General features: G+C 36.9%; 1 protein-coding gene across 1 annotated transcript; it reads right to left on the reverse strand.

The window, feature by feature from the left end:
• Positions 1-19,203: 19,203 nt before the first annotated feature.
• Positions 19,204-110,638, reverse strand: LOC125228972 (proton-coupled amino acid transporter-like protein CG1139). Its single transcript, XM_048133718.1, has 9 exons — positions 110,522-110,638; positions 88,098-88,202; positions 79,792-79,942; positions 66,520-66,641; positions 63,368-63,452; positions 50,686-50,930; positions 41,672-41,884; positions 27,346-27,515; positions 19,204-19,525 (listed from the first exon to the last, which is right to left on the reverse strand). The coding sequence occupies exons 1-9, from the start codon at positions 110,539-110,541 to the stop codon at positions 19,284-19,286; spliced, it is 1,353 nt and encodes a 450-aa protein (XP_047989675.1). The 5' UTR covers positions 110,542-110,638; the 3' UTR covers positions 19,204-19,283.
• Between the last annotated feature and the right edge of the window lie 8,293 nt (positions 110,639-118,931).

Consider the following 118,931-nt stretch of genomic DNA (forward strand, 5'->3'; position numbering starts at 1 on the left):
TATTTCCGAAAATACTAATATTATCAAAAAACTATCCTCGTAAACCCTTATTCATTTTTAAATACCTATCCAACAATATATCACACGTTGGGGTTGGAATGAAAAAAAATATCAGCCCCCAGTTTACATGTAGGGGGGGTACCCTAATAAAACATTTTTTTCCATTTTTTATTTCTGCACTTTGTCGGCGTGATTGAAATACATATTGTTACCAAATTTCAGCTTTCTAGTGCTAACGGTTACTGAGATTATCCGCGGACGGACGGACGGACGGACGGACGGACAGACAGACATGGCGAAACTATAAGGGTTCCTAGTTGACTACGGAACCCTAAAAAAGAAAAAATGGAAATAAGCCCTTTTGAAAAGACACTCCAAATTGTTCTCCAAGCAGCCAGACGGGCTACTTTTCTTCTCCAGAGTCCTGAAATCTTTTTAAATCATCCTCAACCTGAACAAGTTGCTCCAGTTCAAACACTCACAGACCATCGGATGATGGCCTTGACTTATTATAAGCTAGCTGTGGAAGATGATGACAAAATGATTTCTCTATTCTTTAGGGGCCTAAATTGTCTCCAAGTAGTCCGATTTCCTTGCCTCTCTTCTCTAAACATTTGTAATATTTTATCCTTCTATCTTTTGATTGACATAATACGCCGTTGAATTTACAGCCTTAAAAACCTCTCAATTTCTCCAAGCAATCCAATTTACTGCTTTTAAAGTCAGGTTCTGTTCCAAAGTTTTGATCTCTATTAATAACAAAGCGGTCTTGTCACGCCCCATCATTTATTTTAAAGGAAATGAATATTTTGACAGCCACAAACGTCACAGTACCAAATACAGGTTAATTCCTGTCTACATTGTTTTTTGTTGTTGTTGTGTGTTTTCTTGTAGTACTGGCCAATTAGGTCTTTTGTTTCGTAGGTAATACCTAAATAATGCATTTATTTTACAAATGTAATTCCTTGAAACCAAAATTTGTATTATATTTTTGTTCAGCATTTCAATCCAGTGTCCTAGTCTTAGTACCTAATAAAATTAAGCATAGTTACAATACTATGTTGGTGGCCGATCGAATGATCCGGAAAATTGTAGAGTTCCTGTGCAGCGATTTGACGGTAGACTCATTAAACTAATACGTACGCATATACATTTGTTACGTTGCTTTAGTTCCCCGAAAGAATAACCGCCTGGATACAAGGCCCCGCACAGCGGGGCTTCGTGGTCAGGGACGAGAGAATAGTTTCACGTTCCATTATATGCCCAAGAATTTCACTATCTTCCGGATCTTACGATCGGACGCCGACAAATATATTACTCGGCATTTAATAACTATAATAAAAGATACATTTTTATATAACATACCTTTATAAGATAAGATAATAACAAAAATACGGCAGCTAATAACAATACTTAAATAAGTCTGATTGCTAGTTTTAATTTAATTTAATGCTTAGGAAAATGTTATGCTTGTGTGTTTTCGACTTTCTCTAGTCTTACGCTGCGTCCACACTTACATATAAAAAAAAAATATAGGACATTCTTACACAGATTGACTGAGGCCCACGGTAAGCTCAAGAAGGCTTGTGTTGTGGGTACTCACTGTACTCAGACAACGATATATATAATATATAAATACTTATAATATACATAGAAAACATCCATGACTCAGGAACAAATATCTGTGCTCATCACACAAATAAATGCCCTTACCGGGATTCGAACCCGGGACCGCGGCGCAGCAGGCAGGGTCACTACCGACTGCGATATAATGATGTATTCACATATAAGGTTTTGACCAACGTTCGTGACGGATACTCATTTCCCTATATTCATCACATCTCTATATCTATATGTGTGGACGCACCCTTAGCCAATGATATTATTATCAAACTTTGATGTAGTTTTTGTTGCATATTAAGGTAAACGTCCCAATGGATGACACTGACCCAATGTATGACTATTTCACAGTTTATTTAAAAAAATAAGAAATCGGTTAACGGTATAAACAAGATACAGGACTTAATCGATCGTCAGCGTTATCTAAAGACTGTATCGTTAAGTATGAGGACAACTTTGAGTAGCCGTATTTATTTGCTATTATATTTTTTTCTTAAAACAAGACATAGGCTTAATAAGGCACATAATAAGGTTCACATTTTGTCCTAGAAACTCGACGTAAAGCAAGTGGTTTAGACAGTATTGACTTAATCCTCCCGAGTAACAATTACGATTCCGGACAAATGCTACTAGAAAATTCACAAAGTGCGTAAAAAACGATACGATTGCGAAAAAAAATTGTACTGTGTGAACCTCAACGACATATGATCCACAAAGCAGAATATCTGGACATAGTCTAGCCATAGTTATTTTTAAGAAATAAAGTTCAGGATCTGTGTATGGCGGCCATTTAGAGAATGTGGCATGGTGCTTCCTCTAACTCCGACTTTGATGTCGAATTTAACTATCATACACTGTTTATATCGATTTGGTTTAGGCACTGTTCAAACACCGTGAATGTCAATTAGACTTTGGCCTATGGCTAATTTTTTTATCTGTTTCTCTCATCCTGCTTGCATCAAAAATTTACGACAATCCGGAACGTTGCTCAAAATAGCGTTTTTTTTAATTATATAAATTCACCGCATTTATTCTGCAAGTACCCAATTGAAAAACCATGAAGAGGACTCTTAAAGAATATATTTTGGCAGCATATTAACCTTTGTTTGTTGAAATCGTGCAAACAGTCATTGAAATATTCTCAAATTAAGCCAGATAGGGGTTGTCCGAAATTTATTTGCTAGACCTTAATGAAAGTACCATAAAGTCTCTAAAATAAAATAAAAATTAGACCTTCTTATATCAAATAGTGCTTAACAATACCTTCAGATCATACTCTCGGAACATAATAATATAAAATTATGCACATGTCAACATTTAGACGAGGTTTGTTTTGTCCTTATACTTATCGATACAGTCCTTATGAATTTTGTTTAGAATTTGTGAATGATAAGTTTAGTAATTTTTATTCTGTGGGGTAGTTTTTGCAAGGAGGTGCATCTAGCTGGTTGTGCGTCGTAATTTTTACTAAATCTGTTAAGAAACTGCCTTTGAAAAGTGGAAATAAAAACCAGGATTTTGAAGTTACTGGTAAAACATCATTATAAACTGTTAGATGATACATTAAACAATTGATTTAGTAAATTGAAAGTAGCTTATTTTCCTTACTTTCGTATTTTAAAGACATGTTATTCACTGGAACAAATTTTTAGATTTTACTAGTGTATGACACCCGCGTCATTCATTGGCACAAAATGTAATTTCACAAGTTTTTATTTTGACAATAAATTAAGGAAGTATAACATACGTATAATATACCCTGTAAAAATAAATGTTCTATCTATCACGTGAGTAGTGTCTGACATGGGTGTCATACACTGTTTTACTATGGATATAGAGTGAATGACAGGTACGTATTTACATGTCATTCATTAGGTCTAAAGTATAGTGTCATACACTGGTTACAGATATAGATAAATAAAAGTAAAAATGCCTCCAAACTCTAAAAATATAGTTTAGATGACGTATTAAAGGCATTAGACGAAGTATCGAGAGGGATAGCTGTTGCTACAGCAGCTAATAATTACGGAATTACCGTATCACACTGTCATACATTAGGACAGCCAATTTTTTTTTCCATAGTCATATATTGGGACATACGAGTTTTCGCGTGTTATCCATTGGTACAATTTCAGGTCTCAAGGGAAACTGAAATTATAAAGAAATGTTATTACTATTATACAATGTAATGTTTCACTGACATAAAGGAAGGATTGGTTCATAAATCTGCATACACCAGTAATCTGTATGGGTGATATAATAAGTAGTTTTCATAGAAAATGTCTCAAATCCCTCCTAATAGTGTCATTCATTGGGACGTTTACCTTATATAAATGTATATTTATCTGCTTACTATATTTAGTGCTATATTCGAAAAATATAGGTAAGCGATAAGTGGATATCATTTTCAAAATATCAAAATGTTAGCTATATTGTTGTTGAAAATATCAACCATTTCTAGTCAAAAGTTGAACTTTCATATTATATTAGTTTTAAGTGTGTATTAGGTCTTAAAATTGATATTGAATATATAATTTCCTTGGAGACATTTTGCTATGATATTGCTCTTTCAGGAAAAAGTATTCCAAAAAAAAGTACCCAGGTACAGTCTGACCAAAAAGAGTAGAAATTAAATAGTGGCAACATCGTCGTGCCGTCCCGTTTTCTCACACATATTGATTTGAAAGGGATGACATTACAATGTGGCCACTTTTTAATTTCTACTCTTTTTGGTCAGACTGTAGAATTGATATGAATCTAAATATCATTTGGCTATAAAATTAATCATAAAGTATTGAAGAACTATCGCGACACTGTCACATTGGATCAATATTAGCTTTTCTACACAAAAAATACTAAAAGATATAGCTAAACAATGATGAGACACACTGACATTTATCCCGCCAGGCGGCGCCTGTGCAAGTGTCTAGTCGTGACTCATATCACTGGCATTCATATGTGTGAGAGAGAAAACATATCTTCTTTTCGCTCTCACTTATGTAATTCTTTATCTGTGCAATGGACTAATAAGATGGCGCCATCTGTCATAATATTTGAGTGTGCCTCCTCATTGACAATTAAATTACAAATCAGAGTTACAACACTTACAATAAACGCTATGGTATAGATTAAAATAAAATTGTCAGAGTGTCAAACCAAGAAATAAAGTGAAAATCAAGTCATACAAAACATTGCCAAATAGTTGTAATACCTACATATTATCTCCCAAATACGTATTTTGGTACCTTCTTTTCGGAAATATAATACTTGACTACAAACGTACTGTATAATACATATAACATTTTCAATCTCACCACGTTTTTATCTGTAAAGGTGTCACTTCATCACAACATCACGCATAAAGAAACACAATATAAAATAATAGAGTCAATCCATAGAGGAATAAGTAACTCCATACATCAGTAAATGCGGGTTATTTGTATAGACATAGTTAAGTGACACCTAGCGACAATCACGCATCAACTAGCGTATCAGTACTGCTACTTGTCAATAGATGTCGCGACGAACTAAAAGTCTAATGCACACCAATTTTTAGCTAATATTACAATAGTATTAATCAGTATTCTGTTTTCAATTCCTTTTGCTTGTAATATAAGTTGTAAACTGTTCTAATATTACATTTTTGGCAGATGAGACACTGTGACACCTAGTATCGAGTAGTGGTACTGATAATTCACGCTATTTGACGCGTGATTGTCGCTAGATGTCACTTAACTATGCCTATACAAATAACCCGCAGTTTCTGATGTATGGAGTTAACTCTTCCCTTACTTATTCCTCTATGGTCAAACCGAGGTAAGTTGGCAACGATTTTGATAGCCCTGCCTTCGCAGCAAGTATACTTCGGGAGGGTTGTCAAAATTGCTGTCAATTTACAACTGGCGGCATATAACTTTAGCGCTGAGTGAAATGTAGAGGGGATAGCTGCGCATGGGGACGCATATCCTTCACCCCCCCCCCTCTAAATTCCCTGATAGACCTCATTTTGACTTCTGCGCAATAACTGTCAGCGCTAAAATTATGTGCCGCCACTTATAGCGTGGTATAACTCTGTACTCGTAGTTATTAAGGGACCATTGCCAAATAAAATAGTCAAGCTTGTCTAGTCAGTCTAAAATAGTAGTTTAAGGACACTTAAGCACGAAGTATTTCGTACAGCCGAAGTACCTATTTTTAAAGCTTCCGTTACAGAAGAGTTTTTTTAGCGCGGCGCGACGCGAGCGTGCCTCCAACGCACCGCGCGCGGTCCGCTTTGATTGTGTTCGTGCACTCACATACAACACAGCAATCTTATTGAGTTGACAGGCTAACGCGCGATTCCCGCCGGGCGTGTCGCGTGTCGCTCTTAAAAGGCTCATGTGTGACAGAGGCTTTAGTATTGTTTTGCAACAATTCTAATGCATTAATATTTTCGATATTCATAAATGTATATGATAACATTCCCCTTTTCTCATTAGGTATCATCCTGTGAAATTTCTGTAAGTAATAACTGAGTAGTCATAATTGTTGAAGTTGTATTTCAAATATAATTGATTTGTGATACAAAAATATTGTTTTATTTCTATCCTTCGTCTCTTTTAAATTATAGTGAAGGGTACTTATGCGTCACGTGAATCAATACACTTTATGATAGGTACCATAACATTAGGCGTTTCTTGTATAAACGCTTGCACATTTGCTAACAGAAAAATGCTAAAGCTCAATTTTTTTACATAATCATGCGAGATTTTGCTTGGGTGGTGAAATATGATGGACGAATTTTCGCTTAGCCTGCGTCCACAGACGGAATCGAGTCCTCATACATTTGAATGCGATACTCGTAAAATTTTATAGAGTAATGCCACAGTATAATAAAGAGTACTATCGTACAGTATGGCCACTCCCGCTCCCCGCTGAAAGTGCCGCCCACCCGCTCTCAATTACTTCACAGTTACCGCCTGTCATAAACGCGAACAGTCGACCTGTCATATTTCATTCTTACAAGCATGGTACGCGTTCACCTACACGAGCTTAGAATGTGTGTTAGGAACGCGCCTCTTCCATATGTTTGATCGCCAGTGTCCGAGGTGTGGTAGTGCCAAGGCCTCGCTGGTGCAAATGATATTTTATTAAAAGTCAAATGGAAAAATCCAGACAAGTTTTTATGGCATTTTAATCTTGTAATGAGATGAAGAATACGCTGTTAAAGTTATTCGGTTTTTTCATGTTACACTACGTGTATAATATTTTTGTGTGGGAGCACCAAAACTTTAACCCTTTGAACGCTATTGACCGGTATAGAAGACAACGATAAAACGATACGCTAGCATCGTCTTGTATTCAAGACAACGGTTTCGACCGCTCACTAAATGGTGAAATAATAGCAATTTTATTGGACACTGAAATTACATGACGTTTACTTACTTGCGCAAGTGGTTGCTAAACTGAGCTTGGCCTGACTCTATAAAGTAGCTACGTACGTAAAGAATTTAATGGACCCATTTTTGTTCGCGGCCTTACCTACTATAACAAAAGAACACCGGCCGTTCACTCGTTTTCGAATGGCTTTTCCATTTTCAGCAATTCAATTACCTATGTAAATAAGTTACAAAGTCCCCCAATTTGATTGTATTTAAATGTGCGTACTTACCGCAAACCAGCGCACTATGGTTGGCAATCCAACCTTAGTTACGACAGAACAGCACATGGGAATTCGAATTGTATTGGAATAATAAAATCCGGAAGACTAAGAACGGATTTTTATGTTTACTTCTCCGTATTGGCGTGAAAGAGCCTGTTATAAATTTGCTAGTTACAAAAATCCGTTCAAACAATTCATTCCACCTCCTCCTCCTTGCGTTATCCCGGCATCTGCCACGGCTCATTGGAGCCTGGGGTCCGCATTGACAACTAATCTCAAGAATTTTACGAAAACGACTGCCATCTGACCTTCCAACCCGGGTCACTAGGCCTTATTGGGATTAGTCCGGTTTCCTCACGATGTTTTCCTTCACCGAAAAGCGACTGGCAAATATCAAATGACAATTCGCACATAACTTCAGAAAAACTCATTGGTACGAGCCGGGTTCGAACCCACGACCTCCGGATCGAAAGTGCATGCTCTTACCGCTAGGCCACCAACGCAAACAATTCATTATGACTGAAAACCGGCTTGCCTAAAATGTAAGGTACCAATGTTAAGGTAGGTTTCTTTTTGCTCAGTGTTGCCTAGCAAACATTTTCACCAGCCGCCACTGCTGCCTATATAATCGTGTACCTAATATCAGTCAGAATAAATCGTATATTCCGAAGCTGTTGTTTCTTTAATACCATCCGTACATGGCGACCCTGCCTCTAAAGGCCGCTGCCTTCGAAGCGAATGTCTACGAAGCAACCCAAACACTACTAGCGATAACTACAACTTGCTACAACTAACTACTTACCTACAGGTAAGCTTCTCTTTATTCGTAGGTACTAATATTATAAATGGGAAAGTGTGTATGTCTGTTTGTTTGTCCGTCTTTCACGGCAAAACGGAGCGACGATTTGACGTGATTTTTTAAATGCAGATAGTTGAAGGGATGGAGAGTGACGTAGGCTACTTTTTGTCTATCTAACGCGAGCGAAGCCGCGGGCAAAGGCTAGTATGGCTATATTCCTAACTATCTCGCAAGTAGGTATTAGTTTTCTAGTCTAAAACTTGTACAAAGAAAATAAAGCTACCAGTATTAGAAATTTTTCAAGAGCGGTTCTCTGGAAACTTTTAAGTCAGAGGGGAATTTATAGCTGTTCGCATTAGTTAGGATATTCAAGTTTTCTTTACCAAAAGAACAGCTAGTAAATAAAATGCTAAATAATGTCCAGTAAGTTCTATAAAATGTGCAAACATAAGAATGCCAAAATGTCCATTTTAAGTCACATATATTATGAAAAATATAATATGTGTCAAGGTTTGCTAAAAAAAACATTATTTTAATTGCTCGGAACTAGTGGTGCACCCGTACATTTCATTAAAGTGTCAAAAGGTTCTTTACGTATTGGCATCGGCTCCGTGCACGCCTCCCAAAGGTCCATAATGCCGAATGGTTTCCGTCGTTTGAAAGTCATAGTTCATATAATATAAAGCTGTATGTGCACATCTGCCCATTTTCATACTATAGTGGTGAGTATCTGAGTATAATTACACTCTAATAAGTATTAATTATCGCTCAGCTCTTAGGCTCCTAATAGGCTTACGTAGGATTAAATGCATGATTATTAAAGCACAAATTGAAAACAAGCACAAATTGAAGCAGTGTTTAAAGAAAATCATCATCATATCAACAATTTATCGCCCTTTTGAGAATATGGGTACTGGGCTAGTCTCATCTAGAAGTAATGCCGAGATTTTCGTGGAAAATGGTCACGCGACGGCGATGAGACGTGACGAAATCAAACCTTCGGTGTCTATGGAAGTGTCTTAGGGACCGTCCACACTCAAGAGACGCATGTCCGCCGACGCGGAACGGACGTCAGCGCCACGCCGCCTGAATAGAGATGGGTAGGGGTGAGTAAATACTGAGTATTTACCCGTAATTTACTCAAAGCACCGAGTAAATACTCGTATTTACTCATTTGGGTGAGTAGAAACTGTTACCTAAAAATAATTAAAAAAATGAGATTTAAGTATTTAGTCGTGTTTATTTTAACTGTGTGGACATGTTTAAATGAGATTTATATTATTAGAAGCTTATGGGAGTCTTAGTTTGTCGAAAAAGAGGTAATCATTGTGAGAAAAAAATAGTGATAATGTTTAGTTAGCAGTTTTGTTTTAAAAAAGCAGGTATTTACAGTAAAAGTATGAGAATTAAATTAAATTGATGTTCTGGATAATGGCATGACGTTCGGAAGTGATTGTTAATGTGGCACTTACGACCTTTTATTAAGGGTTTTCTAAAGAAAACTCAAAAATGGCTCAGCTGATGACGTTTAAAGTACTAGTTTTGTGTTTTGTATTATATGGGCAATGATTTGACGGTTTCTGGATATTTTTACAACAACGAATTCGAAAGTTATAAAGGTATAAACATTATTTCGGCCTTAATTATCGTTTTATTCCAAAAGTGTTCATATTATTAAAAAACTTTTTTAGAAACATTCAATTAGTTTTTAAAGACCTATCAGATGATGTATAATACACTGGTAATTTCTGAATTTTATTTTTGTGAAAAATAGTTACATGTATGGAGAGCACGTCTTTAAAATAAAATTCATATAAATTTGATTGCTTAACTTAGTAGCCGATAACAAACTACACCAATATTTCTAATTTGTATTTCCATTTCAGCACGCTAAATAGTTTATACCCACCAATTTGAGTAAAAACGAGTAAATACGGGTATTTTGAGTAAATACTGAGTATTTACTCGATATTTACTCTTGAGTATTTACTCACTACCCATCTCTACGCCTGAATGTAATTTAAAAAACGTCTCAGTACATTTTGTATAGGAAGGACGCGCAAGGAACGTCGCTTGGCGCGCCCCAGGCGATGCGTCGCTTGGCGCGCGCCGTGCCGCCTGGGGGCGCGTTTTACGTTCAGAATTTTTGGGGTTCTGGTGAAAGCTATCTGCGAATGTTGGATTATGTAGAAATGTGTAGGTATTTTTTAAAACTGATTTTAATGCTTTAATTATTTGATGGCAACACAAATGAATATACGTATACCGTTAAGGTTTGAAGAGTTTCCTCAATTCCTCATGAATCCGATATAAGAAATCGAAGCTTGACAAAATTTGACTTGAAAACTCAATATTCTTAACATAACTAAATAAATGTCACTGTTCTGGACGTAAGTACATGCTGTTCTTATAAAAATACCAAAGTCACTATAAGTGTGCCGTTCAGATTTGAGGAGTTCAGTTCTGACCATCATCAGCCAGTTTCACTGCACCAAATGTTACTGTTCTGGACGTAAGTGCATGCTGTTCTTATAAAAATACCAAAGTCACTATAAGTGTGCCGGTCAGATTTGAGGAGTTCGATTCTGACCATCATCAGCCAGTTCCACTGCACCAAACGTCACTTTTCTGGACGTACCTAAGTGCATGCTGTTCTTATAAAAATACCAACGTCACTATAAGCGTGCCGTTCAGATTTGAGGAGTTCGGTTCTGACCATCATCAGCAGTTCCACTGCACCAAATGTCACTGTTCCGTGCGTTATGCTGTTCCTTAAAACAACACAAAAATCACCATATTTTTTATGTGCCTTTCAGATTTGAGGAGTTCCCTCGATTCCATCATCAGAATTAACTGGGTTCTGGACCTCCAGGATTCCATCATCAGAATTAACTGGGTTCTGAGAAAAATGGGACCAATCTGTATGCATATACATTCAATCAAAAAAAAAATTCAAAATCGGTCCAAAACAAAAAAAAACAGACGAATTGAGAACCACCTTCCTTGAGAGATTTGAGGCGGCGGTTAAAAATATACTGAGGAGACGTTTTTTAAATTACATTCAGGCGGCGTGGCGCTGACGTCCGTTCCACGTCGGTGGACAAGCGTCTCTTGAGTGTGGACGGTCCCTTAGGTGGGCGTCGTCGTGAATTATCGATGATATAGGATAGCCGATTCGATGGCGACGGTCGTTACCCACAGTCTTTTGAATGTCGTCTTTCCAACTACAATTTGGACAAATTACTATCGAAAAAGAGTCATTGTCTTTGGGTTCGATGCCGGAAAAGTTTGGATGCATTCTAATGTTGATTTGAAATGATCCGAGAAGTCTATCCTCGTCCTGCCCACCATATACAGCTTGAGAAATTGAAATTTAAACCAAATTGTTGAATAAATAGGGTAGAGTATTTGTACCCCGGTTTAGGTAAAACATGGCTTAATTCATAATTTCCAAAAAATGGAATATGTCCTTTATAAATCACATTGGGCAGGACGAGGTTATATTTTATGCTTCGCTTCTCATACGGTCTAAATTGCACGTTTTGTTTCACTGAAGCTGTAAATTATGACTATTTAACTAGGTTACTATATTTGGGGATTGAATTAAGGCTTTTTCAAATGTAATTCATGGCGGCAAGGTATTATTACAAATTTAAATATATGTCACCAGCAAAAAGGATGCAAAATTTATCTACTTTAGGCAGGTCATTTATATATAGATTAGGAATAGTAGGCAACCAAGAACGCTGCCCTGAGGTATTGATCGAGTAATATTACTTAGTGTTTTCTGATTCAATTTCGTGTATCAGGGACATATAAGACCTTAGCGTCATTTGTCAAAAATCTAGTTACACTTGATGCTGTATCCTGGGCATGAAGACTACTTTTTTGATTGGGTACTATTTACGGCACTTTCGATATTTAGTTTTCGTAGATACTCGTATCATTAACTTTAAGTTTCTTATTTTAATTAAGTCCTAGAATAAGTATTGTATACAATCAAAATACAATACAGTTATAAATGTTTTAATCCAGCTTTTCAATCTTGTACAGTGTTGTGTGAGATCCGAGTTACTGGCACACGAGTCCCAATATTGGACCAAGCTAGCTGACGTCCGACGCAGTTACGTAAATAGCGTAATTGAGAATGCTGGCGATAATATGTGTCGCAGCATATGGTGCATAATCTCGTCGGAAACATGTACCTAGTCAAAATAAAAACAAGACCGTGGCACTAGACGTACTTGTTAACAAGTCGGCCGGCGACTGTGGAGATGGTCGAGCCGCATCAGCCGCCGCTCTACTTAATCACTACTACATTGACACAAATTTACACAATAGAAAACCCAAGCGCGGATCGGTAAAGGCCCGGGGCCCAAGGGGGGGTCACGTGGTCTATTTGTATGTATGTATACACAGGATATAGTAGATTATACACCAAGGGAATAAAACACTGTTTTATGTCGCATTATGTATGACGCATTAGGAATAGTAGGCAACCAAGAACGCTGCCCTGAGGTATTGATCGAGTAATATTACTTAGTGTTTTCTGATTCAATTTCGTGTATCAGGGACATATAAGACCTTAGCGTCATTTGTCAAAAATCTAGTTACACTTGATGCTGTATCCTGGGCATGAAGACTACTTTTTTGATTGGGTACTATTTACGGCACTTTCGATATTTAGTTTTCGTAGATACTCGTATCATTAACTTTAAGTTTCTTATTTTAATTAAGTCCTAGAATAAGTATTGTATACAATCAAAATACAATACAGTTATAAATGTTTTAATCCAGCTTTTCAATCTTGTACAGTGTTGTGTGAGATCCGAGTTACTGGCACACGAGTCCCAATATTGGACCAAGCTAGCTGACGTCCGACGCAGTTACGTAAATAGCGTAATTGAGAATGCTGGCGATAATATGTGTCGCAGCATATGGTGCATAATCTCGTCGGAAACATGTACCTAGTCAAAATAAAAACAAGACCGTGGCACTAGACGTACTTGTTAACAAGTCGGCCGGCGACTGTGGAGATGGTCGAGCCGCATCAGCCGCCGCTCTACTTAATCACTACTACATTGACACAAATTTACACAATAGAAAACCCAAGCGCGGATCGGTAAAGGCCCGGGGCCCAAGGGGGGGTCACGTGGTCTATTTGTATGGCCAACTTGGGCTCCAGGGGGGGTCATGACCCCCATGACCCCCCCCCTGGATCCGCGCATGAGAAAACCTTGTAGTGACGTTGCTATACAATATTTGGTTGAATACTTACAGCAAATGCCTCCTAAATTCGAATTTACCCATTTTAACTTGCAAGAAATATTAAAAGCATTTAAAAATATAAAACGAAAGGACTCAAAAGATATAAACGACATGTCAACCCGCGTACTTGATTACCTTCCTCCAGTCGTAATATCTTTACTGTTAATGTTATTTAACCAATGTATTGAAATAGGTGTATATCCTGATATCCTGAAGCATGTAAAAATTCAACCAGTTTATAAACGCAAAACGGTGGTTTTTACAACACAATCTCTTCTTTCTTAAAGGACCGCAAACAAAGCACTAGCGTCAAAAATGTAAAATCCCTGTTAGAACCAGTAGGCGGCTGTGCGGTACCTCAAGGCTCGAGCATGGGAAACAATTTATTTCTAATGCTTATCAACGACATTACCTCAGCCTCGTCCGACTCAGAATTTGTCATTTATGCCGATGATACATGTATGATAGTGCACGCGGAAAACATTAGTGATCTGGAAGCAATGGTTCGCAATGCCATGATTGAGATAGACAGATGGTTTACTGCAAATGGAATGCTTCTCAACGTAGAGAAAACTAACATTATGCATTTTAGGCTAAGGCGTCCTGACATATCTCATCTGGACATTAAAATAAATGAAGTTGAAGTCCCACAAGTAAATCAAAGTAAATATCTTGGATACATAATGGACTCCGGACTTACATGGTCCCCCCACATCGATCAGTTGTGCAACTCGCTTTCCTCGACGTGTTTTGCCTTGTCCAGGGTTGCACCTACTCTATCGACGGATAACCTATGAAAAGCTTACTATGGATATTTCCACTCGATCTTAATCCGCGGTGTTGATCTTTGGGGCTTGGCTGCGAGTCGGGACAGGGTATTCAAAATACAAAAGCGGGCACTGCGAATATTATCTAGAAAAGCTCATGACCACCCTGATAAAGAGTTATTTATACACAACAAGGTGTTAACGCTACCCTCGGTATATAAAAGGCGTGCCAGTATGTCAGGTCAAACCTCGCTACGTACAAAACAAGTAGTAGTCGCGAAAATAGCCGCAGACAGCCAATGTTAGTCGCCCCCGTAAAGCGACTTGCTAAGCTTAGGAGCTCACTCGGTGTCATTGGGGCAAAAATCTATAACTCGGTTCCAACTGAGATAAAGTCAGTGGAAAGTGACAATGAGTTTACTAGGAAACTTAAGTCGTTCTTAATCGCAGATGAGTTTCTCCGCGGAGTCAATTAATTAAATTATTTTTCTCACCTCATGCTCGACAAAGTCGGATTATATGTCATTAGAACTTCACGGAAAGCATGACATTATATCCCTTGTCAACAACCGTGATATAATGTTGTATGAAAATTCATTATTACACACGGCGCAATAATGTAATTGCCAAATAATTGCACCTTATTGCTATGACGATAAAGTCTAATTTCGTTAAGCCATAATGCCCGCGGCGGGCATGGCCAACTCGATTTTCAAAAACCGAAGCCGCGACCGAGTCGATTTTCATTTGACGCACGATCTTCATTTGTTGAAATGCTGTCAGAAACGAGTTGTGACAAGTTTCCATAATTGGACTAATGTCCCAAATATAAACTTGTATTTTTAAATTATAATTATTTTCTTAAATATATAAATATAAACACTATTAATTTGCTGTTTTTTCTTGTCTCGCATAAGGTGAGAAAAGTAGAGTATATACCTCGGGAATAAAACTGTTTTTGTCTTGGGCGCTTGAATCCCTCACTGCAAATTTCGCGCCCGTGACATAAAACAGTGTTTTATTCCCTTGGTGTATAATCTACTATATCCTGTGTATCCTATCCTATGTGCTCTATTATGCTTAGTGTCTGAATTAAATTTAATTATGTTATGAATATAAAATTTTATTGTTAAAAAATGTATGTTTTATTATTGTAAATATTCTAGTATTTAATTTAATTGTGTAAGTAAATATCGTTTATAATATTGACTTGTAAAACGACGTTTTTATCAATAAATAAATAAATCAATCAATCAATCAAATGTACTTTGTTCACACAGTAAGCTTCGTGGCCTGATAAGCTCTCTATTATAACACGATTGTACAAAATACAATTTCATTTCTACCAAATTGGATAGGTACTAGAAAAGTTCTTTGGAACGAAATTGCTGTCGTTAAAAAAGTCATTATATATAGAGGGCCAGGAAGGCGCAACACCTGCGGCCGAATAAGCGCAGAGCCACTTTAGACTAAACAGAAGTTATCTGTTAAAATATTACAAAATTGAATTTTCTCAGCCAGAGCAAGCTCAGAGTAAGAAACTCGATTAGGTACAGTCAACCACTCTCACACACTCTACAACCATGTCAAAATGACAAGCTGTAAGGGATTTCTTACAATCTGATTTATAACGTCACTATGACATAGTTCTACAGTGGCCTAGGGTTCCAATTGGTTGACTGTACTTAATAAAAAGTTGCCCAATCGAAATGAATATCGCATCACGTCAAGTTAGTGTAGAACTCATTTTCAGACCGAGCGTTAAAACTAAATAGGTAATATTCTGATTTTAGGTATATACCTAATAATAGCGAATATTTGGCGCGAGATTATATTTATATGAGCCTAGAGTGTCCCACTGCTGGGCAAAGGCCCCCCCCCCTTTTCCCTTTCCACGTATCCCGGTCCTGACCCGTTTCCCACCAGTTCTCATCAAAAGCGTCAAGGTCATCTCGCCAATGCCGTCGAGGTTTGCCGCGACCCCGAGTTCGGTTTGGTAGGACCAGTAGGCCTAGCACATGATGGCCGCGGGAGTATGTCGCCGCGAGATAGATGACACGTCTTCTTCTAACTGTATTAATGACATAAGGACGGGTAGTCTATCTCGCGGCGACATACTCCCGCGGCCATCATGTGCTAGGCCTACTGGCATGTAATTTTTCTTCATTGTGGAGTGCTGAATTGTATGTACCCTCAACTGTCCGCAATGAAAGTAACTAGTAGAAATTAAAAAGTGGCAATATGGTAGTGCCGTCCCGTTTTATCACACATACCAATTGGTTTGAAAGGGATGAGACTACAATGTTGCCACTTTTTGATTTCCACTATTTTTGTTCAGACTGTATACTTGCTCGCGAATTTGCTCGCCGTGTAAATTATGTCAAGTTCTACGAAAATATAAGCTTAAGAGGGACGGACAACTTTGTGCAAAATCTCTCTTTACTTAATTGTGCCTTGTCAATTTATAGCGAGTGACTGAAAACTAATAAAAGTAATTAATCAATGTACCTATATGTGACTCTGACTAATGTCAATTAATCCCAATTGTACTTAAATTAAAGCTAAGAAAAGCGATTAATTTCAACTCATAGTTTCACCTATTTATTTGTCCCCAATAACCTTATGGATTGCTGAAACTACAATAGTAGAAAGTCAAGGGGGTCATTTCAATGTCACGTGACCCCGTCTGTGCATTATACATACTGCTGTATTGGCAGACCAAGCTAAGAGGAAAATATTAACTGTCATTAATCTAAAACAAATATTTCATAAGGTACAGCGGGGCAAATCTCGACTGGGGGGGAAAATGTAACTGGTCCATTTTTTCCATATTTTATAATGTTTGCACTATTAAAAAGTGTCCACCGGTTACACATGGTAGGCGTGTTCAGTGGACACATGTAGAACTCAACATCATAGTGTAATAATGGAAAAAATAGATTAGTTACATTTGTCCCCCAGTCGAGGCTTGCCCCGCTGTACCTTACATCATTTAACGTCAATTCTACCAGGCAGCGATAGCCTCAAGTTAAAATTTGTATGATATTACCCATCTTACAATTTCTTTGATGTTGCTAAAATTTTAGTGAAATTACGAATTTTATTAGACTAAAAAAGTATAAGGAAGAAAAGAAGATAAACTCGTATAAATGAAACAACTATGTAAATAGGTTTAACAGGAACAGTTGTTAAATTAATCAGTAATTAGATTAAAATAGTTTCTATATGTATGTAGGTATTTATAATATAGGAAGACATCGTCAGGAAACCGGACTAATTCCAATAAGGTCTAGTTTACCCTTCAGGTTGGAAAGCCAGATGGCAGTCGCTTTCGTAAAAACTAGTGCCTACGCCAAATCTTGGGATTAGTTGTCAAAGCGGACCCCAGGCTAATGAGCCGTGGCAAATGCCGGGATAACGCAAGGAGGATGATGATGATGCATGTATATATAATATAAGTAGGGATGACGACTACATTTAAAAAATGGCATTCTGTTTAGTCCGTCAGTTAGATCGTCCAAAAATACTGAACACATATTTTTCGCTTTTTATAATTAATGAAAAAATACAAAAATATAGAGCATCAAAGTTCCGGAGTGGGGGCTTGTGACGTCACTTCTAAGTAAAAATTGTACCTATGCATGACGTCACGCGAAACTTCAACGCACTGTACCGTCGTCATTTTTCGTTTACGAGAAAAAATAAAAAAATACGTGTCTAAAATTCGTTGATACTCTAACTAACGGACTAATTCGTTTTTTTTAGTCGTCTCGCCTATTATTATTATGAGCGACGCAAGAGATTAACTATTGTGCTCACTAGGGCATATTTGTATTAGGTTACCCTCATCTGGCAGAATAATTTTGTTCAGAAATACCTACGCTTCGCATAACTAACGTGCTTCCACAAACCACATAATATCCATAATCTCTGGTGCTTCGCAGAAACACTCGGTCGAATGGTAATGCTGCATAAGGATTAGTAGCCATTAGTACTACCAAAAATACGATAAGATTTTGCAGCATATTGATTCGCAGAACATTAATTTGGGCAACTTTAGTATAGCAACGTCTTATGTACCATATTAGTCGTGTAGCATACAGCATACTATTAAAAGAGCAGGATTATTTTCTCTTAGCGGAAAAGTGGGTTAAATGCTTAGGTAATAGGTATTGCGTTGTGCCCCCACAACCGACTCGATAGAAAAAAAAATACAGTCCCAGAGTCACCGTTAAGTTCGACGCCGAGCGAAGCGAGGAGAAGTGTTAGGAACCGTGCGTCCACAACACACCCGACTTGCTATGAAAACACAAAAGCCGATAACGTTATGCCGCTTAAGTATTATTAAAAAAAATCTATCTGTACTTTTCCTTTAGAAGATTATTATGAAAGACGTTTTTGCAAATTAGTGAACCATTCAGTATACTATACACTGTAGCCGGCCTAGCCAAAGTGATAATACTGACACATACTGATAATAAACGCAACACAAGCATTCAAACATTATGTTAATGAATTGTAAACGTCAGTATAGTATATATATTACATATACAAATATGAATTAATAATTAATATATGAAATATTAATAATTAATGATTAATATATGAAGCATTTTGTGCGTGACGTGGGCCGTCGACTTAGGTTAAAGGGAGAAGACCCGCGCTCCGAATCGTTTCTGGTGCAAAGGCTGGCCATAGCGATCCAACGGGGTAATGCCGCAAGCATTATGGGCACTTTTGCACCGGAGGCGGTGCGGAGCGGTATTGATTGACTAATTACTGTTTGTAATTATTTTTAGTTAAGGCTTTTTTTTTGACATGGTTATCTTATTTTCTATATCTTATAAATTAAATAAATAAATATATGACTGATAATTAATCAGCTCGAGATAAAATATAGTTGTGCAATGAAATATTCATAACTAATTAACTAATGACCTCATTATGCAACTACATCAAAAATTTAAATAAAAATGTGTACTGTAAAACGTCGTAAAATAGACGTTCGAAGAGGGAATTCCCTTTTCTCCGCACTTGTAGCTTAATGTACTTAGGGAGGCAATGAAGAATTATTTGATGTCTGGATGAAAAAAAAAAAATTGTGACCTTAATTATATACATTTAATTATTTTTCAATTGAAACCTCTTCTAACCATTGGGCTTTGTTTAAAATCACGTTACACGAATACTACGAAAATTTTGCAACCATTTCAGTAATAGACGCGTAGCACCCAGAAACTAGAACTAATAAGTAGAACAGCAACAGCAGAGTATTCTTCCACACAACAACTAAGTAAGGTCCCAAGTTTCTGTCCCAACAGTGGGCAGTTTGGACTACTACCGGGATGAGGAGACCCAGGGTTGAGAAGAAGATGGCTCCCACCAGGCCTATTAGTAGCTCCAAGTCGGGCACAGCGATGGCCAGAGTCACTGGAACAAGTAATTAAAATTCATTGTAAGTCCGTTTTCACATTATCCGATCCGATACCGGATGTCGGAAAGATTTCAATAGAAAAAATCCAAGATGGCGCCTGTAATGTATGGAATATCGGTCCGATATCGGACCGGATAATGTGAAAAGGCACTAAGCCTGAGCGCCCGCTCATATTGGGCGTTCGGTGGGACGTGGGCCGTGCATGTCAAACAATAGAAACACATACAAGTGTCAGAGTCGACGCTGCATGAGGTCAATGAGGTGTACGCCAAACATTCCGCTCCGAGCGTCCACTCAGTCATTACATTAAGAAAAGGGTTGAAAAGGGAATAAATAATAATAAATAATAAATATTATAGGACATTCTTACACAGATTGACTGAGGCCCACGGTAAGCTCAAGAAGGCTTGTGTTGTGGGTACTCAGTACTTCTACTTATATATGTCGCAGTAAGATAGATAAAGCCGTTATATAGTTATAACCCTAGGGATATAGTTATATGTCGTAACATAGTTAAACGAAAGCGATTAATTGCTATTTTACTAGGAATATAACTATAATACGTTACTAGTTTAGTGATATAATTATATGACTGGATTCAGTTTAGTGAAATGATTGTAGCCAGGGTTACGGCGGTGCGGCGGAGGTATTAACCCTAGGGATATAATTATATGCCGTAACATAGCTAAACGAAAGCGATTCCTTACCATCTTACTAGGGATAATATATTAGGAATAATATATTATAATTATAATACGTCTCTAGTTAAGTAATATAGTTACATTACTGGATTAAGTTCAGTAGTATAATTGTAGCAGTGTAGTGCGGGGATGCAGTGGAGACGGGGGCGGGAGCTTACCCGCTACCACAAGGCAGTCGTTCGGCATCAGTTGTCGTTCACGTCACGGTTGAGTTTTCGTGCATAATTATTTATTGAATTTTCGCCACTTTTTCTGTGATATCGTTATGTTACGGCATATAATTATATCACTAGGGTTATAACTATACCTCCGCCGCACGGCCGCACTCCTGCCTACAATCATTTCACTAAACTGAATCCAGTCATATAATTATATCACTAAACTAGTAACGTATTATAGTTATATTCCTAGTAAGATAGCAATTAATCGCTTTCGTTTAACTATGTCACGACATATAATTATATCCCTAGGGTTATAACTATATAACGGCTTTATCTATCTTACTGCGACATATACATAGAAAACAATATCCATGACTTAGGAACAAATATCTGTGCTCATCACTCAAATAAATGCCCTTACCGGGATTCGAACCCGGGACCGCAGCGCAGCAGCAGGCAGGGTCACTACCGACTACGCCAGATCGGTCGTCAATAACAATTTGTCTTGGGATCAAATGTTATTTTAAAATAGAAACTTGAAAGTTCATTAAAATACAGTTCTACGTGGAAACGTGATTGGAATTTTTATCTAGATTAAAGTCAGTTTTAAAGCGGATTCATTAAGCCAGTAGGTAACTTGAGACCTGATAGTTTAGTGAAATATAAATAACTTTCTTCGAATTTGAACGTCCAACTCTTAAAAGGGATATAAATTAATAGATTTTAAAGAGGATTACAGTTAGTAGGTAAAGGGAACGATTTGAGTATTTATTTTAATTCAGAGGACTACAAAATATTACAACGTACAAAATAGATTCAATGCTATTTAAATGCATATAGGCACTGGTCCCACCGTGAGCTAGTAAACTGTGAGCTATAAACACGAACAAAAGATAATCACTCCCGTGTAAATAAAAGAGACGCGGCGATGTGTATAGTTACTCGCCCAGGGGTGAGCTATAAAGTATGAATTTTCTGAGATGAACTTTTCAGTTTTGCCCTAATCTGTTAAACAAAGGCCTTTGTTTCTATTATTCGCCGCGGTTAGCTCCCGTTTCCACAGTAGTTGCGTCTGTAGGGTAAATTATACGGCTATTGCTGAACCAAAGATTTCCTTTGGTAGGATTGGTCCTTAGGGCCCAAGGATGGATTTTCGAAGTGGGATTTTCACCGTGATTTTTGATGTTAGTTTTTTGAGGTTTTGGTAGCTTCTGCTCTGGAGGAAAATAGGGTCTCAATCTATATAGAGGTATTCATTATGCTTTTATTCCAAGTTTGGTACCATATTTGTATGACTTAAGGATGTCAAATACATTATAGGACTCATATGTGCACGAGGAAGATGTTAAACTACGTAAAATAAAAAAAATAAGTAAAGATTACAGTACCTAAGACAAAAATAAAAAAATAAGTAAAGATTACAGTACCTCTTTATTAAAAAAAATCTAAGACAAAAAAATCCAAAAAATTGGCACGATGGTTCCTAGGATCCTAGCCCTGGTCTTCCAATACCTCTAAATCTTATTCTATATCATCTTTGATGAGTGCTTCGCGGTCCATTACACTGTAACAAAAAATAAAACAATGATTATCCAAAAAAGTTGAAACAAACCAGCAAGAAAACTAAAAGCGAGAGTCATTCAAACACTAATATACCTAGAATTATCGCAGTTGCCATTACAGGTCCTACATAGGAGTGTGCAAGGTACAGATGTCATATATACCATAGATCAAGCAAACGTATCTACTTAGCGTGTCAAATGAACTCAGTGAAATCCACTGAGTTGTCCGTCTTTACTCGCAGCTTACAGCTTTCGGGCGTCAATTTTTGTAAGTTGAAGTCAACCAAAACATAAAAAATGCCTCGTTACGTGATATTCAATTGCAACAACACAAAAATTATGAACAATCAAGAACCTGAGACATAAGGTAATGGCGCCTATTAACGTGGTACTTAAGCAGATTTCAAAAGATACCAAAAAATTAAGGGTATCAAAGCTCATTAACGACCACAAATATTTTTTTTATGGAAGAGTATTTATTGAACTATTAGTTTTGAAGAGTTTTAGGATCATTTTAGTTTATTATATGTCATAAAATGATTATTGAAGCCAACATACCTAAATTTTCTATTACCGTGGTAATGAACAGGTTGCAGTTCTATTAACGCGAATTGAGATTTCATTACCGAGGGTATGAATGACAGTGTTTTTCTGCCATCGGTAAATAGAAACCCATCTCAAAATTCGGAGCTTAATACCGACGGTTGAATATACAAATTATGACAAATACATATACCTATACTATCCTCCTTTATGAATACCCACAGAAGACTCAGTTTCACCTAAGAAATCTGTACTTACGGTACACTAAATGTCATATTTTGATACAAGACTAATATGTCGCTCGGTAATAGATACTTCTATAGGAACCCATTACCGACCCAAACAAATATTGCATGGATCGGTAATAGATTCTTATATATTCTATTACCGAGGGTTATCTGATCGTACCATCGGTAATAGGCATAAATTGGAGTATTATAAAATCTAATTCCGACCCATAAAAACAAAGTCATACAGATGTATTTTCATTACAAATCAAAATAAAATATTGCAACCTTATATTTAAACCAAGCTTACATAACTGGTAAGTAAGCATCAGACTTTATGTCAATGTTTAAAAAATTGACAAATTAACGGTTTTCATAGAAACTACGAAATCAGTCATGAAGTTTTTGCTAAAAATTAAGGTTTTGTTGAATAATTTTCATACCGCGTAAATAGTTCTTTGATAGCGTGAATAGATCAAGATTGAAACAACTGTAAGACATTATATAACTGATCACATATACTTAAAATAAAGCAAAAAGAACTAATATCACTACTTTAACTATTACCGTGGTATACCACAGTAATAGAATCTACTCACGAAATGGCGCCTTTCACCGCTGTCTTTTAATTTCCACTTTAAACACATTTCCAGGCTAAACAATACGTAAAAAGTACTCAGAAGTCATGTAGAAAACTATAAACAATAATTTGAAATGCATAACTTTCACCTGTTTGCCATAATTATTACGTAAACTACTAAATGAGATTGGAGTTCACTTAGGTTTAGCGTCACACGTCAGTATGACACAACCTCTTCTCGCGGCCCCGTGGCAAAAACTGTCAAATAGCGAGCGTCTTCTTTCATTCACACTCTCTATCGCCTATATGTGCGTTAGTCAACTAAACAGGCTTCCTTTGTGTGAGTAACTTTTTTTAAGAAATTGGTCGGTTTGCCTATAAAATGCGTATTTGCAAATGCGGCGGTAATGGACGTCGATTTCGATACCCGCGTTGATAGCCGCCGTTACCTTATTTAAAATTACAGGCAAGAATCAACTTCAGTACAAAATTTGACACGCTCGGCCCCTATACAAATAGATGAACTTGAATTAAGTTCTGTGGTGCAAGGCATTCTTTTTCGTCTACAAGAACAACGGCCTCTACATCTGTTCTTACATCCACATTTTACCAACTCTCGCGCCGCATCCCAGATAATGTGCTGGGTTGTCCATATGAGAGCTGGTAAAATGTGGATGTAAGAACAGCTGTAGAGGCTGTTGTTCTTGTAGACGAGAAGGAATGCCATGCACACTCCTATGCAAGACCAGTAATGGCAACTGTGATAATTCTAGGTATATTAGTGTTTGAATAACTGTCACTTTTAGTTTGCTTGCTGGTTTGTTTCAACTTTTTTGGATAATCATTGTTTTATTTTTTGTTACAGTGTAGTGGACCGCGAAGCATTCATCGAAGATGATATAGAATTGAATTTAGAGTTATTTGAAGACGAGGGCTAGGATCCTAGGAACCATCGTGCCAATTTTTCGGATTTTTTTGTGTTAGATTTTTTTAAATAAAGAGGTACTGTAATCTTTACTTATTTTTTTATTTTACGAAGTTTAACATCTTCCTCGTGCACATATGGGTCCTATAATGTATTTGACATCCTTAAGTCATACAAATATGGTACCAACTTGGAATAGTAGCATAATGAATACCACTATATAGATTGAGACCTTATTTTCCTCCAGAGCAGAAGCTACCAAAAACCTCAAAAAACTAACATCAAAAATCACGGTGGCCCCACTTCGAAAATCCATTCTTGGGCCCTAAGGACCAATCCTACCAAAGGAAATCTTTGGTTCAGCAAAAGCCGTATTCTTCGTTTTTTTACCTTGTACAACTGCAACTACAGCACGTGCTAAAGTCTCAGTGTAGTTAAAAAGCAACTATCATGACAGCAATAAGGTTCAAATTTATTAAACAGTTTGCAGTGTGCAGGTAACTTTTTTTGAAGATGACAAAACGTGTTATATCCGAAAGGGCTTTTTATGGATTTGAACCTTATTGCTATCATGATAGTTGCTTTTTAACTACACTGAGACTTTAGCACGTGCTGTGGAAACGGGAGCTAACCGCGGCGCATAATAGAAACAAAGGCCTTTGTTTAACAGATTAGGGCAAAACCGAAAAGTGCATCTCAGAAAGTTCATACTATATCAATATCGCCGTGTCTCTTACCAGTGCCTTATAAAAATCTTACACAAATTGATTAAGCCCCTCGGTAAGCTCAAGGAAGCTTGTATTGTGTATAACTTAGAATCCATCCATGACTCAAGCTTTTACCGGGATTCGCACTCATTTATGAAAAATCTACCCTAACAAACTGAAAATCAACCCTAACAAACGTCAGTCAAACTATGCTACTGTCAATGATAGGAAGATGAAAGATTTGGTTCCAAATTTATATAATTGTGATGTTTTTTGTACGAGCCGGGGTTCGAACCCGGGATCGAAAGTCGCACGCTCTTACCACTAGGCTATTAGGCGACAGGTCTACTAACTTCCGCGGTCCATGTTCGCGACAGTCACTACTCGAGCCCAGTATAATAAAGAGTACTATCGTACAATATGGCCACTCCCTGCTTCCCGCTGAAAGTGCCGCCCACCCGCTCTCGGTTATCTCACAGTTACCGCCTGTCATAAACGTGACCAGTCAAATTGTCTTATCTCACTCATACAAGCACGGTACGCGTTCACCTAACACGAGTTTAGAATGTGCGCTAGGAACGTGCTTCTTTCATATATTTGATCGCCAGTATCGGAGATGTGACTTAAGATTGTATACTCAATATAACTTGGACACTGACGTTTCTTTGTTTACGTTTCTGATCTCGCATTCGACAACAGCTAGTACCTTCACGATTTCCAAAGTGTTCCGTAATACTCTGGGGGCACGAGACCTTCATCATGTCGAGTAAAACACACAATAGACGCACAACCGTTACCTCATTTCTGGAAACCATTCACGCATCGATGCCTCACTGAAAGGTAAGGTAAGGTCACAATACGACTGCAAAACGTAATTCGGAGATAGAAATGCTTTTGGGGAAAATGCGGCTGGTTTTATACAAAATAATTAAAATGATTTTAGATATTTTATTTAAAATTACGAAACAAAAATAACGTACAGGGGCCCATTTCTCAAAACTAAAAGTTACAAGTTACAATCTCTCTTATCAACTTGTCATATTACACATTGGGCCCATTTCTCGAAGCTGCAAGTTAGAATTTACAAGTGGCAGTCAATGTCTAATAATATAAATGACAAATTGGAAGAGACTTCCGCTTGTAACTTGTAACTTTCAGTTTTGAGAACTGGGCCCCAGATGGCGTCTACCATCTCACCAAACAGAAACAAGCAAAAATATCGTAAACAACTTGAAAATTTACTATTTATTAGACATCTGGTTATTTCAGAACAATTTTCAAGCTCACCTGTTATTCTCACCACTCTATTTATCTGGTCAATTATTTTTATAAAACCTCATTTTATGTAAGGCTATAACTTAGAAATTTTAGGGCCGATTTAAGTATTTAGACCGGAGGCTATTTAGTTTCTAGACTAGGTACTCTAGGTAGCATCTTTTTTAGGGTTCCGTAGTCAACTAGGAACCCTTATAGTTTCGCCATGTCTGTCTGTCCGTCCGTCCGTCCGCGGATAATCTCAGTAACCGTTAGCACTAGAAACCTGAAATTTGGTATCAATCAGTATATCAATCACGCCAACAAAGAGCAAAAATAAAAAATGGAAAAAATGTTTTATTAGGGTACCCCCCTACATGTAAAGTGGGGGCTGATATTTTTTTTCATTCCCCCCCCTCTAACTTTTGAACCATAAGTTTAAAAAATATGAAAAAAATCACAAAAGTAGAACTTTATAAAGACTTTCTAGGAAAATTGTTTTGAACTTGATAGGTTCAGTAGTTTTTGAGAAAAATACGGAAAACTACGAGACCGTACACTGAGCGTGGCCCAACACGCTCTTGGCCGGTTTTTTATATACTACGTAGGTGGCAAATAAGCATAGGCCTGATGGAAAGCGGTCACCGTCACCTATGGACGCCTGCAACTCAAGGAGTGTCACGTGCGCGTTGCCAACCGATTAGAAACTTGTACAAGTTCCAAGGAGGTTTTGGGTTGCCGACAACTCAAAGGACAATAGACGGAAAAAATTTGTTCCATAGATCCTTCCGTCACTAGCACACCACACCCTCGTTGAGCTCTGGCAGGCTTACTCACCGGCAGGAACACAACTCCTTCTTTTATACAATTATAAAATTGTACGATCACTTTCTTCTTCCTTCCTTCACGATTGATTCAGATTGACATCCTTCTATTAATTAACTCAATATAGTTTTAAAACAATGCTGTAATTTGCTCTGATACTTACAATTAGATGATATTTATACGTTATAGATGATTTGAAAGTACTTATTGCAATCCTATTTGACTAAAGCATATGTTGCCTTTGAAAAATAGATATGTAGCTCTTCACTGAGGATTGACGCGTATAATTATGTATCTGCAGACATCATCTCTCTTATGATCAGATATTTACCTGTCAGAACGACACACAGCGTCCGCAGAATGATTTGCCCCAGATTCTGGTAGGTCCCCGATATGTAGCTATGTATTCGAATCCAGAGGATGTCCAGTGGAGCGTACATTTGCAGGCAATATGTGAAGAATACCGCGACTGCCACTAAAATTTTCGCGACCATCGCCGGGCTGTAGACAAAAAGTTATTTAATTAGATTACATATATATATTACGGGAGTCCTAATATTACAGCAGAATGTTAACGGAAAGGTGGCCGCTAACAAATGTAGAACTGCCTGGCATCTGTTGGCTCGTTGCGAAAAATTGCGAGTCACAACTGGATGAGACTAGCCCAGGACCGGGAGAAGTGACGTACTAGAAGAGAGGCCTATCTATGTTTAGCAGTGGGCGATAAAGGGCTGATATGATGATGATGAAGTAGCTACCGGCAGCGCATGAACCATGAAATCTGGAAATCCCATCGGCTGAGATGGGTGGTCACCTTGAAAGAATGCCAGATATGAGGGCTCATAAAATTATGACCAGGTGGACACGGTAACAAAAAAAAAAAACCGGCCAAGAGCGTGTCGGGCCACGCTCAGTGTAGGGTTCCGTAGTTTTCCGTATTTTTCTCAAAAACTACCGAACCTATCAAGTTCAAAATAATTTTCCTAGAAAGTCTTTATAAAGTTCTACTTTTGTGATTTTTTTCATATTTTTTAAACATATGGTTCAAAAGTTAGTGGGGGCGGGGGACGCACTTTTTTTCCTTTAGGAGCGATTATTTCCGAAAATATTAATATTATCAAAAAACAATCGTACTAAACCCTTATTCATTTTTGAATACCTATCCAACAATATATCACACGTTGTGGTTGAAATGAAAAAAAAATATCGGCCCCCACTTTACATGTAGGGGGGGTACCCTAATAAAACATTTTTTTCCATTTTTTATTTTTGCACTTTGTTAGCGTGATTGATATACATATTGGTACCAAATTTCAGCTTTCTAGTGCTTACGGTTACTAAGATTATCCGAGGACGGACGGACGGACAGACAGACAGACAGGCTAAACCTCGGAAAAGGTAGCTTGACTGTGTGGAAGAGGACCTTGGGAGAATGAGGAAATATACCAACTGCGATCGCGACAACTGGAGGAAAATAGTGGAAGAGGCCAAGACCCACAAAGGTTTGTAGCGCCTTCGGAAGTGAAGTAAGTATGTAGATTAAGTAGGCTAGGCGTAGCGATAGAAATATTTGTTTTACAAGTGGGCAAAGTGGTTGTTCAACAGCACGTGCCAATATTGATACCCGAGCAAACGAAAAACTCCAATATTTAATGACGTTGCGAGGGTCTGAAGGCGTAGATAAAACAAATTTTACCGTCGAATAAAACACGAAATTATTCACCTTACTCGTACCAACGGGGACAAGATATTTCTTAGAATTTTAAATTATCCTCATAGAAAATAATTTAATTTGCATTTTTTTAGTAGACACACTACTATTTTAACTATAAACTGAAATAAATGTCATATACAAAGAAAAAATGACCAAGGCCTCCAAGTGTCCAAAGCTGGATTCGAACCAGCGTCCTCCGTTATCGCGACGGATGCCTCAAACCACTCGGCCATTCGGTCACGGTGGCAAGGGTCGAAATTTTCAAGTATATGACACAATTACCGAAGGCTAAGGCGCCCCCGGCCATCTCTGAGATAGAACCGAAACTAGTTCGATCTCCTAACAGTCCTAACTGAATCAACTCATGTGATTACGAGTTAGCGAAGAGAGATGGCGCTGCCATGCTAATTCTTAGAACAAATTAAATTATCCTCATAGAAAATAATTTAAATTGCATTTTTTTAGTAGACACTACTATTTTAACTATAAACTGAAATAAAGGAAGGGGACAAGATACTAAATAAAAAACATCAAACTAAATCAAATCCATCAATTTAACAAACATTTATGATTCAAAATCACCACTTCAAAGACAATACATAAAATTTGAATGTAATTAGCACGGATTATTTATATAGGATTTACAGTCTCCATACTAAGAATCGTACCCCATTTTTTTAGCGCCACCTATTAAATACTATCATAACTACACTGATGATGCCTACAATTGTTTTCAAAATGTGTAGGTATTGACATGGGTTCCCCTTGTTTTGGCATAATTTTACAATCGAGAATTCTTTTTGGCATAATCTATATTGCCATAATTCACCTTTCGCTTAATCTGTTATGGCATAGTATAGTTACGCATAATTTGTCTAGGCATATTTTTGTTTGTCCGAATATATTTCATGCATAAAGGTTATTCGCCGAATGGTTTTTATGCATAAATTATTTCTGCATAACATGGTTTAGTGGAAATTTACTACGCAGAATTTTTATCATAGGTAATACTACTATGTTAATGTTGCAGTTCTAACCTAACCTAACCGAAATTATTGACAAAATGTTTTATTTGTTGAGGTCGCAGTTCTAACCTAACCAAACCGACTCTGTTAACAGCATTTAGTATGGGTGGATATTCTGATTTTAAGAAATATGCCAAATACAATTATGCGAATTAATTTTATTCATAAAAACAATCGGCGTAAACAGAATTATGCGAACTTATTTTCGGACAATGTGTTATTCGTATTATTTTCGATTATGACAAATAAGTTTTCTGCCAAATTAACATTCGGCGAAAATCGATTATGCGAAGTCTGTTATGCGAAAATCGTTTCGGACAATTAAAGTTATGCCAAATAGAGGGAACCCATTGACATGATATTAAAATAAAGAAGCGTTTGTTCATATAGCAAATAAAAACTCGCAAAAATATTTCGGGAAACTATGACTTTGGCCACTTCCAGGCTGCAACAGCGCCATCTAGTTATAGGCCCATTCATTTCATCGGTACGCTTTTTTTGTATGGGCTTTGTCTGTCCCGTATTAGGTGGTCCTTGGTAAGTAATTAGTTTGCACTCTTGTGGATAAAATTAACTTTGTAATTTTTTTTCTTTTTTACTTTGACGTCTCTGACAGTCGCCATTTGAAAATAATGAAATGAACGAATGATTTTGGGAAAGTAGTCGCCAAACGGTAACAATGTGTGCACGCGTAGTGCACACTTCTGTCACTTCTGTGACCATTTGTGCCTGTTACCAATCGTCCCCATTTGGGTCGCCTCGACTAAACGTCGACCGTACTGCGACTAAGCATTGAGACCCGAAGACCTGTGTGTACACAAAATAGGACGATTTGCGTAGGAACGGCGACCGATTATGGTTATATGGGTGGTGAGTTCATACTTACTAGCATTACCCACGCGATTCGTTACAAATCTGCATCGCATGCTTGGCTGTCATTCGTGCACAGCGGTGTTACTTATACCTTTTCGATGCCCGTGTGCCATGTCCTTACAAAGTAACATATGAGTCAATTTGGCCATAAACAACCATATTTCTATGTACCATATTTCTATATTCCATATTACTGCGTATATCAAAATATCTAGTATAAATTTTCACAGATTATAATCATTTAGAAATGTCTTTTTTCGCCTTCGGAAAAAATAATTTCGGTGTTGACTTCTTTGAAAAAGGTAATCACGGTCTATATCCCGGTCAATATAAGTCTAATGAAAATAACCGTGAATCATTCAAAATTCTTTGAATATTTCTATTAGGGCGAGGGTTTTTATTTTAAGATGGAATTTTAATTTTTTACTGCAACATAAATGTCAATAAAAATCACTACGACGAGGCTCTATTTTAGTGGAAATACCTACTTTAAGTACAATATTGAATTTCAATTATAAAATCCATACGGGCAAATATTTTAATAACGATTAGTATCGGACCTAAAGAGCCTACTTACATACCTAACTACATGATTTTTTTTAAAATAGATGAGATTTTTTTTTCATACATAATAATTCAGCACGCAATGTATTATGTCCACACCAATTAGCGTACCTACCTAAACGTCATTACGACATGACGTTTATGTCATGTCAAATTAAGTTGGACTACCTACATTGCTGTTTGGTCAGATTAACACTTTCGCTACCAAGAACCCGACTGTCGGGCACACCGCTCGTAGAAGCGTAGCCGATTACATGGGTTTCCCCGTATGTAGCGAAAATGTCGTAGCGCCGCGTAGAGCCCGGTTTCGAAAGTGTTAAAGAAATTAGATACTCTTAATTAATAACACTTTTTAACAAAATGATTATCCTATACGATTCGTATGATCAGATACTATAACTGGATACATTATTCGCCCGTATGGAATCCACACGCTGTATTATTTTCATTTTTAGATACTTTGCTACCGTGCATACAATAACATTCTTACGATTTTAGTACGTAAAAGAACTTCGATACGATACAATTTTGTATGGAAAGTTAAACGTTTTTTTAAAGATAATATAGTTGAGAAAAGTAACTGGCGAAATCTTAAACAGAAATAAATAAACTTTTAGAGATATTTGGAAAAATAATATCAACTACAGTAACTTTTGCGTGGTGATGCATCTAAAAGTAAGAAGTTAAAAAAAAAAACTATCTGGTTTTTAGTCAAGCTAAACTAATTGTAAATATTTATTTTATTTAAAATAATAAAGACGTACCTTATTCATGATTGAATGAAATCGGCTTGATATAAAGTAATTACAAAGCTTACCCTCGATGAAAATTAATTAATGGTGATTACCATTAAGTCGCAACAGGAGCCCGATCAGCAAAATGGAAAGGAGCCTCTCTTTCGATTTACTGTAAAATATCTGGGCAACCGAGCTTCGCTCGGTTCTGTTTCGTATCCTTGACATGTGTCGCCATCTAGTTCAAAAATGAATAGTACCTACATCGAGCGAAAGAATTCTCAGCCTTAACAACACAACTACTCCACACGAGATGGCGCGCATTTCGCCACAAAAACTCAAATAGTGTATTTTCTATTCGTTTTAGCCTTGACCTGTGTCGCCATCTAGTGTTTGCAATAAATAGTACTTACATCGACCGAAAGAATTCTTGCTTAACAGTACAACTACTGCACACGAGATGGCGCGCGAAGAAAAACGCATGAAAACTCGAAAATTCGCGTTTTCCGGGATCTAAGGATAAGTTAGACCGATTTTTCACCCCCAAAAACACCCACATAACAAATTTCTGCGAAATCGTTAGAGCGGTTTCCGAGATCGTCAGTGTAAATAAATATATATATAAATAAATAAATAAATAAATAAATATACAAGAATTGCTCGTTTAAAAGTATAAGATATCTGGGCTACCGAGCTTCGCTCGGTCCTATTTTAATATATCACGTCTTTAGATAAAAAAAAAACTCTTATAAATACAAAACAAAAAACAAAAACTTTATATCTGGCCGGGACTATATATATATACAAATAAATAAATAAATATACAAGAATTGCTCGTTTAAAAGTATAAGATATTTAAAAAAAAAACTTAAGGTAACGTACCCAATCATGGACAGTTTAAGATAAAATTCTGCCTATTTTTGATATTTAACTGATACATATATATTATATAAATTCTACCGCTAAGCGTGTTAAAACTTGAATGTCTTATCCTTCTTTTACATTTCAAGCATATTGCAGAATAGATACTCCTAATACTCCTACTGGTTTCTTCATAGTTAACAAATTAAAATAAGGTGTTTTTTCTCCAATCATGGACGGCAGTTCTCCAGTAATGGATCCCTCATTATGGACAGTGAAATAAGTTTAAAATTTTACTTTTAAAGCCAACTGATACTCAATGAGTCAATTTTATATAGGTACCCCAAATAAAATTAGTTTGCGTTATTTTAACATAGGATTTTTCTTGTAAATTTTGGTTTCGTAAATTGTTCCTTGTCCATCATAGGGGGTAGGCAGTTTTCCGGTTACAGTTATGGACACTCGCAAAATAACACTATTTCTTTATATCTTTGGAGTAAAAAACTAGTATGTTTTATACCTTATCTCATGGTTAATGCCGTAAGTAAAACTCATTCAAGTTTACACCGAGTTAATACTAAGAGAGTAATAATCCTCAACTCTCTTAGCAACATTACTAAGAATTCGCCGTGATATTTTTTTCAGCAAACTGATGACTTTTATCTTGCCGCCAAATCCTTCAGAAATAACCGAATTAAATGAAACTTCGTTTATGGTACAATGCCGTCAGTTTTAAGAAACTAATTTTAGATAGTTATTTTTAAGGATTTGTGTTTATTTTGTACATAATGGCATCACCGTCCATTATAGGGTATTTTACATTACAAGTTTATCGATTGACTAGATTAAAAGAAATACTAAAACGGTTTGCAAAAAATATCACATCAAAGTTTCTTAACCTTGTTAAAATATGGAAAACTAAATACTTAGTCGCATTACCAGAACAAAAATTATGCTATCTCATTTACTCAGATACAAAGATGAACAAAAATTATGCTATATCATTTACTCAGATACAAAGATGAACAAAAATTATGCTATATCATTTACTGCCTGCCTATTATTTTTTATTTTGTACCTGTGTAGTGACGGGTTAAGAATTTCACCACCCCTTTCTTCCCGTGGGTGTTGTAGAAGACGACCATGGGACATGGGTTAAATTGTGGCGTAGGCGAGAGGCTGGCAACCTGTCACTGCAATGTCACAGTTTCGTTTTCTTTCAACCCCTTATTTGCCAAGAGTGACACTGAAGCTTTAGTAGTTTCATGTGTTCTGCCTACCCCTTTATGGGATGCAGGCGTGATTGTATGTATGTATGTATGTATCATTTACTCAGATACAAAGACACAGTATGCAATTTAGGTCGGCTCTATTACTCATTTGTTCCTGTTTCATTAAAAAGGCTTTTTGTAATTTAATTTCAACACATATTTCGCCACATTTTGTTAATCTGACATGAAAAATTTCGTATGCAACTCCTAACCCGCAAGTGGCGGACATTTGAAACAGCCTTGTAAAATGTAACTGGCATTTAATAATATAAAATTATAAATTAAATAAAATTGCTTTTCTTAGCATATGTTTTCTAAAACATAATATACAAAATATTTTTTAAATTATTTTTCTGTGGTTCATATTACCCCTATGAACTCATTTATGTGCTTGAAACCAGAAAAAAATAGAATTTTTTTTTGAGCGTTAAAGGGTTAAATTCGCGAAAATTCCGGAATGCTCCATACAAACGTCCACCCCTCCATTTTAGGTAAGTGGGAGGTCAGAAAGAGACAAAAGTAGCCTATGTCACTCTCCATCCCTTCATCTATCTCCACTTAAAATATCAAATCAATCCGTCGCTTCGTTTTTCCGTGAAATACTGACAAACAAACAGACACACACACTTATAATATTATAATATTATTAAGTATGGATGTTCTTTCGTTTTACAATTTCGTGGTGTTAATTGCCGTGAAAAATATAATTATTTTCTTCGCAATCGAAGTGAAAAGCAGAGTGTACAACAAGGGCATAAATGTCCATTTGTACCCTCGTCTACTATTTTGGCTCTAAATTGCCTCGGGTAAGAATGGGTCACTTTATGCCCTTGTTGTACAATCTACTATTTTTTGGCCCGTTGTGTAACACCCCACTGCTTTCATTCCATAAAAATGCTTCCCACTCTTGATATATTAGTCCACTTTATGACAAATTAAATACAGAGAACAAAAAAAGCGCTCCGAACCTTGCCAGTCGCTTCTCGATGAAGGAATACATCGGGCTAATCCCAATAAGGCCTAGAAAGATTGCTGCTGAACAATTTAAAAAATAAATTATTGGCTGAAAATTAAGTGTAATTTAAAAACACTTCTTATATGTTAACTCTAATAAATTCTATGTTTTGTTCAATTTATCGTGTGTATAATACACTGTAAATTTTAGGCAAGGAACACCAACATTTCTCCGAAAACGTGACGTGGCGACTTCGAACAGCTTGCGAAGCTGAACGTTTTGAAAACACAAGTTATTTAATCAAAATTGTTCGAAAACGAAACGAAACGTTTTCGAATTAACAAACATGCCGCTGGTCTAGCCGAAATGTGAATCGTTGACGCTCGACGCCGATCAAAACGCAGCCTGGCTCTGTCGCGGAGGAGCGGTAGTAGACATAGCTACGATAACGATATTATCGTAAACGTTTGTGCATTTGGCTACGTACCCTGAAGTCAGGCTTCGTCAGCAAAGTTTCGAATGGGTGTTTAATTATACGTAATATGTTTGGGTCTGGACGTGAAAAGATGTAATTGTCAAATTCCAAATCCCTTTCAAGGTTTGTTGGTAATTTTAAACGACTTCTTTACCCAGGAGTAATCGAACCCATAACATACAATTTCCGGGAAGTGTTAACGTAATCTAAAAACATCAAAAACGTATGGCTCAGTGTACTTAATAAATAGATACAAATAACTACGGTCTTAAGGGAAATTAATTTCTACGAGGTAATCTGAAAACCAAAGGGCTGTTTGAAGTTATGGGGATTATAAACTTGAATTTACGATGGCGATTCTGACGTTGAGATTAGGGCTATCTTTAATTTAAAAAAACCGGCCAAGAGCGTGTCGGGCCACGCTCAGTGTAGGGTTCCGTAGTTTTTCGTATTTTTCTCAAAAACTACTGAACCTATCAAGTTCAAAACAATTTTCCTAGAAAGTCTTTATAAAGCTCTACTTTTGTGATTTTTTTTTAATTTTTTAAACATATGGTTCAAAAGTTAGAGGGGGGGGGGACGCACTTTTTTTCCTTTAGGAGCGATTATTTCCGAAAATATGAATATTATCAAAAAATTATTTTAGTAAACCCTTATTCATTTTTAAATACCTATCCAACAATATATCACACGTTAGGATTGCAATGAAAAAAAAAATCACTCCCCACTTTACGTGTAGGGGCGGTACCCTAATAAAACATTTTTTTCCACTTTTTATTTTTGCACTTTGTCGGCGTGATTGATATACATATTGGTACCAAATTTTAGCTTTCTAGTGCTAACGGTCACTGAGATTATCCGCGGACGGACGGACGGACGGACGGACGGACGGACGGACGGACGGACGGACGGACGGACGGACGGACGGACGGACGGACGGACAGACAGACATGGCGAAACTATAAGGGTTCCTAGTTGACTACGGAACCCTAATAAAATACATAAATAACGCTAGCAGCTTAACCACGATTTGACCTTGAAATATTGACTAGCTAGTAGCAAATACGTAAACTCCTCCCTCCTCCTTTGTACCCACAGTATAATAGTGCACATAGGCACCCAAATGTACACGACATTGCCAATGTCTTAGAGATGTGGAAACATTTTTGGTATGTTGGCTTTAGGGCTTCCAATACCGGGATCCCGGTATCTCGGGATCCCGCCCTTTTTTGGGCACATTTCAATACCGGTATTTAATTTAGTAATACCGGGATCCCGGTATCTTTAGTATTTAACAAATTATGCCAAATGAACGTGAATTACTCATCAAAAACGTTAAATTTCTACATCATAATGGTCGCTACACGCGTAAATCTTGCTTCTTGGTCTCGTTTTTCAATTAGACACATTCTCTGTTTGGTGTCTTTACAATATTTGTATGAAAAGCATTCATTGAGGAAGGCCTGCCGCGAACCTTTTTTGACACATTTGTCTCACTTGTGAATTCGCACGTAGGTGTGACAAGAAAGCAACACGTCAAACGTAGTTGCAATAGGCCACAGACCTGTAAACAAATCGCCTTGATGCATCTATATAATAACTTTCCAAAAGATTGGTTAATGCATACGAACTAACGTATAACGTAGCTACACTGGCTATTCTATGGTTTACTGTGCGTGTGCGTTGAACTCTAGCGCAAAACTTTGCAGTAATATTCCCTATATTAACATTAGTAACGAAATTGGGAAATCTGAAGTATCAAAATCAAGAAAATTACTTTTCTAATCCGTAAATTAAGTGTTCCTATTCCGCGAAGTAATCTTCTTGATTTTGATTATCATGGATTTCCGCAAAGTAATGTGTGATTCCATATCATATTTCTTAATGTGATTTATAATCAAATAATCTATGTCGGACAATTTAACTCCTTTGGCTAATTGTTCAATGATTTGGCGGATTTATTTTATTAGTGCTTTAGCGCCCCTAGCGCCACGAAAAGCAAAAATAACAACTAAATTGTACCACAGATATTGATTGAAAAAAAAAATCTAAATAGTTTATGATATGTTACAATATTACTTATAGTTAAACACTGCTAAATATTTAAAATATGGATGTTGCCTGTAACACCTGCACAAGACTATGCCTGAATCGATTGATGATCGACTTTACCTGGATTGCCAGTTAAAATGATTATAATGTGTTCCCAAGAAAAAAACATCTCATGTTCTAGTTTCAAAAGTCAACGATAAAACTGTAGAGTGTGTATAATCGAGAAATGCTCTTAATGCTTGTTATTTAATAAAGTGATATTATAGTTAAATCTACAGTACAATTACACCATTAACACTGACTATAAAATGTAAAAGATTACCTACTGAACTACAAGGTTCTATTCCGCACGAGCCTAAAGAGAACGATTTGGCAGAAAACATGGTTTGCTATGACCGCGTCTTCTTGCGAAATGTCCGATCTGGCGGCGATATCTAACTTACAGAAACAACTGAGTAGAGATCTGGCGCTCTTTCCCGTTTGCTTTTATACTGCATCCTCAGTCCCACTCATAACAAAAATAAAGAGCACGGGGCGTAGCCTTTTGAACTATGTATACTTGTAATCAACCTTACTCGTACAGCAGAATGGATTTAGGTACCCTGGTTTGAAGTTAAAAGACACACTTGAAAACAGTAGAAGTTGAACCGACTTGGCCACATAAGTTTGCGATCCGTTTTGGGTTGAAATCGAAACTTATGAAATTCGAAATGTATTCGATTTGACCCATCACTAAGTCGTATTGGCAAGATTTCGCTGTATTGTAGTGTAGTTTTGTGTGGTAACACGCATGAAAAATAACAAACGAGATTTTGAATTTTCAAAAATTTGTTATTTTAAGCAAATTACTAGGATTTTATAATTTCCCGATTTCAATACCGGGATCCCGGGATCCCGGTATTGAAACCGCCAATACCGGACTGAATACCGGTATTGGATAAGGTCCGGTATTTGGAAAGCCCTAGTTGGCTTATAACTTATTTGTGATCTCAAACATACTTATTGGCATTCGAATCAGTGTCAAACTCATGGTATGGACACAGATCGATTTTCGTTCTCTGACTTCGGTACTCATGCATAATTTAAAATAAGACTAACCGGTTGAGCTCAGAGACCATGCATCTAAAAGTATTCTCAGGCCAGTTTGTGCATATTGAAGAGCAATATCTATTTTAATATAAATAATAGATGGCGAAAATATCGTCAGTAACTGTGTCCCGCGTGATACTGATCATGAATAACGAAAATATCGTTCCCGTCCTGCGTGATACTTCGTATAGCGGTTAACGGCCATGGATAATGAACCTTCGTGAATGTTAGCTGCCGCCGCGTTGGTAGGTTGAAGGATGGCAGCTACCGAAACATCATTATAATTATTATTTTAGGATTCCAAAGTACTTAATAATGAGTATAAGTGTGTACATTAATACCCTTCATTACGTACTCTAAGTATTATTTTTATTGCCCCCGTTTCTACCAGAATGTCGTCTTAGGACTTACTTTTGCCTTGTATGGCAGCTATTTCTATCAAATCAGAGAAAATACTGTCAATTTGTTAACAAAGTCATGAAAGGTTGTCAGACACAACACAACTTCGCTTTCTTAGCGTCTTCAGAAGCATTAGAAGAATTGCATGTCGTTAACGACATTCTCGTGGAATGCCCCTGCACAGTGTAGGTACTATGTCTTTCCCATCACGGAATGGGTACACTGAGTGGATGTTGCCCTTGCCCGCATCATGGGACACACCCAGAGGCAGCACCCGCCAGGGTGTAAGGACTATTTGACAGTTAATGGAATCTAAAATGAACTGGGCTATTAGTATACCTACTGGGCTATGGGATAAAAAAGTAGGTACTATTATTATTCTCAGTATTTATTTTCTTTCTTAGGCTAGGTATTTTACAATATGTATATAAAAATAAAATATAAACACATATAAACATATTATAAAAAACCTAACCTAGGGTGCCGCCAGCAGCGGGGCAGGGCCCAAGCTGCCGGTGGTTAGGGCTGCAGAGAGAGGAACCGTCGAACTATCCGTGCTGTGTCCAAGATCACCGCCTTCTGCATCTGGTCCTTGATCCAGCCACCTAGCGAGAGTCTCTTAAGATGTTGGTCGAGACTCTTCGCTATGAGACCGTTCGCTGAGACGACTATCGGAACAATGATCGTTGATTCAACATCCCACATGGCGGTTATCTCGTGAGCCAAGTCTAGGTAGGTATTCTATTATCGATTGGACGTCAGTGCACGTTTGAATTGGCCATTCAGTGTATACAGTGTATAAAACTAAATGGAAAATAAAATTCAAGAAATTGTATCAACCTGCTCTAAATTAAAGTCGTTACATTGCTAACGACATCATAAAGTTTACCACGACTTTATTTTATAATCGCAATAACAGTATTCTCAAACTTACGAATGGCTAATAATTTTGCATAAATTGTAGTCGAACGAGAAAGCGAAGCGAAGTTTTTATTTTCTGTCGGCATGAATGGAATGAATAGGGTCGCCACTTTCCCGAATGAAGGTTGAGAGAGGCGATGGCTGAGATACGCGCCATACCTACTTGTGAACGTATGTATCGGGTGATGTTTGTGAAGACCGGTCTTTTGTATTTTTTCATCACGTTGTATTTTTTTCACCATGTTCAATTTTAAATTTAAAGTAGGTAGCTTTTTCATTTCGTTGAATTCATATTATTTATTGTAATGTAAAATTGTAATATGCACATGTAAAAGTGCCCCTGTGGCCTACTTACTGAATAAATGTTTTTGATTTGATTTTGATTTTTAGGAAAATTGAAAAACTTTTATAATAAGTCTATTTACTGCTAAGACTGTATCGTTAAGTATGAGGACAACTTTGAGTAGCCGTATTTATTTGCTATTATATTTTTTTTCTTAAAACAAGACATAGGCTTAATAAGGCACATAATAAGGTTCACATTTTGTCCTAGAAACTCGACGTAAAGCAAGTGGTTTAGACAGTATTGACTTAATCCTCCCGAGTAACAATTACGATTCCGGACAAATGCTACTAGAAAATTCACAAAGTGCGTAAAAAACGATACGATTGCGAAAAAAAATTGTACTGTGCGAACCTCAACGACATATGATCCACAAAGCAGAATATCTGGACATAGTCTAGCCATAGTTATTTTTAAGAAATAAAGTTCAGGATCTGTGTATGGCGGCCATTTAGAGAATGTGGCATGGTGCTTCCTCTAACTCCGACTTTGATGTCGAATTGAACTATCATACACTGTTTATATCGATTTGGTTTAGGCACTGTTCAAACACCATGAATGTCAATTAGACTTTGGCCTATGGCTAATTTTTTTATCTGTTTCTCTCATCCTGCTTGCATCAAAAATTTACGACAATCCGGAACGTTGCTCAAAATAGCGTTTTTTTTAATTATATAAATTCACCGCATTTATTCTGCAAGTACCCAATTGAAAAACAATGAAGAGGACTCTTAAAGAATATATTTTGGCAGCATATTAACCTTTGTTTGTTGAAATCGTGCAAACAGTCATTGAAATATTCTCAAATTAAGCCAGATAGGGGTTGTCCGAAATTTATTTGCTAGACCTTAATGAAAGTACCATAAAGTCTCTAAAATAAAATAAAAATTAGACCTTCTTATATCAAATAGTGCTTACCAATACCTTCAGATCATACTCTCGGAACATAATAATATAAAATTATGCACATGTCAACATTTAGACGAGGTTTGTTTTGTCCTTATACTTATCGATACAGTCTAGTCATATAAAACCGCGGCTTGTTTTCGGCGCGCAAAAGGAGGCGTATAATAGAAATATATTATCTAACACGTTTGTACGGGACAACGGTTACGGTAATTGTGAATGCAATGTAAAGCTGCCACGTAAAGTCACCTTTCGTCTTGCGTGTGTTAAGAAAACCCACATTTTCATCTTGCGGGATATTCAGGGTGACCCTACTCTGAGCCTCTAAGGCCAAACTTTGGGAAGCCAAAAAGAGCCACTAATCTGTAAAGAGTCACTATGAAGACCATGGTCACATTTAGTACTCCTAAGCATCGAACGGAGAAATATAAGAATCGGCCATGAGACTTCGTCTCAGCATGTTAAGAAAACTTACATTTCATCCTGCGGGAGATTCAGAGTGACGCTTCCCTGAGCTTCATCGCCATACTTCAGGAACCCAAACAGGCCAACAACCCCGTACAGGGTAGCCACAAAGACCATGGTCACATTCAGGACCCCAGGGCATCCGAGGAAACGCTTCGGGTTTGCCATCTCGTTCTCCACTGGCATCACTACGTTGATTCCCTCCATGGCGAAGATAGCTGTGCTGAAAGAATAGAGACATTGTTGAAAAACATATGGACATCTTACCAAGGCGCGTAGTTTACCATCAGTCAAAATTACAACCCCTAAGTTCCATCCAACCCTAAATTACAGTCCAACTAAAAGTTGGCAAACAATTTGCCACCGTCTCCGGTTAGTATGTTATTTCAAACTTTGATAAAAATATTTCATGACTTTATGACGCTGACAGGCGCTGCAGTTAAAAAAAACTTTAAAAATACTCGCATAATTTGTTTAAGTAGTTCCAAACTTTTTAGTAAGAAGACATTGATACCTAAAACTTGCTTAAAACAGATGATTAGTACAGTCAACAACACAACTGTGAATACAGACAAAGCGCCAATATATGTATACACACCTTAATGTACAGGCAATAAAGTTCTCTATACATATTTTTGGCACTTTGTCTGTATTCACAGCTGTGTTGTTGACTGTACTCACTTCCTAATTTAATTTTGATAGCATCTCAAGCAATTTGGTAAAAAATACACGTATTAAAATAAAATAATGAACTGTTTGAAATAATATTCATTTTCTTAATGGAGCAAAACTTGGAGGTAAGTAGGACCGTTTTACGGTTATCGAACATAAAACCACGGCTTTCAACTGATGACCACAAAATTAAAATTTTGAAAAAAAAACCCCTGACCGCGACATAGTGGACCGATTTTCATGAAACATGGCTAAGGACACTCCCGACTAACTTAGCTTTCAAACAAAAAACTAAATCTAAATCGGTTCATCCGTTCGGGAGCTACGATGCCACAGACATACACACACACAGACATACAGACAGACCGTCCTCGTCCTCGGGGGTTAAAAATGACACCTGACACCTGACACCAACACCTGACAACACCTGACAGCGACCTGCGGTGGCAATGCGGCTATTTTTAGTTGTAAAGTGTCAAGAGGGTTTCTACGTGCTAGTTCCGGTGACGTACACGATTCCCAAAGGTCCGGAACACAACTGTTCGACATGAAAATGTACAAATATATTTCTATAAGTATACCTCTATAACTTTACCTAAACAAATACTGTACCTATGACTGACGGGTCAGTTCTGATTTCGCTGATATCATTAGGACACCTGATTCAAAGGTCTATGAGAATATATATATATGTTATGGACCAAGTGATTAATAAGGGCATTATGTATAATGCCCGGACATTATGAATAATGCCTAGCTGTATTGGGCAAAGTGATTAATCATTGTCTAGACGCCATTTTTTATCACATTGCCCGGTCATTATGATAATGCTACGTGATCGTTGGGCAAATTGATAATAAGTTTAACAAGTTTGCATGAACGCCATTTTTTATCACATTGCCCGGTCATTATGATACTGCTACGTAATCGTTGGGCAATTTGATAATAAGTTTAACAGGTTTTTCTAAACGTTATTTTTTATCACATTGCCCGGGCATTATGATACTGCTACGTGATTGTTGGTCAATTTGATAATAAGTTTAACAAGTTTGCATGAACACCATTTTTATCACATTGCCCGGGCATTATGATACTGCTACGTGATTGTTGGGCAATTTGATAATAAGTTTAATAAGTATACAGGGTGTTTCCTAACAAATAATGAAATGTAAATTGCGCTTTCTTGAATAAGCATACTTTTTAACCGCCGCCCTTAAATCTCAAGGAAGGTGGTTCTCAATTCGTCTGTATTTTTTTAATGTTTGTACCACGTTATCTCCGCCGTTACTGGACCGATTTAGATTTTTTTTTTGATTGAATGTATATGCATACAGATTGGTCTCATTTTCATCAGAACCCAGTCAGGATCCTGGAGAAATCGAGGGAACTCCTCAAATCTGAAAGGCAAACATATAGTGATTTTATGTTTTTAAAGGAACAGCATCCATTTACGTACACATTCTGCAGAGCTAGTTCATCATCTAAGTTTATTAACAATTGCTTTTTAACACCTAAAGTGCTATTTTATCCCTCTCCTAGCGAGAAAGGGATACTTGGTCATACCTACTAAACAAACTAGGCATTTCACCATCTTTGCCATGCGTGAAAGTACACTTTTATGATAGCGCTTACCGGTAGCGCGGTAGCTCTGCCTTATGGCTCTCGCCCTCCCCCAACATCATCTATGTCTCACTAAGGCTCGAAGCGAGCTCTGATCTACGGCCTATGTCGGACTTGTCGTTTAACTCTAAATCATTTATTATAAGTCCTATCTTAGACATCCTTGACATCGAGAGGTCCTACGGCACTGCAGGCGGCTTGCGACGGTATCCTTTGTAGTTTGATATGAAACTGCATACAGTCTCTTGAACAGATCGGCACGAAAGTCTGCTGAAGCTGCGCCAATCCATCTATTGGCTTTGCTACATGTTTTATTATTACTCTGCCCAACAGAGGACGGTCATTATGTATAATTCCCGGGCGAAATTGAGCTATTCGGTATGTTATTATCACTTTGCCCAACAGAGGATCGGCATTATGTATAATGCCCGGGCAAAATTCAGCTATTTGGTGTGTCTTTTACATATCTCTGGATCGTGGACATGCGTGGACCTTTGGGATGCGTGGGGCCAAAGCCAACAGCACAGAGGCCTTTTATGACATTTTAATCTAAAGGCAAGGGATACACGTGGCGGATACCACCCCGAGCGCACAATATGATATGATACAACCGTAGATGGTCCCCGTCAGGTCCAAAGACTATTGCAGTGCAGCACTTTTGTGCTACGATGGGAGCTAAAGTCATGGGTTATTGTTTTATAAGTTAGATAGGGGGCTATGGGAGGAAACTATCGGGCACCTGACAATAAGTCTCACAATTGTAAAAGACAGGCGGTGACTTGTCAACTCGTTGAGTGGGCCCTGCAAAACGGCCGCACACACGGTGCGACAATAGAGCAACACTTAAAGAGTGCTGAAAGGTTGTCGAGAGGTGAGACTGCAGTAGCCAGATTCCGGCGTTCAGCAGGCCGCCAACGTTATGACGGCCTGCTGAACGCCGGAACACTTTCCCATTTATAATATTAGTATTGATTCTCATACTGTGTAATTTTCTTTGTGTAAATAAAATAAAAAATCTCTATTCTTGAGCAAAATTCAGTTTTTTGGTGTGTTATTATTGCTTTGCCCAACCGAGGATGGGCACTATGTATAATGCCCGAGCAAAATTCAGATATTCGGTATGTTATTATCACTTTGCCCAACAGAGGATGGGCATTATGTATAATGCCCGGGCAAAATTCAGCTATTCGATATGTTATTATAACTTTGCCCAACAGAGGATGGGCATTATGTATAATGCCCGGGCAAAATTCAGCTATTCGGTGTGCTATTATTACTTTGCCCAACAGAGGATGGGCATTATGTATAATGCCCGGGCAAAATTCAGCTATTCGATGTATTATTATTACTTTGCCCAACAGAGGATGGGCATTATGTATAATGCCCGGGCAATTTAATTATTTGAATAGTTATTATCAAACTGCCCACTCACAATGGGCATTATTCATAATGCCCGGGCATTACATATACATTGCAACCGATTTGGCATAGTAACGCCGCGTCTTGCGTGAGCGACGAACCCGCGACGGCGACGCGATGCGATGCGATGCGACGAAATCAAACCTTCTATCTCTATGGACTTGTCTTAGGTGGGCGACGGAACGCGACGGCGATGCGACGCGACGAACTAGCGATGAACATGCGAATGTTAAGCGACGCGATGCGACGCGATGCGATCAAACCGCTGTGTTCATATGGGAGTGTCTTGCGTAAGCGACGGCCCGCGACGGCGATGCGACGCGATGCGATGGCGATGGGCGCGCGATCAAGCTATTTGATTTTTAGAAGCAAATTCAATACGTAGAGAGGTCGGACTAGAGAAATAACGATTGATTACTAGTCTCACATTTCATTCTTTATATTTTCTTATAATAAAAATTCAAAATATTCAAATTAACATAAGTTGACCAAAGGAGTAATGTGCCTAAAAAGTAAGGAAATTACAACTTTTGTAACTTGTATTGACAGCCTTTGATTATGTGCACGGTGATACGAGATTGTCTGCGTAAAATATTAAAATTTAAGTGTGAACTAAAAATATGAAACACTAGTGCGATGACCTTACGATATATGTACTAGCACTTGACTTTGGTGAATAGGATCACAAAATTAACTAGTTATTACAACGGGCTCGTAGCCTAGCGGTTTCGACGTCTGGACGCCGCGCCAGCGGTGTGAGTTCGAACCTCGGCTGAGGCGTGCTTTTGCAGTTTTATTTTTGTTTCTTTTATTTTCTATTATTTGATTGTTTACTTTTTTCTTTCTGTAAGAATCTTCATTCTTATTTTTATTTTATTTTTAATAACTCCGGTTTTTATACTAACAAGGAAAGGTACCCATACAAAAAAAAATATAAGTAATTAGACTACTCTTTAAGGGGCGTTCATTGTAATTCCTGCGATTCCTGCATTTATTGTAACTCTTAAATAATAATATTATCCTAAACCAGAACTTCTTGTTGCCATATAAAAAAAAATACATATAAGACATACCTTTGTGTCGATAGATATTTTTCAGTACAGATGGTGTTTTTTTTACGCACTAGTGCGAGAAGTGGTTCATTATATGCCAGGTTGAAACTTCGGAGGCTCATCTGTACTGAAAAACGTCGTACGATACACGTGCGAAAAGGAAATTCGTAACTCGTGTCGATGTAATGTACTATTTTAAAGCACATAAAATTCGAATAAAATACACTGCTGACACGGGCCCGCTCACTGCTCAGTTCAGTCTGCGTCCAGCGCTCATAGACAGTGGACCTACGTTCGATAGTCCGGCGCACCGTGCTCTCGTAAGCGTAAGCACAGAATATATAATAGTACAAGTACAGAAGGCCCACTGCTTTGATGTTTACGAAATGCCGCCTTTTAAATACCTACAAAATTCTTACAAAGAAACGAGCCGCACGTGCGCGGCGTCCCGTGATAGGGTTACCAATGGATTCAAACGAATTAATACTCACATAAAATGTTATACTAATATATTCAAGTCTTGGGTACTTTCTAGGTATATATACTGTATATATATATATATTTTTGTTCAAGTTCTAACATCACAACACAAGCCTTATTGAACTTTTCCGTGGGACTTAATCAGTAGTAGATCTGTGTAAGAATGTCCTATGGTATTTGTTTTATTCAATAAGTATGTCTATTTAACTAAATATTATTAGCATTTCACACGCGGACATCGCTTGCAAAAACCTCGCGACGTAAATTAACAATAGAAAGTGCGAACGTGCATTCCGTGAGAACGCGCGCCACCCCTGAGTAGGCCGCGAACTCGCGGCCGCCAGGATGTACTTGTAGCGCGGCGATAGAATCGCGGAGTGAGCCGCCCCTGGCGTAAGCAGCTAGATAGTTCTGAGAAGTGCTGTATAGGTACTGCGACTAAACAAATCTTGATCCTGTTGGTGGCAAACAGGCATACGGTCCGCCTGATTTTTACACATGCAATTTTATCCAAGAAACTTTACTTGAAATCTGATGAGAGTTTGAATTATTATTATATTTCGGGACCAGGGGACCGATTTTTGAGTCTCACGCGTTCGAATTCAGAAAATTGTCACTGAAAATACTAAGAAATTCACTGTTTTCAACCGGTATTTTAGTGACAAATCCCATATGTGAGATTCAAAAACCGGCCCCCAGGATGAGGTTCTGGTTTTCATGGTGGAGTCAGGATATGGTCAACAAAACTGCTATTTTACTCATAATAACTCCACTATGTTTGGGCTTATTACATTTGGGCTGATGAGCAGCGTCGATCTCGATGATGTCCAAGGTCACATGATCGAGTCAGGAAATGAATAACAGAACTGCTATTCTACTTATCGTAACTCGACCATGTTTGATCTCATTAGCCGGGCCAATAACACATGTAATTTTTTGCACACAGCTCAGCTCTTTGAAACTGTTTATTTTAAGTTACTTACAATTAGTAGGTACCATATAATAATAATATATTCTTATCTCTTGTAAACTTTACAAAAAAGTTAACACATGAAAGCAAAAGAATTGTTACTAGCAATTAAATTCAAAACTATCAAGATCATTCTTGCCTGTGTGTTGCGTTACCGGTGGCTCGCGTACCGAGCGCCAATGCCATCTATCAATGGCTATTTCACGAAATTGATGAACGCTCTAAGGAATAAGGGCTCTTAGTGTAGTGGTTATGCCAGTCGACACTAGATGGCAGCATTAAAAACACTGGGTTACACTGTATGACATTTTTTCATTTCAACATTAAGTAAATAGCATTCGTTATAAGTAAATAGTATACGTTAATTCGTCGCTCAGTTTTGCCGTGAAGGACGGACAAATAAATAGACACACACACACTTTCCCGTTTATAATATTAGTATGGATTAAAATAAACATTAAGTTAATAAAAACAAAATGCAGTATTATTGTGTGCTACTTAAAACTTTCCTTGTTAGTATAAAACCCGGAGTTCTTAAAAAAAAAATAAGAAAGTAGAATCTTAGAGAAAGAAATAAGCAAGTAAACAAAATCAAATAATCCATACTGATTAAACTGGAAAGTGTGTGTGTGTCTGTTTGTTTGTTCGTCTTTCAAGAGAAGCCGCGGGCAAAAGCTAGTAGAACATAAAAGAAAAAAGTAAATAAAAATGCAAAAAGATTGCGTGAGCCGAGATTCGAACTCACGACACTCATGGCGCAAACGATTCCACCTAGAAGTCAAACCCGCTAGACCATTTGCACATTGTGAAAGACGGCGAATCTTGTGATTCTAATCACCAAAATGCTAGTGCCGAAGTTTTGCGCGATGGATACGCGATGACCTTGAGCCATCGCCGTCGCATCGCGTCGCATCGCGTCGCGTCGCGTCGCGTCGCCCGTCGCTCACGCAAGACGGAGCGTAAGTAGTGAATTATTGATCCTGTATATAAGTAGAATATTTATTTTCGTGATGATCACAGATATTTGTTGTTTTGACTAAGAAAGGCATGACGAATAGGTACTACTGTGTCGTGCCATTATAAAATATTTATATGCAAAACTAGCTACGATACGCTTACGAATGGTCGGCGATGGTGATGTGTCTATGTACTAAGTCCTATGATGTATCTATATATTTATTAATTTTTTTGACGACCGGTCTGGCGCAGTCGGTAGTCGCCCTGCCTGCTACGCCGCGGTCCCGGGTTCGAATCCCGGTAACATTATCCAATCCCGGGAGCACAGATATTTGTTCCTGAGTCAGGGATGTATTCTACGTATATAAGTATTTATATATTATATATATCGTTGTACCCACAACACAAGCCTTCTTGAGCTTACCGTGGGCCTCAGTCAATCTGTGTAAAAATGTCCTATAATATTTATTTATTTATTAATGAATTCTTTCATAATTTCTCCATGGACTTTTGTTGCTAATAGTACCTGGGCATGGCCGAATGTACAAACTCTCAACATAATACCTATCTCTTTCGTAACTATCGATCTCTATCGCTCTTGTTTGTCGGCGTCTGGCGTCGCAGAAATCATTTGGCAAAATTGTCTACATATGTAATGATGGTACGATTTTTGCCGTAGGTAGGATATCAACATGAGAATTTGACTAAGAAACTCAGTAACTGATCGAGTTAACGATGTTAAAAACAAGTTGTAACGAGATCGGCTCAAGTTAATGTTAATTAAACTAATTATTAATGTTACACGAGTTTATCTTGTTTGCTCGTTGAAATTATAAGTTAGGTACGTTTCTCAGCACTTTTACAAATTGCAATACCTACAACTAAATATAAATGTGCACGATCGGCAGGCAAGTATGGTCGCGCGATAAATGATAAATCATCTGGCCGTCCCTATCGCACTATGTAAATGGGGAAATTCATAAAGAGATAAACTGTGAGATAAGTGTTAACGGGGAATAAATTATTCTGTATCATATTCGCAATTCTCTACCCATTATTAACCGAGTTGAAGTTGGTTTACTGGTTTCGTGTGCCATGTGCGCCTGTGCGGTAAGGAATCAAAAATAAGTCCATAACATAGTTATGCGATTTGCCACTTTCATTTTTTTATGTCATTGATAGTTTCTACGTAGTTTTTACTAATCTTTCGGCCAGTCCGTTAGTGGTCGCATAGTTAAGCTTTGAAATACGCTTAACACTTGAAACTGCAACATTCTTCAAATTCATGATTAATAAAAACAGTGCTAGTTAGTAATTATCTGTGAACACTGTAATCAAATGAACAGGAAATCCATATGTTAATTATAATTCTTGAAATTTAACTATTTTTAAATTAGATCCAATAATCAGCTATTTGGAATAACTACCATCTATTATACAACTCAATATTATTTTCGCTCGCAAACAAATACCATCGAAATTCAATATAATTGGATTTCAAAACGTACGTTATAATAAAATTGGCTTTACAATTGAGAGGAAATTACCACTCTGGGATATATTGAAATAGAATGAAAATGAAATAAACTAAAATTAGGTTTAGTAAATGCTAAACTTTCTCAAAATTCTCACAATTCAGTCAGCTTCAATTGCATAATTACATTTTATTTATTTAGAACTATTTTGTCTAATCTCATTAAATGTATGAGATTAGACAAAATAGTTCTAAATAAATAAAATGTAATTATAAAAAATGAAAAATAAGTTTTATTTTTATCCGACCAAATTAAATATTATTAACGTGTTGCCATAGTCTTGCAATCAGATCTTACACTAAAAGTAACACAATCTCACCTTAAAAACAGCGGCCATTGAGTGATCCCAACTGCCAATTTTTCCGGCTCGACGCTCGGAATATCTTGAAACGTGTAGTAGCAAGTAATAAGGAAGGTTACAAGGAGACAGAGATTGGCCAGAAGGGAGAAAGGGACCAGGAATTTGAGATGTCTGATCTGGGAGGTAAGGATGAGAGGGATAAGGAGGAAACCGCAGTAGGTTTTGACTGAATACACGTGAGATGGGTAGAAGTGGTCGCATATCTGCAAGTAAGAAAGGAGTTGTTGGGTCATGTCAATCATTAAATCGGCATATGGTGGGATAAATGTAACCCACTTTTGAGTAACTTCGTAACGAAAATTAGATACTAATTTGATTTAATAATTATCACTAATTTGACTGATGTGTCTATAGGTACATAAAAGCGTACCCCTGAAATGTATGGGCTTTTTAGGCTCAAAACTATTTGGCGCTGTTTTGCAGCCTGGAAGTGGCCAAAATCATATTTTTCCCAAATATTTTTGCGTTATTTTTTATAAGAACAAATGAAATATTTCTTTATTCTAATATCATGATATTATGTCAATACACATAAAAAAAAATTGTAGGCATCATCAATGTACTTACGATAGTATTTTTAGGTGGCGCTAAAAAATCGAGGTACGATTCTTAGTATGGAGATTGTAAATCCTATATAAATAATCCTTGCTATTAGCAAGCTCGCCACAACGAAAGGGCGAACTTGCAAATTTTCAAAAATCGACTCTGTCAAAACTCGCCTCTGTCACAACTCACCTTGGTCTCCCACTTGGCTCTCAATTTCACATTATTGCTTTCATAGTATTAGAGTGCGTAGCCATCACTTTCAATTCCCTGGAGTGAAGTTTTAATCGTCTTAATCGCAGCAGTAAAATGTCACTCACTAAACCAATAAAATACCACTCGTAAGAGAGTTATGACTTAATGATTGTTATATCTTTGGCGGATATACTGGTGCAAATCAAATGCTTTTTACATTTAAAATTAATTTAATTAAAAAGATGTTGCTGTTACAAAGATCGGTATAGAAGTGAGCGATGACAATTAAAATTGTTCATTCACTGGTTTAGCGCCTGATGTTTGTCCACGAGCAATTCTTAACACTAACACAAAGCACTTCACTTTTACATAGGCATCAAGCCTGTACATACTCCCGGCCGTTGAAAACTTGCTTTTCAACCCTGAAGTTCTTCGGGAGTTGGAAGTTTACACAGACGCACGAGAGATCGACGCATGCAGCCTCTAGTTGTAGTAACGTCTGCCACTCTGGCAATCCCGTCTGATCCTGTGATGAGGCGAAGAACACGGCCGAGCCTCCATGCGAGTGGGGGAACGTTGTCTTCTGCCAGGAGCACCATATCACCGACGCTCAGTTTGGCAGCGTTGCTCTTCCACTTGGTCCTTTGCTGCATTTCTGATACGTAGTCGCGCTGCCATCGTTGCCAGAAATGCTGCTGAATTTTTTCCAGGCGTTCATAGCGTTGGAGGTAATTTTCTTTGCAGTCTCCCAGGCACTGCGCTGGCGGAGCAGTTAGCGGCCTTCCGATAAGAAAGTGTCCGGGGGATAGGGAAAAAAGGTCATTGGGACATGACGACAACGGGCATAATGGACGGCTATTCAAAATAGACTCCACTTGTGTAAATAAAGTAGGAATTTCCTCAAAAGTGAGGTGACTACTACCAATAACACGCTTTATAATATGATGTTTTGCCGATTGAACGCCGGCTTCTCAGTCCACCAAAATGAAGAGTGTGAGCCGGAAATAACCTAAACTTTATAAGGTTTTGACTTGCAAAATCAAAAAGAGGTTTTTGGTTATCTTTTATGAATGACCCTAATTCCCTTGCGGCAGCTATAAAATTAGTAGGTAATATATGTATTTACTACTACTAGTAACTATCGCAAAATCTCGGTTGTGAATGCATCCTTAGCTAAATTAATCACTAACGGCTTCTATATGGATGCATTTATATCGAATATAGACAAACACAAATATTATGTAGCATTTAAGTAAACGACTTCCACGTCCCTTGCTATATATTAACTGTATTAAAGGGACCAGCAAAGTCCAGCCCAACTTACAAGAAGGGATAGTCGATACTTAAAGTACGTTGGGGTGGTAAGTTACCCATTTTAGGTTGTAATATTTTAGCTCGTAGGCCTACACCTACTTAACAAAATTATTTACAACGCGCCATGCGAGGTGACACCCGCTCACTGCATGGCCATACAGTTTCCCTTACTGTTGAAAATAACAAGAGAGGATCAGCGTGCATATTGACAATGTGTTCCTTTTCAAAGTAAAGTTTAGTTAGCCTGTGAGATGCATGAAGTAAAATGGGGTGTTTTTTATCAAACGAGTAAAATTCTGTTGCATCTAGGCGTCCACATACACGCATTAATTTATTATCTAATAGAACAGATACAAACACAATATTTTGCTTTTATCACTTAAAAGGCTTATTATTTAAAAGTACGTAATTCATATTCATCTGTAAAATTTAGATTGAAAAATGTATTAAATCAGAATTTTCATAAATGGATTTCGCATATTCACCTTGAAGTGTAGGATTTTATTTTTAAAATGATTACCTAAATTAAGAAACCGTTTTTTGGCAATATTATAGCTATCTTCTAAACAATTTGTAGATTCTTTTAATGGTAAATTGACACAAAATTGACCTTCCTCATCCCTTATAGTATGAGTGAGGAAGTGTTTCTCATATTGACTTTCTTGTTTGCTTAAGTTTTCCTTCTTGGGAACTTCTTCCAAGACCTCTAATTTCGATACTAACTTTTCAATAATTTCATTTTGATTTGTGGAAACTACAGCATGATTGCAGAGTATCCTCTTGCCGGATATACGACCACATACTATCCAACCGAACTTCGAACTTCTTAACTGTGGGTTATTTGGTCCTAGGGAAATTGCTTCATGACCTAAAATATCCCAGAATAAATCAGCACCTATGACAACATCTATAGGGCCTGGCTGATGAAACATTGGATCAGCCAACTCAACATTTTTAGGCAAATTGAATGATGTAATATCGACGGCCGCCTTTGGTATGCGACCGGTAAGCTCGTCCATGACGTAACACGATAAAATAACACTAAATTTATTTTTTATTGAATTTAATTGAACATCACAAGTTCCTTTTATTAAATGTTTGGAGGGAGTGTCACCCATGCCTATGACATTCAAACTTTCAAGAGAGCGAGGCTTCAATGACAGCCTGGCCTTAAGAGACTCAGTAATAAACGATGACTCGCTTCCGTTATCTAAAAATGCACGAATTTTCAGCTTTTCATGAGTAAATGGATTTTCGACTTCAATAATTGCCGTGGATAATAGACCACGGTTGCTTTGAGTTGTATTTTGATACGCATAATTGACATGCACAGCGTCTTCTTCATCTACTTGAGCGAGATGGCTTGACGAGGAAGATGGCGGGCGGTGGAGAAGACTGTTGTGTTGCTCGGTGCAGCCGTGCTCGCGGCATGGACCCATGCGGCACTCACTCTCAATATGACCTTGCCTCAGACAGTTGACGCACAATTTAAACTTTGTGACATCCATCATTCGTTCGTCAACCCCTTTCGCCTTAAAAGTAGGACAATCATAAATCCTATGACGCTCATTACAAATAACACATGTAAATATATTTTGCCTTTTATTGTTATTATGATTAGTTGAACTTGCAAAAGATTTGACGTAATTATTTTCAACTGGTCTTTGACTGTAATTATTTTGAGTTGGTCTCTGACTGTAATTATTATTTGTCGTAGAACGAGAAGAGACGCTAGGTGTCTTTGATACACCAACAACATCTGATTTGTTGTTACGATTTAACGATTCGAGCACATCAGCACGATCTATCATAAATTTATAAAATTGTTCTAAAGTGGGTACATCACCGTCCAAATTATTACGGTATTCCTCCCATTTTAGCAAAGTGTTGCTATCTAACTTAGAAGATAACATGAATATAATCAACACGTCCCACTTGTCTGTGGGCTGCCCTAAGCTGGTTAAAGCGCGCAAGTTCTTGGTCACGTGATCAACCAAAAATCGCAATGATCGCTCTGACTCCCGTGGAAGCTGCTTAATATTGAACAATGAATTTAAATGATGATTAATTAAAACTCTTTTGTTATCATATCGATTGCAAATCATTTTCCATGCTTCACTATAATTATTTGTTGACACTTCTAAATTTGAAATGATTCTTGCCGCGTCACCCTGTAGGTATGACACGAGATAATGGAACTTATGTATATCTGAAATACGTTCATTTTTGTGAATTAAATTTTCAAAAGTATCGCGGAATTCTAACCAACGAAAATATGCGCCATCAAATTTGGCAATTTGTATTTGAGGTAATTTCAACCCTATTTCGTGAGGGTGAGTGCATTCATCTGCACAACATGACGTATTATGAGCGGAACTGCGCCTTTTTTCACATTCAAATTTTTTAGAAAATGTTTCGACCAAGTTTTTTGCCGTGGCAATATTAACAATTATTTCGTGCTCCATAAGGTCACGTTCTTCAATCTCAGCCGAAATATTTTCAAAATTCAAAACCTCTATTTCAGATTGCAATTCATCAACCTTGACGGATAAAGCCTCAAACTTTGCGAGTTTTAAATTTAACTCGGTTAACTGAACATTATCTAGTTCCGTCTTTGGTGCAATACTATCCAAATATTTTCCAAATTTTGTAATTTGTCCTTTGGCGGACGCCCTTTTTCTAGATAATTGAAGCAACATTAACTTTTCAGCCTTTTCAGTTTCGCTAGTCATTTTGTTAATTTATATTTGTATACTTAATTATTTATTTAGATAGTAATGACCAATGATATAAATAAAATGGAAATGGCTCACGTTCCTCGTTCTGGTGGTACTTGCCGATGGCAGGGAAACCGGCTGCGCACGCTCAGCAGACTCCTCCCGGCCGATGTCGAGCCGTGGACTTTATTTGCAGAAGATGCCAGCGGCGCACGACGATTTAAAATAATATTGCCCTGGAATAGTCGGCAAACAATGTTTAAATATCTTGTTATATAAAGATAAGGAAAACGGAACCTAAATATAATTGATTTTAAACTCAATAAGTAAACTGCACTTTTAACTTGGTTAAACAATATAAAACGTATTATCAACTTAGTAAAACACTTTGATATTTAATTTACGTAAGTAAGTAATTATAAAATGCAAAGTAACTTTGTTGTTTAAAATTGCAAAGTTCTTTGTTCTATAAAATTGCAAAGTAACGATCACTTTTTTATGTTTCGGGTAGATATGAAATCTGATGCAATGGAATTTTTGAACTAATTTAAGGATTTTAATATAATTATAGCTTTGAAAACACTTGATTTACACAAATGAAGATGTATTTTAAATAGTATTATTGCCTGTTGTTAGGATTATTGGAAATTGAATGAAGGATAGACACTTATCTTTGTGGCGGCGCACGAACGTAACTGCTCGATGTGAACTTTAGCTGTTTCACTGGTCGAACCCTGGCTTGGAGATCCTCGCTTCTTGAAGCCTGGTGACTTTAGACATCCCCTGGCAGCTCCAGAATACACAGCAATCCTCTATAGACTAGAATTGCGATGTTGAAGATCCGTTACTCGTCGCGTCGGCCGATGTCGTATTTAATTATTTTGCATTTTCTTGATTATTTCTTCGCGGATTCTTGTTTATTTCCCCTCATGTGGCACCATGTTATATCTTTGGCGGATATACTGGTGCAAATCAAATGCCTTATTACATTTAAAATTAATTTAATTAAAAAGATGTTGCTGTTACAAAGATCGGTATGGAAGTGAGCGATGACAATTAAAATTGTTCATTCACTGGTTTAGCGCCTGATGTTTGTCCACGAGCAATTCTTAACACTAACACAAAGCACTTCACTTTTACATAGGCATCAAGCCTGTACAATGATAATTATCAACAATCAGGCAGGCAAGCATGGTCGCGACGTCGCGAGAAAAACGATAAATCGTCAGGCCGTCCTCTTCGCACTATTTGTAAGTGCGATAGGGACGCACTGATGCGACAAAGTTTAAATAAAAAATAATAAATATTATAGGACATTCTTACACAGATTGACTGAGGCCCACGGTAAGCTCAAGAAGGCTTGTGTTGTCTCAGACAACGATATATATAATATGTAAATACTTATGTACATAGAAAACATCCATGACTCAGGAACAAATATCGGTGCTCATCACACAAATAAATGCCCTTACCGGGATTCGAACCCGGGACCGCGGCGTAGCAGGCAGGGTCACTACCGACCGCGCCAGACCGGTCGTCAAATAAAGATAAAGTATATCGAACTAGTGTGCTACACCCGCTGATGCATTCAATATATAATAAACCCCACGAAGTCGCCCGTCAATTCCAAGTATTCCAACATGTAGAAACTGGAGCATAGCTCATGTGGATTGGATTCGACGATGTACCTAATTTGAATAGGAATTAGGTGCATCATCATTGTTTCGATCTGCAATCAGACTTCGGAACGTAATGTGATACTTATTAGGGATGTACCGACTAGGCCGGCTACCGACTAGTCGGCGCTTCGATGGTCGATTAGTCGGCCGACTAGTCGGCTGGTCGGGCAAAACAGAATTTTCGACTAAATTCACATTTTGAATGCGATTTTTGGTCCATCGTTCGCATTTTTCATGATTTTTTAGAGGTTCAAAGGTCTATGAGAATATTTATATACATTTTCCATTTTTAACAACCGATTTGGCATAGTAGGTAGTGAATTATGGATCCTGCCTATGAAATTGATAGTCCTAAGTAGGACATTTATTTTCGCGATGGTCACAGATATTTGTTTTTTTGACTAAGAAAGGCATGACGAATAAGTACATCAGCTGTTAATTTTTTTTTCTATTTTCCTATCACTTATAAAGTGCCGACTAATCGGCCTTTATTGCCGACTAGTCGCCGACTAATCGCCGACTACAAAAGTGGCCGGATAGTCAGCTTTCCCGACTAGTCGGTACATCCCTAATACTTATACGAGTATGTCGAGTATGTCTAAATTATACGTCAATGAGAAGTTTGAAGCTCAATTGAATTGAATTGTTTGAAACTGTCTAAAACTTTAAACGGGCTCCTTTCTAGATATTCTTAGCTCAAGAACGACTAAGGTCATATATGTAGTTATTTCGGGGTTAGCAACTTTAGCAAGCCTTCGCACAAAGAAGGCTAAAATTTATCTAGAGGACCCGGGGCCTCGTGCATCTAATGTAGTGAAACAACTGGCTCATCGGTTTCTTTCTTATTTCTAAGAATATGGTACTCACATATAATTTGAGCCGTGACAAATGCCGGGATAACGCAAGGAGGATGATGATAATGGTAAATGGGTACAGTGGGCTGCAAAATTGCATGGAAAATTTATGAATGAACTCATTGATAAATTCTCCTTGCTCTTTTGCAACTCACTGTACAATTGAGTTGTTAACAAGTTGTATGCACAAAAACAAAAACCATTAAGTCCACTGGTAGCGAAGCCGGGAATCGAACCTGTGTCTTCAGCTTAAGGCTTACCTCGCACCGGTGTTTATTGCAGTTTATAACTTTTTTTTAAATAAAATATGTGAGTAAAACGTCCCACTTTGTCGGTTACCATTAAGGCGAGATTAACTTGTGTCTTTATATGAATAAACTGACAAAGCGGCTTTATAGCAATCTAATCGACAAAGTGGGACGGACCTATGTATTACATTTGGGCTTAGAAGCTTAAATTATATAAGGTACAGCGGGGCAATTTTGACTGGGGGACAATTTCAACTGATCCATTTTTTCCGTTTTACAATGTTCTCATTATTATTAAATAGTGTCCACCGGTTATACATGGCTCGCATGTTTAGTGGACACAATCATGTGGAACTCAATAGTGTAATAATGGAAAAAAATGGATCATTTACTTATATCAAAGAGGATCGAGTATTATAGAGAATTACTGTCAAAGTAAAATGTGTAATCACAGTCAGAATGCCATCTCTCAGGCATAAAACTTTTGAACCTCAGTTTTGACAATTTTGACCATATTCTTAGCTTGATACGTGTTAAAATGTCAAATATTAATATTAGCGCCATCTAGCCGAGCATTCCCCAAAGGTGTAACGCCATCTATGCCACCGTACCTTTTTCTCTAGGGCTTTGAGGTACGTTTTTTTCTTAGACTTTATCCGTCTATACGGAGTTACATAATTATGTCTTTGATATTTAGTAGAGCGGCCAGAGGGTCTCGGAAAAAGTTGATGAGACTGGAGAGTATATTGCTGACAAGTGGTATCGTTGTGATGGGTAGACTTTACTGAGTACGAAAAAATGACTTGTCGCATTCTCAGACTGTGGGCCGGGGGATTAACTATGACGTCACAAAGATCGCGGTCCCGGGTTTAAATTTGACTAAGAACCCCTTATCCGATTTTGTCAAATGAGGTGTCATTTGAAAGCTTATATAGTGCCCTTTAAGATTTGGTATCACGTTAAAAGTATAGTTTTGTAGTTATTTTTTTATTAATAATAATGCAAAAATATTTTTTTTTGACTGTGTGAAAAATATGTTATATAAATCATTTAGCCACATTATTAAGCTATCGTTTTGTCTGTTCTTAAATATACACTGATTTGACTAGTAGGAAAGTAGCAAATTTCGATTCAAGGTTTTTAATCTATTAATCATATTTACAGAACCTTTTTTACGTTTCCGGTTCAAATATTAAAACGTGCAAAGCTTTTTAAAAGGATTTAAATTAAAACGCTAATAAAATAGAATTCGTTTAATAATTTTTGGTAAGCGGTTTTGCGCTTTGCTTTATTTAGGTTCCGTATCCCACGTCCCGGAATTTAGAAAGAAAAGTAACTGTAATACGAATCTGTATTTTTTTCGGGTTCCGTATTTAATATATAGTTTTGATTTAATGTTCCATACAAAATTGTAGCATTTTAAGCTATGTTAGAGAATTTTGTGTGCAAATGCGAAAGTTACACATTGGCATCCTCCTTTATTTTCTACAATTTTGTGCCACAATGTAGCGAATGTAATATAAGATATACGCGAAGCGTATTATACGGTTTCCTTTGGATATTAAACGTTATTATTCTTCCTTGCGTTACCCCGGCATTTGCTACGGCTTAAATAGGAGAAACTAGGGTCTAGGGAATTTGTCGTAGACACTATTTTCTCCGAAAGCGACTTCTGGCCCCGTAGCCGAATGGCATTTCTCCGACGCCAAACGAAAGCGATACGCCGCTGGCTCTGTCGCGCCAATACGCAAGCGCGATAGAGATAGATATCTACTAGCGCTTCGTTTCGTGAGCGTTTCGTGAGCGATTGTGCCATTCGGCTAGCCACCCTGATCTTCTGATCTAGAGGCTAAACTAGGTCTTATTGGAATTAGTCAGGTTTCCTCACGATGGTGCCCTTCACTGAATACCGACAGCGCTGCAGCCCCCTTTCTGGAGCACAATGCTGAGCTTGAGCCTTTAAATACTGTTTCATGTATAATAAGTTTTCTTTAACCAGTATGTAAATAACAGGCCTTTGCATCTATAACAGATGATTCAAGCAGCATCTCTGCGACACTTACGTTCGTGGCTGTATAGCCCAATTCGAGAGAGGATCCCTCGTCCGCACACACGGCAGGTGTATGCTCCCCTAGATGGGCGGGGGTTAGAGGCCTGCTCGTGACGCCTCATGCGTTTATTATTCAAGGAGGAGAACCAGGCATTGTCGTGCTTGGATTGACCGTCATGGACAACAACACGGCGCCACCACGTGGGTCGGTCTTCGGCCAGTCGCTGCCACTGGTTGCATGGAATATCAATGCATTTGCATCTGCAACCTCTCCCAGCAGGATGTAAAAGCCATACGATAAATAAATAAATAAGTACAAAACGTGACGGCCTCTAGATTAACTTACATAAAAAAAATTTTCTTCTATACAGCAGGTCAAAAGTTACCAGTCGCTTTTCGGTGGGAGGTATCACGTAACTACATATAACTATGTGATGTCTTCCACCGAAAAAAACTGGTAACTTTTAACCTTTTGTGACTTTTCGTACACATAAGTTCCGACAAACTCATTAGTAGGTACAGTCTGACCAAAAAGAGTAGAAATTATAGAATGGCAACATTGTAGTGTCATCCCTTTCAAATCAATATGTGTGAGAAAACGGGACGACACGACGATGTTGCCACTTTTTAATTTCTACTCTTTTTGGTCAGACTATACAAGCCGGGACAGGGTTTGAACCCCTGACCTCGAGATTGAAAGTCTTACGCTATTATTTTTATTTTATCTAGATATTAACATAAATACATACATATAATCACGCCTGTAAAGTTTCAGTGCCACTCTTGGCAAAAAGGGTTTGACAGAAATCGAAATATGCCATTGCAGTGACAGGTTGCCAGCCTCTCTTGCTAGATATTAAATAAATAAAATAAAAATAAATAAATATTATAGGACATTATTGCACAGATTGACTGAGTCCCACGGTAAACCCAAGAAGGCTTGTGTTGTGGGTACTCAGACAACGATATACATAATATACAAATACTTATATAATATATATGTCGCAGTAAGATAGATAAAGCCGTTATATAGTTATAACCCTAGGAATATAATTATACGTCGTAACATAGTTAAACGAAAGCGATTAATTGCTATCTTACTAGGAATATAACTATAATACTAAACTAGTTTAGTCATATAGTTATATGACTGGATCCAGTTTAGTGAAATGATTGAAGGCAGGAGTGCGGCGGTGCGGCGGAGGTATAGTTATAACCCTAGGGATATAATTATATGCCGTAACATAGCTAAACGAAAGCGATTCCTTACCATCTTACTAGGAATATAATTATAATACGTTACTAGTTTAGTTATATAATTATATCACTGGATTAAACTTAGTCTAGGGATATAATTATAATACGTCTCTAGTTAAGTAATATAGTTATACACCGTGTTTCACTTAACACTAAAAACCTGAAATCTGTTCAGAATCGAGAGTAGAATCGATTGAGCTATATCTTGATGGGGGTAATATTTTTTGTTTAATTTGTATTATTAGTTATTTTTTACGTGCCCATTCTATTGTATTCGTAATGCGACATTGTGTATATCACATTGCTAGAGGTTGCTTACCTTTTTCAGTATTTAGGGGTATTAATACTGGCTGGTTACTTGGACGATACTTTTTCCGTTACGAGTTTGACGTTGTTTGTCAGTTTAATCTTAATGTTTATCATAAGTCATAACAAATTGAACTCGTACCTAATTACAACCTAGTCATTTTGAATGTTGGGTTTAAATTTGCTTACCGTGATTAAATTACCGGGATTTCCCGGGAAATCAAGAACCGGGAAATACCGGGAGCATGCCCTAACTGTTACGTTTTAACTAATATAGCTTGGATTCGTTTGTTTAGTAACCAAACCTTGTGTACTATGTTCGGATCGATACAAAATAAACTTTGTTCTAACGTCAGTGACGGTGTTGTTATTCCAAATCGTCTCGCTATACGTATTATAAAACACTGATTTAAACTTTCACGATTTTTACACATATTTAAAATTGCAAACGGGACTTAATACATAGTAATACGCGATTAAGTCCCGTTTGCAATTTTAAATACCGTATTATAATTATATTCCTAGTAAGATGGTTCTGAATCGCTCCCTTATATCCCTAGGGTTATAACTATACCTCCGCCGCACCGCTGCACTCCTGCCTACAATCATTTCACTAAACTGAATCCAGTCATATAACTATATGACTAAACTAGTTTAGTATTATAGTTATATTCCTAGTAAGATAGCAATTAATCGCTTTCGTTTAACTATGTTACGACGTATAATTATATTCCTAGGGTTATAACTATATAACGGCTTTATCTATCTTACTGCGACATATACATAGAAAACATCCATGACTCAGGAACAAATATCTGTGCTCATCACACAAATAAATGCCCTTACCGGGATTCGAACCCGGGACCGCGGCTTAGCAGGCAGGGTCACTACGCGCTAGGCCAGATCGGTCGTCAAAATTAACGATATTGAAAATACTTGGAAACATTTTTACACGGCTTTCAATTTAATCACAGGATCTTCTTATAACGTTTCATTATATGAGAAAATTATTTATTTACTTGAACATAATTATTTGCATAATCTAAGAAACAGTTAAGTATAAAATTAATTGCTAGCTTATGGATTTTTAGTGCTTTTAAAAGATATGAAAAAAAGTAATTATAAATAAAAATGGAGGATTGGTATCTCCTTATTTTTTAATAATATAACTGTCATAACCTAACCACAAAATTAAAATTTTGAAAAAACCCCCGACCGCGACATAGTGGACCGATTTTCATAAAACATGGCTAAGAACACTCCCGACTAACTCAGCTTCCAAACAAAAAAAACTAAATCGAAATCGGTTCATCCGTTCGGGAGGAACGATGCCACAGACAGACAGACACACACACAGACAGACAGACAGACAGACAGACATACAGACAGACAGACAGACAGACACACACACAAACAGACACGTCAAACTTATAACACCCCGTCGTTTTTGCGTCGGGTGTTAAAAAGGTATACTTACATCTTTGAGTGAAGACGCTATGAAAATTACGTAGACGCTTGTCCCTCCCAGACACACCCCGGCCATGGCGAAGTCAGCAAAATGCCTGTGAAAGCAAATGTCACGTACAGTCAACCAATTGGAACCATAGGCCACTTTACAACCATGTTTCTGTTTAATAACGTCACTATGACACAGTATAATAAAGAGTACTATCGTACAGTATGGCCACTCCCGCTCCCCGCTGAAAGTGCCGCCCACCCCCTCTCGGTTACTTCACAGTTACCGCCTGTCAAAAATACGAACAGTCGACCTGTCATATTTCACTCATACAAGCATAGTACGCGTTCACCTACACGAGCTAAGACTGTGTGCTAGGAATGCGCCTCTTTCAATATATTTGATCGCCAGTGTCCGAGGTGTGGTACAGTCAAACAATTGGAACCTTAGGCCATTTTATAACCATGTCTAAATGACAAGCGGTAAGAGATTTCTTACTATCTGATTAATAACTTCACTATGATATAGTTATAACAGTGGCCGCTCCGCTTCCGCTTTGTGTGGTAGGGCACAGCACAGCGGATATCATCTCGCTCGAGTCTAGAGTACAGCCCAACTGGGGAAGTAAGACCGCAGCCAAATAGCACTAGGCCCTACTCATAGTGTTGTGTTCCTACCGGTGAGTAAGGCTGCCAGAGCTCAACGAGGGTGCGGTGTGCGGGCTGCGGAAGGAACAACGGAACTAATTTGTTCCGTCTATTGTCCTTTGAGTCGTCGGCAACCCGTACCCTCCTTAGAACTCGTACACTCCTTTTTGCTGTGTACTTAACACAGCAAAGGGGAGTGTACAAGATTGACACCCCTTGAGTTGCAGGCGTCCATAGGCTACGGTGACCGCTTTCCACCAGGCGGGCCGTATGCTTGTTTGCCACCGACGTAGTATAAAAAAAGGCCTAGGGTTCCAATTGGTTGACTGTACAATTGTTTGTCGAATTCATTATCACTATTATCAGATCGGTCTGGTCTAGTGGATAATGCCTGCCTGCTATGTGGATGGTCCTGGGTTCGAATCCCGGTAAAGTGTGATGAGCACAGATTAAGTTCCTGAGTCATGGATGTGTTTTGTGTCGGTATTTAAGTATTTATGTATTATACAACGTGTTTCCGGTAACACTCAAAACCTCAGACACCCCAGCTGATTTTTATTTTTTTAAACTCATCTAGAGTATTCATCTTTTAATGTGATGGTTACTTTTTTTTTAATTTAATTTTTAATTTTCTGTACAGCTCTACTTGACTTTTAGCTCTACACTCAATAAAATAATTGCTAACTTCCACCATAAACCATAAAACTATTTATTTGTGTACGTTACTGCAACGACATAAGGTTTACCAATAGACAGCTAAGATGTCACTATAGAACACTTTAAAGCTTTGTCACAGTAAACTTCAAATTGGACAGGTAATCGCAGTAAACAAATTTAAACCCAATATTCAGAATGACAAGGTTGTAATTAGATACGAGTTCAATTTGTTATGACTTATGATAAACATTAAGATTAAACTGACAAACAACATCAAACTCGTAGCGGAAAAAATAATCCCCCAAGTAACCAGCCAGTATTAATACCCCTAAATACTGAAAAAGGTAAACAACCTCTAGCAATGCGATATACACAATGTTGTCTTACGAGTACAATAGAATAGGCACGTAAAAAATAACTAATAATACAAATTTAAACAAAAATATTACACCTATCAAGATATAGCTCAATCGATCCTACTCTCGATTCTGAACAAACTGTTTTCAGGTTTTTAGTGTTAAGTGAAACACGGTGTATAATACATATATCGTAGTGTGAATACTCACAATAGGGAACTTGACTGTACTTAAAATAAAATATTTTATACCATGCAAGAAATAAAGCATCAGATAAATATAAGAAAAACATGGATAGAAGTTATTTTAAAATCCAATTTCTATTTAATAAGTCAGATAGAAATATATAAAGTAACTGAGTTGACCGTGACGTCACTCAATTCGATTTCATATTGATTCCATATTAGCAAGACGTTCAAATTCGTTTTGACAGTTCTTAAAAAGAAGCTGATTTGACTAGGAGGCAAGTAGCCCATACCAGCCTTCTTGAGATTACCGTGGAATGAAACTTTGTCAATAATGACATAAGTTTGGAAGGCCAGGGGTCGAACTCTGATAAAATCATTTATTATTCATGTATGTTTGTGTTCTTTTCGCTGAGCGGAAGCGAGGGCTAGATGTGCGTGCTTGGGGCCGGAAATATCAAGTTTTTAATTTATTCTTGGTGTGTTTGAACCATAAAAATATACAATTATTAATTCCACCAACCATGATGAATATTTAGCAAGTTTCAGGGTGGCTAGCCGAATGGCACAATCGCTCACGAAACGCTCACGAAACGAAGCGCTAGTAGATATCTATCTCTATCGCGCTTGCGTATTGGCGCGACAGAGCCAGCGGCGTATCGCTTTCGTTTGGCGTCGGAGAAATGCCATTCGGCTACGGGGCCTGGATTCCTTTTAGACCTATTTTCGGCATTTTATAACGAACGAAATTCGAGAACTCAACTTTCGAATTTCTTACGTCCCTAGGGAAAGGTGTCAAGATCGTTAAGTATTTAAATGATTGTGATTAAGATACCGCTACGAGTTTTTAAAGGCAGGCAACGCACTTCCAAGGCTTCTGGGTTTTCGGGTGTTCATTGACAAGTATGTGTTTTTTAATAAAACCCACTAATTTGTGATAGTAATAATTAGGCATTTGATGTGATATAATATTCAATCAAAATCGTTTACAAGTAAGAGAAGATTTGTTACATTTTCATTACTAAAGTACAAGAATGGCGAAAAAGATAGCCACAGGCAAAAAGACAGTATTTTCTCAAACAGACAAAATAATAACCGATAATAACCGTAACTTGTAATTTGAGTTTCCTAATAATCGGTTATGAAAATTTCTCGATTAACCGGTCATAACCGGTTATAACCGGTTATAACCGGTTATTTCGGTTACGGTTATAACCGGTTTCCATTCCTTATACCTAGTCTGGTCCTTTGCCTCCTATCAAATAAAAACACAGCGTGCTCTGAAACCACTGCATTTGTGAGTTCTTAGTAGCAATTATGTTTCCCACCTTATATGTGTTGAAAATCTTTTAATCCTCTTAGGGCCATGTTTGAAAGCCTTTTCACACGTTTCTGCGTAGCTCAATGATGCTACTCTGCTTTCTTCACATAGTGCTCGTGACGTAGATACCTTTAACAAAAATGTTGGTATGAAATAAATATAGGTTAACATATGTACACTAGAGACCAAGATCTAAAATATTACTTCTATTGCTTCTGTGTACGTTAATCGCTTGATTTAATTTTATTACTTGCATATAAACCATAAGGTACAGCGGGGCAATTTCGACTGGGGGTCAAATGCAACTGTTTGTCAAATGTTTTACAATGTTTCATTATTAATTGAAAGATCCAAAATTTATAAAAAAAATCATACAACCCGATGTTTTTAAACTTAATTTCAGAAATCAAGGATCGGTAATTCTCACGGTATTTGAAGTTCATAAAATATAAATTTATTTATTTAATATATTGCACAAAAGAGTTGGATAAACCTTGTGATAAAACTCACAATAGGAGGAGTTAAGGGCGGAAGACATTTTCTACAACAATAATAATATCTATACTTTCGGCGTTTACTTGCGTCCCTAAAAGCTTATCCCAATTCTCGCGAGCAGTATATTTTCTTTGGCGCAAAATTATTTTATACATTATGCGGAAAAAAGGAGTAGATTATAATAATCTTTATAAATAATTAAACTTATTTGAGAAGATATTCTCTGTTATGAAAGTTGACCAAATATTTAACGGTAAATACGGAAATGAGAGAAATGCCGCGAATAACCAAAATATCTAGTTTACCAAACAATTGGGACCGTGCGCGACGACAACACCACGTGACAGGTGACCATTATGGACAATATTGTAACCGCTGTCAAGCGAGAAGTAAGTAAAAATTGTGAAAAAATGAATGAAATCTTGTGTTATTTTACTACATTAGACAATTTTGGACGATGGTGGTTACAACATTATCGCCAATAACATTAAAATTGTTGTTTTCAGTGAGAAATTAACAAACTGGTGACTAAAACGGGGTTTCGTGCCATCGCTCACGAAATCATTTTCCAACCTGAGACGATAAATAAAGGCAAGAAATTGGTGCTAGCTGGGCATTTTCTACAGATTGAAGACATTATTCCACCATTTGAACCTATGTGCAATAAAGTATAAATAAATCATTGGTTTTTGAAATTGTTGATCAGTTCACTGCTATGCTATGTCATTTTCATAGGCTAACTATAGGTAGGTATTATAAATATCATTTACAGGGTACAGGGTTTATTGTAAAATAAAAACAAACTATCCATAATAAGGGAACATACCCAAACTACGTGACCATATTTGTGCCGTTTTTTGACCCCCTCCCCCCTGCGTGACCAAGCGTAGTATATGCCGAGACCCCCCCCCTCCCCCTGTAGTTGTCACGTAATATTTATATCTGGGCGACCGAGCTTCGCTCGGTTCTATTTTAATATATCACGTCTTTAGATAAAAAAAAACTCTTATAAATACAAAAACAAAAAAAAAAGACAAAAAACAAAAACTTTATTTCTGGCCGGGATTCGAAACCCTGACACCTACGATCTATCTGCGTACATTAGACCGACCTCGTGCGACTGAGCTAAGCGGAATCGATGCGCGCGCGGCGAAATTAAGGACCATATTTTACGTTTACAAATGCGAAAGAAAAACTCATGAAAACTCGAAAATTCGCGTTTTCCGGGATCTAAGGCTACGCTAGATCGATTTTTCACCCCCGAAAACCCCCACAAAACAAATTTCAGCGAAATCGTTAGAGCGGTTTCCGAGATCGTCGGTATATATAAATAAATAAATAAATAAATAAATATACAAGAATTGCTCGTTTAATAGTATAAGATTTATAAATGAAGTTTTAAATACAGTTTTGCAGAAAGTTGTTAATAGATATTCGTGTGTCTATATCACAGGTCTATATCAAATTTAATACACTCAGCGTCAAAAAAACCGCACCTCTCAATCGGTTTCGTTCAAGCGATTATAGCCCTTATATTATACAAGGAAAAGTATGACTATGTGGCCTTATTTGAAAGGTAATCTAACGCTCTATTGGAAAATGCCATATAATTCATGACATTTTTCACAAAAAATTAAAATTTTCAGGAAAAAGGAGTCAACGTGCATTCAGGTTTAAAAATAAAAAAAAACCAAAGACAATAAAATTAACAAATATCGAAAAAAATTACTTAAAACTAAATTTAAAACCTAGTGTTTCCTCCCTCTGGCCCTTCGTGTAGCTTCCAGGCAATCAGTTATGGACCTTTAATCAGTGTTACGATCCGTTTTTGAGGAATGTTATCCCACTCCTCAATAACTGCGGCTTCCAGCTCGTCGAGGGTGGCTGGAGCACGATCCCACGACCAAACAAGCCGTTTTAACTCATCCCAGAGATGCTCGATGGGGTCCAGGTCGGGACTCGTTGCTGTTAAGGACCCCTCAAAACGACCACAGCCAGTGCGGGAAACGCAGACGAGATCCGTTTTGCCGTCGATGGAAGTGCCGCCCCAGAACATGCACGAGCCGCTCCCGTTTCTGACTGTTTCTTCGGTGCAGACTGGTGTAAACTGCTCTCCTTGACTCCTGTACACCCTCTTGCGTCCGTCGTTTGTGTAAATGAACCCCCTCGTCTCATCGGGGAACAAAACTTTCCTCCATTGCTGCAACGTCCAAACCTAGCGAAAATTCCTTCTGGCAATTCGATGGCTTAAATTGGGGGCCCCTGCCAGCTCTTCGGGGTAATATTTTCTTCTCCAGCAATCTTCTGATCGTGGAGACACTCACTGCAGTTCTTCGAGTTGTCCTAAGCAGTATCTGCAGCTCAGCAGCGGTCCGAAAGCGGTTCCGCAAAGAGGCCGATACAAATGTACCGGTCCTCTCTAGCGGTGGTGCAGCGTCTTCTCCCAGATTCAGGCTTCCTAATGTAGCCACAAATCTCCAGGAACAGCAGCAAGCCTCGTCGCACCCGGAAACGGCTTATGCTTAGGCGTTCAGCAACTTGCTACTGCCGTAGTCCGTTTAGGAGCAGTGCCACCACTTGAGCTGCTTTTTCTGGAGTTGTACGCGTATTCTGAAGGCTTTTTCATTCTGCAAGTGTTCAGTAGTGTCCTCGGTGACTTTTGGAGTGCAAATGATCTACATGACACCTTTACACTTCCTTTTAAATCCGTCTAGGGTAGCACACCTAGAGACCCATTAAAAAAGCATCGTTACCCTTTTTTTAGGGTTCCGTACCTCAAAGAGGAAAAACGGAACCCTTATAGGATCACTCGCGTGTCTGTCTGTCCCTCTGTCACAGCCGATTTCTCCGAAACTACTAGACCGATTTACTTGAAATTTGGCACACGTATGTAAACAAGTGGCCCAAAGACGGACATGTAATATAATTAAATGAAATTAAACGAAATTTAATCATAGGGGCCACTTTTGGGGGGTAAAATTGACAATTAAAAATCAAAGTTATTAGAACTATATTGTGTTACATATCAAATGAAAGAGCATTTTATAAGCATCTCAAATATATTTTTTTTATAGTTTTTATTTTGGTAATTTAGAAGTAATTTAAGAAAATAAGCAAAAAATTACCATTCCCCCCCCTTATCTCCGAAACTACTTAGCGGAAAATTTTCAAAAAAATACACGAGATAGCCCTCTACCTGTAGATTACAGGAAAACCTATTAGAAATCTACAGTCAAGCGTAAGTCAGACTTAAGAGAAAAAAACTCAAATTGAGATTTTTCACTCACTGCCGCTGCAAGTACTTACTAAATGTTTTGAAATTTTGTGAGCGCCATGGACAGGTAGAAAGAAATTCATTTCTGTTTAGAAATTGTTAAAAATTTTAAGCATTTGCCAAAATGACTTAAGTTCCTACTAAAAAAGAGGCGCTTACGACTGTTTAGAACTGCACTGACCATAATATTGCCCTAATAGGTCCAAAAAATGGTGTATATATACGAAAACAAAAAAATTGTGCCACCGACAACCAAAATCTGAAGTCTATTTGCTCTATCTCTTATAGTTTCCAAAATATACGCAAAATCTTTAAAGTACAAATCTAGTGTAGTCAGGCGCTCATGACCTTTTTGTATGGAAATGTCGAAATCCGACTCGCACTTTACCGATTTTCATAGAAAGTTGTGTTTTATTATAGTTTTGAAGGAGGTTTCTTGTTTTTAACCACCAACGCAAAAATATTATAATAATAATAGGTTTGACGCTTGACATGTCTGTCTGGCATCATAGCTCCCGAACGAATCAATCGATTTTGATTTAGTTTTTAATGTTTAAGGTGAATTCGTCGAGAGTTTTTTTTTGTACCACGTAGGTGGCAAACATGCATACGGTCCGCCTGATGGAAAGCGGTGACTGTTACATATGGACGCCTGCCACTCAAGGAGTGGCAACTCATTAGAAACTTGTACAAACCTGTACTTAGAAGGGGCCTGGGTGCCGACGACTGAAGGAAGGAGGGGGAAGGAAGGAAGGAGTACCGCACCCTCGTTGAGCTCTGGCTGCCTTACTCACCGGCAGGAATACAACAATGAGTAAAGTCTAGTGCTACTTGACTGCGGTCTTTTGTAAAGCGGAGGTATTAGACTCTGCTCTACCTTAGAGTATATTCAATTTAGTATTAGAGTTATCAGTCAAGAAATTTAAATGCAGCGCCATCTATTATTAGTTTCGACAACTTTTCATGTGACTTTCCATGCCTAAAGGTTCGCACAAGTCTCAAAATTACTTAGTAAATTTTGCCAAGAGACGGCGCTAAATACAATAATACTCATTAGAGTACCTATACTTCTAGTCAAAGACATATATAACTCCGTATAGACAGATAAAGTCTAAGAATAAAACGTACTTACCTCAGTACCACACAGAAGAAGGGCTCAGCTAGATGGCGCTAATATTAATATTAACACGCTTTTATTAGGTCGTCGTGTATGTAACTAACTATGTAATGGAATCTACGGAGGCTAATTTAACCATCTTCCAAGGATCGTAGCGTAATGATAATTGGCAGCTGTATGTAGTTCTGATGACAGTACAATAATATGGTACTGTTGAACTGATCTGATGATGGAGCCGGAAGATATGAACTGGAACTACATGATGGAACATCGTATCATAGCTGTTTTTGGGTTTCTTAGAAAAGTCTTGTAATGAACTTTGACTACGATTAGGTTTCAAGGTCTGATGATGGAGCCGGAAGATATGAACTGAAACTACATGATGAAACATCGTATCATAGCAGTTTTTGGGTTTCTTAGAAAAGTCTTGAAATGAACTTTGACTACGATAAGGTTTCAAGGTCTGATGATGAAGCCGGAAGATATGAACTGGAACTACATGATGTAACATCGTATCATAGCTGTTTTTGCGTTTCTTAGAAAAATCTTGTAATGAACTTTGACTACGATTAAGTTTCAAGGTCTGATGATGGCGCCGGAAGATATGAACTGGAACTACATGATAGAACATCGTATCATAGTAGTTTTTGGGTTTCTTAGAAAAGTCTTGTAATGAACTTTGACTACGATTAGGTTTCAAGGTCTGATGATGGAGCCGGAAGATATGAACTGGAACTACTAAAAAGATCAAAGTAGTATTTAAAATAAGTTGGGATAGGGTTTTCTTGAGACCCTTAAGTGCAAATAAAGGGGGGCTCAGGGGCGATCGAAGCCCCCCACAAAAAAGACAGATCAACGTAGTTTTTAAAATAAGTTGGGTTAAGGTTTTCTTGTGACCCTCCAGAGGAAATAAAGGGAGGGCTCGGGGGGCGAAGCCCCCCGCAAAAAAAAAGATCAACGTAGTATTTAAAATAAGTTGGGTTAGGGTTTTCTTGTGACCGTTTAGAGTAAATAAAGGGGGGGGGCTCGGGGGCGAAGCCCCCCGCATAAAAGAAAGATCAACGTAGTATTTAAAATAAGTTGGGATAGGGTTTTCTTGAGACCCTTAAGAGCATATAAAGGAGGGCTCGGGGGGCGAAGCCCCCGCATAAAAGAAAGATCAACATAGTACAGAATGCCTTAAAGCATAAGTCCGCCTTTTGTACTGCAAGATTTTCTTTTATCACTGCTTCCAGTAGTTCCACAGGTGGTAAATGATCTTTATTACTAGATTCACCTACTTTTATCAATTTTAAAGCACTAGTGGATAAAATGCGTTTTTACCCGCTGGTATTAAAGGACAAAACACGTGTTTCCGAGCTAGTGAGGGGAAAAATTCAATGTTGGCTGCTCGCGTGCGGTCCGTTTGTTAATGTAGGTAAGAATTTAGAATGGCGTCATTTTGTGAACATCAAAGGAGTGAGCCTTCTGTACTTGTACTATTATACATATATTCTGTGACAAAACTAACAACATGTGTTCCAAGTACAACATTCGAAATGCCGGAAAGTTAGTAGGTATCGACCGTAAATTGGCGAAATCCAATTTACGGTCAAATTAACACATGTGATGGACCCTGCCGTCTATAATAAATTGCCGCAATATGTGGTTGAAGCGCCTAAGTGTGTCGAACTTTAAGTACCTATCGCTTAAAAAATTGGCTGGTCGAGCACCCGTTCTACACTTATGACAATTTTTTTATTACCTAATTAGAAAAATATTTTTGTGCATTTTTTATGTGAATATTGCCTAACTTTTTGTAATTTCAATTTTCTGTCTATTTATTCTCTAAGTATTATTGTTGTATGAATATTATTTTTTTAAATCAAATCTTGACGTGTAAAATGGCGTTGAATGAATAAATGAATATGAGTATGAGTGTATGATTATTTTAACCATTGAAAGTTTGTACGGAACCCTCGGTGGGCGAGTCCGACTCGCACTTGGCCGGTTTTTTAAAACCATCGTAGATTCGCGATTATTGTTTTTAAGAAAGTTGTACACCTTTTTCTTAAAGGGCTTTCATTGTACTTTAAAATGATACCAATATTGATAGGTTACAGTCAATAAGATGAGAGAGCTGTATTTTCTTGAAACGAATTTTGGGCGAGGTGCGATTTTTTTGACGCTGAGTGTATTTGTTTAATGACGCGTGTTTATCATCTTTTTTTCCGACCTTTAAATAATGATTTTCATCTCATCACCTTCATCATCATCACCAGCCTATATAAACGTTCCTCTGCTGACCACGGCTGGGCCAATATTCCACAGGTTACGTGACAAGAAGTTAGACCCTCCCCCTCTGTGACCAAGCGTAGTATTTTGACGACCCCCTCCCCCCCCCCCCTAAACGTGTCACGTAGCTTGGTATTATACACATATGGGCACTTACCAGTTGATCTCTTAACGCTATCATGATTCAGTTTAGCTATGACCTAAAATAGGGGCCTGAACTGCGTCGGACCTATTTCCCTACCACGACGTTGTTATTGCGATCAAATTTCGACCGAGCGAGCGATAAGCGTCCCAGCCGTTTCATTCACTCATCTCAAGTGTATTTCGTACCATGACATGCCACTTGAGCCTAAACTGAATCGCAGGAATGTCAAATTTAGCGATTCATAAAAAGTTACTCACTTACCGCATTATTCTGAATCGCTTTGTTGTAACACTAGCGATACTAAATAGTTTTGTGTTTTTATAAGGAGTAGGAGATGGAAAATATAACTAAAGCTAGTTTCATCACCTGATTAATTTATTATTTTGGTTTTTCGATCCTTACCGATTCGATAATAAAATATAAAGTTTTATGATTTTGTTTAGTAATATTTACGGACCAACTATTCCAACTAACTACACGTTTTTACATTTTTAGAGTGCCCTATGATCTCGCAACTTTCGCAAAAACGCAAATCAAAAAGAGCGAGAAAAAGTCTGATCCTTTTTTAGTCGATATGCAAGGAGTCATGTTAACACTTGCGACAAACTATGCCTAGGATGGCTAAGGAATCAACTAGGTCTAGCATAACTTAGCGATATACATTAAATTTAGACACGAGTGAGCTACCTACAAATACTAATGACTTACGTATTTGTTAAAATATCATCCAAACACTGCGAGTTCTATAGCCGAGCACAGCACTTCAAATACATAAATAAAAACTTTATTATTAATTACCTACTAGTCAAGGGCGCGATGTTCTAAACATAAGCTTTAACGAACTGTCATTATATATATATTTATCATTTATTTATAGTTTTGTTCAAAAAGACACGATATTTTACACAAAATCATTGTAATTATTGTGAATTTTACATTTAAATATTTTAAATGTTTCTTTTTCCAGTTTTAAGAATAAAATAAAATTAAAAATTAGTAATCGTTCCTGGTTTTCGAACGATCAAACGTCACAAGGAGAATACGAGATAGATTTATACGATTCCTATAGCGTCATCCTTTTCTTGTCAAAACGATTCAGTTGCGGACCAGAGACAATATCGGTCTTTCATTCACTTGTACGCGGTTCAGTTTCGACTCTGAACATTGGAGGTCATGGTAGCAAATTGAGACGCTCAGTTTAGGCACCTAAACTGAACTGCTCTGCGTTTGAATCGTTTTTAAAAAGATCGTGGTAAGGCTTATTCTATATGACAGATAATAAATAAATATAAAATTGAAATCACAAAAATACTAAATTAAAATTTGAATTAACATTATCATTTTAAAATATAAATTTGTATTAATTAAAATCAATAGATATTATTTATGTCACTTATAATTTTGAAAATTTTTATTTAAAATTTTAATTTAAAATGTGATAAGCCTTCAGTGGATGGGCTGCTTCGGCTTCTATTGTTCTCGTTTTCCTTCGTCCCATTGAAACCTCGATATTTACGCATTTTCGTCAATCCGTTTCGATTTGTACACAGGAGCAGACATGAGTAAACAAATAAAATGATTTTGGGACATGACTGGGATTGGCTTCCACGTCGGCTTTTCTACCTCCAATTAAATTTGCACTATAAATTCACCGTAAATTGAATTCAATACGTGTATCAAATGATTACGCACTTTAAGTAAAACTTCAGAGATTGGACGACATTTTTCTTCTTACGGCAACTATTCACCCATACAACCATTTCGGTCGTAAAATCTTCAAATCAGTAACTAACTGTCAAATGTGACATAACGCGTGGTAATGTCGTGCAAACAATGCGACCGTATTGATACAGTAACAAAATGTAGTCGCCGTGTGCACTTGTTAAGGTAACAAAATGTGTACTAATCTGTGGCTGTCAATGTCACTGTCAGAACGATTTTTAACGACACTTTATTAGTCGACGTATGCACACATAACGGTAACAACATGTGGACGAATTTGTGGCTGTCATTGTCACTGTCAGAATGGTTTCTGACAGTGACATTGACAGAATTTGTACACACATATGTAGGTCTGATTACCGAACTGCTCCTAAACCACTGTATCCGCAAATGACAATCTGAAATACGAAGGTTTCTCAAACTGTCTTGTGAAGTTGTGGACTGGTTGCTTTGAATCATTTTTTTATAGTTTTTTTCAGTACTGGTGCTGCTTTTTTTTTAACGCAGTAGTGCGAGCAATGATTCATTTCTTGTCTGGTCGAAACTCTTAGCTTAGATTTAGGTATTAAAAATCGTCGTACGATACACGTGCGAAAAGGACATTCGCAACTCGTGTCGATTTAAAACACTCCCTTCGTTCGTGTATTAATTTATCGCTACACGTATCGATTTTCCTCTTTTCCGCACTTGTATCTACAAGTATTTTGTACGTTTTATTTATGTCTCTGTAACATTACAAATTTGTGGACACTTATCTCTACAAAAATCTTGACAAAAGAAGTTCAGATCGCTGAAATTAATGTTGATAGTAATATTAATGACGACTAGTTCAACAAGTGTCAATTGTGAAATGCCGCAAAATACTAGTTGCTCTATAGAAGACCATAATAATATGATCCCCGATCCTTTACAACCCAGCAGCTCGGTACGCACGTTACAATTTTTTTTAATCTTCTTCTGTGAGGACAACTGAGTACGACGGCATATTTAATTGTTTATAAAGTTTGAGGATACCTGGAAAAAATGAATACAAGAAGCCATTTTGTAAATCCAATAAATATTCACTGCTTTCGGTCACGCGTGTACGCTACGACCATTTTGCGACCGTTTGTTGACCGTTTGGTGACCGTTTGTCGACTGTTTTTTACATAGAATATTACCCAGTCTTAATCCATATTTTAACAACTTTATTGGTTTTCTGGGCATTATTTTTACACATTATATTACAAATGTAAACAATATTTATCTTTAACAAATTCTTACGCCATTACATTTTAATGTCAAATGATTTTATTTCTTTTTTACTTTGACGTCTCTGACAGTCGCCATTTGAAAAGAATGAAATGAACGAATGATTTTGGGAAAGTAGTCGCCAAACGGTAACAATGTGTGCACGCGTAATGCACACTTCTGTCACTTCTGTGACCATTTGTGCCTGTTACCAATCGTCCCCATTTAGGTCGCGACTAAACGTCGACCGTACTGCGACTAAGCATTGAGACCCGAAGACCTGTGTGTGTGTACACAAAATAGGACGATTTGCGTAGGAACGACGACCGATTATGGTTATATGGGCACTTAAACGGTGGTTTCGTTTCCACCACGGTCTTGGAAATAGCTAGAATTTAGTCGCTATTTTTCTTGCAGTTATTACAATTCGCCATAACAAATTTTACTAGGCCCATATTAAATTTATCTCAAAAACGATATGAAAATGTTTACTGCAATATGGATTTGATTTGACAGCGTAAGTCAGCGACTAAGATGTCAATTTTTGCCGCAGTGAGCGCTGTGATCGTTTTAGCTACCCCCTCCACCCGCTTTGCACCCTGCCAATACTTTGACAAGCTTTTGTAATGACAGAGATAAATCGAAATCCCTCTACCACAAAAATTCGTCGTCTTAAGAAAAGTAAAAATGTTGATGATATATATTACGGTCTCAAAAGAGATGTTGTGTTCTTTTGTTTGTTCTACCGATTTTTTACAAAGGTCTGAGCCAGAATCTTGAGTGGAGGAGGATTATTGATGGAAAGAAAACAGCTCAATATTATACTTTTTGTCTTATTTGGACAACAGGCATTGCCTGGCAGATAGTGGTTTGCGGGCGTAGCACACTTAACTACTAGTTCGATATATCGCATCAGTGCGTTCCTAGCGCACTTATTTAGTGTGAAAAGGACGGTCTGACGTTATATGTATCTTTTATCACGGCATGGAGGGGGTAAGCAAAGCGATCGCAGTGTTTGCGGTGGTCAAAATTGACACTGATTGTGGTTTGTCATCTATCAAAACTCATAAAATATAATATAATGTGTAATGTTTGATATGGGGCACCAATGTTGTTTCGTTGTTAATTGTAAAAATAATGGCATAAATAGTCGTCTTTACCTAATATTGTTCAATACGCTGTTAGTATTTTTCCTACCGTAAAAAATTATGCTTAAAGATTCAGGCTTAGCCTGGGAATAGGCCCGTGTCGGATATTTCTGCGGCCGCGGATGTGACTAGGTACTTACGTTTAGATTTGTTTTATATGGCATTAACGGGACGGAGGTTTAGCGAATACCATATCACTCGCTCGTAGAACTTCTACCATTACTCCTATGTTTAATTATTTTTAAAAACCGGGACTTAATCGCGTATAACTACATATTAAACTGACCTCCAACGTTTCAAGGACGGCGTTGTCCCCGTGGTCTCGGAGAAGACTGGCTTGAAAAGACATCAACACCTTCTGACAGCCGCGCGAGTTTTTCGAACTACCCGCACTTGGTTTTGATTATCAACTTGAACTGTTTGCGCACTAGGGATGTTACTCTGTCGACATACAACACTGACGATATTCGATTTAACGACTGTCGATATTATTTTCGGCTTACACTTATTAATGACAGGATTCCATGTGGATGAGGTCCTAAAACCTTCGTCCCGATTGAAATTGCGATGTTTTTTGATTTCAATGGCTTCACGCACTTTTATACTGTAGAAATGGCGTTCCGTGGAAAGGACTTTAGGGTCATGTAGTTCGATCCAGTGGTTTGGCCCTGACTCTAACAAATGTTCAGCCACGGCAGACTTGTTTACCTGACGATTTTTCACAGCCCCTAGTGCGCAAACAGTTCAAGTTGATAATCAAAACCAAGTGCGGGTAGTTCGAAAAACTCGCGCGGCTGTCAGAAGGTGTTGATGTCTTTTCAAGCCAGTCTTCTTCGAGACCACGGGGACAACGCCGTCCTTGAAACGTTGGAGGTCAGTTTAATATGTAGTTATACGCGATTAAGTCCCGGTTTTTAAAAATAATTATGTGTAATAATCGTGAAAGTTTAAATCAGTACTCCTATGTTCTTCAAGATTCCTTATATGCCCTGCCAGAACCAATTTATTGCCTCTTTCTGTGGTCTGGGGTTGGAAGTTTATAATACCTCTACCGTGAGTAATGCTTTGGAAACTAATTTTTATTATTATATCCATGTATTTATAATCTATCTACCTAAATTACACTTGAAATAGTATCTCTTGTTATTCGATTTATTTAAAATTAACGAAAAATCGTTAAAATGTATGTTTGTTTACATGTCATTTTTTGACATTTTCCACTTCAAGTTCACATGGTAGTGGGCGTAATTGTCATGCACGTAGCCAATAGTAACTGTTATTTTAAGACGCTACAGGAGCGAAAATGCTAAAATGGAAAGGAACTCCCTTTTCAATTTGGAAATTCTAGTTTAATATACTAGTGTTATGAACTAGATTTATCGAAAAAAATTGTCCATTAAGAACAACTCAGTTAAAAGATATTGCGAAAAAATCTTTAAAAATCGAGGTTCCGCTCTCGACTGTTTCCTCCTTCAAAACTTAATCAATCGTAACGAAATTTGAGAATCTGAATAACAATGTAATAATCTGTGTCGGACCGTTTAGTTTTTTTGGCTAATTGTCACCAATTTTGAATACCACACCTTTTTACGCCATAATCAATAACGCCGTTTTTGGAAATTTTTGATGGGCTCTAGCGTCTTAAAAATAAGAATATCAAAGAAATCAAAACGGTCCGACACAGATAATAATAATAATAATCTGTGTTTTAAAAATCATTGCTCTATCTTCAACAACCAGGGAGGAAATAGTCGAGAGAGTTTGTATGAAGAATTGACCCCTCCTGTATCATCTTAAGCTAATTTTAACCCCATTAAGGGCATTAAATTGTGTCAGGGACCAAAAATACCGTTTCATATAAAATATTTGCTTACTAATATGTGTACGCAGTGTGTAGCGATGAGCGCGACTAATGCCGTGCCGATAACGCCCGGAATGACCCCGATGTGTTTAAAGGCCGCCGGCATCGCAAGGAGCCCTGAGCCAAGCGACGACTTCAGGAGATGGAAGAAGGCGCCAACTGTTCTGTAAAATAATACATTACTTCAGAGGCCGGGAAGTAAGTGTACCTACGAAAAAAAAAAATTTGGGACACCTTACACAGATCAACTTAGCCCCAAACTAAGCAAAGCTTGTACTATGGGTGCTAAGCGACGATATATATACTTAAATAGATAAATATATACTTAATACATAGAAATATCCATGACTCAGGAACAAATATCAATGCTCATCACACAAATAAATGCCCTTACCGGGATTCGAACCCAAGACCGCGGCTTAGCAGGCAGGGTCACTACTGACTGAGCCAGACTGGTCGTCAAAACCTAATAAGAATGACTTTTAAGACCTATGTAGGGCATAGACTATTGATAAGTTACTAACATAACAGATTTTTGTCACTTGTCGGCAAAACGACACATAGGAACTTCACTTGTCCGCAAAACGACAAATAGATACCTTCGCTTTATTTAAGATTTATGGAAGATGATTTAATGGAATAATTGTTTATTGCGTGAACCGATTTTAACCATTTTGCCTCTATTTGAAAGCAGGTAATTTCATTGTTATTTTGTTAAAAAATACAGGTACAATAAACACCCGCAAGGGTGTTGAAATTGAAAATGTAAATCTGAAAGGTTTTTTATAAATAAAAAAAAAGTTTTCAAGATACGTGTACGATTTTATTTTTCCTGTAATATTCATTATAATAGCCATGTTTGGTGAAAATTTCATAAATTTATGTTGGTAAACTTCGGAGATAAGGGGGGGGGAACGGTATTTTTTTTTACATTTTCCTTCAAAAAACATTTTTTTTCCACAACCAAAAAATTATGAAAAATAGTTTTGATATGTACAATTTGAGCTCTTTCTAACGATACCCCACTTGACCTAGTTACTTGAAATTTTCAGTTTGACCCCCTTTCATTTTGGCCATTTTCTATCATTTATATTAATTAATTAAAAAAAAAATCTTTCAACTTGTAGAGGTTCACAATGTTTATAACTATTCCAAATTTCATATCGATAGCATAAGTAGTTCTCGAGATATTTAACAATGTGACAGACGGACAGACAGACGGACAGAGTCGCACCATAAGGGTTCCTGTTGTACCTTTTTGGTACGGAACCCTAATAATAAAGTTCCTACGTAAAACTCAGAAGAATAGTAGGTACGTGCCACGAGACAACAAAGGCGGGCGCGTGGCGCCCCTCGTCCACTTGTTACCTCGAGGCAACTGCTGAAGGGTAGGTACTTAACGCGCGACCGCGAGCGAGTGACGTAGGCCTGCCTAGGTCGCCTAGCAAGGGTATAAACCCGACGAAATGTTGAAGCTTATTTTTTATGACTACCTTGATAAAATAGTAGTAAAATCGTAAACCTAAGCCTTAATACGACTAGAAAACTCTACTGCCATGAATATAAAAGAGTGTGAAACACCAAGTTTGGCTAGGCCAGTCACATATAAGAACTCATAATTATAAAGAAAATATATACATTATCCTCGTAAAACCCTGGCCTATTTTTCTGATTTTAAAATTGGAACTTACTTTTATATCTATTAAGGTGGTTTTCCACCGGCAGGGCGTGAATGGGCAGAGCGGAGAGGGAATAGAAATTTGTATGGCGAATTTTCAATTCTCGCCCAGCGCATCTTTGGTGGAAATAGTAAAGATTGACTTGTAAGTGCGGGACTTTAACTGAGATATTTGTTAGTGTAAAAATGAACTGCATTGCTTCCGACTTAAAAGTATAAATTAACTCTGATGGTAGTTTTCCACCGGCAGGGCGAGACGAAAAGTGGCTTAGCGTGGAGAGGAGTGGATTGATGTGGAATGTGGATGTGCGAGACGTGGATTGAAATACAGTGGAAACTGGATAAGTGGAACCTGGGTAAGTGGAAAACCTCTTTAAGTGGACCTAAGTTCTCGGTCCCAGTCCCTTAGCAACGAATTACCTCTATAAGTGGAATTTTGGGACCTCTATAAGCGGAATCCATTTTTTCGTAAATTTCTTATTTTTACCTCTGCAACTGGAAGCAGTCGCACAGTGCGATGAAACCCCGATCTAGGAGGACAATATTATTTAAGGCTGCTTTCAAAAAAAACGTCAAAAGAATGTAAAATTGATAGTTTTAGTCGGTAAAATACTACACTTTCCGTTATCCAATAGATTTATTTAATTCAAGTTCCAGTTAGAGCATCTTATTATCTTGATTTTTATAAGACTGGATTTTTGAAAACTAACTCACTAAATTAATTATGAATTTTTCTCTAATGCACGTTTAGAAAAACGCACGTATAGAGCTGAATCAGTCGATCTTATTTGTAAAATTTGGACAATTTTGAATATTAAAACGGGTAAATTTATAATTCGTATATCCTGTACCACAATCATTTCAGACTAGATTTTTATTTTAAGTTTTTGAAAAAGAGTAAACTAGCCTAAGGCGAATTCAATTTTTTCAGAAATTACCTAAAATTAAGTGACAATTTCTTTGAAAATCTACATCACATCGAAGTAAGTTTTGTACTAAATTAATCTGTAACGTTTACTTAAATTGCTGTTATGCCTTAGTGATTATAAATTGCTATTATTGATTTTTGCCAATTTTTTGAAAACGAGCCTTCACCGGTACAATTATTACCACTTTTGGACATTTTCTCATATTTTGTTAGACCAAGTAGAAAAACTCCTATAATGTGATATATATTTATAAACTACTCGCAAAGCCCTTTAATTTGATACCACACACGGTATGATCAAGCGCTCGGTTGCGATTTCACTATTTTTAACACGAAAGCCCTCTAAGCCTCAAAACCGACTCTAGTAAGTCATATTATGATGTCAAAATAGAAATGAAATGAAAGAAATTACAAATTCACATTAAAATTAAATACCAGTATAAGATGACCTATTGGTACTAAGAATTACTACACGCGTGAAGGCCAATTTATATTGGTCATTGTTTTAGGCAGTACAAATGTAGTTTTTGACACACATTTTATATTCATATTATTTTTCACAGCACTATGAAGTAAATAAAACAACACTAATAATTTATGCGGTTTATTAGGTACCTAAACGCTAAAACTAGGCAAATTAACGTCACGTAAACTGTCTTCATTTCGTACTTTTCTAATTAAGTCCAAAATTGTGGAGTACGTCATGGTACGTTTTTCAATTGGTATACGATCTAATTTAAAATGCAACCAATTTTGAGAACTCAATATTCCTGGGGTCCGGTTGTTCTTCTGGTTGAATTCAATTTCAAAAAACACGTTTGACCTCGAACATCCGAAGGGTCTCGTCGATTCCTACTATAAATAGCACAATCCAAAATATTATTGTTCTCAACTTGTGTAGCCTTATCATATCACTCTTCTCAGCTTTAGACGTTAGTGGCGAAGATTGTTGTTCACATAACTTGATTTTTTTCGAAGGTAAACTTCCGGAAAGAATACTTGGGCATGTAGATCTCTCTCTGTTTGAGGTCCAGAAGTCTGGGGAGGATCACATCCAAATGAAGACGTAGAAGGTTGTATATAATATTGAATTTTAAACTTAAGCTCTTCACTAGTTAGCCATCCAACACCTAATGGTAGTGCTTCGAATACTTCTTGTTTTCTCCCGCAAGCAACCCACTTTTCTAATAATTTCCCAGAAATACGAGCTATATTTCCCTTGAAATTTCTTAGTGAACCTGGCGTGACTCTGCTCAAAACAAATTTAATTGAAAAATAATCGAAAAGACGGTTATTTTTATCCTTTTTAGCGTGTTTTAACCATTCTCTAACATAAAACTCCCTCCTAGGTACGGATAGTTCGATTTCTAAAAAAAAGTCAAAGACTCGCATCAGATCGCAGTTTCTATCATGCATCAAACGAAAGAACATTAAAAACTCTATCATTAAAAAAAAATCCAGCCCGGGGGCAAGGGGGGGCATCCTTTTCCTTGTCTATGAAACACGAAACTCATGCAAAAAAATTGAAATTTTTTACGTTAAAGTTGGTTTTTATTGGCAAAGGAATATCCGTTTTTAACAATTAATATTTTAAAATGTAGTCCTTACTATTTACTTCACGATCCATGACTAGAAGTAGCACGATCTGATTGATAATTATTATAATATTGATAAGCGAAGAGCAGTAAAACGCACGATTTCACTATCGATGACAGTGTTTCGGTTCGCTTCGACATTATTTATTAATTTTATGAGGGTAGTAGGACAAAACTATTACTGGAATCATTCCTTCTAGGATGTTGGCTATCGCTATAGCCACCACAGATAATGAAATAGCGTGACCCTTTTTGTCCACCTAGATCGGGGTTTCATCGCACTGTGAGTCGTCTCCGAAACCTCTATGAGTGGAAAAGCTTGGCGTTATAAAATTTGTATTTTTAATAAGCCGCCACAAGGAGGGTAGTTTGTTTCGTTAACATTATGGTTTGTGTTTTAACTATATATTTTCTATGAAATTACACATCGTTCAGTTTGGTTTTAGCTGTGGTGCGGTGCCGTGCTGTTAGATAAGCAATGCCTAAGCACACAACCAAGTGTTTATGTCTTCGGGATAAATTAAAAAAAATCGTATTTTTTCATTAAAGTACAATCGGTATATTGATTAATTTAACCATACTGGTTTCTCTTGCATTAATAAATATTAGGAGTGATTTTGTGGTTCCTTGCGATTCCACTTATACAGTTTCCACTGTATTTGTTAGTGTAAAAATTAACCGTATTGCTTCCTATTTAGAGTATAAATTAACACGAAGGTGGTATTCTACCGGCAGAGCGCGACGAGACATGGCGAGGCGCGGATTGAAGAGAATGTGCGAGACTTGAATTTAGATATTTGTTAGTGTAAAAATTTACCGTATTGCTTTGGACATAGAGTATCTTATGAAACCTACAAACTACGGTAGGCACGCGCAGGCACGCGCAGGCACGAGCAGGCACGCACACAGGCTCGCTATGGCTATTAATAGCAATTTTTAGTGGAAAAGGGTCCGGGCGATTTCAATTCCCTCCCCGCTCTGCCCATTCACGCCCTGCCGGTGGAAAACCACCTTAAGGGCCTCTTGCACCCACCGCTTAACTCAAGGTGCTATTAACTAGAAGGTAAGTTTAGTGGGCTGGGTCCTGGGCCCTTAGGGTCATTTGCACCACCGAAAATGAAGAGTTAACCCGAGGTTCACCATAATTTTATATGGAATTCGACAGTTGACAGCCCACTAACCTTGAGTTAAGCGGGTGGTGCAAGTAGCCCTAAGTGTTAACAACGTAATATAATTTTGTTCTTGTACTATTTTGTACAAGTCGGGACTTACGAGACTACGAGAGTTACGAGCACAAATAAATCGTAACATTCACGAGAAAGCGTACCTTTGTATTATAATACCATTATGTTTTTAACCCCCGACGCTAAAACGACGGGGTGTTATAAGTTTGACGTGTCTGTCTGTTTGTCTGTCTGCCTGTGTCTGTGTCTGTCGGATGAACCGATTTAGATCTAGTTTTTTTAGTCTGAAAGCTGAGTTAGTCGGGAGTGTTCTTAGCCATGTTTTATGAAAATCGGCCCACTATGTCGCGGTCGGGGGTTTTTTCAAAATTTTATTTTTGTGGTTATGTCCTTGTTTGTTATCCTAAATAACTCGATCTATTTTATAATTATATCCTTGCAAGCTTTTATTCCTCAGATTATAGTAAGTATATTGGAGGGGATACCCCCATTTGCCAGAATTTCATTTGCCATAATTTTATTTGCCATCCTATTCAACAATCATAATATTGTTTCTCATAACATCTTATGCCATAATCATTGTTTACTATATTAATCTAGTGCCAGAAACTTTGTTTCCCATAAAGTCAGTTTCCATAATGTCATTTGTCAGAATCATCGAAATCCGTAATTACCACATTCCATACCATCATTTGTCATACAAATTAGCGTCCAGAAAAGTCAATTTCCATAATGTGCTTTGGCAGAATCGAAAACTACTATAATAGGTACTAGAAGGACTAGAGAATGAAACTGCCATCAGAAAGTAGGTTAGGTTAGGTTAGAACTGTGACCCCCTGGAAAATGAAACTGCTGTCAGAAAGTAGGTTAGGTTAGGTTAGGTTAGAACTGTGAACCTCTGGAAAAGGAAACTGCTTGAAAAGTAGGTTAGGTTAGAACTGTGACCCCCCGGAAAATGAAAATACTATCAGACAGTAGGTTAGGTTAGGTTAGAACTGTGACCCCCTGGAAAATGAAACTGCTATCAGAAAGTAGGTTAGGTTAGGTTAGAACTGTGACCCCCTGGAGAATGAAACTGCTGGAAAAGTAGGTTAGGTTAGGTTAGAACTGTGACCCCTGGAAAATGAAACTGCTATCAGAAAGTAGGTTAGGTTAGGTAATAATATGGGCAACAATTAATATGGCAATAATTGCTTATGGCGTTTGAATATTCTATGAAACCATATTATTGCACTTAATAATATGGCTAACAAATAGTATGGCATTGTATGATTATGGAAGGTAATATTCGGATAAACAACGAGTATGTCATATGATTTTTATGGTAAACAAATCATTCGGGCAAATGAAATTCAGGCAAGTTAGATTCGGGCAAATGAATATTATGTTAAATGACTGTCGGGCAAACAATAGACAACCATATTGGAGACGCCCTTGTTCTGAAAATCGTTTATCCCTTATTCAAATTAACATAAACAGGAAGTTTGGAAACTTGGCACGTGATTTAAGACACAACAAGAGCGGTCGATTCTCTATACAAACGCTCTCGACGATTTCCTTACTGGTTTCTGAAGCTAGAGCAATGATTTTTTCAACATAGATTACTTTTATCTTTACCGGACCGTTTTGCTTTTTTTATGTTTTCCGAAACCGGCCAATTAGCCAAAAAAACTAAACGGACTCTCAAATTTCGTTCCGATTGTTTAAGTTTCGGAAGAGGAAACAGTCGAGAGCGGTACCTCGATTTTAACCTAGTCAGTAGAAACACCATTAGATTTAACAAAAATTCATAAATCGAAAGGGGGGTTCTTTCCATTTTATTGTGCCTGAGCTGTGAATTCCTCTTTTTGACACATGAAAGCATCCATAAAACGTAAACCCGCGCGACCTAATGAAATTTTAAATAAAATCCTGTAATAATATTAAAAAAATTCAAGGACTTAAAAACAATATTTCGCTTACTTTAAATATAATCTAACACGTGTTACATTTTTGCGGATCTTTGTTAGTGAGTAGTTTACGATATTAATTTATCACGCAGGATTTACTTATTATGTCATTTATCATTCATTTTTATTTTTAAACTAGTGCTGTGGCAGAGTCTGTCATTTCGATTCAAATGACATTTCAGTAAGTTGATAGAAATCGTATATTTATTTAAGCGCCTCCTTGTACATAGGGCCTAATCGATTCAACCAATTCGAAATGAATCGTTAGATTTGGCAAACGATACATTTAGCCACATCGCAATATACTTCAAAACAAATGTGTCAAAAATGTGAACTTACAAATCCGGGACATACCTGTCACTAAGGGTCGGTTGCACAAAACCGTCCGACACTGAATTTAGCGATCGCTAAATTGTTTTAGGTACCTAATATGTACATTTATTATATGAGAATTTCCATAGATATTTTCAGCGTGATTTTGACTTGTCTGTTTTTAACTGTGGTTGATGGGGTTGATACCGCTCTAAGTCCGTTTTCACATTATCCGATCCGATATCGGATGTCGGAAAGATTTCAATGGAAAAAATCCAAGATGGCGCTTGTAATGTATAGGATATTGGTCCTACATCCGACATCGGATCGGATAATGTGAAAACGCACTAAGACACAGCTCGGGGTTTGAAACCCGCCACAAACCCGCGATCTTCATTCCAAGCGCACTCTAGTCTTTCTGTAGGTACTAATAAAAAATCAAGAGAATCCCTCACTATCGAACACCATAAAATACTCACTAACGAAGATCCGCAAAAACGTAACATGTATTAGATTATGTTTAAAGTAAGCGAAATATTGTTTTTAAGTACTTAATTTTATTTTTAAATATTACAGGATTTTATTTAACATTTCGTTGCGCGAGCTTACGTATTGTGGACACTGTCATGTGTCAAAAAGAGGTTCTTACAGCTCTGGGACTAATAATACTTACGAAGTAGGGTGAGTGACGTTTCTGTGTTCAAATGGGTCATATTTGTTGTCTCTTTCCAACTGGTCCTCTCGTGCCAATGTGATTGTCGACCGAGTCTGATATTCACTGTAACAAGAAATAGGTAGTTGTTTTACAAAGGGGCAAAGTTCTTGATTGACACCCGAGAAAGCGAAAGATTCCAATTCAAAAACTTGAATTTTGAGCGTGCGACAGTTTCAAGGCATGAAGGCTGAACAAATTTTATCACCGAGTGTTGCACAAAGTTTTCATCACGCCAACACCGGGATCATCATCATTGGCCACGACATCTTAGCAGATGATTATTGCAATGATTTTATTGTGTGGCGCCGGTACATCGTCTTTGGTGGCTTAGTAGTCCGATGGCAGCCTGACTGACACCTTTTACCACATCTGTCACAGGTGAAACGCGAGTCAAGAGGAGGGGCAGCTCTGGAACGGAGCCTTTTCTGCTTAAGGTTGTCGAGTCTGTCAGCGAAAATGAATTGCGTCCATATTGAGGGCAAACGCAGTACTCGCATACCTAATGATGTACACCGGGATAATAAATAGTATAAGTACTAACTGATGTAAAACATGAAACTAAATCAGATCCATCAATTTACTAAACATAAATTATTCAAAATAATCTTATATTTTTAAACGAGCAATTCTTGTATATTTATTTATTTATTTATTTATTTATATATATATTTATTTACACTGACGATCTCGGAAACCGCTCTAACGATTTCGCAGAAATTTGTTATGTGGGGGTTTTTGGGGGTGAAAAATCGGTCTAACTTATCCTTAGGTCCCGGAAAACGCGAATTTTCGAGTTTTCATGCGTTTTTCTTCGCGCGCCATCTCGTGTGCAGTAGTTGTACTGTTAAGACAGAATTCTTTCAGTCGATGTAAGTACTATTTATTGCAAACACTAGATGGCGACACAGGTCAAGGCTAAAACGAATAGAAAATACACTATTTGAGTTTTTGTGGCGAAATGCGCGCCATCTCGTTTGAAATGTTTCATGAAAATCGGTCTACTATGCCGCGGTCGGGGGTTTTTTCAAAATTTTAATTTTGTGATTATTGAAGAGTCAAGAAAGCCTTTGGAGTCGTAAAAAAACTTTATGATAATTATATTGCAATCAATGTACCTTAAGGGCCATTTTGAGACTTGCGGTGGACCCACCACACTGGTTGTTATAATAGTACATTACGATACAAGTGCGTAAAAAAGGAAGTTCTGAAAATATTATTTCAGTACAGATGGTTTTTTTTTACGCACTAGTGCGAGAAGTGGTTCATTATATGCCAAGTCGAAACTTCGGGCTCATCTCTACTGAAAAACGTCGTACGATACACGTGCGAAAAGGAAATTCGTTACTCGTGTCGATTTAAAACACTCCCTTCGGTCGTGTTTTAATTTATCGCCACTCGTTTCGAACTTCCTTTTTTATGCACTTGTATCGTAATGTACTATTACGAGTATAGCATGGTATGACAGGGACGGCGCGATGATGCGATGGCGCGCTTTCTCTGTCACACCGTGTTATTATACAGTGTGTTACCACCACCCGGGCATTTATTAAAAACCAATAATAATACAGTCAATTAGCAATCGTTTGCGCATATCAGCAAATCATAGTTAATTAAATTAATTGAAAAAATAATTTTCCGAAATTCCAACATTCAATGTAACGCGTGCACTTCTTAACTGTCATTACTCACATCGCTCATACTTATGAGCTGTCATTGCCCTCACTTGACAAGCGTGTGTGCTGTATGTACATTGCTGACAATAACATTTTTGTTAGAAAGTTTATAAAGTCAAAATTTTTAATTATTCATTAAATTAAGGGCATGGATAAGTTAAATAACTATGTTTGATTACGTTCCGTAAATAACCTAACCACAAAATTAAAATTTGAATAAACCCCCGACCGCGACATAGTAGACCGATTTTCATGAAACATGGCTAATAACACTCCCGACTAACTCAGCTTTCAGACAAAAAACGAAATATAAATCGGTTCATCCGTTCGGGAGCTACGATGCCACAGACAGACACACACAGACAGACAGACAAACAGACAGACAGACAGACAGACAGACAGACAGACAGACAGACAGACAGACAGACATACAAACAGACAAACAGACAAACAGACAAACAGACAAACAGACAAACAGACAAACAGACAAACAGACAGACAGACAGACAGACAGACAGACAGACAGACAGACACCCGTCGTTTTTGCGTCGGGGGTTAAAAAATAGTCCACTTAATTGTCGGTAACACACTGTATACATATTTACCTCTATAATAGTTCAGTGTGCGTGGGAGCACCATTAAGGTAATTTCAAGCTTCCAATGGATTATTAATTTCGGCAAATCCGTCTGTCTGCCAGTAAAATTGCTGTATGTCTGTGATTTCCATTTATTTTACTCGGAAACTTTAAGATATTAAAGTTTGACAAAATTTGGAACGTGGGTGTATTTTGACACCCACCTATACTCGTAATAATGGGCGTTGAACCTTGTCAAAAATGTGCTACTGAGTCAAGTAATAAGTAGCGTTTAATATCTTAATTAAAGTCTAAAATAGTATGTGACGGATAGGGGCCAAAGAGTTAAAGAGCATTTTCAGAATTTGGGTCTCCCAATTAGCAAAAGTTGTTAACAAAAATTGACTCGCTGTCAGTTTTGTGACGACAACTAAGCATAGAATCTGTCTAAAAAAATTACTTTTTCCACATTCTGAATGTAGATTATCGCTTAAAGTGTATGTAATTAACACAAAAACAATATTTTATTGAAATTTAATGCTTAATTATCGTCACAAAACTGATAGTGAGTTATTTTTTGTTAAAAACTTACTTTAATTGGGGTGTCCCAAATTCTGAAAATGCCCTAAAAAGGCTACGGAACCCTTGGTTAATGCGTAACCCGGTAGGCATTTGGCCGAGCTACTAGATAGTCAACCTGAATCCTAGGCCACTATAGAACCCTTTCACAGTAAAAGTCAAACTGACTTCTATAGCAAATAAAGCACGGTGTCAATACGACAGGGTTCTAGAACGTGGCCTAGGATATTAATTGGTTGACTGTACATATATTTAACATAGGTATATAAACTGACGCCTGTATCACAATTTGTGATGCATACCTGTACGTTAAGGCGATATATTTCCGTAGACGCTGCGCGCACTCGTTTTTTGAAGCCGTTAAAAACATAGGAAAACGCAATGGAAAAATCTGAAAACGATATATGTTAAATTTCAGGATCTAATGAGTATGTTATGGAGTTGAACAACATGAATGTTACAACTTCGCTCGATAGAAAATGACTCCAAAGTTACCTCTTCTCTTAACAATAAATCGTTCCCATGGCTATGATAAGAACTTTTTTGACTTGTTTTTTACTTCAATATATAGGTAATAAGATTATCTAGACGAATCTGATGAGTTTGTGCCGGTAGCGTCATTAAAATAATATAATATTTACCAAATACTACCAAATCCGCAAAGGAAAGATGGAACAACTATGAACCCAATTTTAAGACCTGTTACTAATCCTGTTTTTGCAAAAAAAAATTTTTTTTGAAAATTGTTTTGAAATTGAAAACATTTTCGATGGCACTTATGGCCTCTTCAGTCGCGCGGCGGCGCTTTCAGAGGATGGACCTGTGTCAGTTTTCTCCGCGTGGTCACGTGTCATTGAAGCAATGGGGAACAAAGCTTTGAGGAGGCAGAAAAAATAATTGCGTGCTAGAAAACAAATAAATAAAGAAAATTCTAATCAAAGCCCGTGAAAAGGTAAGAAAATGATAATTTATATAATTATACACCTTGATATACACGTAAGTATTTCATTTTCATATGATGTTATCAAGTGACATTTACGATATCTAAACATCATAGATTTTAGAAACCCCTAGATGACGGGTCTGTGACGTCATTACAGCACAACTTTTCCACTTAGAAAATATATGACTGATGTCCAGCTAGTGAACAAACTTACGCAAAATTTTCATAAAAATATTGAATTGTTCGAAGAAAAGGCGGCGGTAGGTACAGTACTGTTTGAAGATCAGGTACGGTAGGTATTTCTGTCTTTCAAAATTTGGTATAAGGTTAATTAGATCGTGCTACCCTCCGTCTATATTTTTTCTGTGTCTATGCCAAACATGTGGTCAGCCTGACAGAGATTTTGTTTGACAACTATCGCCATTTTTCCACAATAGTTAAAAGATTTCAGTATTTTAACTTCTCAATAAATTTTGATGTAAGTCCATAATCATACATTGATAAAGCTAGACAATTTTTTTTTATTTTTATTTGGTGGGTATGATTACGGTACTTGATATTTAAAGATATTTGTCTAATTTGCAAGATTATACGAATCCTTCAACAAGCTGTCTGACTAATTTGACAATAGTTGATACTTGATATGAATATTACTTGAGAATTTAAGGTAGGCATAGAATGGTATTGATAATTTATCCTGTGCTGGGTTGTATTCCATTTGGAGGTACGGTAGTGGCGGTAGTGCCCCCGCCAACACGAGTCAAGCGAAGAGGAAAGCTGTTTTCTTGAACCATTTTGTCGTTCTTCTGAATCCTCGAATTTTGGGTCTGGTTTAAACCAGATAAATATAATTGTCAGGATATGATATCAATAGCAACTTTATTAAATATACAAAGTTTCAATTGCATAGTTTTCATACTTTAGATTTTATTCATATCTTAATATAAAAAGCACAGATTTCATCAGTTACTGGCTGAGTGACTTCATCATGTTTGAAGTTGTAGGTTCATAAACAACAAGAATAAAATTCGAAACTTTGGCATATATACAGCTTAAAGGCTTTCAATATGAAAAAGAAAAAAGCGTTATTTATTCACGACTGACAAATTTTATGTGTCTTTTTAAACAACAGTGACATGACATAATATCTTTTTACATAAAGTCTATGGTCAAAGAAGCTGATGGTTACTGTGTTCTGTTAACAATAGGTTTATAAGAAAAAACTTCTACATAAAGTAGAAAACACGCCAAGATGTTAATCTTTCCCCTCCTCCCGCCTCCCCATTTTTATGTCCCCATTTTCTAGAACTCTCTCAAAAATTTTATGTGGAATTCAATCGAGCGCTCATTACTTTCTTACCAACCCAATATAACTTTCTGATCCGTTCTGGAATAAATAAGAGCGCCTTTACCAATTGGTGTCATGAAAAAGTAACTGCTTATTGTTCCTAAGCATAAATATTATACAGAAATAATGATATAGATGCAGATAAATAATGTAAGACTATTTTTGCGACATTATTGTAAGTGTTATAGCAGTACCTATCATTAATTAAACATGAGACGTACTGCCTGTCATAATCTCATTAAATTTAAAATAAGCTGATTTCTGGAACATAATGAAGACAGATACCTTACCTATAGTCAGATGTATAAAAAGGTTTATTTTGTAAAAAAAAATATAAGTATGTATACAAATATTCAGTCTACATAATAAAGCACACAAGCTTCCTGCCAACTGTCAACTGCCAACACGTTCCCTCGCTGTCCCAATACGGGTTGGAGATTTCGCAAACACTTTTGCAATTCTTTGCTACGAACCGGGCATCTACCTATATGTTTTTCGGAACCTATGTCCAAAATATTTTTTGATATTTGGCAGTCGCTTTTTGGTGAAAGGAAATCTCTCTAGGAAACTTGCATACGTCGGAAAAAAACTGCAAAAATGTTTGTGAATACCCTAAACCGGGTTGGCGTGGAACTAAAGCCAAAATTTACGCGCGATGGCAGGAAAATTTGTGCTCAGCAATGTTTATGCAGAACTGCCATACCTCCTAGTGGGAATTGTGTTAGGGTTAGGATGTAGGCTATAAGTAAGATTTTATAACTTTAGTCTGTAAATATTATTGGTCTGTATCTGTTTTTTTCCCCAATAAACAAAAAAAAATATTTTTTATTTATATGGATGTTTGTTCTTAAACCAGCTGGCTAGCTCATACATTGTCAAAATGGAAAAGTGGTGCCATGATGAATTAACAATTTTGAAAAAAACCCGACCGCAACATAGTGGACCGATTTTCATGAAACATGGCTAAGACCACTTCCGACTAATTCAGCTTTCAAACAAAAAAAAAGTAAATCTAAATCGATTCATCCATTCGGGAGCTATGATGCCACAGACAGACACACACACAAACAGACATACAGGCACGCCAAACTTATAACACCCCGTTGTTTTTGACCACTTCCGACTAATTCAGCTTTCAAACAAAAAAAAAGTAAATCTAAATCGGTTCATCCGTTCGGGAGCTACGATGCCACAGACAGACACACACACAAGCAGCCAGACAGACAAACAGACAGACACGCCAAACTTATAACACCCCGTTGTTTTTGCGTCCGGGGTTTAAAAGCGACGTTATCGAAATCCGATTTGAATAAATGACTGGGCACGTCATCGTTATAACTGTATCTTCTTTTTACGTTGATTTTAATGCGCTGATGATAATGCAGCACAAATCACAAAGCGTCCTTTTGTATGAGAATGGCACGTGTAGATGATCCTAAGGCTCAGATTTATAATTTAAATTAAAAAAAGAATATCTGTCATCTGATGGAAGAATGGGCACTTTGTCCCATGGATGTATTAACTGATAAACCATATTTCGTTTGGATTATTTTACAGCTACTGAGCTGCTGTTATTAAAAATAAATTAAATAAAAAAAAGTTTTTTAAGTTAAAGCTTTTATTTCGTCCCCAAAATGAACCAAAAAGTAGAAAATAATTTTAATAAGTTACTAATATTTTAGAGTCCCGTGTTTGAAGACTGGTTGTAATGTACTCTTCTGGAGTCGTATTCTAAACACCACTTTTTGACACTATGTCAGTGGATTAAGTGCTAATGGGAAGCTTATCGCGGACTAAAATAAAAGCGTGGGGCGCGACATAAACAATTATACATAATCATTGAAAATTATAAAGTTATAGGTAACTTTTTCTCCTCTGTGCCTTGGAAAGCTTCACATTGCATTATAATTATTATATGTTTAGTTTTTTGCAATATTTTGGAATACTAACGCCCCACGCTTGTATTTTAGTCCGCGATAAGCTTCCCATTAGTACTTAATCCACTGACATAGTGTCAAAAAGTGGTGTTTAGAATACGACTCCAGAAGAGTACATTACAACCAGTCTTCAAACATGGGACTCTAAAATATTAGTAACTTATTAAAATTATTTTCTACTTTTTGGTTCATTTTGGGGACGAAATAAAAGCTTAAACTTAAAAAACTTTTTTTTTTTTTTTAGTATAGATAGGTAGACGTTTGACCACGATCACACCTGATGGTAAGTGATGATGCGGTCTACGGTGAGCACGCTTACCTATGAGATACCTATTTACTCTTGCTTTAAAGAGACCTGGATTGTACTCGTGCGGAAACACAGACTTAGGCAGGGCATTCCACTCCTTGGCGGTTCGCAAAAGAAATGTTGAAGCGAAACGCTTAGTGCGTATTTTTGGAATACTGGACCATGAAGCGATGCCGCATTGCCGATTGTCTAGTGGTCCTATGGTGAAATGGGGACGGAGGAACAAGGTTATACAGTTCCTCAGCGCACTCTCCGAAATGTATCCTGTAAAATACCGATAAACTGGCAACCTTCCGACGATGCTCCAGGCTATGTAGTCGAGAACTGGTCAGCTCGTCAGTTTAATTTATTTTTTAGCTTTTAGTTGTCTAAGGTAGAAATGAAATACTTTTGTGGGCGCCCCAGAACGAAAATGATCGTGAGCGAAGCGAGCGCGAATTTTTTTCCATAAGTATCACGTAATCTGAACTGTAAGATCGAAGCGATTGCAAAAATATTTACATTCTTTGAGCGATCTGATATAAGAAGTTTGATTTACAGCACCCCAGAATGAAACTGACCACAAGCGAAGTGAGAGCGTAATTTTTTCTAGAATTATCACGTAATCTGAACGATAAGACCGAAGCGATTACGAAAATGTTCACACTGTTTGAGCGATCTGGTACAAGAAGCTATTTACAGGACACTAGAATGAAAAGAACCGCGAGCGAAGCGAGCGCGAATTTTTTTTCATAATTCTTGATTTTTCTCTTTACGTATGAAAGTGCCTTTGGCGCCCAGCTTTTGACTGGAGGTTGGGCTTTGCTTGTCTCTTTTAGTATGAGAAATCTTTCGGCCCGGCTTCCGTCTTGTAATTGCGCACGTCGGGCTTCGCCTGACTCTTTAACTATGAAATCGCTTTCGTAGCCCGGCTGTAGACTAGACAGTATAGGTCGAGCTTTGCTCGACTCTTAAATCTCTTAAGTTACGAGGGCTCCTTCGTCGCCCGGTTTAGGACCGGGTGCATCGGGCTTCGCCAGAATCTTTAAGTACGAGGGCGCCTTCGACGCCCGGTTTAGGACCGCGTGCATCGGGCTTCGCCCGACTCTTTAAGAATGAGTTTAGGACTACGTGCGTCGGGCTTCGTCCGACTCTTTAAGTATGAGGAGGCGCCCGGTTTAGGACATTTTGTTCCCACGAGTATCATACTTTTTAAACCGTCAACCCTCCTTGGAAGGGCAAGGGCTTCGTTACAACAGGGTGCGCCGGGGCGCGAACGAACTGGGGTTCCCTGAGGTGGTTCGTTCGCGACAATATACTATTTAACACCCTATTGCCATTCAGTTCATCAACACGGCCTCACCTTCACTTGGGTGCTTTTCATATCGCCGCTTATTTCTGGTTGGACCTTACTTGCGCCTGACGAATTCGAGTCCGGGTTTGATTTCGGAGTTTTTCTTCTCCTAGACAGGTTGCAGACCAATGCTATCGACGCCTATCTCACCGATCTTTACAAAACTTCGTAACTACGAGAGAGTTCTTGAGAACTTCATCTTTAGATCCTGAATATCACGTAACACAAGAGTGCTTGGTAAGATAATTCAAACGAGTCCAAACTCGACGTTTTTATCTTGTTTAGTTCAGGAGTTCCTATGGCCACCTTCCGACTCCACCTTGAGACCCTGGCTGTCATGTAACACAAGAGTGCTTGTTAAGACTATTCAAACAAATCCAAACTCGAATGTTTTATCTTGTTTACTTTAGTAGTTCCTATGGCCACCTTCCGACTCCATCTTGAGACCCTGGCTGTCATGTAGCACAAGAGTGCTTGTTAAGACTATTCCAACGAGTCCAAACTCGACGGTTTTATCTTGTTTACTTTAGTAGTTCCTATGGCCACCTTCCGACTCCATCTTGAGACCCTGGCCACCATGTAGCACAAGAGTGCTTGTCACGACTATTCCAACGAGTCCAAACTCGACGGTTTTATCTTGTTTACTTTAGTAGTTCCTATGGCCACCTTCCGACTCCATCTTGAGACCCTGGCCACCATGTAGCACAAGAGTGCTTGTCACGACTATTCCAACGAGTCCAAACTCGATGGTTTTCTTGTTTAGTTTAGTAGTTCCTATGGCCACCTTCCGACTCCATCTTAAGACCCTGGCTGTCATGTAGCACAAGAGTGCTTGTCAAGACTATTCAAATGACACAGTAATTACACTCATATCAAATTTTATCGAAACCGGTTAAATAGAAATGGTCAGTTATTTATACAGCTGACTGTACTTATCATAACAATTCATTGACATCCAATATACATAATTATGTATGCAAAGCTTCAGCTCAATTTGAATTCGGGAAGTTGGTCAAACTTAGATCTAAAGTTTTGTTTCGAAATCGGTTAGGTAGAAATGGTTGATTCATTTTATCGCTGACTGTACTTTTTTTTCCACGAGCAACAAATACTCATCAAGGCGTTTCTAAAAACCCCAAACATAGTACGTTTACGCTATTTTATCACAGAGTACTCATAAGCATCTCCAGTCTCCATCATCAGATCAGCTTCAAGTCACCATAATATTGCATTGTCATCGGGTTTTGATATGTGTGCAAAGTTTCAGCTTAATCAGAAATCGGGAAGTGGGTCAAATTTAGCTTCTACGTTTTGATGGACACTAACATACTAACCCCCCCCCCCCCCCCGTGTGGTGACGGGTTAAGAATTTCACCACCCCCTTTCTTCCCGTGGGTGTCGTAGAAGTCGACTGTGGGATATGGGTTACATTGTGGCGTAGGCGAGAGGCTGGCAACCTGTCACTGCAATGTCACAATTTGGATTTCTTTCAACCCCTTTTTGCCAAGAGTGGCACTGAAACTTAGTCGTTCATGTGCTCTGCCTACCCCTTTATGGGATACAGGCGTGATTATATGTATGTATGTATGTACATACTAACAAGTGAAGTAGAATAAAAGCTTTTAAAAAGTATGGCGCATATGATCTGTTAGTTCCGTAACTGTATTAAATCTTTAAATGTAATATTTAGTGCAGAATACTGGTAGGACTTTGGATTTAGGAGGATAATTTTGAATAAAACAAGCTAGTAGCTCTGTCACATGGCGTCAAAATGGCGTTAGCACTTTAATCCCCTCACACTTTAATCTCACTAGGCTCAGGAATCTATTTTAGAATTTCTCGATACGCTTAGGATTCATGAAGGATTTAATATATAAGCCATCATCGTAAATATATACTTATGTCTGACATTCCGCTCCCTTGTGACACAATTTAATATTTCTGATATGTAAATGGTTTTCCTTAGCAGATAAAACAGTATCGTATCGTAATTTTCCTCAATCCACGTTGAATATACTCTTGAGCAGCAAATCTGCTGGATATAGCTGTCTCATATGCATATAAAATATACGAGTAAATTTGATTCTCGTTTCACCCCAAAATATGTTAAAACGGATAGATAGACATACAAGGTGTGTGTGTGGATTGAGTGAGCACCATCCGAAACTAAAAAAAAATATGCTGATCATTTAGTAAAAGTTCCAAAACAATTGTAAAACGAATCTCTGAATTTGTAAAAAGATAAATCAAAAGATACAGCCATTAACATGTGCTCACTCAGTTCTCACAAACTACCAACGAAAACAGTGAATATATTCATTTAACATATAATATTTATATACTAACATTTAGTAAAAAATAGGCCAACCTACCTCTATAAATATTAGATCACCTAGTGACGTATTTAATTTTTTACAAATAGTTTCTTATGCTCACTCAATCCTCACACTTTTGAAAAGCCGAATTTTGATGAAAAACATAAGATTTAGACCGCTATTATATGTGTATAGTTTAGTAAAAGTCAAATGGGAATTTGTAAAATACAAAACGAACCACTAACGTCTCAGGTTTTTTTATAATAAATTTTTGTAAGTGCTCACTCAGTCCACACGTTTTGAGAAAGTTAAAAATGTAAATATCTTACGATTTGTAGCACCTAAGACACTCGAAAGTACTTCAACATTTAGTAAAATTTTTTACTAAATATCGACCATCTAATATTTTATATTCGTTGTCTGGTTTTAAAGATATTCAGACATAACTTTTCTCATACAAATGTATCAAGTACGGTGACCACACTATGTCGGCTCCTGATTTTCCCCACCTTTCCATTGTCATATTGAGATTGGGGAGTTTCGTTCAATTTTGATAATAGTTTATATTAAACTAATACCATATTAATTCTCCACCTGCAAACTGTTTTTAGGTTATGTTCTTGGCCTAGTGATGATGTGTATTGTGTAATTTTTATCGACGTCAGGATATAATAACCATATCGACATTCATGCATTAAAAAGGACATGAATAATAATTGGTAAGAAACAAAGAATATAATACTTCACTAGTAAGAAACCAGAATTTATTTGTAAAGGTCAGATTTTGTACTGAAGTTGTTACTTGCCTGTGATTTTAAATAGGTATGTCTCAGGCCCATGAGTGTTCATAATTTTTGTGTTGTTGCAGTTAAATATCACGTAACGAGGCATTTTTAACGTTTTGTTGACTTCAACTTACAAAAATTGACGTCCGAAAGCAGAAAGCTGCGTTTAAAGACGGACAACTCAGTAGATGGATTTTACTGAGTTCATTTGACACCATAAGTAGATACGTTTGCTTGATCTATGGTATATAAATATGATATATTATAATAATAATAAATATTATAGGACATTCTTACACAGATTGACTGAGGCCCACTGTAAGCTCAAGAATGCTTGTGTTGTGGGTACTCAGACAACGATATATATAATATATAAATACTTATTTACATAGAAAACATCCATGACTCAGGAACAAATATCTGTGCTCATCACACAAATAAATGCCCTTACCGGGATTCGAACCCTGGACCGCGGCGCAGCAGGCAGGGTCACTACTGACTGCGCCAGACCGGTCGTCAATATTCCGTGCCAAGTACTTAACAATTATTTTCCCGGCTTTGACACCTCTTTGCTGAGGTACTCTTCTTCAACCTTGCTGCCTCAAATCTCTGAACCGACTCTTAATCATATCATCTCGTTTATTCTTGGGGAACGTAGATTAAGTATAAATTGCAGTACTTTATTTTACTGTCATGAAATGCCTGTACAAAATCATAAAATTTATAATCTATTTTTTGTGTAATTTGCTCAAAGTTTTTCTAGTTAAGTCACGGCCAAAGAAGATTAGTTGACGCTAGTAAAAATCAGCTACCCAGAAGGCGTTTCCATTTTAATGGCAGGCATTCATGCAGTCGGCCACGGAACTATAATAACCGTTAACAATAATAACGCAGGATTTAGACTATTAACTTAGCACCGCAAGGTCGTAAAAGTGTGGCGAAGGGTGTGAAGTGAATTAAAATAATCCATAAAGGAAATATACAGCCTTACGGCTTAGCCACGACATTCGTCTAAACGCGACAGCGGTGAGCGCAGCCATACATTGGAGCGAGACACAGCGATGGGATTTTTCATTCGCACGTATGGCTGCCGCTCACCGCTGTCGCGCTTAGACCAATGTCGTGGCTGGGCCGTTAAGCCGCCACCGCTCACTCCTGAAAGGCCAGGGTGGCTAGCCGAATGGCACAATCGCTCACGAAACGCTCACGAAACGAAGCGCTAGTAGATATCTATCTCTATCGCGCTTGCGTATTGGCGCGACAGAGCCAGCGGCGTATCGCTTTCGTTTGGCGTCGGAGAAATGCCATTCGGCTACGGAGCCAGCAGGGTCAAAGCCCCAAGTGCGTTATGGTGCTCCAACACTGGCTGTTATAAATTTTATATATTATTTATAAGTATATTAGTAGTAGTAGTAATAATTTTATTGTGTACAACAGTTTATATACAATTTGTAGGTATAGAGATACAAAGGCAAGCTTATCCCTATAAGGGATCTCTTCCAGCTAACCTTGGAGTAGATGAGAGGATCGTTCCAGTAGGTAAGATAGACAAACTTACAAGAGTACAATAAAGGTCAAAAGTAAACCAAAATATTGCTGACAATTTAATAAACTAGGTACATATAGGTATACAAAATGACACTATAAAATAAATTACATGCTATACATAAATAAAATACAAAATATGTACCTAGCCAATAGATAAATATATCAATACATACATAATATACATATAAAAATATCGCATAATATACATATATATTATAAATAGTTTAGTTGTATGAAAAAGAATTTGTGCTAACACAACATTAGCATCATGAGAAATTGAAGATTAGAGTTTATTAGAACTGTTAATACAATGTATATCCTTTCAAAATAATTACTAATTATATTATTTATCAGGTATCAATCATAAAATATAATTAAATTTTAAGTTTAACTCCAATGAAGGAGCTAAAGTGAGTTTACATTTTTCATTGTTTTCAATTGCCACAAAATATTTACTATTTTCTGAGAATCGTCAATTTTAACTAATCTGTTTATTTATATTCTCAAACGTTCAGCCTGATCGATAACTGAAATTTAGATTTTTTCAGCCGAAAGTCAATAAGAATTTCAAATCAGTTCCGTATCTACATGTAACTTATTTCACAACAGTGACAATATGTCGCTCGACAGTGACACTTCATCACCGTTCATTACCTGTTCAACAAAGAAAATATTGACGCACAATAATTAAACAATGTTACTTGTCAGTCCTGAAATAGGCACAGAATAATTGTCAGTGTCAAGTGTCAATATCACTGTGGTAAAATAGCCTACTGTTCGGAAAACATAATATTTAATAGTAGTCATACTTGTTATGGAGAATTTTTGGTCAAAAGCTGCACTTTTGGATGAAAGCAAGCCGCTTTGCATGGTGATAGTAGACATCATAGTAAATGATTTTTTCCGAGGATATCGAAATTTCATCCCTTAGGAAGCCGAGCGTAGCGAGGTGTTTTATGAAAATTAAAAAAATTCTATCTTTTTATTGTATCGTCCGGTTTTGACAAAACGTATCTCAAATGAAAGGTATTGATTTGTGTAATTAAAAAAAAATACAAAGAAAAAAAAATTTGAAAGAAAAGTAAGAAAAAAATAAAAAAAGTAAATTTACGTCTCGCACTGAATAACTTCAAAGAATGACAGATAAAATGTACAATGTCGATATACGAGTTTTTCTTCATCGAAGACAGATAAATTTTTAGTTGAACACTCAAGACCGTATCGAAATCAGATGAGCATTTTTTAAGATACAAGTTGCCAAAGTTGGGAAAGATCGCTTTATATGGCCACTTTGAAATTCCTTTGCCAGAAAGTCAGAAATAATATGTTTTTATGACACAGAAAAATACATAGTAAGAGTATACATCAAAATAAAATTAAAAATTCCGAGGATATTATAATTTCATCCCTTAGAACGACGAGCGTAGCGAGGTCGGTTACGAAAACCGAAAAAAAAATCTCATTTTTTTGTACGTCGTCCGATTTTGACAAAACATATTTCATTTGAAAGGTGTTGCTTTATGTAACTTAAAAAAAAATAATGAAAAAAATTTGAAAAAAAAATGTAAGATTTTTAAAAAAAAAACCTTAATTTTCGTATCACACTGAATAACCACAAAAAACGGTAGACACGGTGTATAATTTCGATATATGATTTTTTAAAATTAAAGACAAATAAATGCATGATTATAAACTAAAAACCGAATCGAAATCGAATCAGTAGTTTTTAAGATGCAAGTTGTCAAAGTTGGCTTAGTTTGTTTATATGGTCGCTTATAAATTCCTTAGCCTGAAAGTCAGAAACATTATATTTTTCTTACAGTTAAATGTATGCATAGGTAATAGACATCATTATAAACATTTTTTTACGAGGATATAAAAATGTCATTCCTTAGAAACCCTTAGAAAGACGATCCAATAAAAAAAAACTGCCTTTTTTTGTTTTTCGTAACAGACATCGCTACGCTCGGCTTTCCAAGGGATGAATTTTTTATATCCTCGTAAAAAAATGTTTATTATGATGTCTATTACCTATGTATACTTTGAACTGTAAGAAAAATATAATGTTTCTGACTTTCAGGCTAAGGAATTTATAAGCGACCATATAAACAAACTAAGCCAACTTTGACAACTTGCATCTTAAAAACTACTGATTCGATTTCGATTCGGTTTTTAGTTTATAATCATGCATTTATTTGTCTTTAATTTTAAAAAATCATATATCGAAATTATATACCGTGTCTACCGTTTTTTGCGGTTATTCAGTGTGATACGAAAATTAAGGTTTTTTTTTTTTAAATCTTACATTTTTTGTCCAATTTTTTTCAATATTTTTTTTTAAGTTACATAAAGCAATACCTTTCAAATGAAATATGTTTTGTCAAAATCGGACGACGTACAAAAAAATGAGATTTTTTTTTCGGTTTTCGTAACCGACCTCGCTACGCTCGTCGTTCTAAGGGATGAAATTATAATATCCTCGGAATTTTTTATTTTATTTTGATGTGTACTGTTACTATGTATTTTTCTGTGTCAGAAAAACATATTATTTCTGACTTTCTGGCAAAGGAATTTCAAAGTGGCCATATAAAGCGATCTTTCCCAACTTTGGCAACTTGTATCTTAAAAAATGCTCATCTGATTTCGATGCGGTCTTCAGTTTTCAACTAAAAATTTATCTGTCTTCGATTAAAAAAAACTCGTATATCGACATTGTACATTTTGTCTGTCATTCTTTGAAGTTATTCAGTGCGAGACGTAAATTTACTTTTTTATTTTTTTCTTACTTTTCTTTCAAATTTTTTTTCTTTGTATTTTTTTTAAATTACACAAATCAATACCTTTCATTTGAGATACGTTTTGTCCAAATCGGACGATACAATAAAAAGATAGAATTTTTTTAATTTTCATAAAACACCTCGCTACGCTCGGCTTCCTAAGTGATAAAATTTCGATATCCTCGGAAAAAATCGTTTACTATGATGTCTACTATCACCATGTAAAGCGGCTTGCTTCCATCCAAAAGTGCAGCTTTTTTTTCATAACTAGTATGACTATAGGCTAGTTTCCTATACTCAAAATAAAATATTTTATGCAGTGCACGAAATAAAGCACCACATAATTAGAAGAAAAATATGGACAGTAGTTTTGTTACAACATAATTTCTATTTAATAAGTCAAAGAGAAAGATATAAAGTAAATGAATTGACCGTGACGTCACTCCTCAGTATTTCATAGTAATTCCATATTAGCAAATCGTTTTGACAGTTCTTAAAAATAAGCTGATTTGACTAGTAGGAAACTAGCCTATTGCTGCTGGCGTTTTATAAAAGTTCTCGGTCATTACTGAATTTCCCCGCGGGCTACGTAACCGGTATACCGAACTGTTCATAAAAAATCGAAAAGTTATTTTTAAAAGACGCCATGAAATGTATAAAGAAACATGAATAAAACTAGATTCTAAGACAGGACAAAATAATATATTTGCTATTAGAAAGGCATTGACAACATCAAGTACATCAACTAAGAACCATAAACAATCAGATAGAGGCAAGGATTACTTACTTACATAGGATTTACTCGTACAATCTTCATAATAAGAGTCGTACCTCTATTTTTAGCGCCATCTATTAAATACTATCATATTAACTACACTGATGATGCCTACAAATTTATTTTCTTCAAAATGGGTATTGACGTGATATAATGATATTAAAATAAAGAAGCTTGTCATTTGGCCCTTTTTTTCTTATAAAAAATAATAACACGCAAAAATATATGAGCAAAATCTAAAAGCTTTTTGGTGACTTTAGTTTAAGATGTATATAGATTAAGGCTATTGTTGTTTTACTTGTATATTTTCACCAAATAAACGTTTTCTATTCTATTCTATTCTATTCAAAATGCGATTTTGGCCACTTCCAGACTGCGAAATAGCGCCATCTAGTTTTAAGCCTAAATATCAGGGGGTACGCTTTTTTGTATGGTCTTTGTCTGTCCCGGTATTATATTATGGTCCTTGGATAGAGGATACATATTATCACGCATACTGCGCAAATTATCAAATCATTGACTATCACAAACTAATCTATCAGTTTTCAAACTAATCTATCTAAGTATCTATCAGTTTTCTAACACCAACAGATGATATATACTAAATTGCACTGTACAAATCGTCATAACGTAAAATACCCTATAATGGACGGTGATGCCATTATGGACAAAAAACACAAATCCTTAAAAATAAGTATTTAAAATTAGTTTCTTAAAACGGACGGCATCGTACCATAAACAAGAGTCAAAGAGCTGCTTAATTTTGATGTTTTATTTAATTCGGTTATTTCAGAAGGATTTGGCGACAAGTTAAAAGTCATCAGTTTACTGAAAAAAAATATCAGGACGAATTCTTAGTAATGTTGCTAAGAGAGTTGAGTTCATGTATAAAATAATGAATAAATAATAGTTTAGTTTAGTTTATTTATTACATAATGATAAATTACAGTATAAATTAATCTACGTTAACCTATATGAATTTACATTATGATCGTCAATGTAAATACTCAGTGTAAACTTGAATGAGTTTTACTTACTGCATTAACCATGAGGTACGGTATAAAATGTGATGTTTGTTACTCCAAAGATATAAAGAAATGGTGCTATTTTGCGAGTGTCCATAACTGGAACCGGAAAACTGCATACCTCCTATGATGGACAAGGAAAAATTTACAAAACCAAAATTTACAAGAATCAATCCTATGTTAAAATAACGCAAACTAATTTTATTTGGGGTACCTATATAAGATTGACTCATTGAGTATCAGTTGGCTTAAAGTAAAATTTTAAATTTATTTTACTGTCCATAATGGGGGATCCATTACTGGAGAACTGTCGTCCATGACTGGAGAAAAAACACCTCATTTTATTTTTTCACTATGAGGAAACCAATAGCAATTATCTATTCTGCAATACACTTAAAATGTAAAAGAAGTATAGGACATTCAAGATTTAACACGCTTAGCGGTAGAATTTTTACATTTATCAGTGATATATCAAAAACAGGCGAAAATTTTTCTTAAACTGTTAATGATTGGGTCCGTTACCTTATAGCCTGGCAAAACACGCTCACGATAGTATCTCTTTCGTAGCTATCTATCTCTATCGCTCTTGCATGTTGGCGCGACAGAGCCAGACTACCTTTCTGCGACGTTTCGTTGCCGTTTCGCGTCGCAGAAATGCCATTCGGCTACGGGGCTAGAGCAGATAATAGGAGCGCCACACTGTCTATGTAAACCATTTTGCATGTTGCTGCTGTTGTGATACTTTTGTATGATAACAATTAAGTGTTGCTATGACAAAAAAAAAATAGTCTTTTCCCCTCACTAGCTTGGAAACACGTGTTTTGTCCTTTAATATACCAGCGGGTAAAAACGCATTTTATCCACTAGTGGGTAAAGTAGTTTGACCTTGAATAAAGTCAAATTAACTGCTTTAAAATTGATAAAAGTATGTGAATCAAGTAATAAAGATGATTTAATTAAACTACGGTTGTACTCACGTTATTATCGCTATTGCTGCGACATGTTTCGGGCCAATTCGGAGGCCCCTCTTCAGGCATATAGGAGTTCACGCGACGGTTAAACTCCGTAGATAATAACGTGAGTACAACCGTAGTTTAATTAATTATTTGAATATGTCTCACGAAAGTTTAACGTGTATAAAGATGATTTACCACCTGTGGAACTACTGGAAGTAGTGATAAATGCATTTTTTTCGTTGTAGTTTCCTCGCTATAGTGAGAAGAAAAGTTTTGTGTTACACTCGGGTGCAAATGTATTTTCACCTCACTAGCTCGGAAACACGTGTTTCGTCCTAAAGGAAAAATAAATAAAAAACCAGCGGGTAAAAACGCATTTTATCCACTAGTGGGTAAAGTAATTTGACCTTGAATAAAGTCAAATCAACTGCTTTAAAATTGATAAAAGTAGGTGAATCTAGTAATAAAGATGATTTATCACCCGTGGAACTACTGGAAGCAGTGATAAATGCATTTTTTTCGTTGTAGTTTCCTCGCTACAGTGAGGGGAAAAGTTTTGTGTTACACTCGGGTGCAATAGTTATTTGTTATACAAGGGGGCAAAGTTGTATTTTAACGCCGAGTGTGGAATTGAAAAACGAGCAAGTGAAAGGATTCTATAGTTGAACCACGAGCGAAGCGAGTGGTTCGAGAATAAAATCCTGAACTTGCGAGTTTTTGAATACACGAGAAGTAAAATACATTTGCACCCGAGTGTAACACAAAACTTTTCCCCTCACTATAGCGAGGAAACTACAACGCAAAAATGCGTTTATCACTACTTCCAGTAGTTCCAAAGGTGGTAAATCATCTTGATTCATAGATTCACCTACTTTTATCAATTTTAAAGCAGTTAATTTGACTTTATTCAAGGTCAAATTACTTTACTCACTAGTGGATAAAATGCGTTTTTACCCGCTGGTATTAAAGGACAATTAACACGTGTTTCCGAGCTAGTGAGGGGAAAATACATTTGCACCCGAGTGTAACACAAAACTTTTCCCCTCACTATAGCGAGGAAAGTACAACGCAAAAAGCGCGTTTATCACTGCTTCCAGTAGTTCCACAGGTGGTAAATCATCGTCATCACTAATTCACTCGCTTTTATTAATATTAAAGCAGAAAAAATGACTATATTCAAGGTCAAATTACTTTATCCACTAGTGAATAAAATGCGTTTTTACCCGCTGGTATTGAAGGACAAAACACGTGTTTCCGAGCTAGTGAGAGGAAAATGTATTTTATTACTTCTCGTCGTGTTAAAAAACTCGCAAGTTCAGGATTCTATTCTCGAACCTCAGAGATGGCCAGGAGGCGCCATAAGCCTTCGGTAATTGTGTCATATACTTGAAAATTTCGACCCTTGCCGCCGTGACCGGTTGGCTGAGTGGTTTAAGCATCCGTGGCTATAACGGAGTACGCTGGTTCGAATCCAGCATCGGACACTTGGAGGCCTTGGTCATTTTTTCTTTGTATATGAAATTTTTTTTCAGTTTATAGTTAAAATAATAGTAGTTTGTCTACTAAAAATACAAATAAATATTTCCTATGAAATAATTTAATTTGGTCTTAGAGTGAACATTTTGTAAACGTTTTATAATGCGGTGTCTGGGTAGTCGCTCAAGTGATTGCAATTAAACCATCATTACAGTTTTTAATCAAGAACAAATAGGGTAAGTTATTTACCGATGTCAGACCCACGTTTACTTAACACTCAATGGTCAACCAACATCAAAGTGTCAATTTGTTCATGTAATGTATTTACCTACTATTGATACCTGATGAATGTATCAATTACTTTTGCGACCTTCGTTGTGTACAGAGTGTAACTATGAAGTATAAATTATGACTAAGTACGTTGTCTAGTATAAATCGTTATTGCAGGTAACATTACAAAGTTAAACGAAATCGACTTGATTCAAACTTTAAGATATATCAAAAATTAGCTTTACAATTAAAACATTATAGCAAATGCAACAAAAATTACACTAGAAACCACGGTGTTTTCAGTCAAAGGAAATAGTAAATCCGGTGTACTTAGGATATGTTTAGGAAACTCAACGATAGAGGGCGTGAAAAACAATTATATGCCCCGCAAACTGGCTAACAACTTGTTGTCGTAAAATGTATACATTTTTTTTGATGTCCAAATTTTTAGCTAGATGTCGCTGTACCACCTGTAAACTAGCGAACGACATTCTATGGTTAATTATATGTAATTAAATTGTAAAATTTACTATTGTCATCTTTTTTGGCAAATAAGTCCGTGTAGAATAGATTTGTGTCTGCTCGTTCACTGAAAAGATCGCTCCCAACTAGTACGATCTCCGAAGTGTACTAGTTCGTTCTTTTAGGACATTTAGGACAGTAGTACACCGAGAGAGCGAAAGACAAATTGTGCATATGACGTACTGTAACGCTCGCTCGTACTAGCCGAGAGCTGATCGGCCGTTTTCGCGCGCTCTCGGTCGGTTTCGGTCGGATCACACGGATCGCTTTGCTGTCATTGTCACTCCTCGGCTCTTCGCTCCTTTCACTCCCATTCTGTTGCGCGTGTGTGAGTGTACTAAATGTACTAGAGAGCAGAATTATTTGGGAGTAGTTCGGTCTAGAACAGTGCAGGGAATCGTGTCTTTTGTACTATACCTTAAACATGAAATGAAATGAAATAAATAAATAAATAAATGTGCTATAAAAAACCTTCAGGCATGGAAAGTCAAATGAAAAGATATCGTAACTTAATAATAGATGGCGCTGCATTCGAATATCGTGACTGATAACTCTACTATTCAATATACTCTATGCTTGACACAACATGGTAGATCCATAACAGAGTTAACACATTCATGAACGGCTAGTGACGTCATCTGTCATCTTAGGCCAAATGAAACAAATGACTACGCGTATGCTATAGCATATGTGTCCACCAATGTGTTAATATAAAATGTAGTGTAGGTATCTTAAAGTTATAATCGGGTCGTAACGTATTAGGATTATTTGAGCCATTTTTTTCCCACCCCACTTTTTTTGTAACATGGGTATTTTTTACGCGATTCATACTCAGAATCGCGAGCTCTTTCGATCGTGGTAGGAGAAAAAAAAATAACCCAAGATTTCCATACATTTTTCAAACCTTCTATTCCGTTACCGCCATATAAAATGTATGAAAAAAATGGTAACGTAATGGGAAAAAACCTTGGGACACTTTCTTTCTCCTATTAGGATGGAAAGAGCTCGCGATTTTGAGTGAAAAGCGCATAAAAAATTCCAAATCCAAAAAAATTTGGGGTGGACAACTTTGAAAAAAAAATGGCCCATTTATAGAACTGATCTTTTTTTTAATTGAGAAGGCTATTAGATAACTTTTAAACTAATATATGTCACGAACACCACAAAGATCGTAAAACAAAACTTTATAACCTATTTGTAAATGCCTTTCTTACCACTCAATTAAAAATATATCTTACCCCAATTCGTTTAAATCCATGTTTGCACTCACAACTCACACAACGGCACACAAATCCAGTTATAGTTCTGTTTTTACATTTCGTTTGTCACAAGCAATTGGCGGCGAAGAATGGCCGCTATCTACTGAGACTCTTCAAGCGGATTACTGGTGTAAGGGCGACCATGCTTTGAGGAAAACACTTCACTGTTTACACTTTACAGGTGAAATATTTTGAAGAGTTTTCGTAAATCCAATAGGCCGGTAGAAGCATTGAAAACGAGGCGGCAATCAGATAAGTCAATGTTATTCCTTATTGCTGTTGTGTGTGTTTGTTTTCTTTATTTTTTATGCCTTGTCAAACCTTTAAGCCAATTTAATTTCACATTTCTTGAGACAGGGGCTAATAAAACTATGATTATTAAACTTTCCCAAAATTTGAGAATGTTTTTTCAAGTTCCGCTTACACCTACTAGATGGAGCAGGTTAGGTAAAAATGTAGGTTCCTCTCTATATTTAAGTTTGGCATAATGACATATAAGTCCATAAATTACGAATTTACATTAGACATGTCATTAATTACTGTAAAATTGATAATAATGATAATAAACCCAACTTACTTTGTGCTTCTATTAAATATTACATTTCGCCAATTCATTCAAGTGTTGCAAGAATGATGGTCATCCTACTCAGAAACAGGTATATTAATTAATGACAGTCAATTTGCAGTCTAGACGCTGCACGTTGGATGCACGCAACACTAGTAGCTAGTTTTTATTTATTTTATACTTGTTTTGCTTGAAAAGTTTTGATTTCTTTGTGCTTCGTTCCAGTTTATATTTTTAAAAGTATGTGTTAGAGTTTGAGTTGTATGCTTGTTTTTAGTGTATTTTACGGCGTGAAATGGGCTCGTGTTAAGGTGGATGAACTTGAGTTATAAGTGTTTTCTATTTTTTTGGGCATTTTCGGGAGAACAATCACTACCCACCAGTGTGCATAGCCGAATGCACAAACGCTCACGATAATATTTCTTTCATAGTTACCTATCTCTATCGCTCTTGCGTATTATCGCGACAGAGCCAGACTGTATTTCTGCGGCGTCTCAGGCGTTTGGTGTCGCAGAAATACCATTCGGCTACAAAATGCGCCACGTTGCGTAATTTCAAGCGAAGCGAAGTAAATCTTTCATAGTAAGTATCACCACATACAGGAGATATTCTTGCTCATATGTATCTTTGTTCACAACAATACTACATTGTAATATACTCGTAATAAACGTATTTCTATTGTGATATGAAAATGTTTACTGCAATATGGATTTGACAGCGTAAGTCAGCGACTAAGATGTCAATTTTGGCCGTAGTGAGTGCTGTGATCGTTTTAGCTACCCCCTCCACCCGCTTTGCACCCTGCCAATATGTAAAGTATGTTTAGTTTGTGATTATGAGGGATATTATTCCAGCATTCTGTCACTGTATATCTGATGTCATACAAACAATCCCGCTTGCGTGTCATGTGAATAAATTAGGTGCTCAGGCTTAGATAATATACTACATTATTAACAAGAAACAAGGCTAGCGAGCATTATTTACTATAGTGATAAGATACACGGCGTTGTATGTAGATTAATTACCGCCATCACTTATAAACCTGGTTATTTAATACTTTACTCGGCACAACTTTACACAATACATTTTGCCCTTAATCATAAATTAATTATAACAAGATCATACCATCCCATACATTAAAATGCGACCGCCTAAGACCGCGCTTACACTCCACCACACATAGATGGCGCCACAAAAAAATGTTTTGTAGCTTTCGATTAGGTATACTTGTAGATGGCGTTGTCACTTTTGACATAGATTTACGGCTCGGAATTGACACTTAATGCCAATCTACAAATAATCGGTGGCAACAAGGCATTTTTTGTGGCGCCATCTATGTGTGGTGGAGTGTAAGCGCGTTCGTAGGCGGTCGCATTTTATGTATGGGATGGTATGATCTTGTTATATTTAATTTATGCCTTAATACTTAATACATTTATTTTCTTACGTGCTGTCCACGTGTATTAACGACAGAAATACATTATGATCTTATTTTTCTTCAAATTCATAGATGTGTAATCTTTTCAATAAGGTCAGTGCGGGCAAGACCGGCATAGTTTATTTGAAATAAAGTTTGAGTGGATAAAACTCTATAATTAATGTAGTCTGGCGTAATGCGCATGGTCCTATGGGATAGCAAGTATTATATTTTACAAAGCTTTTATAATATTTTGGCGAAATATGGTAATTTTAATTGATAAAAATCACATTTTTTAAGGCTCGGCGGGTTGACCGTCCCCCCGCGGTGAGTACGGGAAGACCATCTAGTGCTTGTAATTTCATATGAGACTAGGTTCCAAAACCATGATCATTGTTATTTTACGTAATAACAGGGCAGAATGTTCTAGATAATTCATAAAATAACGTTGAAATTTTAAACATATAAGCATTTTTCCATTTATAAGGCAAGACCGGCATATATGTCCCGTAGATGGGGTTCATAACCTTTTCTTTTCAGGTCCAATTTAGTCACGATATTACAGGCTCATATAAATCCAACTACTTATTTGTGTTTGAAACTTGGTTATTAAGTAAAGGTAATAGGATATTAGGTACGTGAAATAGTTTAGTAACATTTATTAGCAATGTCCCAGACATTATAAAATATGTTTTCAGGGGTGCTGATTTCAAAATTAATGACCAATTTGGAATTTGATATTACTGACTGTCACTTTGACACAAAAGTCGTCATGGTTGTCGTCAAATAAGCTTTCGGAGGTGCTGATTTCAAAATTAATAAACAATCTGGAATCTGACATTGCTGACTGTCACTTCGACGCAAAAGTCGTAATAGGTGTCGTCAGATATGTAGGTTTTCGGAGGTACTGATTCCAAATCAATGACTAATTTGAAATGTGACATTGCTGACTGTCACTTTGACACAAAAGTCGTCTGGTGTGTCGTCAAATAAGTTTGCGGGGGTGCTGATTCCTAAATTAATGATCAATGTAGAATTTGACATATTGACTGTCACATTGACTTAAAAGTTTTCATGGGTGTCATCAAACAGTTTTTTGGCTGTAATGGTTATTGGAATCAGCACCCCCGAGAACCTGTTTGACCACACCCATGACCACTTTTGTGTCAAAGTGACAGTCAGAAATGTCAGATTCCAAAGTGGTGTTTAAATTTTAAATTAGCACCCCCGAAAACATATTTGATGATACCCATGACGACTTTTGTGTCAAAGTGACAGTCAGCAATGTCAATTAACGGTCAGGTAGCCATAAAATAGGGGGCAAAACCGTTTTTAAGGGTACCCATACGGTCCCTGTTGGGTAATGCTGATTATAAAAATAATGACCAACTTGAAACCCTACTCTCTTTTAGAATATTTGTCGCCGCATTTTGCATAATCTACATAACAAAAATAATAAAAACCGGCCAAGAGCGTGTCGGGCCACGCTCAGTGTAGAGTTCCGTAGTTTTCCGTATTTTTCTCAAAAACTACTGAACCTATCAAGTTCAAAACAATTTTCCTAGAAAGACTTTATAAAGTTCTACTTTTGTGATTTTTTTCATATTTTTTAAACATATGGTTCAAAAGTTAGAGGGGGGGGACGCACTTTTTTTCCTTTAGGAGCGATTATTTCCGAAAATATTAATATTATCAAAAAACGATCTTAGTAAACCCTTATTAATTTTTAAATACCTATCCAACAATATATCACACGTTGGAGTTGGAATGAAAAAAAAAATCAGCCCCCACTTTACATGTAGGGGGGATACCCTAATAAAACATTTTTTTCCATTTTTTATTTTTGCACTTTGTTGGCGTGATTAATATACATATTGGTACCAAATTTCAGCTTTCTAGTGCTAACGGTTACTGAGATTATCCGCGGACGGACGGACGGACGGACAGACAGACATAGCGAAACTATAAAGGTTCCTAGTTGACTACGGAACCCTAAAAAAGGGGTAGAACTTATGATAATTCTACCAACTTAAATTTGATGATGAATAATGCAGTGTAGGCTTACTTCTGTTCACCTCTTATCATTCTTCACAACCATGTCACATATATTTTATTTTTACTTAATACTTTCGAATGATTTTAGTAACACCATACGAATCATTACCAAAACTGTATTTCGAAGTTAAAATCAAAAACGGTACGACTACCATAAGCCAAAAACGTAATTATATATTGATATCGTTTACACTCGACTTATTTCCAATAAAGCCTAAAAAAGGTTGGCAACTCCTTGTTTATCATATGCCGGTCTTGCCTTTCTTTTTTATGCCGGACTTTCTGAGTAGGCACAGTTTCTAAGTGACATATTTCAGAACGTAAAACTAGAAATTGAGCGCGTTTTGAGTAAATTAATAGTACTAGTCAGAAAGAACGGTTATTAAATGACTACGTTACATATACTATATACAAATATTCCTACTGCTTCTATTTTATTTTAATTTTTTGCGGAACCATGTTGAACTCGATGTTCGAGTTCGAAACACAAATCAAGATTATTGTGAACTAGTGTTCGTCCTAGGGATATGTATTGAAGACCAATGGCTTGAGGATGAAAAACTGGCATACCTTCGGAGGTGTGAGAGGCGTAGATATATAAACACAAAAGTTATAGTCAATAGACGGTCTTTCCGGGTAGACGGTCTTCCCCACACTGACCTTACATAAATTCAATGTTATAATAAGTTTACGCCTTACAGAAGACCGCAGCCAAATAGTACTAGAGGGTGTCCCTCTACATTCCTAAGAACGTTTGGTCTATTATCACTTGGCCTAACCGTTTTGGCCTAATGGGCATGTAACCTAATAATCAATTAGCATAACATCATACTTGGCATAGTGTAATGGATGGCCTAATCTTTATTTGTCCTATTTATTATTACTATATTACTTAAAAGGCCTTATTTTATTTGCAATAAAATTTATGATCATAAAAACTTTTGATCTATACTATTATTCCATAATTCTTTTCGCCTCATATGTATTAGCCTAATACATAATGCGCATAATAATGATTGGCCACTTATTAATTGTTCTAATACATGTCAGGCTTAATAATTTGTGGCATAACAACTCAGTAATCTATATTTGCTGAATTTGATTTGTTGCCTGCCCGAAAATAACCAGTTTACTAAATACTTGAAAGGTTAGGTTAGAACTGTGACCATTAAAGAAACAACTTGTTGCAAGAAAAGTGGTTTAGGTTAGGTTAAGAGGATGGAACGCCGGAGTGGGACAATTTGATTTTTCCTGCCCGAAAATCGGGGACTTGAGTTAGACACTGTGCGTAACAGCAAAACTTGTCAAAAAAAAAAGGTTAGAACTGCGACAACCACAAAATCGACTTGTTAGCAAAATTGGGTTAGGTTAGGTTAGAACTGTGACCATTAAAGAAACGACTTGTTGCAACAAAAGTGGGTTAGGTTAGGTTAGAACTGTGACCATTAAAGAAATGACTTGTCAGAAAAGTGGGTTAGGTTAGGTTAGAACTGCAACAACCACAAAATCGACTTATTGGCACAAAATTGGGTTAGGTTAGGTTAGAACTGTAACCATTAAAGAAACGACTTTTCAGAAAAGTGGGTTAGGTCAGGTTAGAACTGTGACCATTCAAGAAACGACTTGTTGTAAGAAAAGTGGGTTAGGTTAGTTTAGAACTGCGACAACCACAAAATCGACTCTAAATCGACTTTAGGACATCTAATACTTCTACAAAATTATAGAAGGAGCAAAACTATTAGGCCACTTAATATTAGTTTAAATCGCTATAGGAGTAATAATTATTAGGCCATACAATGCATTAGGTGGGTAAAGGATTATGACAATGAATTATTATGAAAAACTGATATTAGTATAACTAATGAGTATGCCAATTAATATTAGTTCACAAAATTTTAGGACATAAAGATTTCATCCAAAACTGAATAGGGCAACCAAAATTAGGCCATATCATCATTAGGCCAACTGATCATTATACCAAAGAGTTTTAGGCGAAACAAAAATAGAAGAAAAAACTTTAGGAATCTAGATATACATCCAGTACTAGACCCTACTCATAGTGTTGTGTTCCTGCCGGTGAGTAAGGCTGCCATCACATACCCGTCGTCTAGGGTGTAGAGATGGGTAGTGAGTAAATACTCAGTATTTACTCAAAATACCCGTATTTACTCGTTTTTACTCAAATTGGTGGGTATAAACTATTTAGCGTGCTGAAATGGAAATACAAATTAGAAATATTGGTGTATTTTAATATCGGCTACTAAGTTAAGTAATCAAATTTATATGAATTTTATTTTAAAGACGTGCTCTCCATACATGTAACTATTTTTCACAAAAATAAAATTCAGAAATTACCAGTGTGTTATACATCATCTGATAGGTCTTTAAAAATTAATTGAATGTTTCTAAAAAAGTTTTTTAATAATATGAACAGTTTTGGAATAAAACGATAATTAAGGCCGAAATAATGTTTATACCTTTATAACTTTCGAATTCGTTGATGGAAAAATATCCAGAAACCGTCAAATGATTGCCCATATAATACAAAACACAAAACTAGTACTTTAAATGTCATCAGCTGAACCATTTTTGAGTTTTCTTTAGAAAACTCTTAATAAAAGGTCGTAAGTGCCACATTAACAATCACTTCCGAACGTCATGCCGTTATCTAGAACATCAATTTAATTTAAGTCTCATACTTTTACTGTAAATACCTGCTTTTTTTAAACAAAACTGCTAACTAAACATTATCACTATTTTTTTCTCACACAATGACTACCTCTTTTTCGACAAACTAAGACTCCCATAAGCTTCTAATAATATAACTATCATTTAAACATGTCCACACAGTTAAAATAAACACGACTAAGTACTTAAATCTCATTTTTTAAATTATTTTTAGGTAACAGTTTCTACTCACCCAAATGAGTAAATACGAGTATTTACTCGGTGCTTTGAGTAAATTACGGGTAAATACTCAGTATTTACTCACCCCTACCCATCTCTATGTTCTTGAATCTTTGTTTTGAGCTGTTGCTTTGTGCAGGTATTTGCTTTCTCCGCCCAGATTAATACCTAGAAGGACAATTATTGCTCGGGATTTAGTGACAGATTAATACCTAGAAAGACAATTATTGCACGGGATTTAGTGACAAATTAATACCTAGAAAGACAATTATTGCTCGGGATTTAGTGACAGATTAATACCTAGAAAGACAATTATTGCTCGGGATTTAGTGACAGATTAATACCTAGAAAGACAATTATTGCTCGGGATTTAGCGTGAATTGTAATTGGAACCTGTCTTGCTATGTGTGGCATTACGTCGTAGCTGTCTTAGTGGAGCGTAGTTTCTTAGATTTATAATAGAATGGTGTCCTGCCGTTTCGCCGAAAAACGATTCGTCAAATTTCAATTCCCAATAATCATATCGCAAAAGTTTCATTTCCCAAATTATTGTTTGGCAAAGGTATGTTTCACAATGAATTTGTTTGGTCAAATTATAATTTGGCACAATTTTACTTAGTCAAATTTTATTTAGACAAAACTTTATTTCGCATATTAGTAAGGCGGCGGAATTGAAAAAAGTCGTCTAGTTTTAAAGTTGATGTGACTGGAGAGTATACTGCTGACAAGTGGTATCGTTGTGATCGGTAGACTTTACTGAGTACGAAATAATGACTTGTCGCTTTCTCAGACTGTGGGGGGGTTAACTATGACGTCACAAAGATCGCGGTCCCGGGTTTCAATTTTTTGCCAATTTGTCTAGAACCCCTTATCCAATTTTGAAAAATGAGGTGTCGATTGAAAGCGTATAACATTGTGATTAAGATTTATTATATGTGAAAAGTAAAGTTTTGTTAGTTATTTTTTAATTAATAATAATGCAAAAAATACTTTTTTTTTACTCTCTTTTTTGATTTTTGTGACTCAAAAAGGCAATGAAAACGGCCACTTAGCTAAAAAATATGTTATATAAATCATTTAACTACATTATTAATCTATCTGTTGCTTTTTGAATTTCTACGATCGGATAATAAATAAGCAAACTACAACCACATACCTGTAGGCGGGGAGTACCGCTTGACACGCGTTCCCATACATTCGGCGTCTACCAAATTACACCTCGCGCAAAATTCGTTTCAAGCAGATATACCTCTAATCTTATTCATCGTAACCTATCAATATTGGTATCTTTTGAAAGTAAAATTAAAGTACTTTAAGAAACAATGTCAATCATTTTCTTAAAATCAATAATCGCCAGTCTACGGTGGTTACAAAGGAAAAAAGTGGGTATGCAATTTGACTGGTTTCCTAGGTTTGATGCCCTAGACGAGTTTAAAAGGGGAGGT

The sequence above is a fragment of the Leguminivora glycinivorella genome, chromosome 8 (genome assembly GCF_023078275.1).
Source record: "Leguminivora glycinivorella isolate SPB_JAAS2020 chromosome 8, LegGlyc_1.1, whole genome shotgun sequence".
NCBI classification, from domain to species: Eukaryota; Metazoa; Arthropoda; class Insecta; order Lepidoptera; family Tortricidae; genus Leguminivora; species Leguminivora glycinivorella.

Excerpts from the sequence above, each read along its gene's own strand:
- LOC125228972 (XM_048133718.1), bottom strand. The coding sequence starts at position 110,541 with ATGGATTTAAACGAATTGGG. Across the intron at positions 88,203-110,521 it reads ATGGATTTAAACGAATTGGG|TGAATATCAGACTCGGTCGA; the intron begins GTAAGATATATT and ends TTCTTGTTACAG. Across the intron at positions 19,526-27,345 it reads GCTGTGTGTCGTTCTGACAG|TGACTCTGGCCATCGCTGTG; the intron begins GTAAATATCTGA and ends TACTTGTTCCAG.